Source organism: Pezoporus occidentalis, unplaced genomic scaffold, assembly GCF_034315485.1.
Source record: "Pezoporus occidentalis ecotype Australia unplaced genomic scaffold, CSIRO_AGI_Poc_V1 ctg1, whole genome shotgun sequence".
Classification (NCBI taxonomy): domain Eukaryota; kingdom Metazoa; phylum Chordata; class Aves; order Psittaciformes; family Psittacidae; genus Pezoporus; species Pezoporus occidentalis.
The window spans coordinates 10,987,465-11,131,643 of NW_026912778.1; the positions used below are offsets into that span (position 1 = coordinate 10,987,465).

Consider the following 144,179-nt stretch of genomic DNA (forward strand, 5'->3'; position numbering starts at 1 on the left):
AATAATACCTTGTAGTTATAACAACTCCATGGAAGGATTGGTTTGGTGCTCATGTGCTGTCACAAAGGTTGTGGGCCCTGCCAGGACAGAGTGCAATGGAGAGCATGGGAGGGCTGCAGAGTGCCTGCCTCCAGCAGATCTGGCCCAAGTGTGGCAGAAATGAAAAAGATCCAGACAAGAGCAACAAAGATAATTAAAAATATGGAGAGACCTTAATGTTAGTGTAGAGTGCTTCAAGGATTCAAGTGATCAGGATTATTTAGGATGGAGCAGGGATAACCAACAGAAAACAGTCAGATAGGAGGGAACATACAATCATGAAGTAGAGAAGGGTTGAATTATTTTTTTTCTTTTCTAATGTAAGAACTAGAAAGCATCAAGTGAAACTAGCAGATGGCAGAAATAAAGCAAACAGAAGGAGGTGGACTTTCATTTAGCAGATAGTTAAACAGTAGGACATCCTGCTTTGAGGTGCCAAAATTTCACAGGGGATCCATAAAAGCACCCATATGCATTCACAGAATAAAAAAAAAAAACACATGGGGGTTAAAGGCAAGGACACCAACTCTGCCTCAAGCAGCCCCCTAAGCCACAAATTTCTAGGGGATAGAAGCTGTTCAGATGATGCCCTTGTCCTAAGCATGGAAAAAGGCCTGACTGGGAATGCCTGCAAATGGCTCAGGACCAGGGGAAGTGCTTGGTGCTGCTCCAAAACCTCCTTCCGAGCAATGGGAAGAGCAGCTGGGGCTGGCTTTTACAATGCTGTTGCCATTTCTAGTATGTGCTTTTAATTTATTTACAGAATAAGCCAGCTGTGAAAAAGACTGTAGTTTATGTATCAGCAAATATTGTGGGGGGAAAAATGCTTAAAGCCGTATTAATAATTTAATATCATGCTCAGAGGACTGTTTAGTCACAAAGTGGCAATGCCATGAATGACACTAATTGGTTTTAGTCAAATAAAACACAGTTGGCTTCCTTGAGAAAGACTAGCCAAACCATTGAGCAGAATCTGTACCTTGCTCTTGCCATTTCGTCTCATTGCCTTCAGCAAATCTCAACAGGCATGTTCAAAGATCTCTATGGGGCATATTCAAGGCATTAACAAAGGCAGTTCCTACTAGGCCTTCTAGCATTACAGGATATATATACCAGAAGTTAAATCTTCTGTTGTGATTATCTTTTTTTGATGCTGAAAGGTAAAGGGAGTGGGCAGCTTTACTTTTCTAAACTTAACTTTCAGCGGTGACTCATTCGCTCCAAAATGAGACTTTTACCTCGAGTGGCTTTGCTGTTTCAGTAAGACCTGGAAGCTTTAACATCAGAAAATTTAACCCATAAGCATCAAATATTCACAGCTTTTTCTCTGCAGAATTGCCAAAGTTTGCAACTTTCTAAATCACCTTCCTTCGGGGTCCAGCTACTGGAATCGGTTGTTTCCATTAGCATCCTGCCTTTCCTTCACAGAAGAGTCACTATTCTGGCCTGGCCTGAATTTTTGTGAGAAAAACTTGAAACTGGGAATCCTTTAACTTCCAGAAGGTAAATAATCCATGCAGCTTATTTTTTAAAGTTTAATTATGTTTTTGAAGAGTTTAACAATATTTATGAATTTTTCTCTTGTTGTGGGGCTTTATCCTGTCTTTTTGTGGAGCTGACTGTACCATCATTTTGGTTCTCAATTAATAACAGAAAGGTAGTTTTTGGATAACGAACCCCATCTGCTGACTACCTGACTGCATTCAGGCTGGCAGCACCAATCTGTAGGGAGCTTCTCCATAGCCTCTGCACACCCAACTTATCATCCTCCCAAAGCAGGAGCAGATGCAGCTTCTTCTGAATACACTGAAGTAAGTGAAGCTGAGCTGCTCTGTTGGCCCTTTGGTGCTAGTCCATTGAGTCCGGCAAGTTCATGTTCTGAAAGGCAGCAGCTGGCCCTGCTGAGCTGTTTCTGGAGCGCAGTTCACCCATGATTCATGTCTCCTGCAACCCGTCTCACTGCACTTCTCTCTTGACAAGTCATCTCTGTCACTCTGGCCGTTGCTCTGCTCTCAGGTTTGCTAAGCCCATGTAACCAAGGAGAGGCTCTTTCAGAGGGAGCATCAGGACTGAACAAGAAACCTGTCATGTCGTAGTAAAAGCCAACATCACTTTTAAGTCATCGATTCCCAGAATTTGCTATTGCTACTAAGGTCTTGATGGGGTTGCCAGGGTATCAATGGGGCATGTTTCCCAGGAAGCTGCCTTTGGGGAATGCCACTGCAAAGATGATGAGTTAGTATTTGAGTACAAGGGATCTCAAACCCCTGGACAGGGTGGCTTTAAAAGAAAGAGGTGTGGGAGGGGAGGGAGGAGGAAAGCTGTTGGCTATTAATAGAGAATATGAGTAGGAGCTTTATTTTGAATGGCTTCTTTAATTAGTGCCATGCAGTGCAGAGGCAGGGCTCACAATGCATTCTACTTGCTGACTTCCCAAGCACAGAGTAGAGAGAAGCAGACAGATAAAAAACCATTGCCATGCAGGGCAGAGCTAAACTGCCCAAATGAGAAAACAATCAGATTAGTCAACGTTGATCTTCAGAGGGATGGTCTCTGGATGTAGGCTGGTGGAGTCAGTGCAGCTCAGGCTTAGGAAATGCAAGTTACCTTCCCAGCCTCACCTGCCCTCCGCGAGGTTTCCCCACTACTCTTACTCTCTCAGACTGTGTGTTGTACGTCTGTGTGGACGACAAGCTCCCTGAGATAAGCTGTCTCATCTTACTCAGTCTTACACAGTGTCTGGCACAAACATGCCTCCATTTCTCAGGAGCTCTGCTTTTATTCAGTGCTAGAAGAAATAATAGCGCTCCTTACAGCAGCTCTCCAGTAGCTCAGTTTGTTTGTATTTGTGTTTTCTGCATCTCAAGGAAATAAACAACAACCAGAACCAGCTATTTAGGCGACTTAAAGCTGGGATAAGGCTTGCTTCCTCAGCTCTGTAAGACATGGCAAGACACCTAGACCCATGAACCCAGCTGGACTCAGTTGTACATTAAATTAGTGGGACTGTTTTGAAAAACACAACTCAGATACTTGTGGTTACTATTTGCCTGTTTGCACCTTGCTTTAAACAATTACATGTGGGATGAGATGAAATCATGAGATGAAATATCTCCTTCTAATGAAAGCAGAAAGGAGTACTCCACAGGTATGCATGTTATGGCGCTGATAAGCAGCAAGCAGCCCTGCAGGGAAGTTCGAGTATGCAGATACCAAAAGCAGAGGCAAGGGCAGACAGCTGCCAGGCCGAGGCAGAGCTCCTCCTTTCCCAGTAAAGCAGTTCTATGGGAATGCTGACTCACCTGCTCACTGTATAATAGAGGTGGAGACAAAGCAATTATATGTAATTTCACTGCATTTCTTTTCCTCCCGCACCACCATTTCACTTGTGGAGTGGATCTGGCTGAAAAGTCAAGAGTTCTCTGTGTGGGAAAGCCTTATAAATTACACCTTGGGCTAGATACATAAAAGCCTGATAAGCAGGTGTTAACAGTTCTCAGTCAGCTTCAAATAAAGCGTAATGTTTCAGTGTTTGGCAAGCCAATGCTTAATGCACATAAACCAGTTGTAAATAATTTGTGGAACATTTGCAGAGAACATACACACAAAAGCTGTTAGCAGCTCTGCTGGTGGTGTTTGCACAGGCTTCCCTCTTTCTTCTGGCTGTGTATTTAAAGTTTGCTTCACATTATCTCCCTTCTTTTCCCAATCGGGGGAATCTTGTTCCTTGAAAAGAACATTTCAGCCCGTCTGCCAATACTTGCTTGGCTGCAGGTGCTCGTCCATGGCCCGTTGTCCAGAGTAGTGAGATTTTTTTTGTCTCACTCATCAGCAACATTTCTCTCACTTCTCCAAGCAGGAAGTCAGAACCCGTCTCGCTGAATGGCTTCTCCCCTTTGGCCAAAGCTAAATGCTGCTGCATTATATGGTTTCATGTGCAAAAGGGAGCAAACACTGAAGGTAGCTCTGAGAAGATGAGACAGTTGTCCCATCTGATCACTCATGTCAAGCACTTCACTGTTCCTCTTCTGTCCCTTGACCTGACAGAATGTCTAAACCAGAATATCAATGAAAAAAAGATCAGGATGCACTATTGTTTTTCTCCTGAAGTCACAGGCTCTGCATTGTGGAATTCCTGATGAGCTGAGGGCACTGAGAAAGGCAAAAGAAGACAGGTTGCTCAAAATGCCCTTTTCTCCCACTTTATTAGCGGTGCTGGTGAAAGACATGGCCTCTCTAAAAACTCAGCCCTGCGAGGTTGCTCCTCATCTCATCTCCCACCACCCACCAGAACTCAGATGCTGTTGCTTGCAGACAAAGCTGATGGTTATTTTACTAACTTAAGGAAATGCCTGAAAGACAAAAGCCACGGGGTTTGGAGGGTTCGTGGAGTGTCCATCATCACAAGGCTCCTGTCCACAGGCTGTCTCTGTTGTTCCGTGTGTATGGTAAACTGGGAACAGCAGAGGTGCAGCCCTGACCCAACATGGCTGTCTTAATTTTGGCAGGCCGAAGCCAGCTAATCCTGCCTGGAAATTAAACCCTCAGAATGTTGCATGCCCCAGTGCACTGCCAGGAACTCCGGCTAAGGTGGGGCACGTGGGTGAGACCTCACTGCCCATCACAATGCTGGTGAGGTTAGCAGGGCTGCCTGTGCCTTAAAACAGCACTGAAAATCCAGGGATAAATTCTCCTTGATGGTTTTTTACCCCTTCATCTCACTTCAGTCTCATTAGATCCGAGTTTCGTTTTTCCCATTTCCCAATCAAATTCCCCGTGGGATCTCAGTGGGTTGAGTTTTGTTGTGGCCGTGCTACTGTCTGTTGGGTGGCTTCAAGACGTGGAGTAAACGTAGCCTGGAAATGGGTAGCATCTGCAATGCTTTTGAATTGCGCCTGCAATCAGGGATTGAAGTATTTTGCAAGATGGCAAAACAAACGATCCTCTGTTCTAGAAAGGAGGTGAATGGTGAACTCCACTGCAGACACCTTATCTCCTGCAGTTACGCGGAGATCAGGACACAGCCAGAACGCCTCAGAGAGGGGAGGCTTGCCTCTCTATTTTCACACTTTTTCAACTCATACCTTGGTATTCCAGAGGTTTGTGACATTTTACTTGGATCTTTTGCAGGGCCCTTGCACAGGACTGCCTTCTCACTCAGTGCCAGCATCTACATCTACAGCTACGCTGCAATCTTGTTTTCTCAGCTTAAGCTTGATACTAAAGTGGTTTTATTCCCCTATTATCATGATTCAGCTGCACATCTGATTATAAGCAATATGGCTTTTTTAACCCTGAGTAAGGCCACTGGGAAAATTGGCTCCCCATGAAGCTCCCCAATGCTTTGTGCTTGTAATGTAGATGCTGGATAGCAAAAGAAAGGTGGTGGTTTACTGGGCTTATTATCAACCCTGTGAAATATAGGGTGGGTTTTATTTTCAAATCACCTCCGGCAATAAAACGAATGACTCCTAGAAGGTCATGCTCTCTTTGCACTGCTTTCACTCTGTTTCACTGTGCGCAGGTTCCAACACCACATCAATCTCTGGGTGCTGGAGCCCCACTTGATAATCAATGCAAGAACAAATCACCCATGGCAGCTGTCACTGTCCCTCTTCCCCAGAGAAGTAGCATGTGCACAGGAGTCAGTTGTTCTCATGAGGGTTTTGATTTTGCTTTTGTTGCTTTCAGCCAGCTTTCCTAAAGAAAAGAGGCTGCGTTTTGTCAATGCCCCTTCTCCCTGGCCCTCACCTCTGTTGCCTGGAGGAGAAGTGCAGAGGAGCTGCAGTGCTGGAGGCCAGGACTGTACAAAGCACCCAGAAAGCCCTGGAGAGCTCACCCTTTGTACACGTGGCATGAAAGGAACATAAACAGGAAGCATAAAGCCACAGGAAATTCAATGACTGACGTTTCACTGTTCATAGAAGCATTATTTTTAGGAGCTCTATTGCCTTGCTTTATGTCAGTGAAGAGCGTTCATTTTCTCACTCTGCTCAGACCTTGGGAAGGAAAAATATGTCTCCTTCAGGTTATGGATTGCTTTTACAACCTGGTAATGCTGAGCCTTAAAAATTCTCAGCAAGGGATGCTGAAGTCCAGCCAGAGGGGCACAGCACCAGCCAGAGCTTGAGAAGACTGGATCAATGGGAATATTATGTTGATTTGAATCGGTTTATAGAGCTTGGCATCTGTGAAAGTTGCTGCTGTTATGTTGTGCATGAATTCAAGTATCAGCAATAAGATACTCAGTTGCTCTATATGTTTCAGTCACCAGGAAAAGGCTGATAATTACTACTTTGTTTAAAGTAAGCGAAAGAAAATAATGTGCTTTGTAGCATCTCCGAGAGCAGTCCTCTGAATCCTTCAGAGCATTGTTTTTGATGCTTCTGTCATCAAAATTCTGCCATCTATTAATTACACAGACGAGCATTTTCTCTCCCAAATCCTCCAGCTTTCAGCAGTGAATGGGGGATGCTTCACACTGGTCTCTTCCTCTCATTCTGACACACTTCTTGGGGATTACTTCATCCACAAACACTAACCTGACTCCACTTCCTGTGCTGCTGACTGATGGATCCACTCCCTGCTCTAACACTGTTCTTCTGTCAAACTAAAATCCGTGTGACCCTCAGAGGCAGGGCAGAAAGAAACCTGCAGCTTCCAGGTCCATCTGTTCTCAGTAATACCTGTCTGTAGATCTGCCTGCACCATGAGCTGGCAGGGACCAGCATGGGGGACCTCAGCACCTCGGCAACTGGGGATGCTGGCAGAGCTCACCTTACCTACACATTCGCCTGCAAAGTATCCCATGGCCTGGCCTTTCCAGGGCTGGATACACAGCTACAATTCACGCTCAAGAGCTCCACGTTTTGGCCACCACCAGTACGCTTCTGGGGCCTTACACAGGTGGTTTTCCCCATGGACAGCAGCTTCCTGGAGGTGACTGTACCAGTGGCTTTCCCAGCCCTCCACTGGTCATTGCCCTGTTCCTCTTGCATCTTCTGCTGCTTCACTGTTCTCTTCCAAATACGGATTTCTGACACAGCCTGCTTGTCTTTGCTTTCAAGGCCATTCCTGGTCCCCCACTGCCTACCAAAGCCATCCTTGCCCTGCTGTCCAACAAGCACTCCTCTGCTTCCTTCCCAGCTGCCCTCCCATTTGGATAACACTCTAAAGCAGCATCCTACTCAGCTCCTGACACCTCTCCATTTTATCCTTCAAACTCTTCACAGCAACTGCAGAAAGCCCCACAGCAGGTTGATAGTGCTGCCTTTTACACTGCCCAGCACCATCTCCTTGCCTCCTTTTCCTGCCCCACTTGACCTGCTTGAGCGTTCCTTCCTTGTCCATCACTTGTGAAGTCTTTGAGGTTTTGAAGTTCTGGGCTTTTCAAGAGGCAGTGGCTTTCCTCCACTCACTGAAGCACTACAGGTCTGGCAGCAGCTCCTGCCCAAACTTGTGGCTGATGCAACCACTGTACCACAGGATACAACCACAGGCGTTCCTGGGGACATTCTGTGCCCACCTCATGGTGCTGCCATAGCTCTCAGCTAGAGCAGGTGCCCTGACCTCCTGGGTCACCCATCTCTTGCGCTTCTTCCCCCACCTCCTTTTCCTTCTCTTTCTCCCAAGCTCCATCACACACTGCCATCTGAACATGAATTAGCACCGATGGTTCAGCTGGCGCTTTTTAGTTCTGCCATTCAGGGCATTCTGCTGAGTTTTAGGCTTTTGCTGGTTCCCTCACCATGACTGTCCTCCCTCCTTGTTAATTTTCTCTGCTCCCTGTCCTGTTTCCCCTTGTCCCTCACTCCAGTTTTGTAAGCCAGGCTGCTTCCTCTTCCCCCCCTGCCCCAGGACCATTTGTTGAGCCACTTCCCCTTTTTCAGGCCTGCTGTGCAGCCGTAGATGACGAGGGTGCAGCATCCCGGGCACACACTGGAGTAACCCTCTGCTTTGAACCGCCTGCCACAGCACATTTTAATCTCATCAACAACTGTGCAAACTATTTATAATCAGCTCTCTGATTACATTCCTAAGGTCAACTTCCAAGTTAAAAGAGAGTAGCTGACACACTGCTACAAAGCCTCTTCTGCTCCAGAGGTTTCCAGAGCTGCTGGGCGGTATTGAAAGGCTGTAGTCAAAGGTGCCACCTCCTTCTTGGGTCTCCCACCTCGCTGCTGCCCCTCTCGCATCCCCTGCCCTTCCTGCTCCCTCCCACAGAAGTACCCTTGGGAAAAAATGATCAAAAAATGCCTGCATTTGATCAAAAGAAGCCTCAGCAGGTCAAGCCTGCACACCATAGACCACAGCAGGGTCTCCCCAGTTCACCCAGCCTGCACCTGGCCCCAGGGCATACAGCCCTCGCAGTACCCAGCTTGGGACCATGGGCATAGGTGATGCTCAGAGGGCTCCTGTCACTCCCTGCTGCTGGGGGTTTCAGCAGTATGTGGCTGTTGTCCTGCTGTCATCACAGACCCTGACACTCTGGGCAGCTAAACCACTTGTCATTTTTTTAACTGGTTTCAGCACAACCAAACCCCACTCCTTCTTCCATCACTTACAAAGGGAAGACAGGGCCACCCCTTGGGCTTGCCTACAGGAACCTGGAGTCCTGCACACCACTAAGCCCTGTGCAGCAGCGGCCCTTAGAGATACAGAGCAACCAGGACGCCCGGCTACAGCAGCATGCTGGCCAGTGAGGCTTATACATCACATACAACCCCTAGGAAGATTGCAGGCATGAAATACGGGGAAGAGTCTGGTTTTCATTTCACTTCTAGATACTTTTGCTCAGTACAAGTGCCAGCTACTAAGCATAACACAAGAGAAGTGGCACCAGCTCCCAGTGTGCCACTGAAGGCTCAGTAAAGCTGTTTCCTGCTTCTGATGCTTTTCCTATCTTCCATAGATCTCAGGAGACATTTTTATCATAATAGATGTAATCTTGTAAACCTATATAGACCCTATCCTGGGCAAGAAAAGGTTAACCAAGAATTATGGACTCTTGGGTCACCTGTGTCTGCTTACAATGTCAAGCTTGAAAGGCAGAGAGACCACAGCTCACTTGGGGTTATTTATTGCCTTCCTGAGGTCTTAATAACAGGCAGGCTGAATGGAGAATGCCACACACATGGGGTCACTTGTCTACCAGCAGTCTGGACAATGGGACCAGACATCAGGTGAGGAAGCGAGTCCCTGAGTGCACATCTGGGCTCAGGACCTCCTGCAGCACCAGCAGCACCAGCAGCAGCATCCCTATCCCCTGAAGGTCAGCCCTCACCCAGAAATCCCACAGCCTCAGCAGAGGCGAAGTGGGAGAGCAGAGCAGAGAGAAACAGTTGAGGATGAGGAGGCAAAGAAGGGTGAAGGGGCTCTGCAAGAGGACCGCCCTATACACAGGGGTTAAATCTCCCTTTATCCAGCCTTTTGAATTGCATCATGCAGAGGTGAGGGCTCTGTGTTTGGGGAAGCTGCTTTTACCTGAATGGAATAAAAGGGAACCCAAAATGTTCCTTGTTTAGTACCAGAAGTAGACAGAGAGCGAAAGAGGAAATGTCTGTTTCTCTTAAGAAGGATGCTACAAATTTAAATCCCCCTGTAAGTCAGTGTTTAGCATTAATCATGGTTTTGTACAGAAGAGCGTAAATTGCACAGTGCTGGTTGTTTCCACTGCTCTCTTTAAATGTCTTGTGGTTAAATAAATGGAATCAGTATTTTCTTAATGGTCATGGAGCACTATCGTACCACTCTTTATCCATAGAAGTGCTTTTCATCCATAGATACATACTTGCATCAGATACTCTCAAACCCCTCAGTAACACTGTAGCTTTATGCATATGCAGGAAAACCTGTTATCTGGTCCTCCTTTAGAAGTAGTGAGACAGCTTTGTGAGGCCCCTTTCTGTATATAATTTGAAGCCAGGAGGACCTATCAAATCATCTAGGTCGGTCTTCTACTCACCCCATGCTGTTGAATTTCCGTAGGTAAGTCCCTGTGATGCTCACCATGTTCAGTTGGGCAGAAACATTCTAGTCTTGTGCACAGCAGGAAGAGGCAGAGCACCACCAGGGTCAGCAGCGGTGAACTATTGAATCTGAGGCCAAATCTTGCCTGCAAACACTAAACAAAAACACAGTGGAAGACAACAGCTGTGCACCTTATTTCCTTTCGAGGCACTTTAATTATGTGACCTTTCCATGACAGAACGTCTTGGTGTCCAGCAAGAATAAATCATATTTCACTTGAGTGGAAAAGTCAGGTCTTTTTTTTGTGATTATCTAGGAAAATGCCAACTTCAGAATTTGATCTTTAAGATATAAAAACAAAATTTAAGAGTCAAGTTCTTCTGCTTCCAGTAATCTCCTTTCACAATACAGCAAAGCAAGCTATTGCACCATCCTTCTGCTTAAGGACAGTCACCACAGGTATGGCAGAAGTTTTGTGGAGGTGCTGTGGGTTTTTGTTTTCACTACACATCACAGCACTATCAGTGGTATGGCAGGTAACTTCAGGGAAGAATGCTGCATGGTTGGAAGTGTTCTCTAGGTAGGTCTAGGACAGCAGAGACAATGCTCTTTGCCTCAAAACAAGCTGATCCTGGTTTACTCTGATACGCACTGAGACAGGGAGACAGCAACACGATGTTCTCACATACTTCAGGATGCAAGTCCCAGGATGTAATAAACACTCAAGCTGACAGGCAGCAACCAACCCCTGAGAGCTGTGACGGGGTTGCTTCATTCAGGAGGATTCTGGTTTTGCTTTTGAATGGTTCATTAATGTGAGCTTGCCCTCTATAGTGCTATCCGCAGTGACACCCTGTGGTGATGAAGCAGTAGTTGATCTCCAGCCCTGTTACCTCTAGGAAACAGTGAAATGCTGCTGTGACAGTCCTGCAGCGCGCAGCCAGTAGCAGGAAGAAATACACAGCTGAAAGGTACTTCTCCCGGGTAATGAGTAGCATTCCTTATAGGAATGTATTTTCCCAGAACTGATGAAGACTGGGAGGCCTCCTATAATCCTAAGGTGAAATTGGTGTGCTCAGCTTGCTCCCTGGAATGTCTGTGCACCAATGCGCGCAGCATGGGAAATAAGCAGGAGCAGTTGGAAACCTGTGTTAAGTCAGGAGACTATGATCTGGTGGCAATTACAGAGACGTGGTGGGACAGCTCACATGACTGGAATATAGTCATGGAGGGCTATGTCCTTTTCAGGAAAGACAGGCCAGCCAGGAGGGGTGGTGGGGTTGCTCTTTGTGTGCGGGAGCAACTACAGTGCACCGAGTTCTGTCTGGGGACAGATGATGAGCGAGTTGAGAGTCTGTGGGTGAGAATTAAGGGGCAGGCTGGCAGGGGGGATACTGTTGTGGGTGTCTGTTACAGACCACCGGATCAGGGTGAGGAAGTTGACGAGGCCTTCTACAGGCAGCTGAGAGCGGCCTCACAGTCACAGGCCGTGGTCGTCGTGGGGGATTTTAACTTCCCTGATGTTTGCTGGAAGGACCACTCGGCAACCCAGCCGCAGTCCAGGAGGTTCCTCCAGTGTGTGGATGATAACTTCCTCCTGCAAATGGTGGATGAGCCGACCAGGAGAGGAGCGCTGCTGGATCTCATCCTCACTAACAAGGAGGGTCTGGTTGAAGCAGTAAGGGTTGAGGGCTGCCCTGGTTGCAGCGACCATGAGATGGTGGAATTCAGGATCTTGTGTGGTAGGACCAGTAGAATAGCAAGTAGAATTGCAACCCTGGACTTTAGGAGGGCAAACTTTGGCCTTTTCAAGCAATTGCTAGGGGAAATCCCATGGGCAAGGCTGTTTGAAGGTAAAGGGGCCCAAGATAGTTGGTTGGCATTCAAGGATTGCTTTTTCCAAGCTCAAGATGGGAGCATCCCGACACGTAGGAAGTCAAGGAAGAGGGCCAGGAGACCTGCGTGGCTAAATAGAGAATTGCTGGGTATGCTCAAGTGGAAGAGGAGAGTTTACAGGTCATGGAAGGAGGGGCTGGCCACTTGGGAGGAATATAAGGCTGCTGCTAGAGGATGTAGGAAGGCAGCTAGGAGGACTAAGGCCTCCTTAGAATTAAACCTGGCGAGAAGGGTCAAGGACAGCAAAAAGAGCTTTTTCAAATACATGGCAGATAAAACTAACACCAGAGGCAATGTAGGCCCACTGATGAACGGGATGGGTGCCCTGGTGACAGAAGATACAGAGATGGCAGAGTTACTGAATGCCTTCTTTGTCTCTGTCTACTCTGCTGCAGGCAGTCCTGAAGAGCCCTGTACCCCTGAGACCTCAGATGAAGTCAGGTCAACGGAGCGGTTTGCCTTAGTCGATGAGGAATGGGTTAGAGATCAGTTGAGCAATCTGGACATCCATAAATCCATGGGTCCAGATGGGATGCACCCGCGGGTGCTGAGGGAACTGGTGGAAGTCATTGCTAGACCGCTCTCCATCATCTTTACCAAGTCTTGGGAAATGGGAGAGGTGCCTGAGGACTGGAGGAAAGCAAATGTCACTCCAGTCTTCAAAAAGGGCAAGAAGGAGGACCCGGGTAACTATAGACCGGTCAGCCTCACCTCCATCCCTGGGAAAGTGATGGAACACCTTATCCTTGGTGCCATCTTAAGGCATATCAAGGATAAGAGGGTTATGAGGGTCAGTCAACATGGCTTCACCAAGGGGAAATCATGTTTGACCAATCTCTTAGCCTTTTATGAGGAAATAACACGGTGGATGGATGATGGCAGAGCGGTGGATGTGGTCTACCTTGACTTCAGCAAAGCATTTGACACAGTCTCCCACAGCATCCTCACAGCTAAATTGAGGAAGTGTGGTCTGGATGATCAGGTAGTGAGGTGGACTGCGAACTGGCTGAAGGAGAGAAGCCAGAGAGTTGTAGTCTGTGGGGCGGAGTCTAGTTGGAGGCCTGTACCTAGTGGAGTGCCTCAAGGGTCAGTACTGGGACCAGTATTATTTAATATATTCATCAACGATTTAGATGAGGGAATTGAGTGTACTATCAGCAAGTTTGCTGATGACACTAAGCTGGGAGGAGTGGCTGACACGCCAGAAGGCTGTGCTGCCATCCAGAGAGACCTGGACAGGCTGGAGAGTTGGGCAGGGAATAACGGGATGAAATATAACAAGGGAAAGTGTAGAGTCCTGCATCTGGGCAGGAACAACCCCAGGTTCCAGTATAGGTTGGGAAACGACCTGTTAGAGAGCAGTGTAGGGGAGAGGGACCTGGGGGTCCTAGTGGATGACAGGATGACCATGAGCCAACACTGTGCCCTTGTGGCCAAGAAGGCCAATGACATCCTGGGGTGTATTAGAAGGGGGGTGGTTAGTAGGTCGAGAGAGGTCCTCCTTCCCCTCTACTCTGCCCTGGTGAGACCCCATCTGGAATACTGTGTCCAGTTCTGGGCCCCTCAGTTCAAGAAGGACAGGGACCTGCTGGAGAGAGTCCGGTGCAGGGCAACAAAGATGATTAAGGGAGTGGAGCATCTCCCTTATGAGGAAAGACTGAGGGAGCTGGGTCTCTATAGTTTGGAGAAGAGGAGACTGAGGGGTGACCTTATTAGTGTATATAAATATATAAAGGGGGAGTGTCATGAGGATGGAGCCAGGCTCTACTCAGTGGCAAACAATGATAGGACAAGGGGTAATGGGTACAAACTGGAACACAAGAGGTTCCACTTAAACTTGAGAAGAAACTTCTTCTCAGTGAGGGTGACGGAACACTGGAACAGGCTGCCCAGGGAGGTTGTGGAGTCTCCTTCCCTGGAGACATTCAAAACCCGCCTGGACACATTCCTGTGTAACATTATCTCGGTGTTCCTGCTCCGGCAGGGGGATTGGACTAGATGATCTTTCGAGGTCCCTTCCAATCTCTAGCATACTGTGATACTGTGTGATACTGTGATAATTTAGCCATTATTACTCATACTGCTAATATCTCTAAAAGTGATTTCATATGCATACTGCCAGGCTTCAGCAGAAAATAAATAAATGTGAAATTATAATTAAAAATACAAATTGCATATAAATACATCGTAATCTAGTTTAAAATGAAGGAGAAACCATATATACTTCCAAGAGGAATGCATTATATATATAAAAGGACCTAATAACTAGCTAATGCATCATAGAATGGTTTGGATTGGAAAAGACCTTTAAAGCTCCTCTAGTTTCAACCCCCTGAAATAAGCAGGGACATCTTCAACTAGATCAGGTTGCTCAGAGCCTCTCCCAACCTGACCTTGAACGTTTCCAGCAATGGGACATCTACCAAGTCGCTGGGCAACCTGTTCCACTGTTTCACCACCCTCATGGTAAAAAATTCCTTCCCTATATCTAGTCTGAATTTACCCTCTTTCAGTTTAAAACCATTATCCCTTATCCTACTGTAACAGGCCCTGGTAAACAGCCTCTCCCCATCTTTCTTTTAGGCCCCCCTTTAAGTACTGGGAGGCCACAATAAGGTCTCCCCAGAACCTTCTCCTCTCCAATCTGAGCAACACAAAAATTGCATTTTTGAGTAATCTGCATGGGTTTTATTCTGTTATGGAGTGTCCCGGTTTCAGCTGGGATAGCAGAGCACCAGAAGTGTGGGTTCTTATCTCAAGGGCAGGCCTTTTCCACAGGACGTACCAGGATCAGTGCTTGACATGCCCTTTTTTTTTCCTTTTAACAAAACTAGATTTAAAATATGCACTTGGATGCTACTGTGGGAAGGGGATGGCCTGACTGCATTCAGTATAAGGATGTGCATAGCCAGAAGGGAGCATTTGACCTGGTATAAACCAGGCAGCATGAACTGCCTCCCAGGTTTTAGCCTTGGTCTTTATTTTCTTCATCCTTCCATTTCTTAGCATCAAATGCATTTGAAATAAATAAAATTGATCTTTTAGAAAAGTTTTGCTAGAAGAGCAAACAGTAAAAATCATTAAGTGCATCATATGCCATCTTTGTTAATCCACCATTGATTTAGGAAAGGTTTGTGGGTCTCATGGCTTTTTGAATCAGCAAAATACTAAAGTCAGGCTTTTTAAAAGCCTTTCGATTTAACTGATGATCCAGTTAGCTGTGCAAGTTCACATGAAAACACAGGTGTGTGCTTCCCAGCTCAGCTCGGAAACTGCAGCCGCACTTTGCGTGAAAGCCTTCCCCAGGGAAGCGATGAACTGTTCCCATCAATTAGTATATTCAATTGTGTAACACTTTCATGCAAGTGTTTTTACTCAGCCTTTCATCCTTGGTCTCTGTGAAGGTCTCTGTATTTAATGTTTATTCACAAATCATAGACTGGTTTGGGTTGGAAGGGACCTTAAATGTCACCTAGCTCCAACCCCCCTACCCCTCTTGCCACCAGGTTGCTCCTGGTCTAGTGGAAGGTGTCCCACCAACCTGGCCTTGAACACTTCCAGCGATGGGGCATCCACAACTTCTCTGAGCAACCTGTGCCAGGGCCTCACCACTCTCATAGTGAATGATTTCTTTGTAATGTCTAAACCAAATCTTCCAGCTTAAAACTATTCCCCCTTGTCCTGTCACTACATGCTCTCATGAAAAGTCCCTCTTTCAGATTTCTTGCAGTCCCCCTTTAGGTACTGGAAACTGCTCTAAGGTCTCCCCAGAACCTTCTCTTCTCCAGGCTGAACAAGCCCAGCTCCTTCAGCCTCTCGCCATAGCAAAAGTGCTGCTGTCCCTTTCTGGAAAAACTAAAAAGTGGCCTTCCTCACATTTCAGAAGTGTGTTGGACAGTGTTGTCCCAAAGCTTTGCTTGGGGTCTTGTTTGGTTGGTTGGTTTTGGTTTGGTATTTTGCTTTGTTATTGTGTTTTTTTTTTTTCAGAAGATACATTAGGGAAAAAACAGATCAAGCTGTATCTACCAGCCTCAGGTAAGGTTCCTGCAACTCCATGTCCCCAGGTCAAACCAGTAGCAAGGCTGATGTGATGTAATCACACATACTTAAAACAGACACTCAAGAGTGCTCACACAAACAACACAGCATCAACAGCCTCAACCTGCTCCCCTCTGACACGTGTTTTCTGCTGGGTTTTTAGCATGAATCACCTGTTGCTTCTCTCAAAGGCAGATTCCTCTTTCTCATTACATTTTACAATCCCTCCTTTCACTTTGCTTCCACTCCTCCAGCTTAGTGTTCCAATTTTCTGTGATTTATTCAGCCAAAACCTACTGCAGTGATTAACTGGCAATTGCGCCTCTATACTGTGGCCTTCATCTATTTCTGCGTGGTGCTCACACACCACGCATCACCCTATAGGTAACCATTTAAATTGTCCTATTTTCCTCATGTCTTTCCTAAACGCTTACCCTATTACAATCTCCCACCCCACTGCCTCTTTCCTGAATTCAACTTTTCGACTAGATCTCATTTTCCAAACTACCATGAACTAGGCTTGCCAGCTCAAGTCAGACCTCCTTGCCAAAAGGAGCGAGCATACAAGGACACTGTTGCTTTCCCTTCTCCAGCGCACTCTGTCTCCACCCACAGGTCCCACTGACTGAACAGCAGCCCTCCTGTCACTGTGAAGGAATTTACTGTCAGGTCTTGCCCTGAGAGGAAGGGATCGTCAGGCGTACTACCTCTTTCCCTAAGCCCTACCTCTACGTCCTCCTAAATGACTGGTTATTTGTAGCTTAGCTTTGGTTTCCTGTATTTTAAATACTATTGGAGAAGCTGTAGAATCATTTATCCTTTAAAAGACCAAGAAGGATCAAGAAGGATTAAATCTGAGGAAAGAGCAGACTCTGTGACAGGACTTTTTCATTGCAAAATAACTAAGAATTCAAGGAACATGCCTATTCCCAATTACTTCGAAATAGATTAACTGAAGCACTGTCAGTCATTTACAACATATAACTGTGCAGCTGCTTGCTGTAATTCACAACCTACATGAAGAAACCTACATACAGGTTTTTGTAAATGTTATTTTTAGGTATGTTTAACAGGGCCCTATTTAATTTTTCAACAGCAGGGTGGGTAATAAAATCTGCCTGCAACTGAGGTTTCAGTCAGTTAAAATAGACTAACACTTTCTAATGAAAGACTTCTACAAGAGAGTAAAGATTCCTCCTATTCAGCAGGCAGTCAGCAGAGAACTCATCAATGTTGTTTAAAATTTCCTCCTTTGCATAACTTTTGAACCCGCATTTCCCATGTCTCAATCACAGCTCTTGTTACCTGCTATAGAGTACACAATGCTTTAAAGCAGCTTCTTTTCAACTTCAGGTGGTCAGGCAGACGGGGAAGAAAAGGGAAAGTTGTGTTTTGAGAAAAAGGGACATAATTAAAGTTAAAATTAATTTGCAAAAGCCATCAGATCCTAAACAAATAATAAACATAGAAAAACATGATACAATTTAGGAAACAGTATTTAATTTAAGTAAAAAAAACCCAAACCCCAAATGCCTCTGGATTTGAACACAAACTTGCTAACATTGTTTATGCTAGAGTTTTAAGTCTTTTTTGCAAGCACCATAGAATCATTTACCATTGTCTTCCTCTACTCTTAAAGACTGAGACAAGCTGAAACATCAATAAAAATGTTTTACAATTTTGTAAAAGCCAGTTCCACAAAATTCAGTCAAGATATATACATTTACTATTTGTCTTGTAATTTTCTCAATCTGATATTAGAGTTAAGAAGTGAAGTTTCTCCATTACCACAAATCTGGGTTTCCACACAGGTTAAATGTGGTAGGCACACAGCACAAAGCAAACTCACTCCTATTTATGACCAGAAAGAGGAAAGCAGCCTGTTCAGAATGCAGGCTTCCTTTTTCACCAACACTTACAGCTCAAAATATGCCCCAACAGCTCCCCCCTTAGGGAGCTGCAGGAAAGGAAATTTTGGAAGACTGGTCCCCTTAGTCACTCAGCTTCAAGGTCAGAATATAAAACTTATTTTGAAATAGCTACATGTTGATATAATTGCTTTACCTAATACTCTGTACAAAGAGATAGAAAATGATCAGCAAAAAAATTGACTGTATTCTGAACAGGGTTCCTAATTGTATGCAAAAAATGGAACTGCCACTTTCCATAGTTTATGCCTAAGTTATAAAACCAGTTTAGGTTAGTTTATAACCTAAACTTCAAGAATTGAGTTCAGAAGAAATGTAAAAAGACAATACTACCATATTACCATCATTAGTAAACATATCATATTCTGAATCTTCTTCCTTTTGGCAAAGATATGAAACTGAACTATTTTCAAGAACTATTTCTTTCCTCTGTGCCTTCAGGAAAGTGAAATATAGCACCAAATACATATGATAAGTGATCTTCCTTCAGGCTCCTCTTCCTAATTTTTTGAGATACTCAGAGCACCACTTCCAAATTTGCCTGTACTTCAGCTACTCTAGTTTGCATTCCTAACACAGCCATACCTTGCTTTCCTTCTAATAATGGACATACCTAACTTTGATACAGTTCATTATGCCACACAAAGTAGTCAACAGTAATTCAGACTTAAAAGTGGTATTCCATACTAATATTGCATATAAATTACAGCTAAAAACATGCCCTGAAAAATTACAAGGTGATTTTTTTTTTTTTTTTTACGAAGGGAAGTAAAATTCTTTGGTAAGCATAGAGACAATGCATGGAATCTGTTTCTTTGCATTAAAATCCTGCCGAGTTGAGAAGGACTCGTACTCTGCTACTTTGCGATTTACACGAGTTAAAATCTGCATGAGTTCAAGTTTCCTTGCATGTTCCCTCAGCATTTTACAAAGTGACTGAATGAACCAGGAGCCCTCAGCTGCATTCCTCCAGGAGTAATAGCCTGTGGAAAAGAGAGATGTCAAACTGATCAGATGTAGCAGCCTCTGATACAGGACAGGATTGTGATTAGGGAAACAAAGCATTGTTTCCAATAGCAATCCATGTTTTCAAATAAAAACTCAAAACCAGTAATCAAAATTTAGATTTTTATAAGCTCCCCAAATTGCAACTCAAAAGATTTTTCTAATCCTCTCATCTTTTTTCAATCTAAGAAAACTTAAGGTAGGTAGAAAATCAAAAGGCAGGAAAACTATCTTCCACTGCAACAGTCTCAGCTATGAATCACTTACTACTTCTTCACAGAATACATATGCATGAAGGAGAGGTGACAGGAGAGATGAAGCCAAGATGCAAAACAGATTTCAGGGTTACTTCCTTCAGGACTACATGCGTGAATTAAAGACTAAAACCTGTTTCTGCTAGCTGGTAATGTAAGGGCCATACTACTGGTTCTGTTGCTACTGATTTTGCTTACAGCTGCAGTGAAAATAAAAGAGTTGATAGGCAGTAGGTGTTTGTCACCTACTTTTGTATATGCATCTACAGATCCTATTGTTTTGTTCTCTCAGAATCAATGCACCTTTTACTTCCTGCTGTAAATTACATTCACAACTCAGGTTAACTAAACTTACAGAAGATGAACATTTGAGGGTTTGCTAGTGAGAAAGATGCACATTCAGGGTTAGTTTGTTTGTTTTGTAGGAATTGAGAATAGCAACTACCTCAAAAAGAAACCAGATCAGGGAGAAAAGAACGATTGAGGGAAGAAAAATACATGAAAGAGAACAAGTGGTTACCCAGTTGACTGGATACAACTGCAAGCTCTCATTTACAACATCAATACAGACTGTATACATAGATTTGAGGAACAAAAATTTCTTTGCAAGTTTCTCACCTGGAGCTGTGGAATATGCATAGAGGAAATCTGCTTCTACAGGTATTTTCTGACACATTGTTTCTTCTGATCCACTGTCTGTCTCAATACCAGAATCTAATTCTGTCCCTCTACAAGCCTATTTGGTGGAAAGAAGAATGGGAAATAAAAACCAAAGAAATAAAGGCATCCATTTTAAGGATGATAATATCCCAATTAAAACAAAAATAACAAGAATTTGTATGTCACATTTCTATCAGAGAAGAAACTAACTAGCATTTATTTAATCAACTGCACAGTTTGCTTAAGATACGTATTAATTCTATGGTGTATTCAGAAACTCACTACAAGATGGGCTAATGCTTACAAAGATTTTATATAATCCAAGGAATTAAGATAATGCAATCTCAGCTATGACAAGTACTGCGTACCTAATAGGGCAGACTATGCCACTTTTAAACCTGAAGAGAATCTTATTCTGAAAGTAATTCCATTTAAATCCATTTCAGAATTATCTTATCTGCACTAATAATTAATGGGAACAGTATTTTTCTTAAAGTATTCAGCTGTTTTGATGATGACTGTTCAGCTGTACATCACCTGAATGAAGAAGAGCTTGGGTTTTCCTGCTAAACTTCTGCACCTGTCACCTCTGAAAAGGCTTGTTAGTACTTTCAGTTCAAGAGGGCCATCTGTACCATAGATGACTCCTTCATCACCATGGCTTAGCAACACGCAAACAAAACTGCTTCGGTTGCTGTGGTCTTCTTCAGAAACTTGAAGGAAAAAAGGAAAGATAACTGTCGTAAGTTCTTGCATTCCCTAAAAGCTTTGAACACTTGATGCCTCCTGTGCAACAGAAGTCTTTAAGAACTAACTCCTGTATTTAGAAACCTCCAACCAGTTTTCACTACTTGAACAAAAGGAGCCAGCCTACTTTAATTCAGAAGACTGGAGAGAGAAAACCCCAAATTAAAGGCCAACTCTACACATTCTAAGACATAGCCTCAGAACTAGGCCAGGAACACCCTGAGGAGACAAAGAGGGTATTCCCACAGTGTATCAAAGTCTGATTGGCACATCTCACTCATGCAGTAATGGTCAGTCTCATGATCTGGGATTGGACTGATAGGAAGTTCTGAGTTTTGGGAAAGGATGAGGAAGTCTCATCTCTCCTTCCAGAGACACTCCAACTACTTATATTACATGGGCAATTAATGTGGCATGAAAGCTGTTGCTGCTGCAGGGACTTAGGTTCTAGTACTTCACTCTTTCACTTTGGCCCTGTAGCAAGGTCTAGAAAGATTTTTCAAGCTTCTGATTTTTGTACTTACAGACATTTAAATCTATCAGGGCTTTATATCAGTCTTTTTTTTTTCCCCATCTTGTGGTACACAATGAGCACAGAACAGATATTCTCTGATGTCTTTTGTTGCCTGACATTGTGGGGATTGTACTTAAGAATCAAGACAATTCTTTTAAATATATGAAAAAAAACACAAACATGGTTTAAAAGAAAGGATCCAAAAGGAATTCTGAGCGGGAAACTCAAGAAGATGCAAGAGTAGATGGAAAGCATAATAGTCCCAAAAGCTTCTGTTTAGAGCTTGCCAGAACACTGAATTTCTATTCTGGAAAAAAAATGAAGTATTTATCTTTTCCTCAAGCAATGCACACTGGGGCATTTCTACAAGTACTGCATCTAGAAGAGTCAGGAAAGGCTGCTTTTTGTGAATCTCTAGTTAGGCTGCAGTCTGTGGTTTACACTGTCTATTTGGAGGCCTTATACCAAGGTGAGACAGAGGCCTTGGAACCTTCAGCTACTGTCAACATACTGGTGACTGGCTACAACTATGCTAATAAATTAATCATGCTTGGGAGCATTCTCTGACATAAACATTAACTGGCACAAAAGAACTGACATCTATGTTAGCAAATACATTAACAACAACAAAAAAAGCCAAACCCAAACATGATTGTTGTAGGCTAACTGCATGTTGGGAATAATCCCTAGAACATTTTTACTGTTTAACTGCGACCTGGAACAGTCTGGGAGAGCACGGGTAGGCATCAGCCACAGTCATGCCAGAGAACCTTGCAACTAGAATACACTGGGTTCCAGGGCTACAGATTATCTCCAGGCATTGTTTAATTTACTAGTCTAGATGTAGCCAAGTCCAAACAAAGCAGGACTAAGACTAACACTAGTATAAAGCTCTCAGTTCACAAAAGGGTGTTTTGTTTCACAAATCAAACAAAACACAAATTGTTTCTCTAAGAGTAATTTAGTCCACACGCTTGCAGTTCTGGTCCCTCCATCTGAAGCCCCTGGATGAGAACACATCTTGGGCCACACCACTGAGCATATAGCACAGAATCCCTCTACCCAATTAAGCAGGATTCTTTCCAACTCACAGAACTTCAGTGATCCCAGGGTCAGAATATGAATCAGTCTGCATTTAAGTTTCAGCCTTTTTTCTGGCCTTCCTTAGAAGATGAGAAAGGATACGGAGACAACAGTCACGACACAAAAGATGAAGAGACAGCAAAGATGAACAAACATAGAAACTGTGATGCACATGCCATCCTTAGCAATAAATCATCAGTAGGTGTGAAGTATTATCTAAAAGAACCATGGAAGAGGAGATGTTAGGGCTACAGATGTAGTTGGAAACAGTGGTTGATTTAATACACACACTGAACATATTACTACTTACCACGTTTCAATAGTTCAAAAATGTCCACACATGAAAGATCATTGTTGATCTTTATTTTATACCCCAGCTTCATAAAAACTTCTCTGACACTTGCAGCATCCGCATCTGTACCCGAACGGGCTAACATCCCTATACGTAAGAGGAATGCATTATTTTTTATATGATATAGATGGCATGGTCATATTGAGCCAAATTCTTCTCACTTCTACCTGTATCAGTCTGGAACATTATTCCATTATTCCAGCTCCACTCTTAACAGAAAAAATACTGCACTGTTATACATGCACACAATCTCCCTCTCCCTGTATGTTTATTGTAGATTTACCTACTCCTTATTTTTATATCTACTAATAAAAGACATAAAAGGATTTTATTTGCAAAACAGAAATCATGACTAAATGGTAAGATAGACTTATACCAAATTCCTCCCATTACTGCTATACCCTAATGTGTTCCCTCTATGCACCTTTGGAAGAATGAATCACACCCATTCACACAACAATTTGAGGTTGCAATCCAAATTGGTCTGCGTATTTAATTTTGAAGAATACTACATTCCACTAATCGATCTAAATTAAGGAAAAAAAACTTTAACATTTGAAAGTAGTACCAGTCTTTCTGTGGAAGTTCTTATTGTTTATTATTACACATTCCCCCATCTCTGGATAATCCATTCTGTAACTGTGGTCCGGCACAATTCCAGAGTCCATGGACTTGCTAGCAGATAGGTTCTTTCTGTATAGAAATCAGACAAACTTTAAAGTGTTAATTTCTGATCTTCCCTCTCTAGTTTCAAAATAATAACCAAAACCAATGAAATTGGTAAGATTTGCTCCTTGTTCCCTAGAACTTCCCTCAGCAAGTTTGCCAATGACACCAAGCTGAGTGGTGTGTTTACTCTGGAGGCAAAGGAACCCAGAGGAACCTTGACAGGCTAGAGAGACGGGCCTGTGCAAACCTCACGAATTTCAACAAGGCAAAGTGTTAAGGTCCTGCATCTGCACTGGGGCAATCTCAGATACTGATGTTGGCTGGGTGATGAGTGGATTCAGAGCAGCCCTGAGAAGGACTTGGAAGTATTAGCAGATGAAAAACTGAACATGAGCTGGCAACATGCGCTAGAAAGCCCAGAAAACCCAGAAAGCCAACGGCATCCTGGGCTACATCAAAATAGGCATGACCAGCAGGTTGAAGGAGGTGATTCTCCCCCTCTACTCCACTCTTGTGAGACCCTACCTGGAGTACTGCATTCAGCTCCAGGACACTCAGCATAAGAAAGACAAGGATCTGCTCATGCAGGTCCAGAGAAAGGCCATGAAGATGCTCAGTGGGCTTGAGCACCTCTCATATGAGGACAGGCTGAGAGAGTTGGGCTTGTTCAGCCTAGAGAAAAGAAGGCTCTGGGGATACCTTAGATCAGCCTTCCAGTATCTACAGGGGGCTACAAGTAGACTTGAGAGGGACTTTTTAATAGGACATGTAGGGATAGGACAGGGGAAATGGGTTTAAGATAAAAGAGGATAGACTTTGATTAGATATTAGGAAGATATCCTTTACTGTGAGAGTGGTGAGACACTGGAACAGTTGCCCAAAAGAAGTGGTAAATGCTCCATCCCTGGCCGTGTTTGAGGCCAGATTGGACAGAGCCTTGGGTGACATGGTCTAGTGTGAGGTGTACCTGCCCATGACAGGGGGTTGGAACTAGGTGATCTTAAGGTCCTTTCCAACCTTAACCATACTGTCATTCTATGATTCTAGATGTAAGGAAAAAATTTTTCCTTACATCAGAGACACTGGAACAGGCTGCCCAGAGAAGCTGTGGGTGCCCCATCCCCTGAGGTTGGAAGGCCAAGTTGGACGGGGCTTTGAGCAACTTGGTCTAGCAGAAAGTGTTCCTACTTGTGGCAGAGATTGGAACTAGATGATCTTAAGGTCCTTTCTAACCCTAACAATTCTGTGATTCTAGATATAAAGAAGAAATTCTTTACTGTGAGGGTGGTGAGGCACTGCAACAGGTTGCCCAGAGAACTTGTGGATGCCCACTCCCCAGCAGTGTTCAAGGCCAGGCTTGACAGGGCTTTAAGCCACCTGATCTAGTGGAAGGTGTCCATGCTTGTGGCAGGGCGGTTGGAAATGGATGATCTTTAAGGTCTGTTCCAACTCAAACCATTCTGTGATTCTAAGTTATGTCTGTGAAATAAGTTGTTACATCCAATTTAAGACTAGTGAAGACTGCACTTGCCCAGAGGTTAAAATAAATAAAACTGCTTGTTATGTTCCCAAATAAACCTTTTGTTTTTGTTTCAAGTTCAGGAAAATGTGCACATACACAAATAATTGAGGGGGGGGGGGGGAGGGAAGGAGAGGAGAAGAGACATCTGTAGTTGTATTAATCTTCTGTTCAACTTGTTACAAGTTGAAATTTTAAAGAATCAAGGAAGAACTATGTCTAAAATGGTAATGCCTCTACATAGCAGAGCATAAAAAAAATCAGTTTAAGAAAACCAACTACTATATCAACAAGAAATCAGTTCGTTTTTTTTTTTTTACTACCATCTTTTGAAAGCTATGTACTAGGAGCAAGATCAGCTCTGAGATTGTAAATCTATTCTGAATTCTAGCCAAAAGTAATTTCCTCATTTAATTTTCACAAGTGTCCTGGATTTAGCAGTAGCAGTCATTTTTCCCCTTCTTGGTAGCTGGCGCAGTGCAGTGTTTTGACTTTCAGCTCGGGAACAGAGCTGATAACAAGGATGTTTTGGTTTGGCCAAGGACTTTGTGAGCCTCATGCTCTGCCAGAGAGGAGGGGGAGCCAGGAGGAAGCAGACAGGACACCTGACCCAAACTGACCAAAGAGGTATTCCATACCACAGCACGTCATGCCCAGGAGGTAACTGGGAGTTAGCTGGAAGGGCTGGGAGACTGCAGGGTTGGAGGAGGTATCGGTCGGTGCTTGGGCGGGCTGAGGGGGGGCGAGTTACATTCTCTTCCCTTGTTATTTCCTTTATCATTATTATCACTGGTGGTAGCAGTAGTGATTTGTGTTATACCTTAGTTACTAAACTGTTCTTATCTCAACCCGTGGGAGTTGCATTCTTTTCGATTCTCCTCTCCATCCCTCTGGGAGTAGGGGGAGGGAAAGAAGGGGGGGAGGTGAGTTAACGAGTTACCTGACTGGGTTTAAACCACGACAACAAGTAAACATTCGAAACCTAGAAAGACCAAGACTCTATATGCAGCTGTAATTCTACCTTAATGAACACACCAACTATACCACCACTCATGACTGCAACATCTGTTAATTCTACTCAGTCCATATATGCTGAGTTCAGTATGGATTTTCTCATTTAAGCATATGGGTATTCTACAGATAAGAAGTCTGTAATGCTCTTAAATCTAATTTTCATTGAAATATTAAGTTCCTAGAGAGTGCAATCTGATGATAGTGCTACACCAGCATAACAACCAGGAAGAACAGGCCTGCGTTTCCTTCCTTCCACCCCTTTAAGTTCCTCTTGTGCTTCTGCACATAAAACCCTCCAGCAGGTCAGTTCAAGCAGCTGAACTGTCTGCCACTGGTTCCGGTAAGCTCTAGAAGCAGTTCAAGGAAAGGGGTGAACATTTAGCACAGGGTGAGATAGAGAAGTCTGTTTTTCAGAACAGATAACAACTTGATAATACTGTGAAGCTAAGTCTAACTGCATCTCAGGTGTTGCTTTTTAGTTCCTTGCACGTATACATGGCCTGTTAGAGACTGTGTATTTTCATAAGTAGTAAAACTCTTCTAATAGTCATTTATGATTATTATAATTTACCGTAATTGAAATATTTCCTTTTAGCATTACTTCTATGGCTCTCGCCTTCTGTTACAGCACATGATTCCTCAAGAATTAAAGTGAAGACTTAAACCAAAAGTAGCTCACTTACCCTTTGGAACCTCTAGGAATAGATTTTGCGTCTGCCAGATCTTCCCCTGAATGTGGGCCATCTCCTGTGTCTGCCATTATGGCTCTCAATTGTCAGCTTGAAAACATAAGAAAATAGAAATATATGATAGCTTATACTCATATGAAATGCTACCTTCAGATTTTTGTTTGGTTTCCTTAAAGCCTTACACAATCAGAAAGCAACTCTTTAGAACTGGGGAGTACACTAATGTTAAAAGGGGATATTCACACAGAATAACTTTAGCCTAGGAGTATTAGTATTGGCAGCCAAAAAAACCCAGGATTTCTGAGTATCCCCACATATCTCATACTTGAAAGAAGAACATGAAATATTCTTTTAGATTACTGCATTCTACATTAAGTCTTGGAAAAATAGTCTGCAGATCCCTGTGGCCAAATCATTAAAAATGCCTAAGAAAATCAGGATAAGAGACAAATTGGAAAAAAATCTTTAAAATATTGTAATGTCCCTACATGCATCAGTATCATTTTGTTATTGTGACTGTTAATGTCATTTATGGATTGTTCCACATCAGTAAGACAGAAATTGAGATCCAAAGCCAATCAATGCAATTTATTGGAAGCATACAAAGACTAACATAGAAGACTGGATTTCAGGTCATAGTATCTGGGGAAATAAATAATTTCTCTGCATTCAGTTTCAACTGAAACATCACTGGATCCAATCCTAATTGGTGTACGTGAAGGCAACTGCAACATAAATAACATAAACCCATGTGAAGGCAACTGCAACATAAATAACATAAACCACAACAACACAACTTTAAATAGTTGATGAAATAACTCTGTGCTGTGGGCTGCTATTTACTCTTAATCAGAACACAGGACAAGAAATGATCATTGATACCAAGGCAGAAATCAATTTAAATGCAATAAACCTCCCTTTCAATTACTCTGCGCCCATGGAACACATTACCACAAGTTAACTTTTAACTCAGGATTCATAAAAGGATTAAGCATCATAAAGCTAAATAGCCAGAGAGGATAAAGTAATATATGCTTGGAAGTGAAATACGTGGTCAGACCTCAAGAAAAAAGCAAGGTACTACAATGCAATAACTTAAAAGATATTCACTTAGCAGATATATTAATGGTATCTATACCCATCTTTCTTTCTTTGGTTCTTACAGTAAGACATTTACTTACATCTAGTTACTCTGAATACTACGTCCTTGTATCTTGGAGCACTGATGTAAATAAGATATTTTCTTGCTCACAAAATGATTCCAGACTTAAGAACTGTTATCACATAAATTAGCAGCACACAGGAAATTCCCTGAAAACTAAATGACAAAAGTATCAAATAAGCTTGATATTTAGAAATAAAATTTCTAGAATAGCTTATTGTGTTACATTTTTCATGGCTTTTAACTCCCACCAGCAATGAAGTACTATGCAGTCACTTGCCAACTGGGCTACCAATGACTACTTAGAGAAAGACTGAGGTGAGGTATAGGGAAAGCTAACAATTCCACCCAACAGGTAAGACCCTGGAATTCTTAGGGAGGATAAGTGGATCATTAGGCTGCCTTTGGTTCACATCAGTTGAAGATCCAACCAAACTGTTGCATTCCATTAGGGATTTGTTTTAGTAAACTGGTGGGAATAACACTGGTGAACAGCAGCAGGCTTAAGTAGGCAAACTAGAAACCTAATAAACTGGGACATGAATGCTTCTCTAACACAAATGTTTCATGCTGCAAACAGTAAGAAAGATCTTCAATATTAAGTGACCTAAATTGAGACTTATCTCCTCAAACCTTTTGCAACCTTAAAACTCGAACTGTTGTCCTTGATCCAATCCCAAAGAAACAATGAAATCTGAAGTAGCTAGCAAACCCCACAATTACAATGAACTACAGAACTTTATTTCTGAACAACGTAAAACACAGCTTGTCTAAGAGTCTTTACAGAAACTAGACAGATAGTGAAGAAAAAACGGGCATAATAAATCAGGTATTTTAAATACACACGCTTTATCTTCAGATTAGAATCTGTAACTCACCTTTAATATCCATCAATTTCTGAGCACCAATTCACCTGCACTTTTTTAAAGAACAAAAGACATCCACAAAGAGATATCCGTTTTGTTACTAGGCACTCAAATGTACGTTTTAACCAGCAGTTATGTTTTCTGCTCTAAAGCACTAGTCAGAGTAACAGCAATGCTCAGCTGGTGCTGATTCTAACAGACTACTAAGAATTGCCTCATCTTGGTTTAGGTAATGCAGTGATGTCATGTTCTGTCAAGTAGAATACACATTTCCCTATAGAGGATGATCTCATGCTGTTAGGGATGGGGCTGAAGACTGGGACAAAGCAATTAAAAATTTAACGTTAAATTGTTATTCTGCTCCTTGTTATTATTTTATCTTAAAGTTTAGAAAATGTTTTTATTCCATGCCAGGCTGGATCTACTTATTTACCTGGCCTAATGAAAATAAATTAACACTGTCATATCTCACCCGGCCATAAGAACCATCAGGTTTCTTTATGAAGACACAAGAAAAATAATGATGTAGTGATAAAAATAATACCAAAGCTTCTCAGACAGGGAAGGAAGCAAATAACTGAACTGGCTCTAGTTACCAACTGTATCTTGAAATACGCAAACCACAGGAGTCAAGACAACACATGTTCAGTATACGCCAGCTGCTACAAAGCAATGATTGCAGCAGTATTAAAATACATGTCCAAAACAGAAAGCAGTATTGTAATCATGTCCTTAAAGATTAGAAATGGGCAGTTTTCCACCTCACATGACTGCAAGAGAAAATGCCAAGCATTCAGAGAAGGTATTTTACGTACATAAATATATACATGGCACATTATGATACTAATGCAGACAGGCAGATTAAGAATTTTCCATTCTATGATGTATAATGGTAACAAATAATTATCTAACTAATAATGGAAGGAAAACATAGAAGCTGACATAAAAAACCCCAAGCAACTAAAAAAATTTGAAATACACCATTTCATTTTCTGTGTGGCATTATCCCCCTGTTAAATAAATACTGCTGTCACAGATGAAGCATTGACAATATGCCTTCACAGTACTTCTGGTCTGGATGTGGTTGTTGAGAGGCACTGACATCGGGCCAGTACTCTGATTTTCCAAAAGCAAACAGTCAGCACTTATCTGCAAAATCAGCAAGACCTAAAATCACTCTGAGAATAGATGGATGACTTGCTTACTAATTCACCCATACCTATTAAACACAGCACCACCACAACAGATACAGCCTTGCCAGGCTCCTTAGTCCTAAGGACACGGTGTGTTATTTTCAAACCTACCAAATGATGAGTAGATAATTAAAGGAGAGAATTATGGGTGGAAAGGTAAAAAATGAGAGCTATCCTTCACCCCAGCAGGGAACAGGACACAACAGACCTCGGACAGGGCCCTCTCCACCGTCCCTATAACCTTCACCTCGTGGTGGTGCCTCCCGACCGCCGCACGCTCACTCTTTGTCAGACAGAGCTGTTGTCTAGACGAGTTTTAACCGCTTGTCTCCAAAGCTTTACTTTGGTGGATCCAAATGCAGGTTCTGACCCCGTGTTTCCAGTTAGCTAACAGTGTAAGGCAAGGCCACCGGAAACCAGTTTAAAATTAAAGCTCCTCTCCCCATCCCCCGCCCCCTTTGTTTAGGCAGCTTCTCCACAAAAACAAGCTTAAATGAGCAAACTGTCCGCCTTAAGCTTCTGGGAAAGCAGCAGCTGCGTTCCCGGCCCCGGAGGGGGAGGCCGGGAGCCGGAGGGTGCTGGCGTGGCACCGCGGCCGGTGTTCCCCGCCGCAGCCGGTAGGCAGGGCGCTACCTCGGGCGGAGGGACAACATCCGCCCGCAACAGGCACCAGAACCGGCCGTGGCGGGAGCCCGCGGGCAGCCGAGGAGCGGGCAGGCGGCGCTCCCAGTCGGGCCCGCCCCGCCTCGGGCGAGCCGCGGCTCTCCTCCGGCCCGGCTGTAGGGAGGCTCCGGCTCCCCTCAGCCCGCTCCCTGCGGACAAGGCGCGGGTGGCTCCGCCAGACCGAGGCCCCTCGGAGCCGGAGAGCCACAGACACGGCCCTCACGGGCACCAGCCCTACCCCGACCCTACCACACTTCCGTTCGACCCAGCCACCGTCCCCGCCGCCGCCACTCACCTCAGCCGCCACCTTACCCGCTCCACCGGCGCTGCGCTCCCACCTGCCTTCCGCGGTACGCGGCGGGGCGGGAGGACGGCCGCTGACGGTGATTGCACCTCGGTCGCTGTGGCTCCTCCCCGCGCGGGGCCGCGCCGTGCCCCGGAGTCACGTCATGTCGGTCGGGCGCTGGTGGCGGGGGAGTGCGGGTCGTGATGGTGAGTCGGTGTTTGCGGGGACTGCCTTCGCTGCAGGTCCTCTTTGCCGCGTATCTCCCTTTCTCCCCTACATGGTTGCGCCCCGCCGTGCGGGGTGGCTCCGGTTCCGAGGAGGGCAAGTGGCCTGCGGCTGAGCAGAGCGCCATGGCCGAGGAGGCGCGCGGCCTTGCTCCTCCTCTCCCCGCCTCGGCTTGCCGGGCTGGGACTCCCGCCGTCCCAGCGCCTGGCCCAGCCCATCGGTGTGCCCAGTCGTACCGGGGAAACTTGGCGGGAAAGGGCATGTGAGGTTAGGAGAAGGGGAATGGCTTTAGGCTGAAAGAGGGTAGATTTGGATTAACAGCCTGGAGAAGAGAAGGCTGCGTGAAGACCTCATAGCAGCCTTCCAGTATCTGAAGGGGGCCTATAGGGATGCTGGAGAGGGACTCTTCGTCAGGGACTGCAGTGCTAGGGTAAGGGTTAACGGGTTTAAACCTAAACAGGGAAAGTTCCGGTTAGATATAAGGAAGAAGTTCTTTACTGTGAGGGTTCTGAGGCACTGGAAGAGTTGCCCAGGTAAGTGGCAAATGCTCCATCCCTGCCAGTGCTCAAGGCCAGGCTGGATGGAGCTTTGGGCAACTTGGTCTAGTGGAAGGTGTCCCTTCCCATGGCAGGGGGTTGGAACTGGATGATCTGTAAGGACCATTCTGTGATGATTTATGATAAACAGCCATGCCCTTCAGCTGCCATCACGCCCAGACTCCCCCTACACCAAGCACACAGGGGTGCCCATGCGAAGCTCCCATGGGTACAAATGCTGAGTCTGTTTGTTACAGCTGCACTTAATGCTGTAACATTTGACTGTGTAACCCAAACTCTTGCTTTTGATCTGTTGTTGTAGTTCCTCTATGTGCTGAAAAACATCTACTTTTCTGACAGAATGTGCATTTATAATCACCATCTTGAGTAGTTCATGGGGATGATTAACGAATGAGAAGCTATAAGATTTCAGTGAGCTGGGAAAGCATGGATGTACTGGACTGTATCAGAGCAGCACTTTCCACTTACTATGGGGTTTTTCTCCCACCACCTCATGGTGGAAGCTTGGAAATTATAGAATCAATTGACAGATGTAGTCTGAGTATACCTGCCTGCTAGCATCCCACTGCCCTGCCATTCAGCCTTACACAACAGCTCTCTGAAGCTGAGGTTTCAGCTTCCTTATCAGCTTTCAGGTCAATTAGTTTCATATTTGTACGTTGACCTTTGATTGCAGGATCATAGTACATTTAACATGAGAAACTTAAGTATTCCAGCTTCTCCCAGCAGGCACTAGCCTACTTCTAGAGGTTGCATCACCAGGTGTAATATTCTGAATTTTGCACAAAATTCCTCAAATCTGAATTGTAGAAGCTACTTCTATTAGAAGCTTAAGGTGAAAATTTGATGCTCCTTGTTATTGTTGAGGGAAGGTGAGTAGTACATTTCAGTATGCCACAGTTTAGTATAACTAAGCTAACTCTCACTAACATTAAGGAATTAAGTACTGGGGAGAGTTATTTAATATATTATTCTAAGGCTGAAATCTATAGCTGATGTTGCATCATCCACACTGGCCAAGACACCAATGTAATCCTGTTATTTTGAGTAGCAGATGACTAGCGTATTTAAGCTTCATTTCTCAGCAGCTGTGTATAGTGTGTTTTGTCATAATCATTGCAGATTTTTTAGCATAGGTTGTTTGGGTTTTTTGGTGTGTGTGTTTTCTGTGGTGGTGTTTTTCTTACTACAATGCAGGGACACATACCATGAAATGATGCATTTGTCTTTCCCCCATAGCATGAGAGAGCAGATAATCATTTCTGGAACGGAAAGTCCATCTGTCTAAAAAACCCCAAACAACCCAAAAAGCCTCCCAAGGTACTGATACCCTAAAGTATCAAAACACAAGATGTCTGCTGACACCATCACTTCTTCCCTCAAAAAAGGAAAATGAAATAACAAGTTCTTTAAGTCATCTCCCAGGAGACACATTTTCCCAGCATTTTATGCGAACATCCTGCTGAGTCAGAAACACTGAAGTCCAAATGTGTCAGTGATGGCATTTTTTTTCTGGCAAGTAAAATGAAAATAAGGACTCCCTTTACTTCTGGTAGGACAGAAGAGAGGAGGATGAAGTAGGAATTTCGCAGTAAACTCAGAAGGCTGCTTACTCTATGTTCCACTTAGTCTGTAAGGGTAAATCGCGCATGCTCTAAATACATGTATTAGGTATAGATGAAATTACCTTAGAAAGATATATTGGGCTGCTGAGAATCTGAGAGTGTTTGGACTGCAAGAACAGTGATAGATCTCAGTTTAAGGTAAGGGTTACTAGCCTTCTCCCAGGTTCAGATATCCACTCAGCCATGTATCTGCAAAAATATATCCTGATTTAACTAGGAAGTTTAAAATGAATACCGAATTATGGAAATTCTCTTTTGTTTCCCTTGTTTTTAATGGCCACCATGTGGGAAAGTGTTTTGCACCCAATTCATTTACAGCAGAGCCAACAGCATAAAAATGAAACTGAGGGTTCTGCTAGCACTTATGAGTATTGCTGATTAATGTCTATAATTTCATTTTTCATTCCCAAAGAAGAAACTGATTGCATGAAAAGGAAGTGGAGGAAATTCATGTGTCGGGAGACTGGCAAGGTCTGCAGAGATAATATGTTTGAGCCCAGTTAGAAAAAAAACATTCTGTTACTTAGACTTGACATAGGCACTAAAATGTCAAAAGACAGACAAGCCTAGATGTACAGTGGTCAGAAATGTAGGAACCTTTACTGTGGAAAACTCAAAGGGGCATTCAGAGGATGTAAAATTTGAGCTTCAGGGCCCACAAGAATATTTAAATACTCAAACTCACCTTGTGTATTCAGCTTGTTAAACATTTGAATACTTTTGAGCAGGGTCAGTGTCATGTTTGTCTCATTTTTATCTTTCATTGCAGCTGTGAAGTTACAAGAACCAAGTAGTTACTGCAGGGCAAAACTAAAAGATACCCCTTCATCTTTGTTACTTCTTGGCCCTCTTTCTCTGTTTCACAGTTTCTTAGCAATGCTCTTTACCGATTTGCAAGTGTTCAGAGGGGCAATAAATTTTCCAGAAAAAAAAAAGTTAATTAAACTTGCAAATAATTATATGTATGCTAATCTTGTGTTTATGCTTTCCTACATTACTTCGTAACATTTGGATTACTTGTGGAACTAAGTTGAAAGGCTGCAAGATAGCAAGCACTACTGCATCAGGTGCTATTTCTTGAAAAGAGATAAGATTGCTACCTTAAATTTGCATGAAAGTACATGAGATTTTAAGCAGTATTACTGAGTAGCAATGGTTGGCAGTGGAGAATGGAGCCCTCATTTTGGATTTCACATCCTTGAGATACAACGCTCAGAGCTGGAGTCAGATATCTTAATTTTTCTCAGAATCTCAAGTGCTGTGCTACTTATGCAAATTAATTATTTCATTTGTCTTTCCAACCATTAATCAGAAATAGTAGTATTTTTTCACTCCTTACGGATGCTGTGTGGCTGGTTAACGCGGTTTGTGTATTTTTTTGAGAAGGAATATAATACTATTCTGTAAACAAAAATGAAGCTTCCTACACCTTCCTTACTGTGTCTACTCTTGTTTACCTTTGATAGTACTAATATGGAGATCTCATATCTAAAACTGTGTGGAAAGATTTAATGTTAAAATGAGTATCAAGCAAGATTAGGTGTTGATTTGGAATACTGGCTACTCTCAATAAATAAATTACGTTCAACAAAACTAGAATTCAAAGCTGTGATAAGTACAGGATATATTAAAATTGAGTCACAAACAGAAATTGATAGTTGTTTGACTATTTGTTGTTGCTTCAGGACAAATGAAGAGAAGCTGGGAAGAAAGACTGAAGGAAATAGAAGAACTAGCGTCTTACTATGAAAGTAACCCTCTTCCTCCAGTTTATAAACCAAGACTGTCCAAACCCTTTTTGCCATCCCCTGTTTGGAAAATATTTTGTCATCAGGCTGACGCTTTCAATTATGTAAAAACCTGCAAAGAGGTATATTATTTGTTTGGTAAATGTCTCTATTCTTCAGGTACTTTCTAGGTTGAGCTTCACTTAAAAGCCTGTTTGGCAATAAGGTCTTTATCAGATTGCAAGATCTTTTTTTTTTTTCCCTTCTTCCCAATCCTGAAACAGCAAGTAGTTTTATTGTCTTTGTAAGAGATCATACTACACTGTCGGTACCTCTGAGAAGTACTAATCTAACATACAAATTGGTATGTGATGTTAACCTCTAGCAGTAAAAGTGCTTTTGGTAACAGTGTAGTGATTTGTTCCTTCTGAAGATGAACAAGCTATCAGGATTGGCAGGAGAATGTGAAAACTTTAACTGGTTCTTTGAATTAAAAAAAACTTCAATATTTTTACTTTAAAAGCGCGTTCATGTATTTGCCTTGGAAAAGAGGACACAAAGTGGACCGAGGTTTTACCTTGTGACGTCATATGAAGAGCTTTGGTTTTATTACACGTGAGTATTTGTAAAAGGTATCCTGGATGTTACTATACGATAGTAGTGTAGTGGTTACACTGTTATCCAGTAATACCTCTTACTGGGTAGCTATCCTGAGTAGCCATCTGCCGCTCTGACAGAGCTGTAATGGGTAGCAGAGGTTTCATATTGGCCATGGGGAAAAATTCATAAGGACAAACCAACCTATTTTCTGCTGGGTTTGAACTTTCTTTAGAGATGCAGACTGCAATTATTCCCTGTGAATTAAGGACTATGTCTAATGGACTTAAATCTAATAGCAGTAGATTTGCTTTTGCTGTCAGGTTTCCTCAGGGAATCATGCCAATGTGACACAAACATATTTCTATGATTAGTCATATTTTCATTTAAATGGGTATTAATATAAATGGTAGTTACTGGTTTGTGGGTTTGTGTTCAGTAGTTTCAAGTATTGGCAATTCAATTATATGCTAAACTTTTTTTTCCTTTTATTTGTTTTACAATAAAACATTTGGTTATGAAGTAAAAGAAATCTAAGAGTCAATTTTTATATGAAAAGTAAGCTTTTTTTTTTCTCTATTTAAAATTAGATTAATTTTTAATTTAGGTGGAAAAAAAGTCTGTGTAATCTCAGTGCTAACTTACTAAGTTTTACTTTTGAGTTTTAAGGTTTTTTTTTCTGTCATTCCTTAAGGTCTCAACAGCATTTCTTTTGACAGTATGTGTGGTAAGGCTTGGGGGTCGTGGGGAGGAGAATACAAATTAAATTCTAGGCCAGACAAATGTCTTTGTTGAAACTTGATGCTGAAGTTAGTTACAGTTTTTTTCAAAGGATTAGAGGGTTGCTACGTTGATTCTTTTTAAATATGGGTGATCGACTGAAAAATGAAAGAATGTTGTGGGATCCTTGTTTGCAACTGACAAGTATGTGTAATATTTATCTTGCGAGGCTGTGATTTGCTTTTGTTTTTCCTTAGCAAAGGTTATAAAACAAGTCTTATGCACTGCTATGAAGTAATTCCTGAAAATGATCCTTGCAAACTTTATTTTGATTTGGAGTTCTATAAACCAGCAAATCCTGATGCAGATGGCAAGAGTATGGTTGCAAAGTTAATTGAGGTAAATTGGAGCAAAGTCATGTTGTAGATTATTACGAATTCATTCCTAAATCAATATGAAAGCAAAGTATTCACCACTTCATTATTCTTTAGCAAAATGAAAAGGTATTGTAGGCCTAGCGGTTATCTTTAATTAAGTAAAATGTACTGTTTTAATGAAAGCAAAGGCTCTCTGTAAGTAAAAGTGAAAAATAGAGAACGGTATTTGTTGGAATGCTTGTATTCACTGTACAGTGCTATACAGCTTTACTGATATAAGCTTGCTTTTGCAGATTGATTTATGTGCTCTGCCACTTCAAAGCTGTAAAACTGAAGGAATATTTAAGTATTTTTCAGAGTAGCATTGATAAAAGTTTAATTCATATGTTCCTCTGCTCATTTATTTTGCCAGCTGATACAGTCATATATCATATTCAGTCATATATATAAGCCACTAAATTAGACTTTGACCTGAAAAACTGAAAATCTGCTCAGCTTATCACTGTTCGTATATTTAGTGACTTCTTTATTTCAGCAAATACAATCTGTGTCAAATTTGGTTAAAATTTGCTATGAGTTATGAGCTAGTTTGAATTAATTGTATGCTCAAAATGAGAAAAATAAAGTGGGGAAAAAAGATGTAGAGTCTGCATTTGTGTTAGGTTTTATAGATGCTACTTTTAAAAATGCTAGAGAAAATAGCATAATTAATGTTTGTAATTTCAGCTTGTCAACAAAAAGTTAAAAGAACTTTATGGTGTAAATTGTTCAGCCAATGAAGTCTTGAATTTAGATTCCAGTACTGATGAAAAATTTAGTCGACATTTAATATTTCTACCCCAAAAAGCTGTATTTAAGGATAATATTCATGTTGGTAAGTGTGTTCTTTTCTCTTACACCTAGAAATAACAAGTGATGTTTTGACTTTGTACAATGCCTTCTCACATTTGAATATTTAATGGAATTATATGTGGAAACGAATACCTATTCCCAGCAGAAATTACTAACCATTTCTATTTCATTAAGCCTCATTATTTCTCAACTCATCTTCTACTTTTTCTATAATTAGCATTTGTGGTTGCTTATAATATTGGCTGCCAGCCCCGAGTGGACACAGAGCAGTTATTTCCTATGTGACACTGTGGTAACAGCTACAAGCCCCAAAGATTAAATGGGATTACTGCAATTTTTAGTTCAAAAGTATGGTCTTTAACTTCTCTGCCACTATAAAACTCTTAAATGGTTATATGGTTAATAAATAATTTGATATGACAGCAATTTTAACCTGTGATCTTGTTAAGTGAACTGTAAGTCTGTTCTTTCAGTAAATGCTTGAACTGTTCATTCTGGCCCATTAGTAAAGTGTTATGTGTCTCCACTGTGATGTGACTTTTTCATGTTTACTGTCAGGCTTAAAATACAGAGATTGTGTATTCATGTTCTGCCTTTGCCTTTGCTGTAGTAAAAACCTAAAAAGGCAGATAACTTCATAAAGTAATTTCCCAGAATCTATAGGAAAATATACAAAATCTGAAAGATTTTGTCTAATATTAAACTTAAAAGGGGTAATACAATTTTTAGACACATTGAAGTGTTGTCCTTCTTTTAAATTAATCATTGTGTTCTATCTAATAAATATTTAAGATCAGTTAGTGGTATTTATGTGGGATAAACTAGGATATGGACTACCACATCTTGGATTATATTGTTTCATAAGCATTTAATGTCAGGAGACATGCACAAAGTGCATGGGCTTAAAATTAAATATGATTAAAACCATTTAGTATATAATTGGAATTAGTTACTAGTTAGAGTTAAAATACAGGGACTGAGTTCATAGCTCATGTGAGAAAGTATAAAGATACTGTAGAGATCAATGAATTTACATATAAAAATACAAAATACTGTCAGTGGTCAAAAGTGGCAAGCCACCTCGCTTCTTAGGTCTCTCCATTCTCAGTAGTTGACCTGGGTTCAGCAGTAGCAGTCATTTTTCTCCTTCTTAGTAGCTGGTGCAGCGCTGTGTTTTTGACTTTCAGCCTGGGAACAGCGCTGATAACACCGATGTTTTTAGATGCTGCTCAGTAATGTTTACTCTGACCAAGGACTTTGTGAGCCTCATGCTCTGCCAGGGAGGAGGGGAAGCCGGGAGGAAGCAGAGACAGGACACCTGACCCAAACTGACCAAAGAGGTATTCCATACCACAGCACGTCATGCCCAATATATAAACTGGGGCAGTTACCCGAAAGGGCTAGATGACTGCTGGGTCAGGCTGGGTATCGGTCAGCAGGTGGTGAGCAGTTGTATTCTCTTCCCTTGTTGTTTCTCTTATCATTATTATTATTATTGGTGGCAGCAGTAGTGATTTGTGTTATACCTTAGTTACTGGACTGTTCTTATCTCAACCCGTGGGAGTTACATTCTTTCGATTCTCCCCATCCCTCCGGGAGCAAGGAGGAGGAAGGGGGGGAGTGAGCGAGTGACTGCGTGGTTCTGAGTTACTGACTGGACTTAAACCACAACAGTAGTAAAATTGCAAAGGGGAAGATTGTGGCTGTATGATACAATTGATATACGCACAATTGTTTATTTTCTTACGCTTAACAAAGTTTAGTAAACTTCTTGCCAAGCATGGTTTTCTCAGTCATGAACCAGAGCCATTTTATACTCTGGGCTGGTCAAAGACGTAATTTTTTCCTTTTAAATCCAGAAGGTGGAAAGAGACCCCAAATTCCAACCACTTCCAGCTTGGCTGTTTTGCAAAATGTGTGCACAGGAACTGTTGGTCTTTCGTGACTATTAAATGACGTTGTTTGTGTTGAGGTTTTCCTGTTTGTTTTTAAGGTAACTTTGTGAGGAGGATTCTGCAGCCTGCCGTAAGGTTAATAGAGAGCAACGCTGCTGCTGTGATTCCAGAAGAAGGAGCAGGACATATTTTCCAGTGCTCTGCAGAAGGAGTTGGATCAGATGGCTCTCTTACAAACCTCACAGCTGTTGGAGATGCCTCTAAAGACTGGCCAGCCATTGCTCACAAAACAAAGGATACAGAAACATCATACCAGGGAGAAAATTTGGAATTTTCCTTTCTAGTAGTAAATGATAAAGCTGGCAACAAGCAACTTCTTGTAGATCTAGGTAAGTATAAGAAGTGCTTTTAAACCTCTTTGGGATGATACAGAGGTTGCAAAAACAGATGTTCCTTAATCTTTGATTACAGACAGTAGGAACAGCAGTGTTTATATTGTTGTCCCTTCAGTCAGAATTTAAGCCAAATACAATATATGCTGAAACTGTGATCATAAATGCTGTACTTAAAGTACTCCTAAATTCTGGTCCATTGAACTTCTTCAATTATTATATTTAACTCTTTTGTTCTGAAGTTTGAAGAAACTCTTGCCACACAAGACTCTAGTTTTGTTCCTAAGGACTTGGTGCTCTTAGTTGGATTAGAAGAGGATAGCATCTATATTGCATTTTTGTCATTTCAGTTGAATTAGAAGCTGCTTCATTATGGAAGGTGTGGCCTTCTGTATTGTTCTTCGTGTATGCATTGAGCCTTCCTCCCCTCTTTGGAATGGCAGTTGTTAGATTTTAAAGACAGAAGAATAGAAATGCGGGGTTGGGCACTTCATGGCCCCGCTGGGTTTCACCTGTTCATGGTATTAAAATGTTAAAAATCTCCAGGAGCACAATGCCCACAGTCAAACTAAAGTTTGAAAGTTGCACCCTTCTCCATCCCTGTGTCTGGTGTCTCTGCTGTTTGCCTTGGCTTAATGAAATGGAAAGAGGTTAGCATGTGTTTACACAGCAGTGTGTTATGTACTTGAGGACTTCATCTTGCTTTTTTTCCTCAGATTTCTCTGAAAAACCCCCTTTCCTTCAAATTCTTCTCATGGAATTCAGGATCACTTTTATTGCTGGCCTCTTCATTATGTCTGATTTGCTGAAACGTAATTACAAAGTTAGCCATATAGTAGGCTTCTCCGTTACTGAGTCAGAAGGATTACTTTGTACCTACTGTTCAGGATTCCTCCAAGCATATTAGTGAATGGAAATTACAGAAAACCAAATAGTTCAGTGCATCACCTTTTAAGAATTTGGTGTTAGTCTCCCCCAATTAACCATGCTCAGCATTTCTTACACACATTACCTCAAAACCGGAAAGCGAAAATTGGATTAGCTGCAGTGATAGAAAGCTATGTGACATTCTTGTTGAACGAGTTCTTTAAGCTCTTTTATCATCATGAAAATTAAATGCAACCCACAAAGAAAGCTCTCACCTCCTCAATAAATAGACATATCAGGCAGTGTTTAAGATAGGTGTTCATTTTTTTGTGGTTTGAGGTTGGAATCAAATTTTCCTGATAAATGCTTCAGATAAGCGGTGTCTGGTCCACAGAAAACAAAGTTTTATGAAGTCCTTTCTGATTAAAATAATTGTGCAGGTTTTTATTCTCAAGTGGAATTTCACAAAGTTAGCATGAAAGCATTAATTTCTTGTACTGAAGGGAAGCTTTTAGGAATGAGAATGTCAGAATGATTAAAATGTCTATGAGAGGTCTTGAGTGTTGTAATTCTTCTGTAACATAAAAGATGTACCTGTGTGCGTGATCTCACTGTGTTGCATTTCTTCTATGGGATGTGAGCCAAAGTTAGTAATAGTTTTTGTCCATTCCTTAGACCCTTAGCAGTGTCTCAGGGAAAGGATTTCATTTACAAGTGCTCAGTATCTTAAACCCTCGCCAGCATTATGTTAAGAAATATCTGGTTTCCTGTAGGAGTTTACACAAAGAATAGAAATTTCCGGATGTATAAATCATCAAAAGCAGGAAAAAACGTGATTCTGAAGATAGCAGAGGATAATAAATTTGTCCCTAAGTGTGAACAGAATGTCTCCATGGAAGAAGAGTATTTTCTTTCCTCCTTGGTCTGCAACGTTAGGTAATCGTTTCATTCTGGTGGCATTTAAGTATTTTTAAACATGTATTTTAGTGATTTTTCTCCTGTGGCAGTTGTGAATAATTACTATCAATAGGCAGTTCTTCCATGGACATTGTTACAGGGTAATTTAGAAGTTTCCAGTAGAATTCCTTTTTCTCGAGTCTCTTTAAAAAGTTTGAAGAACACTACAGAATGCGTGGTTTGGCTTCTGAGTTGTGCCTTATCTCTCTATACGCACATGCTGAAATGATAACTGTTGTTAATTTTGGTTGGATTCTGTATAGTTTTGAGAGGAAAAAGTTGATTTCTACTCAAATATAAACAGTAAATATTGTCTTAAGTCTGATTAAAAAAAAATAAAGGATTTTTGTACATGTTTATTTCCATACCAGATTGCCTTTTTGGTACAGATACCTCCTTAGGCTGGATACTGGTATATACAATAATCAAGTTTTCTGTATCTAAACCTCTGATATATCTTACCCTGTATTGACGGTACATTAAGATGATCCTAGTCATTACTGCAGCAGAAAGCAGAAAGTCAAAGTACTACATACAGCTGTATGGTATTGTGTATAATATTTTTATTAAAAACAGGTATTTGTTGTGACTGAAGTTTTCATATTCTGAAATGTTTGCTAGCCCATAGCCCGGTAGCATAAATGGTGTCATGTGTTCAGATCACAGGCATCAGCTGAATCTGTCATAAATATGTATGAGAACTTCTGCTGTGTTGAATTTAGTCTTGTCTGATCATCTGCCTTCCAGCTAGTAATATGACAAGGAAAAGTAGTTCATTTTAAGGAGAAAAAAACATCTGAGACCTTTCAAAGTGTGTATATATATATATATATATATTATATCTAGAGCAAGTACTGCTGCATGAGGGTGGACCAGCAGTCTTTAAATGAAAGAAGTGCCACAGGGATAGGGAAAGGTTACAGACAGCCTCACAGGCTGGCTGAGGCTGCCAGGGACCTCTGGATGTCAGTTGGTCCAGCCACCTGCTCCTGCAGGGATGCCTGGAGCCTGTAGCCTTGGACTGTGTTATGTCATGGCATACTGTGGTACGTTGCAGTATGTTACACCATACCATGTTGTGCTGTAAGAATCAGAGATTTTCCTTTGTATTCTCTTCAGAGTGAGGGATGACACAAAAGTTCTGTCATCTGGCCTTTCAGAGGAGGAGGGGAACATGTCTGCGGTTTTGAACAGTCAGAATACCAAAAGCAGTAGAGGTACTCCAAGCCTTTTCTACTCTTTCACTGGATATACTGTGACTGACACACCTGATAACCTCGAGGAGGGCTTTTCTTCGGCAAGCTTTCTGCAGGAGGCAGCATGCAGCTGCACTGACGGATGCTGTGCAGCATGTGACTGGCAGCCACTGAACCTCCTCTCAATGAGCTTCCATGGCAGCCATGCTTTGTCCCCTTTCCCCTGGCTCCTTGGGGGTGGCAATCGCAATTTAAAGATCTACAGGAAAATAACAGTGGGTTTAGCCTGTTTTTATTTAAGGATTTGGTGTGATTCATGTACATTTTCTGTCTATGGGCTATACAATGTGTTGCAGTGTTACAGTTGCATATGGCAATGGCAAAACGAGTAACTAGGCATATATGTGGCCTTTGTTTTAACAGATTCCATGGATGGTTATCAGGATTCACCATATCCAGAAATTGATTGTTTTGTTCGTTCTTTGGTTAATAAAGATGGGGTACAAGGAGGTAAAGACCATTTTGCTATTTACAAATGAGTATTCTGCAGCAGTATTTTTCAGTAATTAATTCCCTTTTTAATTTCCCCCAGGAATACGGCGATGGAATTATTTCTCTCCAGATGAAATACTTGTGTATGATATTTCTGGTTACCGGTGGTGTGCAAATATTGGAAGAGCTCACAAAAGTAACAACATAATGTACGTTCTGTAACTATTCGCTGCAAAACAGCTTTATTGTCCTGCTCAACTGTTATTCTATAATAATGCTGAAAAATTATGGATAGAATTGGCAGCTGTTACCAATTTCTGTGCTGTTTCTTTGTGAGGATACTATGCTTTTAAAAATCAACCAACCAAAACCCTCAATATACTTTGTGATAACCGAACTTGTATTTCTAATATTTCTATGAAGTAATCTTCATCCTATTTAAAATATGTGCCTGAAGATGGTCACATACAAAGCAGAGTATATTAAAGCTATTAAGTGGTACTGTGCTTTGATGCTGCTTAGCAAGGAAGCTGAGCAGTCACAAGTAAGATAAAGAAAACAGAACACTTTAAAATTCATTACATTGCATCTTAACGTTATTAAAAGGGCAAGGGCAACTCCTGCCCCCATGGCAGTCAGGGTGAGTTTTGCTGGTCCCTCTACAAGGACTCAGACTTACAGATTAGCAAAAGAAATCTTGCAAAGTCAGGTTTTTCAGATGACATTAGAATTGCAATATATCATCAGTGGAAATATTTTAACTTAAAATAATTTTATATAACCTTTAAAATAACTGCAACAAATGTGTTTTGGAGAAACAAAGGTATAAAAAAAAACCTGTCCACAGCCACTATGCTAGATGAACTTGGTGTTTCTAAAGCACAGCTGAAAAAGCAGGGTTGTCTAATCAGTTGACAGGAAATAGTGCTTTTATCTGTCTTTTATAATGAAATTAACTCTAACAGCAACAAAACCTTACCTTGCACTTATCTGTGTATATGCCATATACTAATCTTACTGTAATGACTTTTTCTTCCAAGCTTTGTGTAATGAAGTTGAATAAATTTCACTGCTACTCTTAAAATAAATACATTTTTAACTTAAGAAACCTGAAGTTTATTCTAAAAAATTAGGGCCTGTACAAAACAAGTATGCAGTAAGCATGTCAGAGAATGAAAAGCAATATCCACAGATGGGGACAAATGAAACCTGTTTATTTAGTGTTAGTTTCCTTCTCTCTGCATTCACTTAATTTGTGTTACTAAAAAATAAATTGCTTCATTTTTAGGATTGTGGTAGATCTAAAGAAGGAAGTCTGGTATCAGAAGTGTCATGATCCAGTCTGCAGAGAAAAAAACTTCAAATCACAAAGTATGTATTCTGGGATTTCAAAGCAATTATACTTAATACTTTTTGGAATGCTAACCTTAATTCATGCCATGTATTTGATTTAGGTTTTCCATTACCACCTAGGATCTGTCTCCCATTTCTTTTCAAACAGGTATGTTTTTGTCCTGTCAATATGCTACAGTTCTTGTGAATAAAGCTGTCTCTGGAGCTCACTGGAAATCCCTGCTGAGCCTGTTGAGCTCCTTACAGTAGTTACACTGGTACAGAATAGCTCCCCAGGGCAGCTGTGCTGGTGGGGTAGCTCCATATATTCATTTTTAAGTTCTCCAACAGGAGATCCAGTACAAAACCTGTCAGCACAGATAAAGCTACATTAGCTTTATATACTGAGTTACTGCGATAGCCTACCTTCCCCTGGGACTAAAGACTTTTTTGTTTTGGTCTGGGCAGTAGTTCCCATTGCATAAACCACAAGAGCACTCCAGGTGCAGAATAGAGAAACTGCCTGCATTAAGCTCTGCTGTGCACTTTTGACTTCATGCTGGACCAGCTAAAATAGAAGTGCTCACGGACCACTTGAGTCAAATTTAAGTCAGTGACGCTCAAATTTGAAGTCCACTAAACTCCATTTTAGTGTATTAAAGCAGTTATGTTTACCCACACAGGTAGAATATTTAAACCAACTGAATACTGCACCTGGATTCTAAACCCTGAACATAGTAATTTTTCCACTGAGGAGGCAGTAAGAGTTGGCATCTCTGCAACTTTTAAATTTCACATGCTTAAATTTCATACTCCAGAATGCCACATCAAGCTCTACTGAAGCAGATAATCAATAGCTGTTGTGTTAGCTATTGATGTGTTATAATTAACTTTATATTAAATAGTGTTATTTCACAGAAAGTGTAATTTCAATGCATTTTTAGGTCCCAACAGAATCTTTAAACAGACACTAAAATTGGTTTTAACCTTGTATTATTTTAAGAAGTTGTATTCATCAGACTACTTGTAGTTTTCTAGAAAAACAGCGTATTTCTATTCCTATTAAAATAGGCTTCCACTGGTTAATGTGATTATAAATCAATGCACTGGAACATCTTTCTTGTTGGCCAGCTTTCTGTAGTATCCATTAGATGTGACAGTATGAGTTTCAAACTTTCAGGTCAGAGCAGTTAAAGATATGAAGACCATTTTCATATGTAGTAAGTAGGATTCTTGTTTCTAAAAGGAAGAAGAGTGTGAAAGCAGGAACATAGAAATAAAGCCCCATTCTGATGCGTCAAACTTGTCAAATGCCTCAGTATCTGCAGAAAAAAGCTTGTCTCAAGGCTTCCTGTTGTCAGACAGCAAGTGGGACAGTGCAAGCGATGATGCCTGTTTCCTAGAAGCTACCGAAGATGTGGAACTAGCTGAAGCTGCAAATGACAGTCTGAATTATGCCATGGAAGAAATCCCTGATGAAATTCTTTTGGAAGCTTTAAGGAAACAGGACACCTGCAATAAAGAAAGCGACTAACCACTGACTTGGCTAGCAGGGACGTTTGCCTCTTGCATGCCTTCTGTGACAGATACTGTGATATAGTTCAAAAGCGCTCTTGCAGAGCTGTAAGACAAAGAACTGAGTAATTGCCAACAACCAAGTGTCCTCTCAACTGGATGGTCTTCAACAGGCATGAGGAGATCATGGAAGACTATATGAAGGCTGAAGAGTACTGGACTGAAAACTTGTGATGAACGCTGCTCCAAGTTTAGCACTTTTAACACTCTCTGCTGTGTGGTTTCTATTTTATTAGTTGTATGTCCAAGTTCTACTGACAAACCAAGGTAGATGTCTTTACTTTCAGAAATGGAAATTACTTATTTCAAATAAACAAACCTTTTTATTAAATTTGTATGTCTTCTCATTTAAAAATACATATTGCTTTCAAGATCACATTACTTTAAAAGCCCAAGATTAATACCCAACATTGTTCACAGAGCACAGAAGAATTTTACTACTTTAACTGGAATACCTGTTTCATTAATTTCACTGCCATCCTGAGTACGTTCTCACACAGACTATTTAACTATAAAAAGATAAAACCTCTGGTTAAGTCACTGATTTCTTTTAAACACTGAAGCAACATAGAGCAGCAATGATTAAACAAGCTTTAAGCACTGACCATTGTAGTAACTGTTACGTGCAAATGTCAAAAAGTCTATTAAAAAACACTTAATGTTTCTCTGATAACTTCTCTCTTTGTACAGCCAGAGCCTCTTCCAGTTTCACATTAATATTCTGAAAGTGTTTTTCTGCTCCTAGAATTCTCCGTGACTCCACCAGAAGAGCAGGGAGGCTGGAAGTTCCATACTGTTGATAAGGAAATAAAATTAAAAGGCAATCTTTTTGACTCTTGGAAAAATCACTTACAGATCTGTATTTATTTTTCCTCTATCTGAAATGGTGCAAGGTGATTTCTGAAAGTGTAAAACAGCCAACATTAGAGAGGCTTCTGAAACGGGAGGATCTCCCTTACACAGGCAGGCATTGAGCGCTGTCAACAGAAAACACCACACCAAGTCATAAGCCATGGTGACAGGAGTGCCAAGACTACAAGAGAAGTTACTGTCTTTATTAATTAAACACCTTACAGAACACACATGTAAATACCAGAGCATTCCCCACCTTTGATCAGTAACAATAAAAGGAATTGATTACTTGTTTCTCACTGTTAATTGTTCTTTGATTTCTATAAAAAATGTTAAAACCTGAGGACAGCTGCTATGCTTCTGTGTCCTTTGAATTCCTGGACACAGACAACAAGCTAGCAGAATCCTCTGAAATACTTTAGTTTCTAACATGGGGCCAAAAAAAATGAATGAGATACCACAGTACAGTTGCAGCAGTGATCCTCAAGTTGCTCCCACAAAGACAATTGACAAAATACTGCTATTTAATGTAAGTTAAACATTAACAGAAATGCCCATCAGTCTAGGAAAGAAAAAAGGGCAGGAGGGCTGATCCAGAACGGTTCAGGAACACACACAAAATATGTACTTACAACCACTTTTTCTGTTGGATTTTCTTCTCTATAATCCAAACAGTCTTGCTGTAGCTCCTTTAAATGAGTAAGTAATTCAGTTGCTTGCCTCAAGGCAGATTGCCTTTCCTGTACCTCAGCATATTCTGTTTGTAGGCGTATCAGTTGTGGCTCCACTCTGAAAAAGATCAAGGCTTTGATTATTACATCTGCGTATTTATTTCATGAGTAACTTATGAACATATTTCCTCTGAAGATTCCAGGGAAAGGTGGGTCAAAATACAAAACATAGGTTAGTGTAACATAGTGTTTAACTAGAACAACCAGCTTAGTCTTTAAATGACAGCATGAGTCCAAATCCACACAAGACACAAACCTTTTTCCCAAATCTCATTTTTGAGTCTGACAATATAGCCACTCTCTCTAAAGCACTTGAGTTTTTTTTCAAGTGAAGTACCTGATGTTCCACACACACCTGCTTGCAGGCTGAGGTGTTTTGTTGGGTGCTTATGCTGAAGCATACTCAGGAGCCCCAAGTACATGCACCTTTGCCTAAGTAAAGGGGAAGGCGCAATCCATTAAAACTTCACTCCACAAGCAACAGCAGCAGTCATTTAACAGTGTTGCAGCAAAAAACCTTTTTTCAGGTGATCAAAGGATTAAAAGGCAACAAATAAAAAGATGTGAAGACAGTGTCAGCCTGTGAGGGGGTTTAAACCCTGAGGGATGCCTTTAATGTGTTCCTTGAGTGAAGTTTATCCATAGTACTCCAAAGAAAACAAAGACAGGCTCTCATGGCCATAGAGAAAGGGGCTTTAATCTGCCTTTGTGGATCCAAGGCAGTGGTTCCCCACAGAGTTGACTTACAGTGCGTGTGTTACAGACAGCTTTGGTATAAACCTTGCCACAACTAACAAATGGGTTATGTGGCAGTCCAGTGGTTCTTCCAAAGAACTTAACTTTTGTGTTGCACATCTGGATGATACTTAAGATTAATGCCGAGTTAGAGAAGGAATTGTGCGGCCACATGAGATGGAAGTAAACCATGTACCCAGAGACATCCCTGCCAAATTGCAGAGGTGAAACACATTCTCCCAGCTCAAAACCAAAAAAGAGCCCTCGGTATTACCTTTGTAAATTTATGATTCAAATTGTAATGTTTGTGTTTTTCTTATGATTATAGGGTCTGAAATACCATCCCAGTAACCAGTTACCAAAGGGAACTTGTAGGAATGACTGTCCTGAGTTGTATCAGGTTATCCTGAGCTTTTGCAAAAACAAAGCAATCCAAGAGTAGAGTTTCATCAAAATAATATGAAAGAACAAAAAACCCATTACTTTCGCTTCTGGGTTACAAAATAGCAGACTTCTTAAGTTCTTCAGGCTATTCCTGGGCCTCAGAAACATACCCAAATTGCTCTTGTCCAAGTTGAAACAGTTGCTGCCTTTTCTTTCTCATGTCTGTTAACACCTGAAGCAAACAGTGAGAAAAATCTTTGAAATGGTGTTGTAACTTCAAAGGCAAATAACTCCAATTTCGTTGACTTTTTTTCCTTTGAAGTTTTATGCTTCTGATTCTTGGTGCTGAAGATTCCCAGATACCAAACCTTATAAACTGCCATACTTTACATTTCTATTTTAAACACTTCCAAGCTCTTTAAAACGTCAAACTCTCGTCTGCATCCAAAATTTCTCTTAAGGAACACTGGATCTACAAGCATACAAAAGGAGTTTCTGACATTTTGAACCCAAAGATGACCAATTCTACCAAGGTTTTGTTTGTTTCTGTCTTAAAAATGCAGACTAATAAGAATGTATGGCTGCCATAACTAAGGAACTAAGTATAGTTAAGCTTTCATTAATACAACATCCAACTTAAACCAAAACAAATCATAAATGTAAATTTAGCAACTAAAAATCTGATTTTAAAGAGATGTACAAGAAGCAAAATAAGATTAACTCTGAGTGGCTGTGAATGCCAGATGTATATTAAGGTTTTCATTTTATATGCCCAGTAGTTTACCATATCACCTCCAACTAGCTAGACTTTAGCACATTAATTGCTACCGCCCAGAATAAGGTTTTTGTTGACTTTACTTGTTAAAAACTATTTTGTCATTGAAAAGTTGGCACAAAATGTTAATCTGGGCAGAAAACCTCCAACAGACAGTGCTCAACCTGCTATGGTAAGGCAGTCACCTCTCTCCTGATGAAACCACTGCAACCTTTCTCTGCTCTGACACTAGTTCCTCCTCATGTTGTTGTTCCCCCGTCACATGTTCAGTCAGTTCCTACTCGCTCTGAATGAACAGAGGAACTGCCTTCCTCTGAACATCTATATTTCTTGGAGGTTAGCTCTCAATATTTAATTGGCTCTCCAGAGGCTTCACCATCATTAATTTCATTAATTATTCATGAAAAGGAACAACTCACAATCATAGACACCTCTTTTTACACCACTATAGCAGTATACGTATGGAGTTTCCAATCCACTGTATTTACTCAGATCTTTTCCAGAAAGCCTCTGGTGGTTCTGTCATGGTTTAAGCCCAGCGGGAACTAAGTACCACACCTGAGCCAATTGCTCACTCCACCCTCTGCCCCAGTGGGATGGGGAGGAAAACTGGAAAAAAGGTAAAACCCATGGGTTGAGCAAGGACAGTTTAATAATTTGTTATTAATAATAAATATAACAGAAAATAGAGAGAAGAAGGAATACCCCCCCCCCAAAAAAAAAAAAACAAAAACAAACCAAACAACACAACAAACAAGTTGTACAACACAACTGCTCACTACCCACCAACTGATACCCGGCCCAACCCAAGCAGTGATCTGGGCCTCCCGGGTAACTGCCCCCAGTTTATACACTGGGGATGACGTGGTACGGGATGCCCCTTTGGCTAGTTTGGGACAGGTGTCCTGTCTCTGCTTCCTCCTGGCTTTCCCTCCTCCCCGGCAGAGCATGAGACTGAGAAGTCCTTGATCAGAGCAAGTGCTACTGAGCAACAACTAAAACACTGGTGCATTATCAGCGCTGTTCTCAGACTAAAGCCAAAACACAGCACTGCACCAGCTACTAGGAAGAAAATCAACTCTGTCCCAGGTGAAACCAGGATAGGTTCCATATCCTCTATTTGTGCAATTGATTCTGCAGTACAGTACACTGCTTTGGCAAATTATTTTATTCCTTCTGGTCAACTTCTCAAAATTTCAGTGCTCATCTCTGTATGCTGTACAATCTAGTGATGGATATGTATTTACCTTGGCATTTTTTTTCTTCATATTCTTGAATTTCTGGACTTCCACTATCTACAGAGGAAAAGAAGAATTACAGACTGACTACGGATCTTTATTTCATCTTTATCCTCCTAAAAACACAGTTGCAAGAACTACTTTGAAATGACATAAATAGGTGATTAAAAATCCCCAGCACTGTTTCAAATGAAGATTACAAATGTCAGTTGTGTATCAGTTCTTTCCCCTCCTCATGCCAGAGGAAGACTCATGCACAAAATAAATCATCTTGCACCAGTCAGTACAAGTAATACTCCTTGTACCAATTAGTGGAGTACTACCTAGCTTAATTTTTATATAACTTTATATATAAATGTGTAAATCTAGCAGTTTTAGAACCTGCTCATTTTAATGAATCACTTGGTAGTCTTAGTACTTATCCATTATACTTCTCATAACTCCTACAAAGTTCTGAGTTTATTTATTCATGTTTATTAGTGAGAAGAAATGTTAGTCCTCCAAGCTAATCATCTTTTTTACAGTTAGGTTCAAAGTGTTAATTAAAAAAGGGCAATTTTTCCTGTCAGAGACCTTAGCCAGGCCTCTAGACAAGAGTCACTGAGACACAATATAACCATTAAATCACCAACCTTTAAAAATTAATCTGTAAGCCCAGTGTTTGGCAGAACTGATCAGTCAAATTATGCAGCTCTCCAGTTTTACTAGATAATGCTTTATACATGTCAAACAGGATTATTAGATGCTTCCCTATTCTCAAAAACTGACAACTTTGCAATGTACTTACAGGCCATGCTGGATGGGGCTTTGAGCAACCTGCTGTAGTGGAAGGTGTCGCTGCCCATAGCAAGGGGGTTGGAACTGGATGATCTTTAAGGTCCCTTCCAACCCAAACCATTCTACTGAATCAGTGAGAGCAATGCTGTGCCTAAAGGCAATTCTCATAAAAGCCAGCACAGAGGCAGCAAATCACAACCTGCACACCAACAAACTGTATTCAAAGTATTCATCCTGACAAGAGATTAGAACATTTAAAGTATCATAAAATAAATATGTAAAGGACAATATAAAACCATAAGCATTTTGACTCCAGTGTAATATACATCTCTATAATCGCTACCACACAATTGATGCACTTACAAGGTCAGTGATTTCGTCCTTGAAGGCAGCACAGAAGCTATTGATAGCTTTTCTGCAAATGTCTGATTCTGTGCTTTGTCTGGAGAAGTCAGAGAGACAAAACACAAACCATTTGGTTTAGTAAAGGAGAAATCTCATCCTTGGAGTAATGAATAAAACCCAGAGTTAAGCAGCTAGTAGCACAGGTTACTGGAGATCTTCCATGTACTAGCAATAGCTTAATTTTCTACATTGAAAAACATCAGCTGAAATGTGTTGTTCTTATGTTTGGAAAAATACCGAATCCCTAGACACCACCTCAAGATCACATACAAAAAATATTTGTATCACAGAAACCTAATAATCATTAAAATACCATCAGCATGTAACCGTTCAAGAGTGCATCCCCTGAAGGACAGCCTATTAGCAAAACACAGATAATTTGTTTTTAACACTTTGAGTATTCAGCCATAGGAAAGCAGAATATTTACCTGTAATTTGCTGTTATCTTCTCAAATTCAGTCAGAACGACATCCAATTCTGTAATATCTCTAGGAGATCTCTTCACCTCTTTGGCACACCAAACCTGTACAGAACATGGACTATCCACTGAAACCACAGAATAAAGACAAGTATTGCACAATTTAGGAACACATTATAATATAATGGAAAAGCGATTGTGCTCACTATTAAAATAACCATCTAAAAGTTAGGAATATTTTAATAAAAGAGGAACATATCTGTCTTTGGCTGAACAATTATGATACAGTTATTTGTGAATACTTCAGATTTGGATGATCAATCATAAAGAACTTTCTATTCATCATTCCAAGCAAGTCCAGGAGCACGTTATTAAACCAACTGATAAACTACACAGGGTAGATAGATACAACTGTTTGTGCTGTAAAAACTATTAGCTTGAGTTTGATAAACCTGCATTACTCAAAAGAATCATGAGTTGTTATATTTGTATACATTTTGTATTAATACCATGTATGCTTCAAAAAACCCCTATATATAATTGTTTTTTTTTAACCTTTGCAGTAGTGTTATTAACTAATTCCGCAAAAAGTTAAACTGTGTTTCTTCACACACTCCCAAATATAAATCTAGTACTTGAACGTGACGGGATACTGTTCAAAGGAAGCAAGATGACACCTGAGAAAGTCTCTCTCTGCTGAAAAATGCCACTCTTGATGTTCCCTACCTCAAAGGTCTTTATACCAACAGCTGTGCCGACACACAAAGTCAGGGGCACTCCAGGTTCTGCCCCACAGCTGGTGCTCCAGGCTTACAGACTAAGGGATGTACTGATGTGTCTTACAGTTCCACATCCATGGGCCAGACTTCACCCCAAAGGGAGCCAAGCTGAGTATGACTGATGATGCACACCTATGATTTACCCCTAAGAGAGTAAGTCCAGGCAATTGCAGAGATGCAAACCATGGGAATCTGTGTGGCACACCAGACCCTCAATTTAACCATTGCTAATGAGTGTCTGTTCCAAACCTGAAACTAAACTCTCCCATTTCTAGAAGCAGTATGCTGCCACATGCCAGAAACTAAAACCATTGTGTTATGGAAAAGCATTCATCTTGAATAAGAAAAAGCTATACAGGTGTTTTGAAGTCTACTTTACCAGAAGGATCTGATGTGTTCTCCTCTGAAGGCTGCTTCTCTTTTGCCTGGAATTGAGTAGTATTCTGAGATTTCTGTGATAGAAAAAGTAGATTAATTTCCAGAAAACCCATTGGTTTATTCACTTAAAATTCTGAGAGACGGCAGTTAGGCAGAACACAGGAAAACATTTCCTGACTGAAAGGTCAGTAACATTTACCTAGGCCTATTTCACCACAATCTCAGCACAGCGACCACCGTGCTGAAGGACAGCAGCTGCCTGATCACACTGGCCAGCTGATATGTCAGCCACTGCCTGTGCTGTAGGACTAGAAACATCTTAAGGAGCATTGGGACCCTCGGTTCAGCACAGCCATCACCCAGGATTAACAGTTCTCTGATCAATAGCACCTGCTCATTTTCCTTTTCACCCACATTCTGTCCAAATCCTTTCTCTACTCTATTTTGTGACACCAACAGCATTTCTACAGAGTCCTGCATAGGTGTACTTTACTGATGAAAGACTAACACCTTGTACTGAACTTTAGAACACACTTTTCAACAATTCCAAGAAATTTCAATACATAAGCAAACTACTGCATAACTTTTTTTTGTCATAGGCCCACTTTCTCAAGCCTGAAGACAGTTAATTTCCTCTGTGTGCCTGAAAACTAAGTGGGCTAAAAACATTTTACACAAACTGTGGTCTGAGTGTGGAAAAACAAAAAAAAAGGAGTGGATTTTGTTTTATTCTACTATATATTAAAAATCAATTTTGTCACTATTCAATTCTCTCATAGATATGTTTTACTTCAATACTGAACAAATACAAAGGATTTATATTCCATTTGTACACCATTCCTTAAGAACATCTATTCCAGATAGAAAAAAGTTATTTAAAATAACATATTCCTAAATGAGCAACAGAACAGGCTACTGGATCCAGGAACAACAGGTTGTTATATTCCCTGTTGACATGATCACTGTAGCTTTAAGCATTTCACCTGGTCGTCTCACAGAAATACCTTGAGGAATAAATTATTTCAGATATCATTAAGTACTAAGGCAGTACTAAGAAATGAATGAAAGGTCTTCCTCTTCCTCCAGCCCTCCAATGCAAGCATGGCATGAAGCAAGCTAAAATTAAATTGACTGATAATACTCATGCAACTTTTTCTGTACCACATTGTCTGTAAGGGATTTATCCTCAGAATCAGCTGCGCTGCATTTCCGAACATCACCATCAGATGTTTTTGAGCAAGGTGTTTCTTTACTAGGAAAAGAAAAGCATCCACATGTAAACCCACTATACACTGAGAAAGAACAATCTTCAACCACTTACACAACAAAGCCTTGTGTTCTGGGGAATATTTTGTAGCACTATGTCATTTAGTTTGTGTTCCCCAGACTAGAGTTGCAACAAGAAGTTGCAAATGGCATATACAGGGAGCAGAATCTTAATCCCTCAACAGCAACCCTCGCGACAACTTAGAAACCCATTGCTAACTGAGCACTAACTAAGCCATGCTGTATTAAACAGGAACTTCAAAACAGAGGCAAAATTACTAGCGAAGATACTTTAGCAGGAATGGAGAAGGGTTCCTTGGAGGGGAACAGAGTTGGTAATAAAGAAAAATACACATCCCCCCGCCATACAAACACTGTTACTGTCTTGCTATTTTACTCAAATCAGAACTATTTCAGATTTAAACCAAATTTGATTTAACAAGTGAGAAATGCACTAAAATTTGCATTAAAATATTTAAAAATAATTTTCTTTGTTGCATAGAATTTAACTGGTTTCTATTTATTTTTATTTTTTTCTATCTTTTAACTTAGACACCAACATTTAGAGAACTGATCAATGCCTCACACAGGTATTTGAAAATCTTTTCATACTAAAAAAAACAAATACAGAAAGTACTTAAATCAATGTACTGCTTACAGAAGGCAGACTAGTTTATTCTCACTTTTCTACATTTCCCAACATTACTTACTGTGTTGTTTCTCATCTAGGAAATTTTAAGTTAAAGTACCTGACAAACATAACATTTTTCCCATTTAATCTCAAAATTGAAAGATTAAATTAAATGCTGGTAATGATTTTTTTCACCGGACCTTCTTTCTGTATTTTTCCTTTGTGGTTCTGAAACCTGGCCAAGTGACTCGCTTTGTGAATGTTCCTCTCCATAAGCATCCAGAGCAGTACTGTGCAAAGGGTGATCTATAAAGAACAGAAAATGAGCTGTGTGAAAACCGTTCCCATCTGTCCAGGCAAAGAGTACGGACGTGCTAGTGCTGCCTGCCATTAAACATTTAGTTAGAGTATTTATGGTTTGATTGTAATACAAAGCAGCTCTCGTTAAAAGCATTCTTTGAGGATTAGAAAAATATATATATTGTGAAAAGCTTCACAATTTCTATACTCACCCACCTGCTATTTCTTTACAACCCGAAACCAAAGGTGCAGGAAAGCTCAGTAGGTATGCATGGCACATAGCAAGCAAAGTATTTTGCACAGTTTACTTAAAGTCTCTCTTTGTTATGGCACATATCAGTCTTCTACACACTTAAACAACTACTTGCTAAATTTTACCTTTTGTTTTTAATACGGATCTTTTTAGCTGCGTTACTGATGTTGTAAGGCAGCAGTTACAGCTGCTACAGAACATTGGTAAGTGTAGAAATCTTGAAGGTAGATGCCAAAATACATCAGAATTTCTTTACGTTCTAATGTTGTTTAAGTTCAAACACTTTAAGTTTTTATTATGTCTTCCACAGTACAATTTCTTTTTTCGAGCACATTGCCACAGAAATGTAGTGTTACCTTACACTGAGCAACCTGTTCTACTGGAAAAGTGTCCCTGCCCATGGCAGGGGGGTTGGAACTAGATGACCTTTAAGGTCTCTTCCAAACCAAACCATTCTACGGTTCTATTATTAGCATTAGTGGGCATTCTATTCATAGTTCTAATACACGACATAGTAGTGAGAAAAAGAAGAGCATTTAATTTTCCAGCCCTTTTCTCATGACAACACTTTTGCCATACTGGTTTTTGTAGCTAATTTTCAGTGCTGTTTCTAATAGCTGCATGTATATTATCCAGAATTTCCTTGAAGAAACAATCGTTACAGCTGCGAAAGCTCTCAGCATTTTCTCTGCAGCTTCTAATTACACAGTTTTTTCAAATATTTTTATTATTGGCCTTGTAACATAAAAGCTATCTATATTTAATAACTGAGGACTTCACACAGGGATAAATAATTTAAGATACTGATCTTTCATTTTTAAATGTAAATTCTTACACAGTTGCAATGTTACATTGCGGAAATTCTAACGTTCAGATTATTAAACTTGAAGAGAATATTTTTCCATAGACTTTACTTGCACATATTACAACATTATTCTTGTTACTTCCTAAATGATAGAAAAGAACACCACTCTCAAAAAACCCCTCTGTCTCTCCTGCCCATAATTTGCTCCGCCAAAGAAATAATACCTTTACCTAGGTAAGCATTAAAATATTTTGCCCATCTGGTTGGTTCATGAAAACTGTACATTAAATGACATTCAAGTTAATACTGACCAAATGAATCATCAAGCTCCTCAAGCTGATTTCCTTGCGATACCTTCTGTATCATCGAGACATCTGGTTCCTCAAGTGAAGGTAATTTCCGAGGATGGGAGTTGGGTTTGCGCTCCTGGATGGGTAGGAAATTAATAGCTAGTTCATCCAGCTTTTTGAGTGTAAAACAGATTAAATATGACAATAAATTTCAAGAATGCTTGACTAGAAATACATTTAACCAGGACCATATTGACTACTGAGCCATGATACAAAGTATTTGAAGTATGTATTTCTTCCTCAGACTATAGGGTTTCTTTTCCTCTAGGAAAAGTGATGGTATAAAATTGATGTATTCTACTATTTGATACTATACTGTAGTGTGCCCTTTATTTTATAAAGCTAAGTGTATAAGCTTAGAACTCTTATAACAGTCTAACATCTAGTTTCTATGATCTGCAGCCTTTTTTCTTTTCAGGCATTAAAATATTTTTTCATCTCTGTATTACATAAATTCCCAATTTAATTATTTTCACTTTAAAAACCTGAAAAGCAGTGGCGTAACTTCCTATAGAAAGTGGCATTTATAAATCGGGGATTGCACAGGCAGTTCTGTAAAGCAGAGGGTAGAGACGGGCACTAGTTTATGAAATAGTTGTAGAAGTGTCATTAGCACCCAAAGTGTGTGAGTGAATTTCATCACTAACGGGTGTGTGCAAGGATGGGAAGTTATAAACAGAAAATACTGACTTTCTGAGCTTTTAGTTTTACCAGCACTTAGCAGTGCCTCACAAGTTTAGTTATGGTACCAAATACCGACCTATCAACTACTTCCTGTATAAGCTGTTCTCCTTAATTTTACAAGACCGTTTTCAAACTTTCAGCCGTTTAAAAGTCAGTGGCCTATTCTGCCTGATGATGTATTAGTCCTAAAGGAAAAAAATGAAAAAAAGGCAAAAAAGGAAATCCCTCTCACCCAAACCTGCATGAGCAAGGACTGCACTGCAGAGCTCCCAGCATCCACGCAGAGCCCTGTATCAATAGCCGTGCACCCACCTCAAGAGACGATGGCTGTAAGAGCACAGTAAAACAAAACACTTACTGTCTCAATTCCGCTCAAGCTAGGAAAACTCACCTTTAACATTTTGCTGGAATGACTGCTCTTCATTTTCTTTCTTGAGGACATTTCACTATTGGGTATATGCTGCTAAATATACAGCTGAGGATAGAGCTACTGAAAAACTGTCCCCGATACGAATCTGCTGTCTCAATACCTGAGAGAGAACGGGATATCGCTGTTAACTCAGTGCATTACGCATAACTCACTTCACAAGTAGAGCTCCCTTCCTTAGGCCAGCCCGACACCCGGCATAGCACGTCTAAATGAGCAACAAGACGTGTTTAACGAACACATCAGCGTATAACGCTGCTCATACTTTCGCTTCTGCTTCCCTAGGGCCGATCCGCTCACGCAGAGCACGCCAGGCCCCGTCCCCGACTGCCAGCAGCCCAGAGCCCGCCCGGCCGGGCCCGCCGCCCCAGGAGCAGGAAACAGCAGTCGGTGGCCACAGCGGGAGCCCGGCTCCGCGCAACAGCCACCGCCTGGCGCGAGGCTCCTGCCGACATGGGCGCCCCTCCGCCCGACCCCCTCAGGGCACCCACCCGCCTCCGGCACCGCCGCCTTCCCGCCGCGGTTCGAACCGGGCACGCCTCTGGCGGGAAGGGGCGGCGCCATGAGGGGGCAGCACCGGAAGGTGAATGGGGAAGCGGCGGCGCCACCGTGGCGGAGGTGGCAGGGACGTTGTGCCCCGAGGCGAGGGGAAAGCTGCAGTGGGGCCTCGCTGCGGGTTGGCGGCAGGTGAAAGCGTCGGGGTGAGGCGGAGCCGGGGCAGAGGTGCCAGGAGGGAGCAGAAGCAGCGTGTTCCTGCGTGTAACACGTTTGCCTGCACTGTGGTCACGGCTCAGTCCAAACCGTGCCCTGACAGGTGCTGTGGCTTCGTGTTTCCCCATTCCAGATACCAAGGTTTTATTTTTAACTCATCTAGCAGCACAGGTGGAGTCAGTGTTCACATGAATTCACCTAACCCACCCAAACCCTGTTTTCTTCTGTGCATAGGTGGCATTACAGAGCCAGGCCAATGCACTAGCCCTCTCCAACTTCATACCTGCCTACAGAAAACAACATCAAAACCTTGCAGCAGTTAAGAAACTGATCCAACCCCAAAAATAGTACCTGTTACAATAATGTGCCAAACTCCCTATCTCAGGCATTTAGTTACTCAGCAATTAAATTCTGTTTACCAATTTGACAAGTCTCAGTAGTTTCAAGGGCCCTTTTCATGCCCCAACTCTTCATCCACTAATAAGGGTGTTCTATGATCACCACAGCACCAAATAAGCTGAAACACAGTGAAACAGCAGTTGAGGATGGACAGGTTGCAAGTTCTCTTTAAGCTTTTAATTTGATGACTACAGCACCCAGCAGCATTTAGTGGCTTGTGTAGTTAAGGTAACAAGCCCTACCTCCAGCCGAGCCTTGGTTGTGTGGTGGTAAATGGCTCCTCCAGAAAACAGTCTGTGGTAGGATGTGTCAGGAATAAAACTTGATCCAGCTCCCACCCCTCACTTAGCCATGTCCCTGAGGAGAGGTGGGGGGACACATCACTATCTTGCCAAGTGACAAAAATTGGGTTTATATTTCCTTCAGTAGGGAAGAAATATATAAAGGAACATATGAAATTACTCAAAAGGAGAAAGTCTACTATGGCTAGGAACAGAAGCGTGCATATTATTTCACAGTAACATCTGTGTTCACATTGTGCTCTACACCTTGCTTCGGCAGTGATGCTTCACATACCTTGGTCTGATAAATCTGCCCATGAAGTCTTTCATAGCATACCCTTGGTTAAAGCCAGACACACAATAGAAGGGGGAAGGGGAAGAATGATGACAACACAGGAAGGACAACCACTACCTCCCAGCCTTAGAGTTCCAGAAAACTCCACATTTCACTCAGAAGTTTTGATAATAAGAGCACTACTTAACCATCAGAAACCATACTGAAGACAAAGGGCTTTTAGTGCTTAGGAATCCTGATGGAGCAAGTTACGTACAACAGAGTCCCTTGCTTACAGACACTGGACAAAAGCCTACACAAATATCAGACCAAAGCAGAAAGTTACTTTCCAGAAGTAAAGTGTCAACAATCAGTATTTGTCCTCCATTTAGTATGTTTGTAGCAGTGAAGTTCTACAGCTTGTCCGTTACGCAGTGAACCCGGGCTTGTTAGTCAGCAGCATTGTGCCTTGATAAACAAACACTTGACCAAGTTGAAATGCAGAAATATTTATTTTGGTTTCCTTCATTGGTTTTGAAAATTGTTTTGGTTTTATAAAACATAGAAATAGCCAACACTAAGCAAACATTTGAATTCCAATGTAACAAACTACTGCTCTAACAGTTGACTTTGATTTGTGTACCTTAATTGCACACATGTATGAAATTATGCTACAGAGTAGTGCATTACAATCACACACAAATCTTAGTGCAAACCTTGTTGTGCTTGTATTTTACATAGATCCATGTTTTTTTTTTGAAAACAGCAATGAATGCTAATGCAAAACCAACTGTTAAGGATAGTAAAAGACTTCTGCTTTAATAAGGCTTATTTCTGCTGATTTCTCAAACAAAAACTAGTTATTTTGTAGTTTATCTGGAATTAGGTTTTTATCCCTGAACAAATACCTATCCTGTGCCAACACACAGTTCTGTTGGCATACATAAATACTTCCAATTGCTGCAAAGCATCAGGCAAAAACATTCTACCTGATCTATTTTGCTATTCAGTGAAGAATACTCAGTGGCTCATACATAAAGCACAGAAAACAGAGGTTATGTCAGAAGCTCTTCTGCTTACAGACCTGGCACATTTTTAAAATGCATTTTAAATACACGCTCATTACAGGGAAATGAGTGGCTAGTACAGGTGCAGTTTACCTGACTGTTAGCATAGCCAGCCTCCTGAATGGTTTTGTTTATAAGTCTCTAGTGTTCTTGCCAGAGTTAGGATCTTTCATTTACCAGGCTGGCATTATTCTGGAATTTCATGGTGTTCATGCAGCAAAGACCACACTTGCTGAATTAACTGCATCCACACTTTCAGTGCAGAGCCATCATATGCAGATTTACTCTGAGGAACCTGCATTCATCAATTTCCTTTGTGTGAAGTTCTGACTTTTACCTTATAAAAATAGATCTCAGAACTGGCTGCAGATATAGAAGGGAAGGAAAAACCCATTCAGATGTTTTGCCCCAGTTAACATTAGGACTAATGCAAGATGTGATACCAGCTATACAACTGTAAAGGTTTGGGTTTTTGGTGGTTGGGGGTTTTGTCTTTTTGAACAGATTAAGTAATCCTTTTGAGGATGCAAGATACTTAGAGGCATTTTCAAACCTGCCAAATCCTTTGTGGAATTACTAACTGCAAAATACACTGCAGACAGCAAACATGCTGGCAATAAGAAAACCTTAGCTCCTTGGCGAAGGAGAGTCCCATTTTTGGCCAAGGAAGTCTTAAATAACTTAGATATAGTTACCATTAATAGTTAAGGCTCTTTTAGGAAATTGCAGGTCACCATAAAAACAGTATGCAACACAACTTGACAGTAAGGCAGTGTTCCATTTCTTCAGTGTTCCTATGGCAAGTACCCATTTTTGTACAAGTTAATGATTGCACAGTTTCCTTCCCTATGTTTGCTGTAGTCAGATTACAGATACAAAGGCCAACAGTAGACATCAGACATGTGCCACTTCCCTCATTCCATTGTCAGTTACATTTTGGCATTGGCATAGAGTTCATTTATCTGCGACTGGAAATATTTTCGCAGTTCTGGTCTCTTCGCCTTCAGTGTTGGTGTCAGCAGGCCGTTTTCAATAGAAAACATTTCACTGTGCATGGCAATGTCTTTGACCTGGAAAGTAAACAGTTACTGGCCAAGCTGCATTCCTTGGAGTACACAAAGCTATTAAAGAATTACCCAGACATCATAAAGCCCAGATGTAAATTAAAAGCAGTTTCTGGAGAGCCAGATTATATTGGTGTTGACAAGTTTAAAGAATCGGGTGTTTGAGTCACAGAATCATACTCACAAGCATCTTACCTGTTCAAATGACTTCAAACCAGATTCTTTCCCAATCCTCACCATGTCTTCCAAAATACAGTTTTTAAGCTCCTGTGGATACAGGAATACATTGTACAGCTTGAAAAAGTTGGTGCAGAACAGTTAACTGTAGTTAGATATGACTCACCTTGTTTCTGCATAGCTCTTCATATGAGCCTTCAAATCCCTTTTTCTTGGCCCAGTTGCGCAAAGTCTCAGGATCAGGTATTACAATGGCTACTAAGAAGGCCTAAAAAAAAAATAATTTTTGTCAAGGTTTTCTTCTTTCAAAGTCAACACTTTAGTTCCTAGTCCTTTCATACTACTCAGCATCAGGTTTTAGACAGCATTTCTCATCCTGCTATAAAGTCAGCAGCTTACGGCTACTTGAACATGGGAGTGCAGTTCAGAATTTGTATTTAAGAGAATTATTCTCCTTAAGAAACAGTTCAGTTTACACTTGTAAAAACATGGACATCTTGGATTTAGATAGGCTTTTTTGGTGGTGGTGGGGGGGGCTCCCCCCACCCTCATGTTTGTGTTGTGGGGTTTTGTTGGTTTTTTTCCTCCTTCCCCTGCATGCTGTTAGCAACTTACAAACAGCCTTTAATACCCAAATTAATCCAGCTTCACTACTGTCTGAAATGAAATCCAGATACATGCTATATAACTGCTGGAGCCAAAAGTACAAAAATGTGTCAAAAGAACTAAATGTGTAATGTCAAAAATTTATGGTTTCAGTCCTGAAGTCTGGGGTGGAGGAATGAGGAAAAGACTACTCTTCTGTAGTCTCTTCTTGCATTTATTTTTAATTACCTAAATAATACTTACCTGCAAGCTCTCTCCATGGACAAACACCTGAGCAAGTGCTTCACATCTCAGATACACACTTTCTATCTTCTCTGGTGCTATGTACTCTCCCTGGGCTAATTTAAATATGTGTTTTTTCCGGTCAATGATCTTCAATGTACCATTCTGTTGACAGACATAACTTCCACTCAGAAGAGGCACTTCAAGTGAAAACAATCTACACAGCTTAAGCATGCCACACTAGTACAGTAAAAGAGTGCTAGAGCCAGAGCACTGTCAGACTGATATCAGAAGTAAACAGGCTTTGCATCAGCTAACCTAAACTACAGAAAGCCTCAGGATTGGCACTGCTAACACTTTAACCCCCAGGCACACAAATTTATCTAGAACAGTAATTGTCCTCCTCCTAACATTATCTTTCACCTAATTCATTTTGTTCCATACCAGATATTTTCAGTCAAATTACTGCTCATAACTGCAGAAGTACATTTTAGCTATACAAGTTAACTTACTGGTAGCCATTTCCCGATATCTCCTGTATGAAGCCAGCCATCTTTGTCCAGAGCTTCTGCTGTTTTTTCTGGATCTTTCAAATAGCCACGAAATACATTTGGCCCTTTTACACACACCTGAAAACAGCCATTTATTAGTGTACATACTATGATGGGAGATTAGCAAACACTACTTGCAATGAATGCTTTCTCCAGTTGTTCTAAATAACCCCTGCTAAAAACACAAAGTGAAGTTTATGCATTAGTACAGAAATTTCTCCTCATGGTTTTTGGAGACCTAACATTTTCCATTGGCATAAAGTATAATAAGCAATTGGAAGCATCTGTTCTCTTCTAGGCTAGCAGCAGTGTTCATAGCTGCTATCTGAATAATCTGAATTTATCAAACGAAATTTTTATTTATCTGAAGAAATTCTGCTGAAGCCAGAAATATTAACGCTCAGCCTGGTAGCATGCGTGTTTCAGCTTTGGTAAGCAGCAGTGTTACTGTGCTAAAACTAGTGATAAAAAATTGCATATCAAACAAATTACATGCTTGCTGTCCCAAAGTAAAGCAGTTAATACTTTAGGGCTTAGAGCACTCAAGACCTGTCTATAATGGGAACCTGCAATTTCTGTGGCCTGAAGGTTGCCTGGGTTTCCATACCAAACAGAAAACCAAGAACAACTTCTCTGGAGGCATGGGCATTATTAGGATCAGAAAGTATGCTTACAAAGTATGAAAAAAAGACCAACAAGATTAAAGGTTTGTAAGTTAAGAGGTTGTCAAGGAATCAAGTTAGACCTTACAAGCTAAATTAAAGCAATTAGCAGAGCATTTGTAAGTACGAGAACATAGAAGTAAAGCAACTAATCAGGAGCATTGAGTAGAGCCTGAAGTATCCAGAGATGATGCCAGATTTAAGTATTTTCTGACTGTAACAGCCAAGGTTGTGTAAGCTTTTTTCGGTGGAGAGTAGGACACAGGACAGAATCCTTGTTATTTAAGGATCTGCAGGACTATAAGAATACCTCCTTATAAATGAAGACAGAGATATACGCGAGATTAAGTTTTGCTTCAGTCTTGTTTAAGATGCCCACTGCACACAACTTTTTTGTGAATCAAGAGTCTAAAATCCCCAAAACATTTACAGAGCAGTCCTCAGAAGCAACAAAGGATTCAAGCCATCATACCAGCTTGGTATGTGTGGATGCTGGAAGACAGTGAGAAGGGTCTGGTCTGAGACATAATATCAGGGCTCTAGAACAAATCTAGAAGAATGGGACAGAAAATCCAGTTTTAAAGTTAACTGGATAATAAATATCAATGGGGTGGATAAAATATAGGCCAACTATTAGTCTGGGGGATTAGTAAAATTATAAAACAGGCAAGGAAGTGGCTAAAGAATCTTCAGACACTATTATAAATTCTCAGACCAGAAGAAGAAACTACACAGTTCATAGAAGAAATAGACCAATCCTTAATAAAACTCATCTCAACTACTTTCAGTGCTTACCTCAACATAAAACATAGGCACACTTGTGAGCTACAATACAACAAACAGAGGTGTTGTCAGTAAGAGGGCAATCTTGAGTGTTAGTGAGGGTTTTGATGACCTTGTCAAAACAGCACCAAACTTGTGACCAAACCAAGGTCATGGTTTATGAACCAAGTCATTTCTGCTATAAGATAGAGCTTAACTGGAATGATATGAGTAGAGGAGATCTTTGTGTCTCAGTCAAGCCAAAGGCTGACTGATCTAATGTTTCCATTTCCATGGCTCCTACAATCACAGGATGGCAGTAGATGACAGCTTTTCCCAGTAGAGACAGCAAACCATTTGTATGTCTGCTGCTAACTGGCACTAAGATCTCATCTGCATGTGAGTATATACAATTCTATTCACAAATTTATCCTTCTTGAACATGGATAACTGGTAAAAGTGAAAAGCAAGGCTGACAGTGGAGAACACTGAAAGCTTACTCTCAGCAAGGAGGACTAGGAGTGCTTAATCCAGCTGAAGAACAGACAGTGAGGAGGAAGATGTACTTTGGCCAAAGATAGTGGGAGCCAATTCTATAGCTATGAGCTTCAGTTCTGTGAAACAAGTTACACTTAATTTGTTAAATACAGAATAGTTCACACTGAGGAAGTTAGGACTGAAAGACTAAGATGGTACCTGATATATTAAGGTACTACCATATTTATTCAAGTCCAGAGTAACTCCTAACACAGCAAATTTGCAAGAAGGTTTTGGGTCTTTTTTTAAAAAACACATAACTGTTTCTCATTATAAGAATTTATACTCAGTTCCTCTAGCAGACCAAGCTTTAGAAGCATATTTAAAGTGAAGCAGAAAATGACTAAACATAGGATCATTGAATAGTAAACATGGGGTCATATACAATACAGGAAAGAATCCTGACATAGCTCTCCACTTGCCAGAATTTTCCCACCACCAAGCCCAACTAAATCTTTAAGTATTTCTGGGAATTAAAGCCTAATGACTTGCTTCTAGTCTCCTACAAGCCACAACCAGAACAATTAAGATTATAAATTGTTTGCAGTCACAAATTAGTGACTTGCTTAAGCTACTTTTTATTTATTCCTTTCTCACTCCTCAGCTGCCCCCAAGACCTCTCAAAAGCATATAAAAGACACCACAGTTAATTTGCTTTCAATGCTTGGGGAAAATAAATTACTTCATGAATATCTATTTGAAGTATACACACAAAGTTCAAGCTGTATATATTTTACTTGGGAAAAAAATACTGAAAGAGACAGCATATAGCATTACACACAGAAGCTGAGTCAGAGTGCAATTTGAAGACATACATGTTCAATTTGTGCAAGCTGCAGGAAAATAGTTAAGAATGTACAAGCAGTTGTCACAAGTCATTAGCAGCCTTCGTGACATTTTAGCTCCGTTTCTGCTAATAGCGTTCCAGCCACTTTAGAGTTCCTCATCTCGCATCTCAAGCTAGGTAACAAGCTACATACATCAGCATGTTCTCTAGCACTTGGCTGGGGTGGGGGGATGTCGTGGTTTAAACCCTAGCCAGACAGCTTTTCACTCACTCCCAGTGAGTGGTGCCGGGCTGAGAGCAATTGAGGCCCTCCCCCCAGGGGCTCTCCCCTTCCCCGCTCCCACAGGAACAGGGAGGAGGATCAAAAGCGTGCAACTCCCACGGGTTGAGACAAGAACAGTCCAGCAACCAATGTACAACACAAATCACCACCGCTACCACCACCGACAACAATGATAAGAGAAAATAACAAGGGAAGAGAATACGATACCACCAGCTAAGAAACAAGTCCCACCCGGAAGCCCCCGTGTCCTTCCGGGTAACTCCCAGTTACCCCCCCACCCCGGGCATGACATGCTGTGGTATGGAATACCTCCTTGGCTAGCCTGGGTCAGGCGCCCCGTCTCTGCTTCCTCATGGCTTCCCCTCCTCCCTGGCAGAGCATGAGCCTCACAAAGTCCTTGGTCAGGGTAAACATCACTTAGCAACAACCGAAAACATCGGTATCGCCAGCACTGTTCCCAGGCTGGAAGTCAAAACACAGCACTGCACCAGCTACCAAGAAGGAGAAAAATGACTGCTACTGCTGACGCAGGACAGGGGAAGAGGAGGAGGATCCCTAGCATTTTACTGGAGGATAAACGCAGTATGAGATAGGTAGCTTCGCAGCTCTCCCACAGCTGGAAGATGGCATGTTAGCCATACAGTCATAAATACATAGTAATCTGTTACCCCACAGTAAGCAGCTTCTCCTTGCAATACACGATTCCTACTTTGCTTCTGTGAATTGTTAGCTGACATTGCATGCAGGCATTTTTGATTTTAGGTAGCAAGCCTTGTTTAGCACTTGTACTAAGCTCAGACAGTGAGCTGTTATTTCATGAAGAAAAAAAAACATTTTCCAAGGTTTCGTAAGAGGCTTATAGTGACCTTCCGAAATTGCTTACCTCACCCTCTCCTTTGGCAGCCAAGTAGTTCATTTCTTGTACATCAACAAGCTTGATGATGCTGCATGGCATGGGCGCTCCAACATGACCTATTAGGCAAAGTAACATTAGAACTGCTTTTCAAGTCAGGTTCTTAAAACAAGAAGCTGGTTACATGCTAAAGTAAAAAAGATTGAAAACTGATTTCTGATAATATACTACACCAATACCAGTACAGTAATAGCTTAATTTTGCTGGAACTGAAAAATTAGATTCTCAGATATCCCTAGAATGTTACAAGTTGCACCATGTACTCAGGATTTCTTTTTCTTATAATGGGGATCCTCACTCTATGAACACAAGTAGTGTAAGGCCCACTATAGTTTCAGTTATCAGTCTTATTTCAGGTAGGGCGCTAGAAATGTAGCGGCTGACAAATGCAGACTATTTGTTCCAACACCAAAAATGCCATTTAAATTTCCAGCAATGTGTTTATACACAGCAGATTCCTGTTCTGTAAAAATGACAAGGGTTGATACTGACCTCCCATCTCCTAAATCCACTTCAACTTAAAAGGACAAAGCCTACTAAAAGTTTGGATTACTGAACCTTCCTAGCTCTTTAGGGGTAGAAACTTGAAGGGATCCCATCAAAATTATTTTACTTCACTTGAAGAAAAATAGACTCTTATGTTTTATGAGAGCTTTAAGCTGAAGACTAATGCCATCAGGGACCTTTAACAGCATCCTGAAATTTAATAGACAGGCAGACTGTTGAACACCATACCTGCTGTCCAGTCACCAGGCAGTGACAGTGAGCATCCAGCTGTGCATTCAGTCTGCCCATAACCTTCATAGAACTAGGATGTGAAACCAAAACATTAAGATTTACTTTTCAACATGCAGTTTATTAAAGTGAAATTAGTATTTTGCTTTTTCCTGAATTTAAATTCGAGTTCAGTAAAACCCCCAGCATTTTCTAGAAAGAAATAGCTATTAGAGTTTTATCACAATACACAATCTTTAAGTGCTAATATTCCACATTCAGTTCTAATAGTTACTCAAAAGTTTCACACGCTATATGACACTTGTAGAGATGAAAACAGAAAACAGAGGGAGCAAGAGGAAGAAACAAAGACTAACAGTACTAACAATGACTTCATTCACATCATTTAACAACTGGTTTGTCCAAGACAGCCAGGAACAGAATCCCTATGGCCATCACAGCTCTGCAATTAAACAGAAGACAGACTTCCCTTTTCTGTGTAGAATGCATTGCTACACCTGCACACTACTGATTAACTTCAAGCCACAGAAGCCTCATATTTTAGAGCGCTTTTAATTCTTTACATTTGTTTCAACATATTTGTTCCATCCTGTGCCACTGTTAAGCAGATTTTAGCTCAAAAAGCATATATTTTGAAGAGGTTCTAAAGACAAATGCAATGTGTACAGTCTGATTCTCCCCAGTTCATCTTCAAAGCAGGAAGACTACAGTATCATCACATTGATTCAATTCTCTACAGTAGTTACAAATGCTTCTGTGAGGCAAACCTCAGGAATTTAATCTAAGAAAATGAATTATTGCTTATAGCAGCCCTCCCCGCCCCCCCCCCAGTCTTCCCCTTAATACAGTTTAGTTGGTTATGTCAGCTAAACTGTAATAAAGACTTTGGGATGAACGCATAAATCTCAGGGGACAGAGAAACCCTGGAAAGGAGTACATATTTGCATAGTCTCCAACAAGAATGCCAGAGTTATCCATATGATCAGACTACTTGAAATGTTCTATCATCATAGCTGGAATTGGGTATTAAAATACTTATGGTTTAAGATTATGGCCAGGAAACTCACCTGACAGCCAAGAGCTGTTCTCAGGAAGGTCAATACGCTTGCAGATACAGGTGCTGCTCCTGTAATCATCAGCTTTACTCTTCCTCCCAAACTTGCCTACAACAGATACAAGAGACTGTGGACACCAAAAGCATTTTAGAGATTTCCAGAGTCTTTTTCCTTCCCACCCTCACCCAGTATTCACCTACAGTGCTACCCACAAGTGTTAACAGATTAAAGTTTAGTCCCCTATTGCAAGCTGTCTTTCTTGCAGTGTTTTTGACTGCATAAATGGCATCTCAAACATACAGTACCTACAAAGACTATGCTTATGGTATCACTGCAGTGCAGGCTGCCAAAAGCCTGAACAGCTTAAGCTGCGGCCTTACATCAACAGCTTTATTTTTAACTGCCTTGTATCAGCTTCTATACATACTGAATGCTATAAAAAGCAGCCACAGGGCATGTTGTACAACCAGAGTTAAGGCCATAGCAAGTGAGTGCCAGATATAATAGCAGGTGTAACTTACTAGTGACCAACAGTGAGGAGGCAGTAGGGGCTACAGGTGGCCCTGTCACATTTAGCATTCCTCCTTCAGAAGGACAGCAATTGCTCCCAAAGTGGTAAGAGAGAGAAGCACCAGACTGTTTTAGAGTATCTCACAGTTAGCTGATACTATTAGAACTAAGGGGGTTGAAAAAGCAAAGTTGGAAATAAAACAAACCAGCTTTGGAGTAGCCAGTTAATGATGAAAGTCACACCACATTGTAACTATTCATATGCAACTCAACATCTACAAACTTAAATTCAGAGGCTTTCAAGTGTACCTGTATTTTGCGGAAGATGACTTTGTCCCAGAAACTGTTATTTCTAACTATACCACTTTTGAGTTCTGCTTCTTTCCTCTTGGAAGCAAAATCCAGCATCCACCTCTTTATTGTTGTATCTGCCTGTCCAAAAATCTATAAAGAAAGAAGATCCGTGGTTAGAAGCCTCACAAACTAGCATTCCCGTTTTCTTACGGAAGCATGCTTAGAGACTCTTAACAATGAAAACCAATTAAACCACCTTTATTGGGAGGTAATCTTAATTCCAGTAAGAAATACTTGCGGATCTTTATCTTTGCCTCTACCTCAGTTCAGAGATGCTCACCAGTTAGTACTTAACCAATTCTTGTGTCCCATCAAACTGTGATGCTGTTTCAGTATATAGTTTCTTCATTTAAATGAATGAAACAGATGTTTGCCTTTTCTATTCCACGATGATTAAAATTCAAATTGATTATAATCCTCAGCATATTCTAAAAAGCACACCACCATAATGCTTAAAGTAAGAAGGGTTTCTGAAGAAATACAGGTCCCTTCAGAGATACCAGAGAGGTCTGTCTCGCATATACAAACTCACCTTCTAGATCACTTTTCAAAGGCTCCTTCTAGTTGTTCTCAGGAAGTCAAAAAGCAGATTCAACAGGCCACAGATTGTATATTTACTTGGAAAGAGAAAGACCCAGCAGCTCTTCAGCATTATGGCACCCCCTACCACACCAGTTTCCCACTTGTTGACTTCACCTGCTATGTTACTGCAAGGCTGGGTGAAGTTGAAACGGTGCCATACAAGTGTGAAAGCCTCAGGGCACCAGAGTTAACAAGCAAGAGGACATCATGAAAGAAGAGTGTCCCAAGCTTTGGCTCTACTTCTAAAATTCCAGTACAAGAATGCATGAGCAGAATGAGTGGCTATATTTTAAGTACTACAGGCTGGTCTCAGGATTTCCTCCCCTCCAAATGGATCAGAGTTGCACTATTTGTTCCTGTGGCCAAACATAACCTTGTATTACTTGCTGTTCCTCCAGTCTCAGGATTAGAACACCTTCCTGGCTAAGACAACATAGACAAGCTCTGCAATTTCTTTAGCAGTCACTAGGCTTCTTGTTATATCCTTCAACTGCTCTGACTGTATCCTAAGAATAGTCAGTCACCCATATACAAAAGGATGACTTTAAAATATGAAGTCCAGGAAAAAACTTGCTTCTGAATTCCCACCTCAGGTGACCCTGAGCAGCCAAACAGCAACCACCAGAGAGAGCAGAGCTGCTGACACACCCTGTCCCCAGCACTGCTGACTGGCTGGTTTATAGATCTCCCTGCTGGAACACAGTGGCTGCTGTGTAGGAAACCTGTATGCGTCTATGCAAAGAGGCAAACACCTGACCTTGGTGTGCAAATTCCACTCCATGAGTCAGATGCTAAAAGCATGGCATGCAGATGCTAAGCCTCACGGTCATGTACTAGAGTAGACTTAAATAACTTGCTCTGAGCAAAACAGTACATCATTAATCAAGCTAGAGGTAACCAAGTCCCCTAGTCAGACTCTTTAACACTAGTATTTACTGCACTGAAATATTTTAATACAACCGGTATTACGGTACTCCCAGTACTTTCAGCCCTCTTTTAGAAGCTGATACACAAATTGGTTAGTATACCAATTTAACATTCCAGAGCACAGTTACTCCTACCCTGGCAGCACACACTTCATGAAGTCTCTTAAAGCCCTGCACAGGTTTAGACTCATGCCTATAGACTTACCTTATCAAACATTCTGTTCAACAGCCTTGGTACTACAGGAAATACAGTTGGCTGCAGTGTTTTCAGGTCATCCATAAGTAGTCTGATATCCCCCTGAAAGAATCCTATCCGAGCTCCATGGCACAGAATCACACACTGTTAGAAAAAAGTAAACATTGAAGACACAAGATATATGCAGCTGGAACACATGATACACCACCTATGCAGGGCAGACTTCATGGGATCCACCTTAAGTCCTCTCAAGCTTCTGGGCTAGTTCTGCAGCATTCTGACATTATGGGATGGGACTAGAAAGACCACGGCATGCCTGGTGTACACAGGCTAAAGACTTTGACAGAATAATATACAGCATAAAAGCCCCTATCTAAAAGGGGCAGTTGGCCAAATTAAGACAATGCCAGTGACTCAGAGGTAGCAAAAGATCAAAAAGCAGAACTCCTCTTTAACAAGCTTATTTAAAAATACTAGACCTGTTTGTTCCCTGCTACATACTAGGAAACTGCATTTCTGCATTTGAAGTCAGCACATGCTATTTACTGATCCAGCAGGGATTTTTGCCTTATGCTACTTGATTTCCACTCTCTTGCATTCTGGTTTTCCTTCCCATTTCATAGAACAGATGCAAGCAGAGGATTTGTTGTTAGGAGATCAAGATGCTATTTAGAAGAGTCTAGCAGACCATGGCTTATTTCTGCATCCCTTCAGACCTACACCAAGAAAGGCAGACTTAATCCTGTTGTGTTCTATAGTCTGTTACAAGTCTAGAAGCTCCACCCCCTCACCTATACACCCCCATCTCTATTTTGTTTGGGTTTCATTTATTCTGTTATACATAAGAGGAACAGAGGTTTTGTTTATCTATACCTGTTTTTATTTCGTACACATCCTTCATTCCCTACCATCCATCCTCATCTTTTCTGCACAAGACAGAGTATCAGTTTTGGCCTTCACCCACACTTTGCCACCATCTGCTAAAAAACAGCAACTGCATCAGTCCAAATGGACTGAGAAGCAAGTGCATTTGTCCTATCAAGGCTTCCTAGCTTTCTAAGGAAGCCAAAAATCTGCTAACATCAGGTTTATGACTGGGGTAGAACTCTAAAGATTGCTTCTCACAGAGCCTGTGTTCATACCTACCCCAAGAGTAACAAATCTTTTCTCCTTTCTACCAAAAGTGTTCTTGCTTGCAATCACCTACTTTGTAAAGACCTCAAACAGCAGAGGAATACTGAGATCTAAACACTTTCTTCTCATTTTATCCTTTAGAACACAGGTTCACATCCTATTTCTACCGCATGATCAAGAGCGGAGCTGTTACCTACAGCTTGTAGCTTCTGGTGCAAGGCAGGCACTAGTAAAATGGACACTGAAGCATAACTGGTATCCAGGTTACCAACAGAAAAAAGCCAAAAGCCTAAGGGCACCTGTACTCCTCAGTTACACTCTATTCCCAATCCTCATAACTTAAACACTTTCACATGTGCGTATGTACACACTCTGTAGAAAGCTCAGGTTTCCTAACTGAAATCACAGGACAATTTCTGGGTCCAGGTACCTTTTCACGCTTGCACAGAGGCTATTTATTTCACTACATAAACTGGGGCACAACTACCTTCAACATACATACTTGCAGTCTCACCTAAGGGAGAGATGTTAATTCAACTTCAGTAGGTACAGTAATTAAATACCTGTGCCTCTACTGTATATCAGAAGGAAATTGCATCCTTTCAGTAATGCATGCCACCTAACTATGGGCTCAGAGATCCTTAAGACTGCCCATATTAAGACAACCTGAGCTCCGTCATTCTCAGAAATTAAGCCCCAGGTTTTGCTATATGGTGAAACGAGCTATCCAAGTGAGTTTCAAAGTCTGTCATTAAATAGATGAAAATTACTTTTGATGCTCCTAGAAGAGAACTCCACTAAAACCAAATCCCTTCGTCTTTATTATTTCTTGAAGCAATGGTAAGTTTAACTAATATAAAATTAGTTCTGTGTAAGCAACCAGGATGCCACATTATAAATAAAAATTTGCGGTGTCTGTAGACTAAAATGCATGGATTTTTAATAGTGCACTGACTATATTAGAGGGATTTTTTTTTAAATTGTCTCATGTTTTAGTAAGCCAGTTCGTTAATCCTAGCTCTAGGGTTGATGATTATGTTTCAGCATGAAAGCTAATTGTCTGGTACTTACTGGATATTGTTTACAATACTGCTTTCCTGAACCTTACCTCAAGCTTTCATACACATGAGCAGGAGTCAAAAAGGAATAGTGTGTAACACTGATTCAAGATACATGCATTCTGTAAGTAAAGTAAGCTTTTCAATAGTTCAGAATGACAAACAAATGCTTACCTCAACAATTCTCTCAAACATATGAGCCAAGGGCAGGAATGATATCAGAATGTCATCAGGCGAAGGTAAAAATGTTTTCTGAAAGTGTTAGTAAAATTAAGTTTCATTCTCATTGATTCTCTATTTTGCTCAAGTTAAACACAACAATGAAACCTAGTGTCTAAAGGACAACCCCTGCTTCAAGTTTTGTTTGTAATAAAGCTGCATTGTTTTTCTTTCATCAAAATACTACAGCAATAACTTGTAGCATGAGTAAACACTGCAGAAACGGTAATCTTTTAGAGTTGAATAGAGAACCAAATTTACCATTCATATTATAACTAGAAACAAATTCTGATAGAAACTACAGGAAGTTATATACATTGTGGGGGGAGATGGGGACAGAAAGATTGAAGTAGTAAAAAAAATACACACTGCCATCTTAAATCACCTTGCTAATCCAATTTACCATAGGGTTGATATCAAAAGTGCCTTACATGATCTAATTGTGAGACCAGTTGCTTAATTTAAAGACAATTCTATATGTACTGTATTTAGAATAAGTGCAGTTGTACTTTTAATTACACCTGTATGCATTAGAACCATCTTGGCTACCCTGCAAATGAACTTTAGTAGTCTACTGTAAACTAAAAGTTAACTGTATTTTTACTTGATACAGTGTTATTTTGCTTGCTCATTTGTGCAAGGGCTTTAAGCATTTTTGGGGTTGGGGGTAAAATACATTATAGCTTCTCCCATTCTTAGTGGAAAAGTTTAGCCCCTACACAAACCCTCTGATACAGAGCTTTCACTATTTACAGACAGTATAAGCCCATGGCAGAACGTAGTGCAGATCCGATCTTTGTAAGATTTTGCTTGGATCAGAGCAAATTGTAAATTTGTCAAGTTCTTGATGCTGACAGAAGAAACCAGCGAACATTCAACTTCTGACCTAGCATGGGCAGAGTGCTGTCAAGATACATTTCCACTTGAATTTTACTAAAAAGACCAAAGTTAGCAAGGTTTCAATGTTGGTTTTACTCATGAAATTCTTCCCATCCACAATGTTAAAATTTGCAGTTTACCTCTGTAGTTTTCAGAAAAGCTGAAGCATTGCTGACTACGTTTTGATGAGTGATCATAGCTCCTTTGGGGTTTCCTAAGGAAGAAGCACATCAGGACACAACAGTCAAATTTTTAGATCCTTTAGGTTACCAAGCAGAGGTAAAATTAAGAGTGTGTGAATCAGTCCCTTCTTTGATATTAAAATCTCTCCTTCAATATTGATTTAACAAAGGCAGAGAACTTGCTAATACTTTCAAGAACAGCTAGTAACAGTTAAGGTTGCACTAAGCACCTCAAATTCCATAAGGAAATAAACTCCTTAAATTGTTGTGCTTCTCTTGTTCAAAATCCAACATTTCTGTGAAGATACAGCTATCAAACCCAGACCAATTTCTAGTCTCACATCTGCTGTAAAAATGTAGCTTTTCTTCCCTTTTGCTCCCTGCCAGTCTTTGGTATTAACGCATAAATGTCAAGTGTGTGACACTGCCCTGGTTTCAGCCAGGATAGACATCTAGATAGTCTGGTTTGGTCTTACGCGAAGTTGCTTAGAGCTAAGGAACAAATTCTGCTCGTACAGTACAAAAAGAAAAAGGACTATAGAAGAATTGAAGTATGAAGGAGAGCACTTACAATGGAAATACACATCCAGTTCTTATGCCAAAAAATTTAACATCTAATATAATATAACATTAGTATTATAAAACTCTGTATTGATCAATAGGAAAAAATCAAAGCGAGCCTTACCATAAAACTTCCCCAGCTACTACTTGCCAAAAAGACGCAGCAGTAGGGGAGTCTTGAAAAAAAGTAGGAGGGCTTCTGAATTAATTTTGCACATACAGGATAATAAATTCTGCATAATGTAATGAGGTGTACCTGTTGTTCCACTGGTGAAACAGATGACTGCTAGATCTTCTGGTTTTGGAGGCTATGAGAGTTAAGAAAATATTACTATGGTTAAGATGGCAAGGAAATATTTTCTTGGACAAAACACTGAAATATTAGTGTTACTTATAAGCGATCGGAGATCTGCTTGCTGTCTAGCTTTCAGATTGTCACTTACACTAATTTCATACTTACTATAGGTTTTTGCCTGTGTGTTCTTCCCAGCTCCTACAGAAAGGAGAGAAAGGGGAGAAAGGGGATACAGACAGCTTAGATATAAGCATGTAACTTTTACTTTAAATTTACCAGACTAATATTACCAAACACCATAATATTTTGTTACCTAGACTGTCTATTAAGACATTAACTTCCAAAGAGTAACAAAGGCTTTAAGGACATTTTAAAGATGTATAGAATAACTGTCATGTTCTACAAATACAAAAGTGATAACTAATCTCAAATTCATTGTTTTGTTTTTTTCCAGCTACTAAACCAAAAGTTTAACTCTCTACAGGAGCTCAAGGTTAAGCAGTGTTGTGACAAGCTACAACAGGCAATCAATCCTATACATCATGCAGAAGACATGTGCCACTAACAACTGCTAAGTCGATGAAGCAAGATTAATTTCAATAAGCATCTCACACCAGCATCACTGCTTGTGAAAAGGAAGACTGGTTTTCCCCATGATTACCCCAAGTGGTTTGTATTCCTTTTATACATAAGACAACACAAGATTCTCTCCTCCTTCCCTCTTCCCTCCCTATTCAGGTCTGACTTAGTAATGTCATAGTTCTTCAGGCAAAAAGGAATTGATACCATAAAGATCCTTTTATCTTTGATGATAAAAGGATTAAGAGGGAATATCTGAATGCCAATATTCCGGTATCTGTGACCTTCAAAGGTTTAAGTCAAGAATTATTACTGTCATGCTTATTTAAGAATAGAAACAATACAACCTTAAGGATTTAGGCAAATTAAAATGGAGTTTTTTAAAGTATAGCTTTGGAAACACCCTTTGAGGGCAGACATATCAACTTCACCATTGCTTTTACATTTTAAGTACACAATAGCACTATGCATTCCTTTACTAGCCCTAGATTTCTTTTACTATGATGTACCTACTTGGGTAACCTTAAGAAATAAGGTATGTCTGGGAAAAGTTAACATTCCCATACTTGTAAGTTTGTACTTTTGAAACAGTACCTTTATAGAAAAATTTGCCACTATGACAATGCTCAAAACAGCATCTGTATTTCCAGTACCACCAGAGCCTCAATACTTCCCTACAGCCCCTTTTGAGCAAGAACTGGTATTTACTGAATATACAGCTAAAATCTCCACACACTTCTTTTGATCTCCTAGATCAGAACTTTTCCTATTGAGAAGCCATTTATTCACAGCTACTCAGCTCTAAGTAACCACAGCATACATACAGATATTATGCATCAGAAATCAAGCTTATGGCATCTGGGAGATATCAGAGGAACAGGTCACATAACCTATAAAGCACAGCTGAGCAATAAGCTTAATCCAGAGATCCAGAAAACAAGTAAAGCTAGAAATAATCATTCTATTCTAATCTAAACTTCTAAACAGTTCATGGTTGTCTTTTGGGAGACATTAAAAGCCTCTACCCCTTAAAAAAAGGGAAAAAGAAAAAGCATGAGAAAAAACTTATTCCTGCTCACAGAGACACTATTAGAAATGTTTCAGTTTGCCTAACTTTAGACAAGATTTAGACAAGAGGCTCTTGGAGCATCTATTACTGCATTAATCCAAACATCAAGCATTTTTGTGAAGTGAGAGCTATAAAGTACTACTGGTAGTCACTACTTAAGCATCTAAATTTCTAACTTCAAGCTAACATTCATCCCCAGTTTTGTTTTTCTGTAATTGGAAGATCAAGTGAAAAGCACCTTCCTTTGCAAAAAACTGGAGTTAAATCAAGGAAAGAAGCCAATTTTCATGTACCAACTTGCAGTTGGGCCAATCTTTTTCTAAGCTTAACCCAACCCTTTTGCCAATGAGCTATAAAGTCACTTAATCCACATAATGTTTTTAGCCCCATTTGAACCTGATTTTGCTGGGGCTAGCTAGCTGCGAGTTCCCTCTTTCAAAGACATGCTAGCATTTTTTACCTTTACCAGAAGGTGGCCCTGTTAACACAGCAGTTAAGACTTGCTGTGGAAATTAGTTCAGTGAAATGAGGTATTTCACACAGTTCCTGACACCTGCACAAGACAAGCTCACTTACTTTGAGATATTCAAGTCCTAGTGAACCAAGCCTTCCTCAGAAGTCCTAGCTAGAACTAGGTTAAGCCCCATTTCACAGTCTCACAGTAAAGATGTACTTTATGCATGTTGATCATGGGACAGACTTCCCCAAATAACAAGTGAAGTTATGAAATAAACTTGCATAAGATGTTTATGCAGACAAACTAATTGCAAGCAAAACCAAGACTTAAACATTAGGTGGCTAAGCAAAATGGTTTCTACTTCCCAAACCTGGCAGTTTCATACCCCTACGTTACCATAAACTTCCCCTGGAACAGTTCACTGCCATTTTCCTCCTCCCCATAAAACTTTTTGGAGAATCACTATACAGGGGAAACTACCATTTTTCACAAGACCAAAACCTACACAGGCTCTTTTTTGAAATAGTATTTCTGAAGTATTAGTCACAGTATATAATTATCATGTATCATGGGCAAGCCTGAACACTCAGATCAAATGTTCAGTCTGGACTATGTTAACAAGCTGTCATTCTACGGTCTTGGCATATACACTTTTACATTTTGAGCATTATCAAATACTATTAGCAAACTGCTTTCTTTCTTATATTTTTGTCTAAACTTCAATCCAAGAGATAGTTGAGTATTTTGAAACTAATCCACAACATTCTGTTCACAGTCCTAAAAATCTGTTCAACAGTCATCTTCCTCCACAAGTAAATGGGATGAAAGCAGTAATGTAGGTTAGCCATGCTTACCTCTATTTCTCTCATGCTGAAGACTTCCACCCCACACTTTTTGCCACGTTCCACAAGATCCATGCCGAAAGACTCCATAATAACAATAGTGTTGAGTATTGGAGCTTCGCCCTTTTCCACACTGGTTAGCAGCAGTTTGGCCTTGTCAGGTTTGTCACAGAAAACCAATGACAAGTCAGCTGATGAAAGAGAATGACATTGTCAGTATGGCAATTTTAGGCTAGATCCATACATACTTCAGAACACGTAATGGAAGACTTCTCTGAAGAAGGCTACAGTTCTGCCCTCAGTTCTGCAATCAAACATTCACTTGCTGAAGTACTAAAAATGTCCTACCTTTGTTCACAATGTACGTTATAGCTTCAGTTCCCAGTGTATCATAGAGTGGCACCACCACCATGGAGTATGCATAGCATCCCTGCTCAATGATAACCCACTGCAGAAAAAAAAAGAGATGCAAGTCATTATGTGTTTGCTTATCATAACAGACCTCCAAGAGTCATTTGGATTCTATCAAGAAAGCCAGCAGGACAGAGCTCATTTGGACAAGTGGCAGTTTGCATAATTTGTTTACTTTGAAGACCTACTAAGTTTTTTTTTTATTTGTGGAGTTAAAAATAAATGAGCTATGGGAAAGAATCCAATTCAATAAAATTCAACTCTGCCCCAAGAGATCTGCCTGCTAACAAGTGCAGTGCTCAATAAACATAATGGATACTGTAGACTTACAGTGTGTTGCAAGCTGACAATGCTTTACAGCAAGCCTGATTTCACCCAAAATACTGTCAAAGCAAGATAGTCATGCAATTATTTTTTCTGATAGTAGCTCACTCCCCTATGATGACAACTTTAAACATCACTCAGCTGCTTCTTCCATGTAATATGTAATATCTAATACAGCATCTATGTTGACAAAATTGCTAAATGCCGGTTTTACAAACTGTTTATTAGGGGCAAGTTTCCTGACGTAAGTTCTCTACTTATTAAGACCACTTTAAATGCAGGGGATTTTTCTGAAAACATTTCTGTGATAGGCAAGTTGTACACCTTGTCCAAAAAGACTTCTTAATAAGACTACTTCAAGGCCAGCTAACAAGTAACTAGACTTCAATGTAGACATTAGGAATACTGGTAAGTCTAAGCAGGCACATCTATACTAGCCATAAAAGGGTCCACTGAATACCCTACCTGTTCATGTAACAAGGGGGCTGCTGTATTGCTGTTCAGCAGCCTGAAGTAGGTATCTTAATAGGGTGGGAGTCTACTTTGTTGGACTTAAGAAGCTGCGCAGTGATAAAACCTTCTTGTTGCAGCCTTCAACAACTTTTGCACACCATCATGCTCAATACAACAACCAGCATCTTCATTTTCTAGACTATCAATATATTTTTCTTTCATTTTTCCTTCTAAATTTAAGAATAGTTCAATACAAGTATCAAACCTTAATATTTGAGGTCTCTCTCAAAGTCCAAGCAAGCATCTAGTATTGAATACAGACAACAGCCTGGAAGTTTCAATTTGTTTTCTGACATGGCTCTGACCTTCTTTTAAGGGACCCTTGTATTATTTCCCTGTCCCGTTCTCTCAGTCCAAAACACAACTTTCTGTTGTGATCATCTGTTCTCCAGTTACTCAGAGAAAGTAATATTTTTATTTATAAATCCAAGTTTGTTTTTTTTTAGTGAACATTTAAGCAAGTAACATACTAGGATTTTCCCCATTAGGGGGCTTCCCCAGCAGCTGTTCCATGAACTGACAAATGTGAATCATTTCACACCAAAAAAAAAAATAATCTCAATCTCATGTCTGGATTAGCAATTATACTGGGGATGTTACAACACCCATTCAGTAGTTTTCAGCAGGGAAAACCCCAGATTTAAAATTGCTGCTTTAAACAAGTCTTTCCAGCTCATTCCTGACCCAACCCAAAGCCTGCTGGAGCAATGCAACTCAAGCACATTTTTTCTCTGTGATCCAAGAGCAGATCACGCTACTGTGCTCTCTTTCAGAAAATCCACTGGCCTTGCAGCCAAAGACTTTGCACACAGATGTCTACAGAGAAACAGTTCAAACTGGTAAAACACTCCCACAGCTCCCTTTTTCACTTCCAGTTCATAATGCTATAAACACAGGAGACTGAAAAAACAGTCACACCATGTCATTTAACAGCTTCCTAGTTGAAGATATCCCAGCCTTTATTACAGGAAAAAAGTGGCTGTTAGAACCAGAATTCCAGCAGGAAAATCCAAGCACCAAACAACTGCAAATTTAAGAGTCTTGAAACTGTGTTTACTTCATCCATACAAGGCTAGAGTTAGGGGAGTTTGTGTTGTAGGCTGGAAGAGGAGGAAGGGGGTCAAGGTCACTTATCACATAACTTGCATTTTAATGACAGGAGGGAAGGCTCAATGGCAAACTTGAAATCAGAAGACATCCAACAGCAAGCTGTTTTCCAGCACGACCAAGACACTGATACAATTCCTAAAGCTGTCAACACTGTAGATGGCTCTGTATAATGGCATCCAGCTGGGAGCATTTAATCAAGAGTGACAGCATAATTCTGACAAAACTTAAGAAACAGTCCCCTCTCAGTACAGGTTTGTACTAGCCAACACAGCAAGTACCAGCTTAGGCCACTAAGCACATAAATTATCTAATAGGACTGAGTTTCTCTAACCTATGTTTAATAAACAACTCCAGAGAACAAATATTTACAGAATATTCCATAATATTTTTAGAAACAGTAATCTAGAACCACTTCTGGGTTAAAATGGATAGACACCAGCTAATCAATCTAAATATCCCAAAGTTGTCTCAGGTTTGTAACATCATTTTGCTTTATCAGGTCTTCTTTGATTATGTCTCTCTTTAGTATTTATGCCCCTTTATTAAACTGCAATTAACTTCCAATTTTGCCTTCCTAAGCAGTTCTGCCTCCCAGAATCTTTGTGCCCAGGGTCTTTATTTGTCCAAATATTTAATATCTCCTATATTTGTCCAAATTTCCCCTATTATTTGTCCAAATATTTAATCACTAAGTGATTTGAAACGTTTTAACACAACCTTATTACTTCCAACCACTTTCAATTACCTTGCACTCCAGTGTCACTTTTTAAGAGACAGCAAATGGTGATTACATTCTCTAAGTACCATATTAGCTTCCCATTAAACAGGCTTCCTCTATAAACTGGAAAGAGGAGAATGAGTTCAGTTCTTCTGGATTCCCCAATTCTCTTCCTGCTATCCAACATTCTGCATTCAGCTTTGGGAGCAGAACACCAGGACTCTAATAATTGTGTCAGCTAGCTGGTTTTGTTAGCTAAAGACAAAGTTTATGGCTTGTGGTTCCACAGTGTCAGCCTTTATAACCTTGTCCAACACTACATGGACTCCCAACAGGGAAGTTCAGCACACTGCCAAAAAGCAACAGATAGAGGAGTGGCACACTTCAATAACAGCTATACTACCAATACACACACTGTCAAGTTACCTCAGGTCTGTTTTGTGAAAAGATTCCTATGTATTGAACGTGAGATGGTTTGAAGCCTCGGTGGAGTAACGCAGAGCCCACACACTCAGCTCTGTCTAAAGCCTGTAGAGGCAAAAAAGCAAACAAAAATATTGAGAGCAAGCTCAGTTTATACCCCTCAACATTATTCTATCTTGGGTCTAACAAAAAGAAGGCCAATAACTGGTATGAAGCAGACGAAGTTTTTTAGACTATTTTGGATGTCCTCTGCGACTTTGATAACTGAAACACTGCAGTGTCATTACACTGCACTGACTGTAGATACACCACTTGAACTCAATATGCAGCAGAAAAGGCACTTAATCCAGTTGGACTTGAAAGTATTAAGTATAGGTTCAAATGTTAGGCTCATACACAGAAAAGGCTGTTTTGTTGCATCTGTATGGAACTACACAAGTGATCATGGAATGATTCAGGATTATATTTTTGCTCAGCCTAAGGCACTACACATATGCCATCCTTCTGCTTCATTCAGTGCTTATGGGAATAGCATTTTCCCCTTCAAAAAGGAAGGGAACAAGGAGGCAAAACACAGCTAGGTCTATAAAGGAAACCTGGGAAAGCAATTTTCTAAATTCTTTCCACATAGCACATGACCTGAATCCATGTTAGTCACATGAGTCAAACAGCAAATACAGACAGGTTGCACCTAGCAAGTGTCCGGCAAAATCACCTTGGAAAAAGTGAGGTCTGCTACATACAAAAAGTGTTTAATGACCCTAACAGTATGTAACAGGCAAGGTTTATGCAAATTTGAACAACAGATTAAATCAGGAACAACCTAGAAGTACACAGCTGTGAACAAAGATTTGCATAAAGGTATTTTTAGCTATCATTAAGGAGCATGCCAGTAGTTAGAAGCATATCTTTTAGCACCCTATACAAACATCATTCAGCACTATGGAGACAAGTTGTCAAGAAGCACAAGGAACACCTGCAGATAAGACCTTTCCTAGTGTAAAATGAAGGTTTCAGAATTAAGCACCTAAAGTAGTAGCAGTCTGAGTCCCAGAATACTACTTCAAAGCTACAGCCTTTTAGAGGCAGTGCCCAAGTCCTAAACAATTCAGCAATGAAATGCTAAAACCTGCCAAGGTAACAAATTCTGAAAAATTTAAAAACCAAGTTAAGTGCAGGAGATACATGCAAGGGAGAAGAGTATCTGATGCTATTCAAGACACTGTAGTTGAAGCTAGAACCTTCCTGCAATATTCTACTACAGCTTTAAAACATCTATAAATAATTAAGATTTGTTATATCACATTACTGGATGTCGTATCAATGGTCTCAGCAAGCAAAAGCAGGTCTAGCACTGGATTAGAGACTTACCTCTTTGTAGGAAATCCACTCATATGGCTGGTTTGGTTTTCTAACACCTAGACATGGACCATTATCTAAAAAAAGATGATCAGAAATTACTCAAAACTTAACCCGACTCCTCTGTCCTGACATCACACTAACTACATGCATGGGGGTAAGCCTCTAGATTCTTTGCAGACACCTTCAGAGACAAACCCTGGTTCTTTTCTGGAGGGAGTGGAATGGTGGGGTGGGGGGTGTCAGGAAGGGAAGCTGGGGAGAGTCATAGAGACAAGGTTGGTTTAGGCTAAAGGAACACAGCACTGACTTTATTCACACAGCTCTGCTTCACAAGAGGTCAGTTATATTTGCCTGCAAGAAAAATTACATCCAATACATTTATCATATTGTTAGATAGACATCCCCCATCCCCAAGTGCATTTCAAATGAGCCCAGACCTTTAGTTCTTGACACATTGTTGAAAAAAGGTATCTTTAGCTTAAGACTTACTTGATACTTGCACACCCCTTTGGAAGATATCATAAACTGTTCTCACATCATCATAGTAGTAAATCAACAGTTCATCGCTGCTAAGAAGAGAGGACCTTCGAGCATGTTCACCACCCTAAGGAAACCAATTAGGAAGGTTAGACACTTGTTTATTATAAATGAACAGGAATTTCCTGAAGAAATAAAAACACCTCATCCATTAAATTGTTATGAGCCTTGGCAAATTCAACTTCGGAGAACTTCAGTTCTTTTTAGTTCAGTGAAGAGACTGGCAAGGCTTCCCAGGACTTTGTTTAAAGAGTCAGACCACTCCCTGCATTAGTAAAAACCTGCCAGGCAAAAATCTTATTCCTCCTCAGCTACCTATAACAGTACAGAACAAATAAGCGACAGAATGCCCCTTGACAGTCCTTATGGGGTTTTTCTTAAGAAATGCTTTACACTATTATTGCAGTATGTATCACAATTAATCCCATCAAGCTTTCTAAATCACTCCAGCTTCAACTCTCTAGATACAATATTAATGCTGAGATCCTAATCTACTTTTCTGATTAAGATTACAAAATATAATCACACTTCAAACTGCGGTTTCAAAGCCTAAATGATTTAAAGGGTGGACAACACCACCCTGAACAAGTGTTCTCATAAGTGAAATACTCTATACCAGATAAAAACTGAGCCCTTTAATCCAATTTAAAGTTCCATCTTACAAAAAAGGCTTCCTCCTGATCTTGTCAGAGGCAGTCAAGACAATACCACCTTGAGGATTAAAATCACCATCTTTCATCAGGTGAGCATTTAACACAGGCTACAATTGGAAGTCAATACAAAACCAGCCTTTTCTAGAGTGATTAAATCATCTCATTTTATACCAATCATGTTTCACAAATTGCTGTTATGTAAGTACTATTGGGCCATCTTTATTAGTCCTGCTATGGTAACAGACACCTGCAAAGGAGTTCTTAGCAGAAGAACCTAGCTGGTTAAACAGAGGGTTTAGATAGAGAATAAGATTCTCTATCAGTGGCTGCTGTCAACTCCTGGCTCTTTTACAAAAGTCAAATCATGAACTAGCTAAATCTATGCCAGAGTTGTTCTTCATCCACAACCTCAAAAACCTGTTCATATGCAATAGGCTTTTCCTGGCCATTAGTATATTTTCCTGTTTTCAAAGTACCCTAGAAAACCAGAGTGCATCTGTTCCTATAGAAACTAGATAAACACAGGTTCATCTGCAGAAGATGTCATATTGCCCGTGTCCACAGAAAGGAGCTAGTACATTAGAGGCAGAGAGAAGAGAAAAAACAACACTAAAACAAGTCTAGCTTGTTTTCACAAAACACTATGTGTAATGCAGTGCTTGCCACTCCTTTGTTCAAGCCAAGGGTTTGCTTCTTGTTGACACAGGCTGCTTAGGATTAGCAGTAATGTCAAAATATACTGTTGGCTCCACCATGCCTCCAGAGGCAAGAGAGCAAATTTTCATTTTCCTGAGAAAGTATACTAGCAAGTGGTGCTTAGGTCACCAACATGCATATTCTGAGCAGCAAGAAGTATAAACTAGAGTTTTCAAACCAGCCATTATAATTTAAAGCATACCAATCCCTAGATAAGCATGCAACAGCTAAGGCTGATCACTTCATATGGAGACAAGCACATGTCTAATCAAGTGATTCCTGAAAGACAAGGAAAGCTAGAGTTCTGGTAATGTATCAGGAAAATGTAATTAGGTTTAAAAGTTTTCATGAGTTGAATACTTCTCTCCATGTCTTCCATGCTAAAGGAAGAAAAAAAAGCAGGTGACAAATGCAGAAGACACTTACTACTAGAAAATACTGACATCCTAGTGTTTATTTATATTCCTTCCTTCATGTCTTAGCTGAAATTGAGCCAAACAGAAGTATTTGGGGCTTTAAAGCAATATTTAATATTTGACAGCCATACACAGGCACTCAAATTAACAGCCAAAGTTGTGCAGCTACCAGTCACCAGAGGAAAGAGCAATCCACAAGCAGACAGATCCAAATACGCCTACAACTACAGACATTAAGGGTGCACAAGCTTGCAAAACACAGGACAAATGCCCTATTTCTACCATCACTGTAGCACTGAAATTCTTAATATAGTGCATGACCGAGCACAGCATGAGTGTCAGCAATGCTGCCTTGCACTAGTCAGACTTTATTTAGAGTAACCCTTCATTAATCTTGTCTCCCTTCCTACACGGAAGGGATTCAAATGGATCCTGAAAGATTTTCACCTATACTTCTGAGAAGATCCACTGAAGAGAGATTAGATTGGGAACTCTGAACACAAGAGGGTTTCTTTCAGTGAAATGTAATCTTAGAATGCATACTTTAAAGACTGTACTCTATTAATTGTGCCATCTACTCTAGAAGAGTATATCTTTCAGTAACTTTTTGTATCAATATTCAACCAAGTGTGCGGTCTCCATGCTCATTCAGTGATTGTTAAAATGGGTAACTGGGTGTCAGCCTACTAAATCTAAACTTTCCAGAGATGGGAAGTTACCTGGAGCAGCAGTAAATAGGATCATTTTCCTCCCACAGAAAGTTAAGATCTATTAGCAGAACACTTAGAAACCCTAGTCCAGTCATTGACTGCATTTAAACTTTGCTGGGCCAAGGAAATATACCACAAGTAAGAATTAAGCATAAGCCTATTTATAGTTCAAAATTGTTACCGTTAATGAACAAGTAGATTAGATATTAAAACAGCAGAGAAAATTAACTGCCTCCTGCCATACCTTTTTTTTGGACCACACTGCTTACTCCTTAAGACATTTTAATATTGTATTACTTAGCCAGAAAAAACAATGTTAAGCCAGAACTTGAGAGCAGTATTTGGTATTTTTCTTCAATGGAAGAGAATCCATCTTAACACATGTTTAAGAGAATGGAGTAAGCTGAATGAAATTCTAAGCAAAATGTAATGAGAAACTGAATACCAAGCACTGTACTACACCCTTGTTACTGTTACAGCAGTACTAATTCTAACAGACACTTGAAACTTTCTTCAAAACATACATTCTCATTTGATTAATTTGGTACAGTTTACAACATTAAAGGCTGTAACTGAACTGTCAATAGACAAAACTGGATTGATCTTGCTCATTTCAACCTGTTCTCAAAGCATGAGCTCTTTATCACCAAGACATGCTAATGCACTCAACTGGTGCTCATTTAAGTTTTACTACTGTTCAGTCTTCCTATTAAAATGAACTTTCTAAACAGAAAATGAAAAATAATGCTGTTATATCTCTATTGCTCTGATCAGAGAGATGTTAATTAGTACAATATGGATCAATGATGTGTTAAGCTGTTCAGTGACGTCTCATACTACCAAATAATTATTTCAATTACAGAATCCAGCAGTGCTGAAGAAGTAAAGGCACTGAACTGAGAAGGCTGCCAAGATTCTCAAGCAAATAAGCATCTGTCATTGGGTTTATGGCCAGTTAAGAGCCACAGTTTTACCATCTTCCAATGCAACACGCCCCCCTCAAATCTGTTGAAGGCCATACTGACTAGTGAGGCCCCCCACTGCTGGAAAAAAACTTTCCCTGCTAGTTTATTCCAGCCACCAAAACATGCTGTTCTACAAGACTATTGCACCCACTAAGTGGCTGCTGCTAGGATTGGGAAAGCTCACCAAGAGAAGAACTAACTTCTGAACCCTTACTATACACATGTATATAAATACCTTTTGAAAATGGGCATTCTGGGCAATTATTACGTTACCAGAGTATGTTTTACTTTCCCCTTTGTATACTTCTAGTATCAGACCATTACTTGCTATAGTAACATGTTACAGTAAGCTTACTGCATGCCATACAGGGAAGAATAGGAAATAAATGGTACTAAGATTTTGAATGGAGAGGCCAACTAATGCTTCATTCTTCAACCTCAATATCACAAAACATTGCAAAGAAAATGCCTGATTTGAGACTATGACAGGCATTTGCTTTGCTGAAGTTCATTAAAGTTTACCTACTCCAAATTCCAAACTGCTTTGCCATATATGTTTATATGAGTTTGTAGTCACATCTACTTTTAAAGACAAAGTCATGTTAATTGCATTTGATACAGGACAACTAGGTACACTCTATCCACACAGAAGAATGTGCTATAAGGTGGGAGTTCAGTTGCAAGTGTTAAGAAAATCTGTGATGGTAGCATCTGACTATCAAGAGTAACGCAAGAAACTGTCAGCCTTACAATCCTATGTTTTGTAATTATCTCCCTTTAAGATCACAGCCTTTCAAAGCTCTCTCCTTCCTTAAAAGGAGAAAACACCTTGGTCTACCCTGAAGAAACACAGAGGCACTCTTGAAAGAATATCTGGTAAAATCTTGACTCTATAGTTGATAGGGGAATTGATAAAACTGCTGCTTGGGGAGCCCCATCCATGTAATCAGTTGCCTATATTTGCTTCTAAGCAGCAGTTCCTCCTAGTCAGACTGTTCCCACATTTTGCTTCACTATTAAAAAAAAAACAAACCCACCACCTAACAATAACTCTGCCTGCCTCTAAAAAGCATAAGACAAAAGCTAAGCTAGCACATCCAGAATTTAGCAGAATCTTCTTCTCCCATGCTAGTTACTACCACCATGTCCTCAATAACCCTCAAACCAGTTCTCAAATTCAGAAAGCCAAAAAACTGAGTTCAGGCCATATTTCAAATAACCCCCAGACCAAACACGCCCTGAAATATACTCCCCACACACTACAGGTTTAGAAACATTCATCTATAAATCAATGTTTGGTCTCTCTCAATGCCACCTTTAGGCTTCAAAATGAACAGCATTCAGTGAACAACAGTGAACAACAGCATCCACCAAGCGTCACTTACCTCTACTTCCACAGATTGCATTGCTAGATCACATGGTGGTTTTAGTGCTTTTGGTCTTGTTGCATACCAGTAAGTTGTGAGAGCTGCGAAAGCACCGAAGCCCATAAGCGTATTGGTCGGAAGGGTGCGCACATACTGCCTGACATCCCCAAGTTCTGGCATTCGTAGGTGTCTAAACAACTCATGTGCTTGCATTGCAATTCAGTGCAGTTGTCGCGATGCTGGAATCTGGTGATATGAAAGAAAGTTACACAGAAAGATTTGAAATCCCCTTTCAGTTAACTGTTGTTGTGGGAGAGTGATGTATGCATTGTCCTACTGGCTTCCCACTATCAAAATTATCTGCCACTCAGCAGGCAATACCTTTAGACTGCTGTACTGCAATTAAATAAGCAAGTGATTAGTAGTTCATACTCCAGAAAAATGGGGCTGACAGGAGGCAATTCCTTTAGGGTTTTAATACTGCTTTTAACAGACACTGCATTTCAAAATAGAAAGAGGCAATCATTTTGTTAACGGACAGCATTTCACAAATGCAAACTAGTTATTTGTAGAATAGCTGCACCAGAAGACTGTTTAAACAGTGTCAAACAGGGAAGTTTGGGAGAGAGAGGTCAGGGCTGTAAGATGTTAACTTGCTTGCCTTAACATAATAGAGAGCGTCCTAATCCTACAGTAGCATAGCAGGAGCAGGATTTTTCATCTCTTAAATCCAGGAAAATAAACTCTTTTTACTCTCCCTTCAGCCATGTACAGAAAGCTCACTACAGCAAGCTGCTTTCAAAGCCAACATCCTTCCATAACTCCTCTTGTGCTAGCAAGCTTCCTATTTCTCCCAGCACCATGCCAGCAAATTATCTGCTGTCATGAGGCATGCTAAAGCAGCATCTAAGGAGGCCCAAGGCAGCAGCACACAGCAATATAATCAAGCACAGGAAGCACGTTCGATTTGTCGTGTTCACACAGAAGGAAGAGTTGACAGAGGCTGCTCCCTGCCAGTGCTTTCTGACACGGATATTCCAGAGCAAGAACCAGCCATGGGGGGGGGACACGGAACGGACTGCCATCAGCTCAGCTGGTGTACCCCTCTACAGCCAAGGTCTCCCGGGACATTCGTCACATGTCAAACCCACCAGCTCCTGCCCAGTAGGTGAGAGGTAAGCAGCAGGCAGCCAGCCTGCTCCGGGCCAATGGCAACCCGCACCCAGGCACCCCACCGCCTGCTGAACGGCGCCCGCCTGCCCCCCCCGGCTGGCAGCACTGCTCACAGCCGCTGTCACCAGCCCAGCCTCCGGCCACATAGGGACAGCTGACAAAGGCTGCTGTCAGGGTGGGGTGGGGGGAAGCAACACTTTCCCGCTTGATTGAAGAGCAGGAGTTATTTGCTTAGATGATTTAGGTCCAGCCATGTCCTACAGACCATAAAATTAAACCAAGGTCCTACAGAACGTCAAAATAAGTGTTTAAATAGATAGAACATACCATGTAACCATACACTGCTGCAGGATGGCAGTGTAAGAGACACTGCAATCCAAACAGGCACACTTCTATGCTTATTAGTTTTAAAACCAACCGGACAAGGCTAAGATTTCAGATTGCTAAAGGAAAATCTCTAGTTTACAGCCCGCCCTTGAAATCTTTACCGCTGCAATCAGTTATCCAACCAGGCAGCAGAAGAGTTGTCTTGTTCACAAAACGTCTAATCAGTATTTGGACAAGGATTTGCTACCGATAGAAAAAAAAAAAAAGCCATAAAATTAGTTCAAAGGGCCCATGGTTTCACAATGTTAGCAGAAGGACAGGCTGAAGTAAGGTCATGAATGGGGGCAGCATCAGGATGGAATCAAGTTCCACCTCTGGAATGGCCCCAGGCCCATTGGAGGCTTCCCAGCCTTCAGGCACTGTCCTCTCTCTCCCTGCTCCCTTTTCTTTCACAGCATAACCTTAGGGTGCAGGGCTGTATCACCTAGATATGTAGTGCAGGGGCACTACAGAAATGCCCTTTGGTTATTTGCACTGTGATACATAGCAGCCGATACTCAAAATCCACAACACATCCGGCTGTAGTAATGGAAGGTAGAGAAGAACTGAAATATTAACTAGGAACACCTTTGTCTTCCCCCAGCATAAAAAATAAATCAGTTACTTTAGTATTTCCATGCTATTGCTTTTTAAGCATCAATGCAGGTATGATAACTACCTCTTAATATACACCGATGAACAATAAGAATAAAGAGTAATTCCAACAAGGAACTCTTGGTTCATAAGTTAATTCTGCATATATCATAGACACCATGTTATGAAACTAGGAATAAAAGGGGGCTATAAATGTACGTAAGGGTTAAGATCAGTCCTCCTCAATCCCCACAATAAGCACCTTTGACTTTTAAAACAACAGATACTTGCTTTCCTCTCAGCTTTAGTCATGACTTGTCCTGCACACAGACTACTGATTTAGGAATGCAATGTAATTAGAGAGTTACTCTTTCAAAAGGCTGTGATGCCATCACAGCTAACAAGAACTGAAATAAACATGACCATTTCATTCACAGAACAGTCCCATTGTAGTCAAGGAGCTGCTACAATTTCAGCTGCACACCACTGCTTTTCATTTCCTTGAAAACTTGTTTGTAGAGCAGCCTGTATCACAAACCTTTTTTGAGCAGGTACACCGCAAATTATCAGTTATATAATGATACATTTTACTGCTTAGGTTTATATTAAGGGATGACTTTATTACGCTTCCTGCCTCATCAGCACAAAAAAAAAACACCAACAAACAAGATTAGGACAGAGTTTTCTGCAAGACTAAGCAATTCCTAGCTTTAACACTACCTGTTAAGTCATATCAACTCTTGTTTTCTGTATTTAAGATAAAGCCAGATGCAACAGGGCGAATTTATCTGCATTTTTAACATATGGATCCAAATGTGCCCCATCAAAGAATGGGGCTTTGATGCTTCCGAGTGTTCTTTGATCCATCTTAATGGTTACTTAGCTCATACTCTGATTGCATGAGACATCCAGGATCTTGCCTGAGACCAAGAAGAGCAGTTTAGAGCTTTTAGACTGAAATACAAAGATCTTCCCAGTGGAGCGAGGATCTGGCTTACAGTCCTTTTCCCCAAGGAAAAGCCCAGCAAAGCCTCCTTGCTGATTACAAGCAGAAAAGCCATGGTCACTTCACAAACTCAGGTCCTGCACTTGCTTCTCATCCAGACAGGATCTCAACCACAAGGAAAAGACACTCAAACTGAGGCCCAGTGAGAGAAATGATACAGCAAGTGATTGGAAGTTAACAGCTGGAGAACCCAAGGAAGAAGATCCCCAGTAAGAGAAATACCAGCCTGCAATACTTAGGTTGATACATGTAGCAAAAAACTTCTAGCAGAAGAGACAATGTTTGAGGTCAAAAACACTTTTTCCTTGATGCAACCAGTAGACCTTGGTTTGTCTTCAAGTTCAGAAAAAATACAGAAAAGTATATGCAAAAGTAGGTTTAATAACAAGGGAAAACTGCTTCAGAGATAGCTGCCTGTCTTGGCCACCACCACAGAAACAGTTCCTGAAATCCAACCCATGAAAGCATCCATCTGAACTCCTCACATCAGTTTGGTTAAGGAGCTCTGTACATCTCATGCAAAGCCAGCTCTTCCCTGACACACATGCACACACCCCCCACAGCACCCAAGACTCATTCCTTACAGCAGAGCCAGTATCTCAAGGCAATGACCGAAGCTGGGAGGACTGCTGTTCTTTGCTGCTCCTACTCTCAGCACACAATGGGCTATTTACAGCAGGCAGCAGCCTGCCTATTGTCTATCCATAACCAGACATCATTTGAGCGCAACAGAAGACAACAGGAGAGCAGCCGTCACCCCTTGCATTGCAAAGAAAAAACAACCCCAAGAACCAATGGCTTTTCCTCCTCTCCATCACGATATTTAGATGAACAGCACACCAGTGCCGCAGTGGCCTGCTATAAAGGAAGGTCCACCACATGACATAAAAGATGTGGCTGTGTTATTTTCACAGCTTCTTGAAGGCAGAAGAAAGCTACAAGACGAGTTGACCCATATACCTTTGAGCTATCCTCACAGCTACTTGCCATTGCAGATTGTTGTTTTCTTACTGTTACAGGTTATGCTGCAGAGCTCCCATGGATCTGTTTTACTTAAGTCTTTCATCACTCATTTTTTGAAAGAGGAAGTAGAGAATTATATTCTAGCCTCTTTATTGAGCATAAAAGAGAGTGAAACAAATAGCTTTGGCTATTAACAAGAGAAATCCTTTTGTCCAAATAAAATACATAATCCTAATCTCAGAGTACATGTATAATCATCTTAAACTCTAATCAGTCCAACCTGTCCCAGATACATGCTCCCATAACCCTCATTATGCTGGCCAGGCACTCAACTGGTAGTGTGCTCACACTGGGGAAGTGATCTGGCAAACACCATTTTCCTGGGTTAGCTCTGATGCTAGTTCTCAGCTAGGTCAACTTTTGTCTAGATGAACAAGTAACCATTAACTCCCAGGAGAAAACAAGACAGCACAGCTCCTGAAAGAGATGGACTGTTGTAATACAAACCTTAAACATGCAACTCCAAACACCACACGCAAGTCCTCCCAGGATTTCCCCCGTCCTGCAGTCAAGGCAGTAAATTGACTGAGGTCTTGCAACCGCCTGTAACAGAACCAAACTGTAACCATAGGAGGAAAGGAGGGAAACCACAACTAACCTCAAGGTACAGCAAATGAGAATCCTCAGTTTAAGGCTTATATAACATTAATGCAACAGCAAGATGTCTCCTGTGGTGCAGCCTGGCTGTGACAGTCTCTCTTTAGCCACAAAGGCCTAAACTGCTCCTGAACAAACCTACTAACATTGAACTGTCTAATCCACTACTTTTCTGCTGCCATCACCCTCCTCCTCCACCCACCTTCCAACCTCCTTCTGCTCCTCCACTGCTCCCTATCCCCCCATTAAAATACCTAAATATCTTACCCAGAATCACTCAGATCACCCAGCCAGGCTTTGGAGATACAAACCCTCCTTTTAAAACAGTAGCTGACAAATACACTTTCCAGCAACAGTAAAGAGGGAGGAGCTAAAAAGCTGTTAGTGAGGAACGTATCCCATGCACAGATTGGAACAAGCAGGTCCTTAATATTCACCACCCTCCCCACCTCCAACCCCACTTAGGCTCCCCAGTCTGGCTTTGAGTAACCACAGGGCATCACATAATGGTTCAGATCGCCTCTGCTGGTTCAGTTTCTGTTCCTGCATTTGGGACAAGGCAGGACTAGAGGGAAGCAGCCTAGAAGCTGGATTCAGCCCCATCAAATGGGCCATGGTGATTTACTTCATAAGCTGCAGCTGAAGGTAAGACTCTTGCTGCAGCCTTTAAGAAGCAGTACACACACTACTGATGTGTCAAGGCTCTATGCCCAGCAACAAAAAAAGTCACAGCCCTGTCCTCAGACATTTGGCTGCAATCCTATGGAACAACACCTGGATCCTTGCCTCTTAATGATGTCCAACAAGTAATCTGAGTGCACAGCAGTGAGGTCACTGGAGTTTATTCAAGTTCAGGAGCTGAACCACATGACAAGAAGCTACTCAATGCCTTTTGTGCAACTATAGCTGTCAAACAGCACTTAGTAACCCTGTAAAATTAAGGAAAACCTATAGTTCCCACTAAAACCTTTAAGACAGTGATTGATTTAAGCTTCCTTTGATCCATGCCTATGCACACATTGACATGTCAGTCTTATTAGCTTCCAACCTTCCGAGACCACAGAATATACTTACAAACATCTATCTTGCAGCTAAAATTACTTTCCACTAGAATTCCATCCCTAGAACTTCGATTTGCAAGTATATCATGGCATTACTCTAATTTAACCTCAATCCAAATACAGTGTAGATGAAAATCACCCTACAGAAGCAAATTTCTACAAACCAGAAGCTTTCTTGTGGCATTAACAGCTGGAATAGATCCTTCAAACTTATTCATTCTAGCCCTCCGAGGAAAAGGCTAGTTTTCAGATAGCTCAGTATGCTACATCAGGTTAACACATGCTCCAAGTACTCACCCAAGACTCTGCAAGAATGAGTTTCTTGCTCACACTTCTGTCACCTCAAGTCTAGCAGAAGGCAACCTGGGTCAGGCACAGTAAGCCACACTGCATCACACCAGGTAGTGTTTACATTCAGAAGGATGTTTTAAAAAAGTATAACCCTTAACACTGAGGCTGGCCAGATCAGCAAGTACTTAAAAGAAGCAACTGGCTCACCAAGTGACCTCCTAACACCAGCATCATAAGAACGAGTATGACATACCCAGTAACCTCTTGACCTCGGGTATTAAGGTATCCCTGTATTTCCTCTGAGTAAGAGATAGTAAGCATTTTCATCTAGCTTTCCTAGGAAACTAATCCATCCTCACTAGCCTATTACTGCAGCCCAACTGCAGAGGCCAAGTTTTCAACACAAGGCACATGCAGTATCAAACTAAAAAGCTTAAGAGTTTTGGGTTTAAGACAGTAATTCATACAAAAAAAAAAAAGACAGAAGTCCTTTTCTGAAGGTGGGACATCACGCACTTCTGCTCTAAACCTTAAGGAGTCCAACTAAAAAAACAAAACCCAGTTTTCCTCTAACTCTATAAAGCCATGCAAGATCTTTTCAGTTGGTTTTGAGCAAACTTCCAGTACTACCAAGACTCAAATCCTAACCCCAAGGGAATACTTTACTCTGTAGATTAATAGCTCCCAACATGAAAGGCAGCAAGGAAGAGCAGAAGCCTTGTGTTATCAAGTGTCCTTGTTCTAGGAGTCAGGCGGGATCTACAGAAATGCAAACCCCCCATCTGCAGCCAGGGTTCAGCCTACTGCCTGTAAAGGTCAGTGCTGCACAGCACTGCTCCCCTCAGCCACATGTATTGCGAGCCTGCATGCAATGAACAATCTCCCCTCATTTTTATGAGGATTTCTGGAGAGTTACCACTGGTTACATTTAACATATTACAAGATTTAACATATCAGAACTTGTAATTTAGCACAGCAGGGAAGTAAGATATAGGAGGCAGTCTATTCATTGGACTACCAGAAGCCTAATTTATCAAGCAACATATTTCCTGGGGCCAGAATATCTCTTTCTGCTGCGCATTTGACAAACCTTGTCATTAGCCTTTCTGAGTCCACCCATTTAACTGTATTACCAAGATTTAGAAAAACAAAAGACAACTCCTATCTGCTATAGATTACAATAGTCACAGGGTTGTTTTCTTGGAGGGAAAGAGAGAAAGACAAGCCATTTGACTCTTCCCCACTGGGGATTGATACACTAAGGACAGAGAAGGTATAACCCACCTCTATCTCCTTCAGAAAATCCCCTGGGGTATTTATTTTTAGTGTAGCAAGGAGGTAGCAATCAGCTACAGAGACTTTATTCAACAAGAAAGTCGCCTGGATAACTATTTCAAAGTTGTCTTTCCTTTCATTTTGAACTACTGGCTTTGCTTTTCCACTGATACCAACCTTGTACTTGCCCTTGAAGCAAAAAGCTACTTGGGGATTCGCTTCAAAAGCGCTTACCTCAAACCTCATCTTGGCCAATTTGTACATGTAAAACAGCATCCACCAAATTTAGAAGGTGCCTTTTAAATTCATTATAATCATGTAGTCCTTGGAATAGGCTAAAACTATTGGCTCAAGACCTTGATTACGTTACACACAACAGCTACTTGCAACTGCAGGCTTTAGGTTTTCCTCATCAGCCATCCTCAGATGTATTCCAACACAAGCAAGCTAGATATCCTTGGACTTTATAAAGGATAAGGCAGTCACAGCATGGTTTCATGAGCAATTCTATATTTCAGTTTTTGCATTACTAAAACTGCTACTGTTACAAGAAGAGACAGGTATGTTTCAGTAAACTCAGTGCTTTCTTACACTCAGAATTTCTTAATCCAAGAAGTCAGATCCAAATCTCTTGAGCTGAGAAATCTCAGCTTCTGAGTTTGACAGCACATTCCAAAGCAGAGAGGCACATACAAATACTCCTGAACAGGCTCAGAAGACTGTATGGCTCCCTGTAAAGCAACATGGATGAAAGAAAAAGTCTGTTAACACCACATGAAATAGCTCTGTGGTCCAGGTACTGGCATATAACCACAGGATTTTTATAGCAGTTTCTTCAGATGTCACTCTTTCCTATCACAGGACATGTCCATCATATTGCAGCCACTAACCCAAGCAAGGATTATTTGGTCCAAGAGGGTGTCTATAATGCCCCAAACAACTCACAGACGTGCCCTTTAGAAATTCAGAAGGTTTCAAGTGTTGCAATTCCTGTTCAACAAGAATGAGAAATGTATGCACCCTAGAACAAAAGCACCATACAACCAAGCTAAATCCCTGCACTGTAGCACTGCAAGTCCTACCTAACAGCAGAGGAGGCCTGCAAAGTCAAACTCACCGAACCTTCCATTTTAGGCCAGTGTGCCTCACGCTGCATTTCCATACATGCTCTCAGCTGCACAGACAGAAAAAAAAAACAATCTAAAAAAACCCCAAACCGCCAAAAAAGCTGCTTCAAGTACATGCTGCTGCACTCATGCCAGTAACAGCGACCTAGTTGAAGGCAGGGTCCAGCAACCACACATAACGCGCTGAGGCTGGCGGGCAGCACGGTGCTCCCCAGCCCGCTCCCCACTGCGGGTCTGGGCTGCGGGCAGCGCGGGGGGCTGCTTTTCCGGGAGCGGGGCCTGGCCCGAGCCCGTGCCGTGGGGAGGGCAGCGCTGGCGCCGAACAATGCCCTGCCAGCCGGAGCTGCCGCAGCGCCGGGGGGAGGCCAGGGGCAGCCGGCTTCGCTCTCCTCGAGGCTTTTGTGCAAGGGGAAGCCAAGGCGGCTCCGCGGGACGCTGACCCCATCGCGGGGCGGAAGGGAAATCCCCACAGCGGCTGCCTGAGGGGATCGGCGCCAACACCGCCCTGCCGGCACCCACCGCCCCTCTCTCGGCCCCGCAGGTGACAGCACCAGCGCAGGCAGCCCTAGCCCCGCGGTGAACGGCCGGGTAGCGGCGGTGGCTGCGGCAGGCCCCGGCGGCGCCAGCCCACCTCAGCGGCGGCCGAGCAGGTTGCGGCGAGCACGTCCCTGACAGCCCCCGGCCCTGCGCCAACTCCTCAGCGCAGCCGGGCACACGGCCTCATCCTCGTCCTACACTCCCGTACACGGGTGGTGGCGGCGGCACCCCCAAGCCCCGCTCACCTCCAGCCGGCGGCGGCACCCCCAAGCCCCGCTCACCTCCAGCCGGCGGCGGCAACAACGGCGACGACCACGGCTGTACACGGCTCCCTCGGCGCCGCCCTATTTAAGCCGAGCACGGCGGGAGCGGCGTGTCCGTGTGCCGAGCCCGCCTCCTCCGCCAGCCCGACCCCCCGCCCGTTCGCGCCACCCCTCGGGCACTAGGGCCCGGGCCTGCCCCGCCCCCGAGCCTCCCGCCCCGCCCCGCCCCTTACCCTGCCTCTCCCCCGCCGGGGCACGGGGGAGCCGCCGGCCTGCGGAGGAGCTGGGGCCGGTTCTGTACCGCCCGCGGCCGCGCTCAGTAGCCCATACAGCTCTGCGGGGAGGGCGGTGGAAACAACGTACGTGCGGGCACAAACGGTGGGGGAAGCGCAGGGGAGTGAGAGCATGGGCTCTGCTGGGAGCGCCGCTTCACACCTTACGGATCCGAGCGGACAGCTGGCAGGGGAAGCTGTTCCTGCAGTTTCGCAAAAGACATCTGCATCCCGCATAGCTAGGCCACAAGGACCTGTGCTTCAGTATGAAAGAGTTGGAAGGGGACAGTGACCTTGTTGAAGCCTACGGAATCATCTGTTCACCTTGTTCGTGAGGGGGCTGCGGGTTTGAGGTGCTCCCTGGTAAAGCAGAGGCAGTCAGGGCTTCGTCAGCCGCCTCTGATGGGTAGCTGGTTTTAGTTTGGCCAGGTGCTTCTGTAGTCCGTTCGACCTGTAAATCATCAGCCACATCTCAAAGTCCCACTGTGTTGCACACTCTGCATTGCCATAGTTTTCTTGGTTTTCGTTGGTATTATTTGGATGTGTGTGGAGGATGCAGCAGTACACATTCATATATATATATCTATAATTTGTAAATTACTGGAGGTGCTTTTATTTTACATGAAGAGAACCACCATTCCCTGATGCTTCAGTTTATACTGGAGTATACCAAGCATACGACTTCCTGCAAATTAGAGTTTTTAACAAAAGAACAAGGTATTTCGCTTTATAGCACAAAGCACTTGTGAAGCTGCTGATGCTCCCCACTTAACTGAACTTGGGTTCACACTGTGGAGTGGCTCTAAAACGCAAAATAAAATCCTTTCCTGGGAAAGGAAGTGGAAGCGGAGAATCCAGGAGTGCATCTGACTGGCTGCATCTGCTAATGGGCATGGAGTCCATGGCACCACTAGAGCCTGTCCGGGTAAAGCCCTAGAGCACTGTCAGCATAGACTTTAGCTGCTCTGCCATGGTCGGGCTCTGCTGGTTTGTTCCTATTGCACCACACTTCATGCTCATGTAGACATAGCCAGTCTCTGCCAAGTGGTTTTTGCACTACGTCCAGGGTTTTGAAGGAATAGAGTGATGTAGAAATACACTGTCTCAGGCACTGGTGACTCCATATTTTGTGCCAAATGCATGTAGGTTCCATCTACCAAACAGAAAAATATATTATGATTTTATCTACTATACTAATTATTCCTTCATTATCACATCTTTCTCCACATCTGGGTTTCTGAAGACGTAGGCCACGTTTTAGCCTTCTCTCAGGGAAACTTTGGGGAACTGATTTTCTCTTCTCTCACTGGAAAGAGGGTTTCTAAAAAGTCTGTCACTTGTACTTACCTTTTCATGAATCCTGTCATCAACATGAGACTGTGAAAGTTCCAGTGACGCAATATTTAAATAGGCATCTCACTAATGCCAGGGATCACCTCTCTACTCCTACTTGACACAAGATTATACATCCATGGACTACATTACTCTCTGAAATTGGCTTTTTTTCACAGCTGTTCAGAAAAGAGAGGGACCTTGTCTCAACCAAACAATGTAGGAAAACATACACAGGCAACAGGGAAGTAGGATCAGTATGTAAACAACACCTACAATGACAATATCGGACTGTCTTACACAGGGAGCTAAGGAAGCTGGGGCTCCTGTGATCTGTGGTGGCTAAGCTCCAGTCTGTTTACCATGTTTGTGGCCCTTCACTGAACTCTCTACAGTATGGTCGTGTCTCTTTTGTACTGGGGAGCCCAGATTGGATGTAGCATTCCAGGTGTGGCCTTCCCACTGCTGAGGAGAGGGAAAGGATCATCTCTGCTTGACTGTCTGCACATGAGGATGGACCACTACGGAGCTTGGAGAAGGTGATCCTCAAAACGTCAATCAATCAGCTTTCTTGGACTTCTCTTCTCTCCAAGACCATTACCTCAACAGGCCAAGCATCCTCTAAACAGATTACCCAAACCAGAGGATTTCTGTTTCAGCAATGTATAGATATTATAGCCTCTTTAGCACTAGTATCTGTCAATAGTATAGCACTAGTATTTATCAATATTATTGATATCAAAGTACTATTCTTACATACCTATATTTGCTGTCATTGACAAAATAAATTAAGCATCTGCCAGAAAAAAATATCTCAGCTGTGTTCTTTTTATTTTGATTTACAGGGCATGCACATCACTGTACTGAATTGGGTTATCCCAAGTGTATAATTTTTATACAAAACAGATTGCCCAGCCTTCTACCATACTGTATCTGCATCTGCTAACACTTGTGTGGAATCCCAAGAGAAAAAAAAAACAAAGAAATGTTATGTAAATAAGCACTTCAAAATGTCTAGCGTACATTGCAATTAAAAAACATGAGCTACTAGGTCCATGGAGCAGGCATAGTTACTTATGTCTTGTCAACCCCCTTCCTAGTGGGAAATGAAATAATGCTCGTTTTACATTTGTAACTGTTTCACACACTTGAGAAAGAGAATGTAAGTCCTGATAGCAAATGCCAGGGAGCAGGAAGACTCCGTAGCAGGGAGTGAGCAGGGAGCTGAGGGCAACTCCAGCAAAGGCAATGCTCTCCCCCCAGTGTGCCGGGTGACACCAAGTGCTTTTTACCAACAGCCCTAGGCAGGCTGAGGTGACAGTTCAGGGCTAGGGCCCATGTGGAGACCCAGTGGGCAACAGCAGGAGCCAGCACCAGGACTGGAGACAAGGTTGGGACACATGTCTAGGGAGACAGGGCTGGATGTCCCTCCTGATTCCATCCAGGAAAAACAAAACAGGAATCTGGGAGAGGAGGGCAGGGCTGGGTAGGGTATAGCTTAAGTGGATCCCCTGGACCACTGGGCAGGAGCATGGGTGAGGGTCCCACACAAGGCTGCTCAGGACCATTAAGGTCTGCAGGTGTCCCCAGAGCCCTGGCAGCAACACCAACGTGCCCCAATCTCACATAAATATATGTGCACACATCTGGCTGCATGTCACCTGGGGTATTCATAAAATCATAAAGTCGTTTAGGTTGGAAGGTACCTTTAAAGATCATCTAGTCCACTCCCCCTGCCATGGGCAGGGACATCTTCATCTAGATCAAGTTGCTCAGAGCCCCATCCAGCCTGGCCTTGAATGTTTCCAGGGATGGGACATTTATCACCTCTCTGGGCAACCCATGCCAGTGTTTCACCAGCCTCATTGTAAACACTTGCTTCCTTGTATCTAGTGTAAAACTCCTCTCTTTTAGTTTAAAACCATTACCCCTTGTCACACTTCTTTTGACACAGCCCGGGATATGGTTGGCCTTCTGGCTGTAAGCACACATATTCCTGCCACACATTGAAAGACAGTGACTTGGGGACTTCAGTTTCTTTGAGCTTATATGACAGTTAGAGCTGGAACAAAATGGTAGTGTGTGAAGGAGAGACTAGAATAAGATATCTTAGGCTTGCAGCAGATGAACTCATTGTTGAGGACAACTGAATCTGGTTATTTTTATGCCATTTTTTTTCCAGGTCTATGTCATTATACACGTGCATTTTCATCTAAGAAACAACACACCATATAGGGCACAATATCCCAAAAAATAAGAGCTATGCAGAAATAGGAAACTCTATCCTAGGTCAGAGAGAAAAATGTATTTGGAAGGATTCTTGAAGACCACAGTCATCTGTCTTCCTTACACACAAATAACACAAACTCAAACACACTGATGTCATGAATAAGCTGTATTGACAGGGCTCTGAATAAAGGTCTGCTCAGGGCCAGCCTAAACCATGGCTTGGTCACACTTATTATGGTCACACTTATTATGGTCACACTTAAATAGTTCTTCAACTTAGAAAGACAGAAATAAGAAGTCATGAATGTATAAAAGTTCCATGAAATACACAAGATTCCTAACCAGCAAAATAAAATGTTTACAAAATCATCTGTTTGAAAACACAGGAAAGAAAAAATTGCAGAACTTCTGTTGCATACTGGAATAGAGACATGATAGATACCCATACACACATGGCTACACAAATATAGAGAGACATTTTTCAGAAAAAATCAAAAAAAACTACAAAGCCAACTTAAGGAACAACTACATGTTTTTAAACATAATGATTTTGTTGGGTTTTGAAGATTTTGTGGTGTTTTTTTTTTTAACACAGGAAGGATTTTTCAGCTGTTCCCGCTCTTCCTTCCACTTTCTGTTACTCTCTGTTTACCAAATAGTTCTCCTTCTCCTGCTCCCCAGCCCCTTGAGGATAAATATGCAGTTTATTGTTTGGGATTTTCTGATGCCAGCAGCTGCATGAACTGACAAAGTCCCCATTTAGTTTACACTCAGCACATAGCAACTGCCCTTCCCAGAGCACTGGGGTGTGAGTTTGAACCCCAGAAGATAGGAAGGAGACAGAGAAGTCCTATGGAAATAGCATTCTGTCCAGTAAAATGAAAACAATCTGGCTGTAACTGATTCAGATTGCTTATGTCAGGCTTACAAAAGTGTTATTTCCTCAAATGACAAGGTACCTATATAATGACACAGGACGGGAAAAGCCAGGATAAACCAACAACAGATTAGTGTTTAAGGCAGTTCATTTGCCACCAGTCAATTTTCTTCCTCTGAACTTTGGTTCACAGGCTTCATTTCCCCCGCTCTCTCCTCCAAGCTATACACGTTTACTAGCAAGTTTACTACTTGCTTCATCCAAACAATCAACTTGAGTAAGAAGGATATTCTACTGGTTGTTTCTGCCAGAGGAATACAAACACGGCAACTTCACTTTTCCTCTTGGAAAATATTTTCCCCAGTCACTGTTCCTCTGTGTGTTTATTTTTTTGAGGGTCAAAGGCATTACACAGAAAAGACAAAGTTTACATGCTCTGCTTCTGACATCTACTTGAGACAGAAGCTGCAATGTCTAAAGCTTACTACAGAAACACATAAACCGACAATAATGTTCCATCTGCTTAATTGAATACTAAGTAAAATATTACACAGAAAGCATTAAAGCAAGAAAGCTCAGAAGTTAAATATTTATTATGTTTAACCTCCAACTAAAAACCAAAGTACCTGTGTCAAAAAAAAATAAAATACCATCCCTTCTGCTGGAGCATTCTGCTGGAACATGGTATTTTCTGGCTGCTAAAAGGAGTAAGTGGTTGTATTTGGTAGAGTTTACAGCTTACTAGCACACCTTTAACACAAAACCAAACACAGGAGCATCAAGTAGTGCCAGACTGCATTATACAGAATGTCCCTCACCAGCAATGACCTCCAAATGCACAGCATGTTTTCACATCTTCACATACCCACACCGCTTTGCAACTGTTTCTAAGAAGTACTGGTGCATAAGCACAAATTCAGCCCCTGGAGCAAGCCAGATGCCATGGCAAGGAACATCTGTTTTTAAGGGCTCGCGTCCTCAAACTTGCACCTAAAAAGCATGCTCTGCCACTGCAAGGATTCATTCAGGCTCCTCCATCTCAGTGTTACTGCCTACAGGGGTTAGAAAGGGAACACAGAAAGAATTAATGAGAACCAAGGCCTTTCCAAAAGGCAAAGAGGTTATACATAGTGATCTTGATGCCCTGATTTTAAATTAGCGCCAAGTTTAAAAAAGCCTCAACAAACCTTATTTCTTATGAAACACGTCTGCATACTGGAACATGTACATCAAGTCTGTCATTTGCATTTCCATATAACACCCATGTCGCAACACTTAAACCATGTGTGTAAACAGAGCTCTGCTGTTGAAAGGGTGGCCCCACATCTCTACTGCTGTAGCCCACCACATACCAAAAAAGGTTGAGCCTGCAGATGCCAGTTCAAGATAATGTGTGAGCAGGCCTTGGAAGTTATCAGCTACCTAGCTTCAACAGAAGGAGAAGATCCACAGGAGCCACTCATGTAAGTCACCAAGCATCAAAAGATGCTGAAGCAGAGTCTGGTGGACAAACCTTATGATTCCCATGCATGGCAAGCCCTGCTCCAGTGCTTGCCTCCTGTGGGAAAGGGGGACTAAGTGCAGGGAGCTCAGGCTGGCAGCTGAGCTATGAGTAAGTAGCTCAGGCTTTAGCTAATGCTCCTTCTTGGCTACAAAACTGAGGTTGCACACTCCTTCATGCTTTGGTGTAAGGCTGTGTTGAGACAGGGTGAGAGCTAGAGCCAACACACAGGTTAACGTTATTGGGAAGACGAGCCCTGGGAATATTTTTAATAAAAGGCTTGTAGGACGTGGATAAGATCAGCATGGCCAGCATACACCCTATTAAAGTATTCCACAACAAGGTACGTCAGAAAACTACATCTTCATTTGGGATAAAAGCCAGTCCACGGATTAAAAGAACGACTTGTCAAGGCCCTTCATCATAAATCACCTGTATTGTCTCTGGAAATGGGTGGAAACATTTCCATGGATGGGGTGATTCACCAAGATGTTGCTGCACAGGAAAACAAATAGGTCTGGCTTGTGAATAACAAACCTTCCTATGCAAACTTGCATTTATAGGAAATAAATGTGAAAAACAGGCTGAATATGCCTCTCCTTGGTAAAACGGTGCCAATAAGTGGAAAATGAGCATCGTCTGGCCCTGTCCGTTTTATCAGGAACTACCTCCGATCACATTACATGCTGAGCACATATCCAGTTGTCTACACAAAATAGCTACAAGGTATTGGCACCATTTCCCTGCCTGAAAGCACTGGCCAGCATGCACCCTGCAATCGTGCACAGACCCAAGCAAGCTTAAGAGTTGGGACAGTGAGTATTTCTTGGAAATGAAGTTTCCCTATCCCATTCCTGAACAGTACAAGCTGGTCAAGCCATTGTTTCTGACCTGGTGCTTCCCCAGCCTGTCCAACTGCCATACTCATGACACATACCATCCCTACCACCCACCGTGGAGACCTCATTTATCACACCCCAAATCTTCCCTGCCTCAAGCCATGGCCTGTCATCAGTGCCACCCTGCATTGCCTCACACAGCACCGCAGCCCAGCTGGAGCAGAGGGATCCCTGGCACCGGATGCAGGACCCTTTGCCCCATACAGGAGCAAGTTTGTCCTTGCAAGCTGCTGTCCCCTAGCCAGCGTTCAAGCTGTTGCCCAGAGGCACATGTGGAGGTTGCTTGAGGTTTCTTTCTTTCTCCTACCCTGCACAAAACAGGAGGTGGCACATCAGTGGTCACTACTGGGAGGGGCTCATGAACATGCTTAGGGATAATGGTCCAAGTTTATTCTCTAGTTTCTTTTCTTATGTTTTAAGATGCAAACCTCCTAGAGTCAGCTACATCCAACACTTTTTAAAGTGATGGGTAGGCTTTTATCTTTGGAAGGATATCTTTTACTATGCAACCTTGTAATGAAATTCCAATTTCTAATATAGAGATGGGCCTGGAGGAATATTTGAGTACTACCTCATGTAACAAACTGCTTGATAATTTTAAACATTATTATTTGAAGTGCTTGGCTTTATTTTTACATAACATTCATAGACACCCACATATTGGTACTTTAGAAAACTGATTTCTCCAAATCTGTCTAGAAATATCCATCATCAGCAACAAACTTCTACTAAACCCAAACCCCTCTAATTTTCTGTATCTCAAAAATAACTACATTAAGTTCCTTCCATATATGTTCTTCTATGAAACAGTGGAACAGTGGCAGATCCTATTCCAAGGTTGTTTAACCTCTATGTGATGATAAAACTTTATATGACTACATCTCTTACGTATTTCTGAGGCTTCAATCTCTACCAGGTTAAGAGATCTGAGTCTCTTAATCACTACCATAAATGTGGAATCCATAAAGTACATGAAGTATGATGGCATTTACAGCACGTTACAGAACACAGAGACAGGTTTCAACTGGATGCAAGTACTGTGCACTCTGCCAGCAGACCAGGCAGACAAACACTGGCCAGTTCTGACCTGAGCAACACATGAGCACCTCAAAATCCTAACCAGGATCTCACCGTAGTATGTTTTTCATTGCCTTTATAAAATCCAATTTTGTTGTAAGCATCAATATGGATGATGGACCTTGCCTCTTTCAAACTCAAGATATTAACTCAGGAAATAGAACTAGAGCCTCCAGAATGGGCTACGGAGTTCCAGATGCCACCAAACAACCCAGCACAATCGTTGCTTCTCAGTGGCTAGGACCTGTTTTCAACAAAAGCATACAGCACCTTCAAAAACAAGTGAGCAGCCTGAATTTTGATATACAGGCAAAACACCCCAGTTGTTGGGTCACTATTTACATAATTACTTTTTTTTTCACAGGGCGAAAAGCATGGCAGCTGTCCTGGTTTCAGCTGAGATAGAGTTGATTTTCTTCCTAGTAGCTGGGGCAGTGCTGTGTTTCAGCTTCAGTCTAGGAACAGCGCTGATAACGCACTGATGTTCTAGTTGTTGCTGAGCAGCGCTTACTCTCATCAAAGACTTTTCAGTCTCTCGTGCTCTGCCAGTGAGGAGGGGCACAAGAAGCTGGGAAGAAACAGAGACAGGGCACCTGACCCAAACTAGCCAAAGGGGTATTCCATACCACAGCATGTCATGCCCAATACATAGACTGGGGGGAGTTACCTGGACGGGACCGATCGCTGCTCGGGTCAGGCTGGGTATCGGTCAGCGAGTGGTGAGCAATTGTATTGTGCATCACTTGTCTGTCTTGGGTTTTATACCTCTCTCTATCCTTGTTATCTCCCTCTCCATTTTCATTAGTGTTAGTATTATTTATTTAAATTATTGAACTGTTCTCATCTCAACCCATGGGTTTTACCTTTTTTTGTTTGATTCTTTTCCCCATCTCACTAGTGGGGAAGGAGTGAGCAGATGCATGGTACTTAGTTGCCAGCTGGGGTTAAACCATGACAGCAGCATATATATATTCTCCCTACCTGTAGAAAGAAGCAGAGTTAGGAGCTAAGAAATCAATAGATTGATACAACTGCTAAAAAGAGCAATGTTTTGTAAGTTTAGACTTGAAGTTGAATGTTAAATAAAAATTATTTAAATTGGTGTGCTGATTTTGGCCAGGATTAAGCCAAATTTCAGTTTAGACTAGGTAAACTAAAAGCAATTATTTTACTTCAAGAGATACAAACATTTTACAGTCTCTTTTCCTATTTGACCCCCTATTCATTATTTGCATTTTGAAGTCAATCGATATTACAAAGACATTTAAAGAGAAATCATACAACCACCCAATTTAAAAGGGCAACTTTAAGGTATGCTCCCTGCAATAGCAGACAGCACTGCCTGGGGTATCTGGTCGTGGCGGAGACTCTTGCAAGGCCAGCAGACGGGGGCTCTCAGCATCGGTGACAGTGTGTGAAGCTCTGGTGTCGGGCACAGGGATGTTGTGTACTCTAAACCAGACTGCTCTGCCAGGGTGCTTTCCTGTCCTCCTGGGCTGGGCTGGCTTCCCCTGGAGGGGCTGCTTCTGTATAAAAAGGGCAACGGGTGGCAATGCTCACCCCAAAGCCTTGAAAGAGCCCTTGGCCAGGGAGTGAAGACCGCACTCTCTTTCCCATCTCACCTGCGTGGCAGCAGGTACTGTGGTAGCTACACGTGCAGTTTCCATTACTCAAGGGCTTGCTGATAGAGCTTCAAGACCCCACGCATTTAGGGCAGGTTTTTTCTGAAGTGACCATGAAGGAGGAGGAGGCAGCGGGATTAGTGTGGAACACTGAGTCCATTTCTTTAAAAGAAAGCAAAATTCAAATAGACTTCTTGCTAAAATTGCTAAGGGTCGAAACATGTGATTTGGCACAAATCATTGGGGAATGCAACGTACCAGTTTGGCTTGGCTGAGTTAATGACAAGCTGAAAATTATCTCATAAACCCAGACAAATAAGGTTTTACTTACTTGTTTTTGTGTTTAGATTATTAACTGATGATTTACAGGGTTAAATGCAGGTGCTGTGCTTTTCACTAACCCCATGTTTTTTTAAGAGTGAAACAAAAAACTTCACAATTGCTTAGCAAATCTCAAATGTGGTTAAAAGTTCAGCATCCTATACAGCTGTGTGGTATTTGGCTGCCAGCTGGGTTTAAACCATGACATTCCCTGCACGGTTTGACATTAAAAAGTTATAAGTGTGCAGCTTGCGTAGGCTCTTTCACAAATGAGTGCAAATGAGATCATCCCTCGTCTCTCTTTAACTAACACACCCTAACAGGCAATATAAAGCACAGGTAATCTTTAGGTAACAGTTTAGAGATTAGCTGGGAACAAATTAGAAAATTTAGAAATTTAAAATTAGCTGTTCACAAAAGATAAAGGGGAAAAAAATAATCCAAAAGCCAGTAACCTTTCCAGGAAGTGTGGTAATATTTTTCCCCTCATTGGAAATTGCTTTATCCTCCTCTATAATGGCAGGGCTCTGCTATGCCTTCAGCTGGGCTATGATCTCCTCAGCTGGGGCTGCAGAGCACCCTGGGGATAAGCATGCATGACACCCATGTCCTGTACCCTCTTTGGATAGAAAGCAACGTTCCAGCAGGTGTGTCTCGTAGTACATCCCTCTTACTAAGCACAGACTCATCTTGAACCGCCGGTGGTAAGTGCTGAATCTTTGTAAAACTACGAGTTCATTCATTTTCCTTCAGTACACTCAATATTCTCTTTTTGCCTTCAAAGGCTTGTCAAATACAACTTCCTCTCAACCGTTATCTACCCCACTAAGCACAGGAAAAAAACGCCTTTTCAAAGCCCAGGCCACAAACCCTGAAGCAGCCAGTTACAAACTGTGCTGAGTTATCAGAGATCTTGCTTTCACAGGGATGAAAGGACCTTTATCACATTCCCAGGAAGCGGTGGAGGGCATGGCTTTGCCCTGTGCAGAAGGCGATTTCCCTGTCATGAGAAGGAGGTCTGAGCTCTCCTAGAATGCCACAGAAATGCGTCAGCATCCAGCAGCATCACGCAGCCATTCAGAACACAACGTAAAAGCTACATCATCCTAAACTGCACGAAAATCTACTCAACCAAAGCACAGCAACAGGTGTTCCCTGAAATGTGTTATCGCCTACTGTAACCTAGGGTGCGAACCACGAGGACATTTCTGACTGGTTAATTTGATAAGAACAGTGAGATGGAGATACAAAGCAGGGGGAGCAGGAATGCAGAGATCCTCTTCAACGTTTTCAACCAACCCAAACAGACCATATACAGCAATAATCTCCTCCTTACCACTATAGTAACTAATAAGCCAGCACTCCATTTTTAGCAGTCCTGTAGTGTGATTACATATGCACACAGGCCACATTGAACACTGAGGCCAGCTAACAGGCTCCTTCAGCTTCTGCTGGAGTTGATGAAAAACTTCCCTTTAGCTTCAACAGAACATAGATCAGGATATTAATAATTCACCTCAGGTACAGCGGACTGCCTGGAATATCTATTGCTGCCTAGTGAGTCTTTATCTACAGTAGGATGGCACTGCTTTTCCACACTTGTATCTAACCTTGGTACGATCGGATTTTAAATGCACATAGAACTTTAGAACGACCATGTCTTGTAAGGAAAGTTCTCCAGCAAGTAAAAACTTCCCTTCAGCATCCATAAGTGATTCCCACAGACTTTTACAGTACCAAAGCAAATGGGTTTGACCAAAGTGTCTCTGACAATTTTAAAACTTCAAGAATCCAAATTCATCATGACATCAAAAATATTTCCCAAGAAAGAACCATTACTGAGCTTTTACAGTGATAGAGTAATACAAAACACAATGCAAAAATACCAATACAAAAGGGCCTCCTCACCAAACTGGATTTGCAAAGCACCTCTGGTTAGAGAGACAGCAGTCTAAATCTTGGGAAGCAGAACTCTAAATATATATATTTTTTGGAGGGAGGGTCTTGGTTTTTACTTATTTGATACCACAGCTGTAAAAGTAATTTGTTAATTACCATTAAGAACTAAAAACATGAAAAAAATTTAAAGTGAAAGGTCAAAAACACTGTGTCAAACTCATAGGAAGCTACTCGTATCTTCCAGGTAACATTCCAATTTTAAGATTTATGTAATTATTTTTGAGCATCGTAACTCTTACAAATGACTCCCAGCCCAACAGAAAGAAGTTAACTTTTGGTGCTGAGGGACCCTCAGGTTAGTCTGACTCAGCCCTACTTCCGCTGAAATACAGGAGAAGATTCCCCTGGCTTTTCACATGGTGAGGTCTGTAAAAAGGTCATCTCCAATTTGCCTAATGTTTCCTCTTTAACCAGAAACTCCAAATCCAGACCTAATTCCTTAATAAATTAAAAAACCAAAACCCAAACAACAAAAACCAAAGAGAGTTCATTCCTCCTCAGGCACCCTTGCTCATAAAATGCTCACTTTCTCCTTTCAGTAACTCTCTGGCACAAAAGTGTTCCAGCTTCTCAGGGGAAAGTGTGGGTTTTTAATAAAACCTTGTGTTAGGATCCTTGTTTCCTTGCAAAGTGGGAAGAAGGCCAAGAGTGAGAAGATGTGCTCAGCAGGGAGAACCACGGGGGATTTGCAGCCCTGTTAAATTCCCCCTTTTTTTCCCCAGAAGCCACTTTTCTGTCCTGCTTCCTTCCATGCAGAAAAACTGATTCTTTTCCAAAGCAAGCAAACAAATGAATTTTATTTCAGTCCTTTGGGTTATAGAAAAGCACTTGCTTGGGATAGGTTAGTCAGGATTAGTAATTCTCTTTCCTGTTTCCAAGTATTATAAATAAGTCTAGACCTCATATACTGTATTTCAGGGTGGTTATGAAACACTCATTTTCAACATGATGCTATCTTATAGACTTCCAGCTTCCTTTATCCGATTTCATACCCAGTTTGTGTGCATACATTTTAAGTAGAATTATCCAGAAAACAACCTGTATTTAACAATATTAGACTTGCTACGAATTTCATAAGCAACAAGAATACTTAGGTTGAGTGGAAAGAAAAGAAAGTGTTCAACCAATATCCAGGTTCATCATGTGACTGACAAAATGGGGAATATTCTCAGTTACATGTACAGCACCTGAAAGTACACAGTGCAAATTAAATTCACGAAGATTATAGAGACATGTTTAATCAAAAGATCTCTGCACAACTGAGAAACATGCAACCAGGATCTTACCCTGACTGAATGGGCTTGCAAATAAATAGTACAGGCTGTAGTGACTACACACCTTATCAGTATTTTAACATCATAACTAAAGCACCGGGCATCTAATGGTATATCCATCCTAAATTTCAACAGGCTGCTTGCCCTGATAATATCCAGAGTGTTTTCCAGGTGAAGTCAATAGCAACAGCAAAATTTTTTAATTGTGGGTAGGAAGAAGATATTGTCAGGGTAAGCACAGGGTAACTTGATGAAAATTTGTTTTAATATCTTAATCACTACTTCCTAACTTGTGTTTTGTTCCAGTGCATTGACAGTGTGGATGCTGCTGTCACACCAAGGCAGCATTTTCTGGGAGGAGCCCTTTCCTCTGATACACTACTACCCCAGCACATTTATTCCATATCTCCCACACCAGGACATCAGGCCAGTCTTGGCATCAACCTTTATTCTATAGCATTAGAAATCATCAGTCTTACACAAGTTGCATATCACATTGGTAAACTGCGAACCAAGTTGAAAGATCCAGTGTTTAAAACAACATTTATCCCCTTTAGGGAACCTTGGTTACCCTGTAGGTCACAGGGTTGAGCTGACACATGCACTGCTGGGTAATCCAAATCCCAGATGGAATAAAAAGAGAAAGCCAGCGAAAACTTTCGAAACTAACATCACTGGGTCACTTAAAACTGTCCATAGACTTTGCTTCTCTCTCCAGGGCAGCAGGTACCCCTGAGAGGTAGTGTCTCATCTGGAATGGGAATCACTCCCACTTTGGCTCTCAGGAGCATGGCTTTGAGCTAGGAAAGAGAAAAATGAAAACCTTCAAGATCAGCTGCTGTGTTAAGCAAGGTTATAAGGAAAGAAGATCAAGCACCTTTCCACAGGTTGGGGATAAAATCACCATTCTTGTGATAAAGCATCCACCCTGCCCTTGGGTGCAAAACCCTGACCGGGTGAAGCCTTCCAAAGCCTTCCCATTCAGTTCAACCAGGCCCTGCAGGCAGCTCACATGCATCCTCACAGGGTGCAGCAAAATAAAACAAGCATAGGTATAAACAGAATAAAAAAACACCCAGATGCATAAGTGCTACAGAGACATCTGTGCTAGTGCTCTGGGTGGTACAAGACAGATAACTGGCAAGATTAGCCCCGAGCTGACACTCCACTTAAATGGACAAATGAGCCTAGATGGCTTTGAAAAGCTGATTATAGATCAAGCATGACCTGAGAAATACAACGAGCACAGCTCCCTCTCTGCAGTCACTAGGAGACTCAGCCTTTGGTGGCCATTTATCTCCTTGTCACAGCAGAACATGGCATAGTACAGCTCTGCAGACAGTCCCTGTAGACTGTGCTTCAGCTTTATTTCCCTGCAATACAGCAGATCCAAGACTCCTTATAGCAGGCTCTGCAGAACTCAGTGTGCATCGCCTGCAAGGGAACAGCTGCAAATAAGCAATGACCAAAGACTCGCCTTCACTTTGAGTTCCAAGCCAGTGCCACTGTGCAACTGTGGAGAGCTGTTCATTATCATTTGTGGCCATTAGAAGGTAGGAAGTAAGTTAGTGCTATCCCTACTGTCCTGCAGGAGAAAAGAAGCAGAGATGTCTCCAGCTCCAGGTGATACTCCCAACATTGTCGACGCTCTGCAGCATCCCACACCTTGAAATGCCTTCAGGCCTAGTCAAATGCCAAATACTGTAGGTCAGTGCACTTGACTCCTCCTCAGTTCCTTCAAGAAACCATGCAGTTTTCTTCTCAAAAAGCTTGCAAGCTTCATTTGTGTGAAGACAGACAAAACTTCTTTAACCTCTAATTTCTGGGAGAAATTAGGACCAATAATCAGTCTTTCCAGCAATCCTCTCTTCCACGTAATGATTTGAGACCGAAGTGAAGTTCAGTCATCCCCAGACCTCCAAAAACATATGAACTCGCACTGATCCTTTGCCATAACAGGCTACTCTTCCCTAACCCCCTACTCAGCTTTGCTTACACAGCCACTTAAATTTTGAAACCTCATACATGCACAAACATGCTGTGCTGCTTGCATGCATCACCTGTTGAAAGAAAAAGCATCTGAGTGTTGTTTTGATGGAAATGTTATAGTATTAGCTTATCTGAATATTGATATTTTGCTATCTCATGGTGTTCACATCTGTTTGTACAATGGGAAGCTTGACAACCCCAGGACTCACCGGGTTCGTTGGCAAGCTTCCTTACACTTTTTCTACTCCCCTACTAGTTATACCATTTTCCAGGAAATGCAATTCCATCTGGAAATAACTAGTACAAAGCACCTACATATAGGTGATGAATTCTGAGTACAATATTGAGATCCACATCTCGAATATCTACATCTTTTACCACGAAAGCACTTTACAAGCATCAGTAATAAACCTTCAGTGAGACAGGAATGAGTAACAGAGTGCTTAGGCTGAACCTGAATCAGATAGCCCAAGGTACCTTCTGACTGGTAGGAAGGGCTGTTCTGACAGTTTTAAGCAAACTCTCAATGATCTTAACAGCTATTTAGGACTCCCTTTCTATGGTAGGCCCTAACAGGTTAAAATGCAAGCCTGGATTTTATTATGAAGGCTTTATCACTTTAAACAAAGCAAAAATCTCAAGCACACAGGAAGAAGAGCACTTGGGGTTTGGGTGAGAGAGACAAGATAAAAAGCAAGGCCAATTTTCAGTGAATTTCAATACTGGCAGGGCATTTGATCAGTATCAGCACTGCAAAACCATAAAACCCAAGAGGGAATATCCACAAGGAGACAGGGAGCAATGCTGTAAGAGCTCTGACATGATCCATCCCACACAATTTGTCAAAGCACAAGAGAGGTGAGCACTACAGTGAAGACAGTTGTAACAACATCTCCAAGCAAGCCCTTAGTCTTCATAGGTAGCAAGCACAACTCTGACCTACCCTCTTACATGGCTCTGTACAGCTGCCTGTCTCTTACCTCCTGACTAGCCCAGCTAGGAGGAAAAACTCTGTGACCACACAAACAAAATGGTAGCTACAGTAACATGCTAAAAGAAGGTATTCCAGAAGCTCCTACTCCTCTGGATTACCCTTATCAGCTAATTCAGTTTCTAATATCAGTTTATTAGTGTGGATTGCTAATGCTTCATTTGCATGGTTACCCACTTACATCCACACCACACAGGCATTTGGAAACCTGCAAGGTTTACAAAGTAATTTAAAGGTTATGGGTTGGAAATTATTTTCCATCTTTCACTGTAACTGTCTGGTAATTACATACCTTTTGGTTCCTTTCTCCTTAACACGTTTGCACATAGTGGTAAGAACTACATCAGAGATTTAGCCCCCAACTCTAAACCCACCATATCCAAAGGCAGCTCTCTCTCATGTTTCTGCACTACTGATCACAGCCATCAAAACCAGACCATCTTCTGCATAAATTCAGCAATAGTGGTAAAAGTCCAGTGAAACCCTGGCACTTGCCCTCTCTTCTGGGTAAAAACTCTACTCTGGGGTCAGTTCAAGTATGTTGTATTTTAATGAACTGGGAAGGGGAGAAGTGTTTAGCATTAAATTGACTGCAGGTGGGCTATTTCCTCCCTTTCCTGACTGGAGAGAGAAACTTTAGCACTTAAAGGCTCGTTTATAGAGCTGACACCTCCTTAGAGCAGCTGAGTTTTGCATTCACCACCACTCACAGCTTTCCACTTTCCAGCCATGCTGCTGGGAAGCACCTCATGCCAGAGCAGTCTGATAGAGCAAGGGCTTGAGCCATATGTTCACCCATGCCCCCTGTGGAAGTCCAAGAAAACTAGTATTTGTTCAGGTTTACCCATGCACTGGCATGTTTGTTCAAGGACACGTCAAAGAAACAAGGAGTCCTGAGCTGCCCTCTCCAGTACAAAGGTATCTTAATACTGCAGCTGCCTTTAAAGAGGGGCTCCTTTTGACTTCAGGGAGCTCCTGTAGTGCAAGGCCAGGGTCTGAGGTCTGACTAGGTTAAGCTGTGCTTCAGCAACCCTGAGGCCAAACTGCCATGACTAGGCTTCAAGCACTCAGATAAACTCAGCTAATTCACATAAGTGCTGGAGGAAGGGAGAAAGCTTTCGATGCTACCAGGGAAGGACAAACAGGAAGACATGAATGACACCTATGCACTGCAGTTAGGTCAGAAAGTTTGGACACACCTAAAAACCAAGTGCACCGACTTTGTATCTTATTGATGACAGTTCTGAGACAGGAACAAAAATTACACCCTCTGCAGAAGGCAGGAATCTAGGAGACAAGGCAGTGCCTGACCCTTGCACAAACCTAGGCTATAAAACTTGGTCACTGACCTAAGTTGCTATTTGTTTTAAGTATGTAGTTTGGCCAATGGTCAGATAGCAGCAGATAGCCGCTTTTCCCTCAGCCTCACCATGCCTGTGAACACAAACCACCTGGCTGTTGAGCATGCAGGCATCTTTCCAAACAGGCTCTATGTCAGCACAGTTTTTTGTTCCCTTACTCCCAGGATCCACAACGGATCAGTGATGCCAAATTCTGATTCTACAGCAAGGGCTCCCTGCTCCAGTCTCCCTCTCTTGGCAAGTAATCCCTCTTCCTTCTCCTTTATTCCCATTCCTCTTCCCTGGCAGTAGTTTTCCTGCTTGGTCTCCCTCTGGAACACCAGTCATCTAACCCCAGCACACAGCCTAACCTCTCTTCCCATGCCCAGCTCTCTTCCCAAGCATAGTATCAGCACGGTTTACACACCCCAGATTCAAGAAGACAACCCACAAGCTTGCCATTGCCCTATTTTTCCCCCTGCCCTAAGCAGCAGGCTGTGCATACAGCAGGGAGAATAACCACCCAAGAAAAGATCCCGAATTCCACTCCCACTCTAGATCAGAATCTGAACAACAAGCTTCTGGGAGCAGGGGTGGTGACACACTTCTTTGTCAGCAGCTCTGGCCTCCGCTTTTCAGGGGCCAAGCACACCACAGAGCCCTGAGGACACCATGGGGGGAAGCCACAGCGGGAGCACTAGCGTGATGCTCAGCCCAGTTCTCCTTTGTGCTAGGGCTTACATTCCATGAGGCTGCATCTCCCCTCCCTGCTTTTGAGAGAGAGACAAGGACAGGCTCTAGCCCACACTGCCCTGCCTCAAGGCAAGTTCTCATGTGCAGAGAGGTGCAACCAGGTAGTAACTCCTGGTTGGAGTTACCTGTGGTGCAATGGATCATCAGCCTCTTACGCATGTCATGCAGTAAGAGAAGAGGAAGCCCTGACCCGTTTTGTGTCAGCACAAGGTTCTGGTATATTAAGAAACTTCCTGGGGGTTGTGCAGTGAGCCAACTGTGGTCAGTGGGAACCTGCAAATCCTAAAGGCTTAAAACTGAAAAGAGACAACTTTCAGCTATAATTTTACTCCTTGCATGCATCAGTTCTCTGATGCCCCCTTCCTACCCCAAGCACCATTCAGTAAGAAACTGAGAGTATACCAGCTACATTGGCCATCAGCTATGCAGCCAAAGCTCTGGCATGGGGTCCTTGCAGGGCTTACAAGCGGAATGGAGAGCTAGAAACAAGTACTTGTGAGGACACCAGCCTCCTATCACGCCAATAAATGTTCTCTGAGATTTTACTTTTCAGCTAACATGTCACGTTAGACCAAAGCCTTACAAGTATGTTAAATCTCTTCTGCACAGATTTTGTCTGATCTCTTTCTGCTGCCATTTTCTTGAAAAACAATGCCTATAAACCACATATAAACTCAAAGAGTCATTCAGATACACTCTGTTCCCTTCAAAGCAGAGAGGAATGAGAGCAATAACATGGGAGCTTAACAGCCCCTGCTCTGACAGAAAGACAATTCCCCGGGTGCTGCCTGCAGGTACAGCTATCTTTCCAGCACCTCCTCTGAAGTCTTAGTCAGGAGGTGGTGGGGCTATAAACAAACCACAGACAACTTTACAGGACTCCCCAGAGGGTAAGCTGGAGTGTGACTGAGGAGAGACTGGTATAACTGAGCCAGCCTTTCAAGAACTCCCTTTGAAGTTGAATATATCTTATTTCCAGTTACTAAATAAAGCAGTCAATTCCTGGTTGCCTATGGAAAAGAGAGTATTTGTCTCCTAGTGAGACAGTCAACATCTTTTTTTTTGTTTCACAACCACATTTCCTAATTTCCTTCCAGATCTACAGCTACCACAGAACCAGCCACAAGACACATCTCTGATTGCATCAAAAATACGTCTCCATTAACAACACGTATCTTTCCTCGTATTTCACAGCATTATAATCACTAGTAGAAAAGTCACTGTTTCAGACATACCCTCCTGAGGTCAATTTTTGTGCTGACACATACGCGGACCAAACCAGGACTGTTCCCAACTAAGCCACAGTGATGCTGACTCCTTCAGGTTTCTGAAACTGCCCTGGGATTTGGCCTGCAATGGCACTGCCCAGCCATCCCAAATCTCAGAGCTGCATTATCTCCATTTCACAGATTGAGAAAGAAGGGCAAAGAGGAGTGCACTGATTTGGCCACACAGCAAAATGAGTAACAAGAATAGAGCAAAACCCCAGAATGTTTCTGCCTGCATGCCTACTTCTAAGATTCCAATGAAAAGTGGCAAAAGTATATACTTGTTCTCTGTTACTCTAGTGCCTAAATATTAGAGAATAAGCTTGAAAAAGAAGAATTTTTATTTTAACTTAAACAGATCAGATCTGTGTTGCAAAACCTCCCTAATGTAATTCAGGGAAAGGTGGCAGAAGATACAATCCCATATCAACACAGTTTGGCAAGGGTCCCTGATGTCAACACAATGACACTCGAAAGAGCTGGCATGGTTTATTTCACCCAGAAACGTAAGGAGTCTTGCCATGTCCGTGGTGGTTAGTAAGTGCCCTGACAAAACCTTCTTTCCCCAGCTGTGCCTTGGCTGTGCCTCTTCACTCAGGATGGACTGCTGCAGCTGCTATTTTTGTAATTCCCTTTAGTGCTAAAGTCACTTCTTGAGTACTGCCTACAAAAAAAAACCAAACCCCAAACAAACAGAAATACAAAACCCCACAATCCTACCCATTCTCTGTACATTCCCTTCTATAAATTTCCCAATATCAAGTATTTGTCTTAGTAACCACTAAAAGCAACAAAACAGTCTTCAAAGCAGAATAATGCCAGTACTCTGTTTACTCTGTAACTGTCATCTTTGATTTTTTTTAATTGCATAAAATACATTTGATATCTAAGATTATTGCAGTAGAGGTCAATAAAAACAAGTCTTCCTTTTGCAACTGGAGCACTGACTTTTTTTTACTCTCTTGTTGCCCACAGCTTGACAAACTCCTCAATTCTTTTTCTTACAGACATTCTTAGAAATGATGTAGGCACACCCCAACTTGAATCACGTTGTCAACTCGGCATCAAAGCCAGCGAGTCTCACGTTCAAACACATGGCAAAGTCATGAACTTAACCCTTGGGCTTTCCCTACTAATATATCAGCACTGAGGCCTCTTGTTTCTAAAATGATACTCAGACCTTTGTGGCCTTCATAATCTTTCAGGATTCATGCAGTATAATTGCAGCCAGAGCACAAAACGTGTTCAATCATCTCTGTACAGTGATCATTACAAAAGGAAGCAAAAATTCTCTTTTCTAACTGTCAAGAAAAAGGTCTACAACATCCACGTTTAGGCAAAAGCTACTGGTGGAACAGGATTTTGTGCTTGGGGATTTTTGGTCACTTTAAGCAGAATCATGAGTTGAAGCTGACTTTTCATCTTTTATCTTTCTCCATCACCCCCCCCCCCACCCCCCAAAACCTCCATAACACTAAAATATCTGAAAGAATGAAGCTAAGGCTGGATGAAGAGTGGCTGACGTCATCTATGCTGAGCTAATACATGACTAAGCTTTGACATACGTCGGTATGTTACACAAAGCTCTTCTGTGTCCTCTTCCTCTTGAAACTCCCCGGCAGATTTTGACGGCACTTACCCTTCCCAGGATTAGCCTGAATTGGGTCAGAGTTTATCTGAGGAGGAGAGGGACTCCTTTTTCTGCTTTCTGTTTGCACACTGCAGAAGAAGAGATCAGGGGCTCCTTTGAGTTGTAAAAATAATAACTAGTGTTGGAATCTGTCAGACACACTGGCACAAATGCAGCACAACTCTCTGGAGCTAATGATAATCGAGGGATGAGTTGCAAATTTTGGAGTTCAGACTCAGATTTCCCCTTGTGACCACAAAACCCCAGGATAACGGCACTGAGCTCCAGCAATTATTCTCCCTTTAAACTGATGAGCAGAAGCCTGGAGTTCCAGTGGTAACATTTACTTTTTGTTCTCTCATAAATTATTTTTTCTGTTGAACTTGGGGTGGGGGTGTCACTGATGCTGGATTTTTTATTTTTATTCTTTAAAGTGAATTTAAGCTCATTTAAAGACCCTGAGATACGTTGAAAACTTGTTCAAATTAGCCTCTTTCCAAGGTAAAGCCTCCATCTTACACTCATCCACTATGGACAAACCTCTTTGTCAGCATGAAGGCCTTTCAGGAGGAGTAAACTGTAGAAGGAGGCAGTGTTAAATAAGCAGTATCACTTGCCTTTAATGACCCACTAAAAATGACAGTGCTGCAAAAAGGTGTAGTGAGACCATATAAAAGGTGAAAACAGTAGTAAAAGGAATCCTAGATGCAAGGTTTGGGTGAAAACTTGCACATCACTTGATGGGAGATGAGAGGTCCTCCAGACTTCTAGATGGCATTCCCTGGACAGTTGTCCCACTGCTGGGACAGGCTTGAGGAGTTACTAGGCTGCACACAGGAGGAACATCAGAGACTACCACAGGAACAAGAGCATCCTGGGAAAAAACATGTCAGATTTGAGATTTACCTGGTAAGTATGGGGGGAGGGTAGGCAGGAAAGTGAGAAGGAAGCCAAATGCAGCTCCACAGGATGTGAAGTAAAAGTAAGTAAATGTAAACGTAGTTTATACACACAGTGCTGCTTCCGGAGCTGGTTTTCTCACAAGCAGAATAGCAGTCATATTCAGTGTGAACAGAGATACTATTTTTCTAAAACCACACAAACTACTTAGTGAATATAGAGAAGATCATGAACTGAAAATCAGTATCCTTCTGGAGATGGTAAAAACCCTCCAAGTTATTACAATGCAACTGCTGGCAGTTCCTCACATACTTGACATGCACTGCTTACAAGAATCTGTGAAGTAGCGATGCTGGTTAAAAGTAAGCACAGAAATTTCACCCAGTTAAGTGTGCACAGTGGGAACCTTATTGTCATTGGAAAGCCAGCAGTCCTCTTTTGAATGTGACACAGTTATGGCCAGATGGAACAAGAAAACAAAGAGGAAAATAATAAGCTGTATCTCCTGAATGTCATTGATAAGACCATTTTAGTACAATCGATCAGGAGATATTAGTGCAAGCATACTAAAAATGATAGCCCAGAGGAATTTTGGACACGGGCACATTTCAACTTCACTGCTTTGCAGAAAATAATGCCACCCCATTGAAGGCAAAGCAGTCTCCCCACAGCCAGTCCTTGAAAAGGACAGACACTATATAGGAACTTACACAATAAAGTAGTTGTCAACACAAGCTAATGTAGATGCCTGCAACCCAGACCACTGCAATTGTTCAATTATTATTGCTTTCTGGAAACAACATGCATTGACAATCAAAGCCCAAGGTCTTGCAGAATAATCAGTAAGCAAAACAGACACAAAAAGCTAACTGTGATTCTGAGCAACGTAGTCTACCCCCTCAGAGGAAGGGGTAAAATCCACATCCAGAAACAGGCATGCATAAAGTGACTTAAAACCTTTTTATACTATTGTTCATTTTAGTGACATGAGCTCCCCTCCTGCCACCACCCATCCAAAAAAAAGAAGATGAAAAGACTGGAAATCTTGTGTTTTCAGTGCAGGCATGGAGCATCTGCCCAGCACCATGAGGGTGTTGCAGCAGAAGCAACTCTTCTAGTCTAAGCAGTGTATAGAGATCCAGCCCCCAGTACTCAGCCCTGCAAGGCTCTGCTCACCACAGCCACCTCCCCAGATTTTAGTGACGAAGAACAAGAAAGCTGAGCTCAATGAATCCAAAAAAGAAATTAAACAGAGCAGAATAAATACTTTCTAATGCATTACCATCCAATTTAACTGCTGTAATTTCAGGGTGTGTGCATCCTGCCCTTGCAGACAAAATGGTTTACAGGGAGCAACCCTGTTGCCTGCAGTCAGGTTACTTTTATCAATCAGGGTTTCTGGATCCTGCCCTTAAACAGAAAATGATTCAAGACACATGCAGACTAGACCAAAAAGTGAAGTAGCAACAGTACAGTTTACAACTTCATTTCACATAGCCTGCCATCACATGACTTTTCTTCCCACAAGCCCACATTATTATTGATTACAATAAAGGTGCACAATAATAGTTTCATAAGAAAGAGTTTTTAAAAGTTTAAAAGTACTCTTTACAATGAAGAATCTCCCTCTCTGCTGCCTACAGAAATTCATGTAAATATCTGTCACCTGCTATTTTTACACAAAACTTATCAGTTTGTTATACTCCTATTAACAGACAAGATATAGCTGATATACACATAAATCACACTGATTTATCAGTTAGCAGTCTACAGAAAGTCACTAAGACCAAACACTATTTTTCCTACAGCACTGTTTCCTAAGGAGAGGTAATTTCAGATGGTAAAGCTGAACTGGGGATTATCTTTATACAGCAAGATCTTGGCTGCATGACAGAAAAATTAAAGGAGCCTGCTGATCAGCTAAAATACTACAGCTCCAAGTATGTTTGGATGACAGCCAAAGTCTTGGAATTGTTTTGCCATGAAATCTGCTTTTAGACAGGAAGAACGGGAAAGTTTTCAGTCTGGAAGAGGCTTCATGATGAAAAGCTTGGAAATCAAGCCCATTATTCACATCCAATCAAGCCTGCCCCTCCCTGCTCCTTGCTCCCTTCTCTATCGCCAGCACAGTCATGACCATGTATACGAGCACACCCCACACACCATACATGCTCCATGCCTCTTGCATGCTTTTGGACTTTATTTTCCATAAAATTGCTTGATATTTAATTCAAAATAACACTGCTGATTTGCCATTTGAGTGAGCTATGCTTCATTCACATAATATAGACGTAGTTCAAATCTCCTGGCTGCTAAAGCCAAAGTAAGTTCAGGTATTACAAAGAGGCTCTACCTGTTTTTTGTCTGTCTGCCTGCACTGCAACCTCGATCTGCAGTTGCATTTCAGTCATCACATACTCTTATCTGACACCTCGGTTTCTCTGCAGTCAGTACAGTACAGATGCATATTTAAAATGCAGATGACATATAGGACTGTACTGCCCTTGTGACTGTAATACAGGTAGCTCTCCAGGTTGCTGCTGCTGGTAAATTATTGCAGTCATGCCCTCATGCTGAAGTCAGGTAGAACACAGTCCAGGGTTCCAGTCACAGGCAATTGAAAAGCAGAGCCTGCACAGATGAGAAATGCTCCCTGAAGCAGAGTGGCCAGCTTTGCTTCTCCTAAGGAGTGCCCTCCACCCCTACCCAGGCCTGCACGTACCTGGGCATCCACCCTTTGCACCCAGCAAAGACTAGATGCAGTGGAGAAGCTGCCCCAGCAGTTTCATGAACACTTGGCTCTGCACTGATTCCATCTTTGTTTCCATACAAAGTGTTCAAAAGGTTTTCATAACACCAGCTTGTCACCACCCTAGATATTAGACGATATGGATATTGTTGTGGTTTCCCAGCAATAAATCTAGTTTCACAACTCCTGCTATCGAATCAAAAATTACCTTGCATCAGATGGTAGCAGCCTAAGGTTTGCTAGGTCAAATTTCTATGTGAAGCTGTGACAAGCTAACACTGCAGTGGCAGGCTTTGGGCTAGCTCAGGTACTGTCCTCTCTTCTTGCACACTGGCATCAGAGTGCCTGGATGCCACGAACTCCGTGTCAGCTGCTCTAGTGCGTTGGATGGAACTGCAGCTGCGTGTCCTCAGCTGATCTGTGCACTGCTATTACTGGCACAGTGGCATTAGTGTGCCTGAGCCACACCGAACCGGTGCGCATGCCTTCCCAATATCACCACGGAAAGCCGCGGTCACTGACACAGGGCACTGCCACCAGCACTCCGAAACTATCTGATTTGTGATCCAAATGTAATCACGCCTGTCTCACACCTCGTCTTGCCCTTTCTGCCTTCCACAGAACCACCAATAACTTAAACTGGATCTTAACCCTGAATTTCAAGTAGGCCACTCTTTCCCCACCTGCCCACAAGCGCTGGAATAGTCACATGTTCTAGAAAATTCACTTCATTAAGAGATTTCTGGATGTAATTTATATCATTGAAATACAGCTCGTAGACCAACAGTTGTAGAGAAAATAATTTCAAATTATCACATAAAGATTATTTGTCACCAAGTTATTTTTGTTCCAAGCTTGGGAGAGCATGCAAATTGTCATATATACATATGACAAGGGATGTGGCAAGGGTTTTATTCACTCAACGTTAAGCATGACTGAGAGACATTCAGGCATTGTTTTGAAGCCTTTTTTCTGTGCTACAACTACACTTAGAAAATTTCATCATTACAGTTTTACCCACCTTGCAGCTACTGCAGGAATACTGAAGCAGTCACACAGCCCCTCATGGCTTTGAGAACTGAAAAGGGTTCATTACAACCCCACATGCAGTTAATCCACAGCCACTGAGCATCTCCCTAGCAAGCTAGGGGAGGCAAAGTCTACCTACCTTGGCTCACAGCCGTCAGGTGCTTGATCTCACATTGCCCCTTCAGCCATCAGGAGGAAGAGAGTCTGCAGAAAGGATAAGACAGCTCCTGTAGCTCTGAAAGAGGCTTATGTTGAACAAGGAACAAGCTACACCTCCATGGCAGTGTTCAAGACCAGGTTGGACGAGGCCTTGGGTGATATGGTTTAGCGTAAGGTGTCCCTGCCCATGGCAGGGGGGCTGGAACTAGATGATCTTAAGGTCCTTTCCAACCCTAACGATTCTATGATTCTATGACCTGAAAGCCCTCAGCACTCCCTCCCCTGCTGCCCAGGCAGGGCACTCTCGCCTACAGGCAGCTCTCATCTTGTGGAACACATCTTACAGGCTTTGAGGAGACTTCTTGATGGAACCCTTCCAGCACACTTCTTATTTGGCTATATATTTAATCTATAAGCCACTCTCTCTTGCTACAGAATCATCAGAATCTGTGGACTTCATACATATGCGTCCTATATTATACTTCATAGAGGTCACCAAATCCTTCTGCCATCAGCTCCAAGACAGTGAGTGAAAATGGTGGGGTGGCCACACCACTGTAGTTTAGTAGAGCTCAGCTAGCATGGCATACCTAGCTCCCCTGATCCACTCTGCATTAAGGTGGCACAGATTTATCAAAGGATGGCATTGATCAACTAACGGTAGATAAAATAAGGCACGGACCACTTCCAAGGCCACGAACTTTTGCATTTTGGGGATGTTGTTATAACATTCTCAGAGTAGTAGGGAAAATTGTCTCTATTCTTGACATACTGCAGTCGTGAAACCTGTTTACATTGTCCTGAAAATATTTGTGTTGAGAGGGACTCCTTCTTTTGCAAATTTCTGAGGATGACCAGTTATTGACAACTTTCGCATTATGTTACACAGGGTGATATGCTTTTATATTAATACTTTGTCTATTAAATTATTTTATTGCTTCATGACTTCTTTTTGATCCTGAATATCCTCAGAAAACAAATACTCCATTTAAATGCTTTGTCTGTCTTTTGAAAGGTACAGAATAAGCCATTACAAATGTTCCCAAAGGCAATGCTTCAGAGCATGATTTATGTCCTCTGAGCTCCACTAACCAAGGTTGCCTTGGTCATAGATTTTCTGCCGGCTTAAGTCTGTAGTCAAACTATTACCCCTAAGTACAGTGCTGAAGTCCACTGTTGCAAGTCCAATGGTTTCTCTTCTTACATATAGCCAGAGGTTTGACTTTGCTCTGGCAGCCCTGTTGCACCAATCGCACATGGCTTGATCCTGAGTGCTCAGTATTTCTCAGCAGTCTAGGCACAGCTGAACTGTGCTTGCTCTGAGGATGAAGCACAATTGCATGTTTTGCTCTCCCCTTTGGAGAGGTCAAAATTCAACAGAGCAGCAGGGGCAGAAGGGCTCTGACAGGCACTGCTGTCTCAGAGAACCTGACAGTGATAAAGCTAAGTGAGCTTCCTGATCCCAGGAACAGCTAGATGTTTAGTTCAGCTCCTTGTATGCATGAGTGCTCACAGTATTCGGCCTAGTCTTGTTCCCCTTCTCATCACCTGCAAAATACACATATATGGTGCTGCTGACCTGGGGAGAAAAGAGGAGAGAAAACAACTCTGTGTGCTGTGTCCCCCCAACTCCTCCTTCAGGAGTTTTTTCCATTCTTTTTGCCCATGCCTGTCTACCCTTGGGAAACTGTCAACTTTGCTTGCATCTAATGCCATATTTACACATTAGCAACTAGTTTAACATACTATAAAGAGACAGAAATTCGGGTATGACCATGAGATCTGAAGTTATCTCAGGACTCCTGAACAAGACACTCAGTATCAGTTTTCCCCTTCTCTAAAACTGGGTAACAACCAAGTTCTGCTTTGCAGACCACTGTGCTGGTACTACCTAACAGTGATGAGGTACTCCAATAAACTGTTATCAGAGGGCACAGAAATACCCTGTATTTACTCTGGTCTTCAAAAGGGATCACCTTTCCTGATTCATTTATTGGCTTTGTGGTTGATTGGGTGTGACATTAATTTTACGCTTACACGTGTTTGTACCTACCACTCTCCAAGCATTTTGACATAGTGTGGTGCAAGCAGACATGTTGCTGCATGAAAACTCAAAGTTTGTCTGCACAAAGAAATCAAAATGATTAGACTAAAATAGCTTTCAAATCGGTTTCATTTGATAAATCCGTATATCTCTCCTGTGTGGCTTTTACTAGAAGTGTTTAAGAATAGGCTGGCATCACATCATAAACCAATAGCAGAGATTCACCCAAAGGAATTCAGCTGTTGTGAGCTGTTATGTATTAGCAGATACCATTTTAGTAAATCAGATTTCAGCTCAAAACAGGTTGGGAAAGAGAAGGGGAAGGGAGTGCTAGGCTAGTATCATTCTCTGCATCTTTTTGTATTGTTAAATTTGTTTATGGAATGGTTATATGGGTATTCTTGCAAAACTAATTCTAATTCACTGCTTAATCCTACCTGTTTACTTTGGTTCCAAAGAAAGCTGAGTGTAACATGTCAGTGTATGTGCTCTCAATGCTAGGGCTCTCTTACATGTCACCACAGGTATATTTTATCTCACATCTGGCATCTACACATTTAGTTTACTCCACAAACAGTCATAAGAAAATGGTTTCAGAGAGACAAAGGGAAAATACCTGCTCTGTTTAGGAATCACAAGCGAGTAGGAAAAACTTCAGAGTGAGTAAAACTGTGTTATGAACCATGAGGTCAAAACGGAAACCAGACATTCTTTTGTTTGCAGTTAAATTAATCCCAAATGATGCCAAAACCCAACCCATTTGGCTGAAAGAAGATCACTGTGTTTGAAAATAAGTCAAGAAAGGGATGCTTAATCACACTCAAGGCTTCTGCCTTCAAGCACTGCAGCTAAACTTACAAAGACAAATATACCCTGACCTTAAAATCCAGTACAGTATCTAATTTTTCTCACACTTCTTAGCTTGGATCAGACCCAAGAAAGGGAGGAGAACAGACTGAAGGCAGGTAGTCTTTGCTCTGCTGCTGCTGCTTGTAATCCCCACTATCTCCATCATCCTCATATAGACCTGTACAATCTCTTCTCTGCCATGTGATTATCTAAACTTCACGTAGTTCTTTCCCACCAGCCTTCTGATTCAAAACTCTTCTTCCTCTGTCTTCTCAATTTGTCACATCCACAGCAGTTCCATTTTCTGCTCAAGCAACCACCCCATCCTTCTTATCATTATCACAACTCCAGTTTATTCACAGCCCTTTTTTCTTCCATTCTAAAGAAGGGTGTTGAACTAAAATGTTGTTTGCAAAGAGTTTGTCTCCAGTTCCTCATCTAATGTATGGGTGCTCTTTGGGCACCAACTCCCTACGCTTTTTCCTGAGACACTCCTTCATCTCATGAGATCTGATTTGCAAGCAATGAGTACACATTAGCTCTTCTTTTTTGGCTTCACCTTCTCTTATCCATTAGCATGGTGCTATTTCTCACCATTCTGTGTCCTCTTATACTTTTGATTCCTTTCCCCTTCCCTCCCATTTCAACTTCTTTCCACCTAACACCTGTTGCCTGGATTGATGCTACAGACCATCTCTGAGAGAAATCCTGTAGCAAGGATGGTCCTCCTCATCACAACAGTGTTCTTTCCTCTTCCAGAGACACCATCTCCTCTGTATTATGCCTCTCCACCAGTTCTCTTTGCACAAGATCTTGCTGATTTAATCCAAGAAAATTTAACCATATTAATTTGCCCACAACTCTCCTTTTATCCTCCAGATCAGAATTTTTTCATCTTCACAGGGCCTGATTTTGCTTCCGGCCTAGGATAACAAATGCCACCACTACTACAACAGAACAAAACAGAAAAATCACAACAATCTCAGCACCACCCCCAAAACAAAGCAAACAAACAAAATCTGTCAGCCAGAGCTTATTCTACAAAAAAAGAGAGGAAAAAGAGCATTTAAATCCCTCGACAAAATATCTCAGCATACTTTCAGAGCAAGCATCAGTGCTTCCCCCAAAATAATCCAGAGGGGAACCATTAGCAACAAGTGTAGCTATACTGCAGGGCTCTTCCTTGGGCAAGCAAGTAGTCCTGAAAGGAGCTTTAAACCCTACCTGCTCCTTTTCTGCTGGGACCCAGTACATCAGCTGGGTATCATGCTCCTGGACTCACTGCTTGGTAAAGGACCAGCTGCTCCCCTGCATGCTTAAAAGCCTTTGCTCCCTGATGCACTGCTCTTTCCCCTAACTCCTCACTTGCATTGGTGAGTCCTATGTAGATGATGGATGTAGCTCGCACCTTCTCCCATCACTTCCCCTTGCCCAGGTCCTAAACCAGCCATTTTCATCTCCCACTGCAATCTTAAAAGGCTTTCCCAGATACTGACAGCCACGCTTAGGCACAGCCTTCCTGAGGTGTTCCCATATTGTCCTACATCCTTCCATTTCAATACTTTCTTAATGCACTGCATTAAGAAGAAGCCCTTCAGAAAAACCTTTAATAAAGGTGTGCTGGGACTACCATCTATCAAACTGTACTAGAGCTTCTTAGTTTCCTTCTACCCTGCCAAAAGGCCTTTAGCCTTTGTCCCAGACTGAGCTCCTTGGGGTTGGAATATTTGCTCAGAACATACTAGCGCCTGGTCCAAGAGCAATGTTCTAGGCACTATGGTAATTAACAACAACATTTCAGTCACCTATGGCAGAACATTTCATAGCTTGGCTGCTTTACATAAGAACATAATTCCTTCCTATTTTGTTTTTAAGTATTTGGTTTGCTCAACTGTCTTACTGGCCCTCAAGCTAAGTGGAAGGAAAGGAGAAGATTGCTCTGGAATCTTAAGATGGGTAAGCAGAATGGCGGTGTTCCTTGAAGGCAACAGCCTTCATGCTGAAAACAATTGTGTCTGAACAATTACTGGTTTAATTCCTGGCTCGGTATGCAGAGATTTCAAACCTGTGATCTGTAGGTCATTGTGTTTTTTCCTACAGCTCAGTAAAACTAGTCATAAATTTGCATCAGTTTTAACAGTCTCAGTCCTCCACCTCACCATTTACTCACCATGACATTTTCTTTTTCCCTTTTGACATTTTCAGTATAAAAGTGCAGCCTGCCATGTCCCTGCAAACTCTGTGGCCACATCCCTATGTGCAGCAGCCAAGATAGTCCAGGTGCCCTTCTTACAAAGTTCCATCAGCCCCTATACAGTCCCTTTGAGCAGATGAGGTCAGGTCCATGAAGCTTGCTGTGGATGCAAGCTATACTTTAAACACGCTGATCAGCAAAAGACATCTAAGATGCATCCTGACCTTGCAGATCACATTAGATCTGCACAGCTAGGCTTAGCTGGGCTCCTTTCTCAGGGTCACCAGCAAGAGGGGCGCAGCACAGCTTGCCACACTTGAGGCTGACTTTCTGACCTTTACACATTCTGATTGAGTTTCCTGCGGCCTGGACTTGTCCTCTCTGCAGCCCCAGTGCTGTGCCTGCGGCTCACCTCTGCCTGCCTTGCAACACTGCTTTTTCCACAGCATTTCATCAGACTTTTGTAGCAATTCAGGCCCATACTCTCTTTCAGGCTGTCTTTGCCAACCTCGTTGTGACACGACATGTTGGAGCAACATGTACCCATCCATAAACTGCAAAACTGTTTAAAAGGGTCATCTTTGCATTTCTTAAGCAGCAACACCTCCAGAATAACGCGTCAGGGAGGAGAGCATTTTGCAGGGAGTGAGTGTATGTCCTTTGCATATAACAGATGTTACATATTTGCTGGGAATACTGACAAATCTTTTGCTTGGTGTTCAAGGGAGACAGAGCAGAGGGAACCATAGTTGTTATGGGAAAATTTATGTAGGTAAAAGGTTAAAATAATGTTGTTGGTTTGGGCTTCCTGCAAGAAAGCAACCAGTTATCTGAGACCAGAGTTAACCATTCACAAATGCTGAGGTGCCCTGAGGGGACAAAATAGGATTGCTCTGCTCCCATTGGTACAGATAATGAGAGGATCACTGGGGCAAGAGAGAACCTAATAAAGAAGGGAGGAGGTTACAAAAGCTGGCTCTCATTTTCACAATAATGGTACAACCTGCACAGGGTGCCCATTAAGTGATTTTGCATTCAAAGAAAGCCAAACAAACCAAAAACCTCAGGTCTCCCAGGAATACGACAAGCACAGATTTTGATGGAAGACATACAGAAACATTAACATTCTTGCATATTAATGTGCACATCTGCACATTTCAACATGCTAACTCACCCGTGCTTTTCACTGTTGGCCGAGGGCCCACATAAATATAATTATGAGTATTGTAATTTATAGGTGGGCCCATATATCTAAAGGCTAACCAGATCAGACTAGGTTTACACAACCCAGTCAAAGACTGGAGGAGTCCCTGCACAGCTGTCTGGCAGTTAAAGCGGCTTTGTGGTCCCACTGAAATCCTTCTAACAGCCTTTATCCCAAGCCACAAAATGTTCTCAATGTGTTGCTGAGGAAAACCAAGCACGTCACAGCAGTTTATACAGTTTTAACTCAATTATCCTTTTGAAACAGATCATACCTGTCTACTGCTTGTAAAGCTTATTTGTATCATGTTAGTTGTAAAAAATCTGTAAACAATGCTGCAATTCCATATAAAACAGACATTCACACAAATGCAGGCAGGGGTGCCTCAAATCTGGTTTAGCCCCATAGCATGATGGCATTTTTAAACGATGTTTTTCTTAAACACATTTAAGGTTTAAATATACCCATGTGTTCTTAAAATCCCTTATTGCATTTAGAGACCTTTTAGTGAAAATTTCAGGTTACAATGCTTCTATTTTATCTAAAATGCAAAGTGCAGCCTGACTCAATCAGGGTAATATGTATTCAGCTACAACTCCTGATTTCAATGACATTGTCTTGAGTAACAGCAAAAGGTTAAATCCCTAGCTTAAAGGCTACTTTCAAATGATGTAAACAAACCGGTCTAAATATCACCACACCTCTTACCAGGAGAGTCTCTAGTTGCAAGGCATAGATCAAAAGAAACGGCAATACTTCCAAGAATCCCACCTAGTATTACCTTAGGAAGTAATTCCTAAGACATTACATATTTACACTACATTTTGGGTTAGTATTCCTCTTCTTTTTTACACCTCAAGAGGGAAAACAAATACCTAAAGCACCAGAGAAACAGAATAAGGAGGTATGGTTGTAGGTGGATCAATATTATCTTTCAGTGTTGAAATGTCAGAATAAACCAGGTTTGCTGCTTGAGGTCCTCCTTAATAAAATGCACTGCCCCACTAAAAATGTCTACCTGTCCATCAGTGTCTCACAGGGACTGGCCATCTCACCTTGTTACCAAACAAAATACATCCATCCTGCCACATCTTCTCCGCAGCTCAATCACTTTTGAGCCATCACACCACCTTTTTTTTCTCCAGTCCTCACTGTACTGCCTGTCACCTCCATGTGCTGAGTGAGAGGGCAAAAGCAAGTCACTCTTGTAGGGAAACAGATCTTTACTAGGCTGCTGTAAAATAGGTCCTAGTGTTGCACAGGTAGAGCCCAGACACCAAAAGACACAGATCTCTGCCAGAGCCCTGACTCCTAGTGTTTACTGAACCAAGAAAAGAAACCAGGAGAATCGCCTTGGAGAAGACATCACCTCTGTTCTACCTACAAGCCCTGAGTCCCAGCAAAAATGATGGCAATCAGAAATTAGTCTGATTTCTGCTAACAGGCAGCTCAAAAGGGGTTTGAAGGAGCTTCCAGTTAACCAAGGCAGCTGAAGCCAACTGTGCAATGTTATACAAAAGAATTATGAGTAAGGTGCCTCATAAAATTGAGACCTGTAAGTGGTATGCTTTTAAGTGCAAGAAGAGCTACCTTTGAGAAGCTCGGGGAACATCTAAAAGGAGACATGACTCAGATCTCAGACAAGACAACATTTAGCAAGATGCCACAGGGAGATTCAGAATGAACTTGGGACAAAGCAAAGAAAATTTCGCAGCCAAAGAAGGGCACCCCCATCACACTGACACAGGACAGCTTTACACAGAGGAGAATCTGAAGCAGCAGATGAAAGCAGATGTCAGTCAGAGAGACCTGAAGGAAAGCAGTGCCAAAGTCCACAGGAAATCAGGGAATGCTCTGGAAAGATAGCCAGTGCCAAGGTCTTCTTCTGTATTTCACATGTCAGCATTGTTGTGGCCTTAGTACTGCAAGCTCTTGGTGCCACAACTCCAGGGCCTCCCTCTCCCCCTGCTCCCTTGGAAAATGTTGACTTATAAATCCTCAGATAGATTATTAGTGATTTAGACTACAAACCTGTACAACACACAGAATGAAAGGCCAGTGAAGAGCAAAGTCCAGACCTGGCTGACATTTCAATCCAAGTCAAATACATGCTGTTTGGACTCTTATGAACTGTGATTTGCAGCTGTCAGATGAGCTACTCTGGACCAAATCCTGGAGAAAAACATCAAATCTGCTAGCATGGCATAGTCTATCCAGCATTTCTGAGTGCCTTATTATGGATCTGAAGAATGCTCAGAATTAACTTGGCTTTCATCAGGAGGCACCAAAAGTCTAATTCCTAGCATGATGCATTAGAAAGGATGAACGGCAACTGTGCAGGACTTGAAAAGGTGAAATGGACATGTAGAAGTCAAAGTATCCAACCAAGAAACAAGGAAAAACCATGCAGGAAAAGCTACTCAAAGGAACGCAGGCACCAGTGCATTGGTGACAAGAAGGAAGGCAGCCACTGTCTCCTCTGTGTCTGGCAAGAGCAACCACCTGGCTGCAGCACAAAAGTGGCTCAACCTTGGATCCTGTTTTGAGGGATGTAAATTACCTCTAGCATTGCGCAAGGCATCCTTGTGATTAAGTGAAGGGTCAGGACTCTGCTTCTCCATTGTGACACTTGGGGTGAGGCTCAAAGCTCCTTTTCAAATACAGCCCACAAATACTGAAAAAGTCAGACAGAGAAAACATGATTTTCTACCAAAAGGACAGTAAAAAGTAGGTCAAATACTGGAAAAACTCAAATCCACTATTTATTGTAAACCTAGTATTGATGCAACAAGCCTGTATCTGTTGGAAGAGCTTTCCTGTTCTGTGGGAGATACCCTGGACTGTTTACCAATCCTGACAGCATTTAGAGGTCAGATTGTGTCACCTTCCATGCATGCTGTTTTCTGAGAACCACAGGAAAACAAAAATCCTTCAGGAATAGCTTATTTAGCTGTTTGGCTATTCGCTTATCAAGTTAAGCACCTCACTGAGAAACCTTTCACACTGATTTAAGAGTACAAATTCCACTGGAAAAGAAACAGTTTTTGATGCAGCCTTATTTAGCAAAATACTTAAACAAGTACCTGAGCTCATCTGGTTTAAACTTCTAAAAACCCTGAACTTTCTGACCATACACCTTAATGGATACTGAATACTGACAACTTGCCTTCAGCAAGCATGTTACAAAATACACTTCTGTGTGTCTGGAAACTGAAATATACACTGCTAAATAAAGGCATCTGAACCCCAAAATAGTACTGGAAAATTTAGTTCTTAGAAGAAGAGGAAGAGCTGTCTGACCTGAAAAATGCAGGAGTTCTGCTATGACATCCAATCAGTGCTCAGTGATCAGAGTGAAATTTAACAAGGATTACAAATGGAGAATTGCTCAATAAGCAATGTACTTCTCCCTTTTACCAGGGTTGGACAATTTCCTACAGTGCTCCCTTGAGCTTTCTGCCCAGGGTGTTTAAAGGTGACTGTTAATGCAGCTTCTTTGAACAATTATGCCTTAGTATAATAGATCAAATCAAGAAAATCAGTCTGGTTTTCTTCCTAAATTTTCTTTTAATGTCTTCCTCTTTCTCCCTTTACCTCTTCTGCCTGAGGCTGTACTTTTTCTCCCTCTCCAACAGGCTGCACATAACACAACAGCAGCACATAAAAAAAGTGCTTTGAATGAAAGAGAAGGTATCTTCATGGTGCAGTAAGCAAACTTCTTCCAGTGAAGAATGTCTGTATAAAAGTAATTAATGAAAGCTGCTCCTTTCTCTTTTCTGGACTCCCATAGCTTTGCAAAAAACAAAAACCCCTCAAAAAAGAAGTTGAGTATTATGTAATAAATATTGTAAGACGATCATGAGCTGGTCTTTTGCTGTCTCCTGAGCAGTAGCACATTAATGTTCCCAGGTATGTCCCAGATATGCCATAGAGCACGATACCAAGATGCCCAACTTGGCTAACAGGCTTTGCTACTTCCCAGACAGCAGCTGGCACCTCCATACAGCACTGCCAAGAGTACATCTCAGCTGGTGCTAGCTGTGAGCTCCCTGCCCCATGCCCTACTGCATGGTACACATTCCCTGGCTTTTGGATCAATTACGGATCCTTCTGACACCTGTCTGGCTATAGCTTGTGCTTGAACATCAGCATTAGAAGATGTTTGTGCAGCTCATGTAGTCTTTTGTGTACTCAGTAGCTGTGATCAAAGAAGAAATCTCCCTCAGTTACCAAACTGAACCCCAAGACCTAATTTAGAGCTTTTGTAACACTGAGGTTAAAGACCAGAGCAGATTGACAACTGTCCAGAAACATTTGCTCCAATCTATCCCTAATGTAAGTTCACTAAGTTCAGAAGAAATACAGTAGAGCTGAATTTAACCTTTTGATTCCACACACATCTGAAAAACCACAGTCTTTTCACTAAGTTCAGAAGAAATACAGTAGAGCTGAATTTAACGTTTTGATTCCACACACATCTGAAAAACCACAGTCTTCTGCAGACACTAGCTGCCTTAAAACATAAAGTTGCCTTTTCCCTGGAAATCAATATTAATTCAATGCAAAAATCATTACAGCCATTAAGAAGGTTTGTACTGACACTTCAGTTGTTTTAATTCTGTGCTTAGAGAATCAAGCAGATGAACATGCAGGTCTAAATAAAAGCATCGAATAGGCTGAAACTGCCACCATGTGAAAACAGAGGCTTTCAGCGCCATCAGAGACATAATTTAATGCCCTCTGGTGCTAATGAAATTACTCCGATAGATTCAGATGGACTGTTTTGGAGTTAAAAGGCACAGTGATTGTGTAATAGAATTAGTTTTGCTCTGGAAGAGAATACCCGGGACCAATACCGTCTTTAGACAGCCTGGTTTCCTAATTGCCAAGCTAATACGTGTTTGCTATGGGTTTTTGATCACAGGTCCAACACAAACAGGGGAAGTTGTGACTTCCACCTCCATGAAAACACTAATCAGAAGGAACAGCAATCTGCAGAAAACTGCTTGTGTACATCCTGGCCCCATGTGAGAGAATGAAGAAGTGGAGGGAGGGATTCCAAAAGAAAGGACAGAAAGTGAATGGAAAATGACAAAAAGATGCTAGGAAAATAGTTTTCTTGGAGGAACTTGATGATATTCCCTTCCCAGTCTACTATTTACAACTGCCACTGGGTACCCTATGTACTTGTGAATGTTGCTAACTCCGTCAGCATAAAACAGTTGTCAAAATTTCCCTGGATGCCTTGTTACTAAAATGCAGTGTTCCTCTCTGCTGATGTGCAGTGCTTTGGTAGTCTCCTCAGGCTGGGGCTCTGTGCTAAGAGAACTGAGCAAGCAGCAGGTGCCTACCAAGGTGCTAGACCTACAAGTTCACCACTTACACACAAGCAGCTGTTACACAGCCCTGTGCAGAGCAGGCACAAGAGAAAAACTTTCACTGTTGAAGCACCAGCTTCAATTTTTATCTCTCATCACCCTTCTTCCTTGTTATTCAATTAGTTAATCAAAGGAGCCTGCTCATGGAGCAGTGGGTTAAGCTGCTGGTGGCCCCATTGGCCTCCCCAGTGGAGCAGGAGCTTGTGCAACCCAGCCCAGCCCTGTAAATCAGATCTGCCAAACAGGACTCTTTCCTCAACTGGTTTCTTCACCTGGGATTGCCAGTTGCCAAACAAGGCAGAAAGGATAACGCGGCCATTCAGGTGAAGGATTAAAGTCAGGTAAGTTTTACTTTTACATATTTTAAAAATTTAATTTCTTTTTTTTCAGTTAATTGTTAATTAGTAGAAGGTTCTCTCTTCCCAGGCAGTGCACACTGGCAGCCAGGAGCAGGGCACAAGGAAGACTGTCTGAAGATAGCATGAAGAAACGTGGAGCTCTGCAGGCCATGATAACACTAGAGAAAGCTGCTAAAACACTGCTCCCCGGGATGAACTCTTTCTCTCTTCCGCTGTGTGTTTTTAGGTGACAGCACACACTTTGCTGAAGTGCAATATGTTGGCTTTGTATGTTTGATTTCTATGCCAAACATCTGCAAGTGCTTCCACATAAACAACAGTGTGGGATGTGCTCAGGCATCAGCAAAGTCTACTGCTTCATTAAGCTGCCATTTATTAGGTTTCCAAGGGTTTGGAACAATGGACTTTCTGGTTGTTCTCAGAGCTGTTACACATATGCAGGCTGACTGATGCAGCTGGAGCACCTGTTTGTCCAAGGTGACCAGGATTTTCGCATTTCAGATGCTTCACTCATGAAGATACCTAAGAGATTCCTCTTTAGCTACTACAGATTGCATTCCTGTGGGCTGGTTTTGCTGAAATAGGGTTTCTCCAGATTCCTGGCTTTTGCTAGAATCAGTGTGACTCTTACTAGAGTGGGAAAAACTCTTATCAGGCTCCTTCTGCACAGATCTATGGGCAGCAGGGGAAAGATGCTGTCAGGAGACCTTTCTGAGATTTAGCCAGCTTATAGGGATCCTCAAGTTGCTGCTTTACCCCATTACCTGGAAAAATCTGTTCTGTTGGCACAGCACTTGGCGAGATCCCTGTTCATCTTTTTGAATGGCTCACCTATTAGGTTAGAGAACAGGAGACCTTCCTACCTCTGCAGTTGTCAGTCATAAGTAGGGGTTATCTTCAAAGATAGCTAGGACACACTGGAAATTGTAGAAATTGAGAGGATGCCGTTTCCTAAAGCACTGTATTGCAGCAGACAGAACATCATCTTCCCATGGAGATGAGGGTAGAGGATTGCTTCGCATAACCAGTAATCTTCATGACATCTTAGTGAAATTACTGGAAAGACTGGCATCTCCAGTACCAGGCTATTTTTAGGACCATTCAAGTTCATTTCAAGACAAGTGATGATGAATTTGGAACAATCCTCAAAAAACAGAGTAGCTGTCAGCATGGCTTATACAGAAGTGATTCAGGATCTGAAACACACTCCCCTTAGCTCACCATTTTTTCCACCCATATATTTTTTACCCTTTCTCTTCCTTCAGCTGAACAGTGAATCATTATCCTCTGACAATCTCATGCTCATGAAAAATCATTTGCTTTCTATTTGCTCCAGAGCATTTCCTTATAAGTCATACAAATCTGGGCTTTGCAAACTATCCTCATGCCTTTGTAAGGTTTGATTTTATTAAGTTGCCTCAAAGACTTCTTTATTTTTTATTTTTCTTTTTTAACAGGCAATTTTCACTCTCTAGGAAGCAGCCTGAGCAGCAGATAAAGTGAACATTTCATTACCCAAACATATGTCCAAAAATATCAGTTGCATGAGCGACTCTGCTGCTGCTTACTTCCTCCTACATCATATAGCAGAGGCCAAGGACTTCAGTAACCTTTGTCCCACATAATTCCAGAGGAAAAGTGATGAAATACGATGATGTTGTACCTGAAGGTGATGGAAAGCAGTGTTCATTGGCCTAGAAGCAAGAGCACAAAAGGTGTGACAGAACAAATAAACTCTGTTCGTCACACTGTTCATCACACTGTTCATACGTGTGACGGTCTTGCATCCCTGAATCAAAACCTGGAGAGGTCTGTGTAACTGAAGGGAATTTAAGCACATTCACTTCATTAGGTTGTGTTGCTGAAAACAAGTCAAAGCTGTTAACCACTCAATTAGTCTTCCAGGATAAAAGTAAAGGTGGCTCTTTCTCCTCGTGGGCTTACTATATAGGCCAATTAGATTGACACACTGGTTGCGTTAAGGATCTCGTAATTGCAGTCACTCTACCTGCAGAATTACTCACTGTTCCTAAGCTGTGGTTTGTTGATGTTCACCATGATAAGCATGTTTGATGAGCAACACAGGTAGGCCCTGGGCTTAATGAGACAATTTTTCGTTATTGTCGGTACTGTATTTAGCCTGCGTAGTAGAGCAAAATAGCCACATGCCAGCCTGCTTTAAATCAGTTGCTAGCCAGACTATAGGTAAAAATCAAACCCTCAAGACTGCCCTCTAATGCCAACAGCAGAACTCTGCTCAGACAGCACTTGCATTGGGTATAAAACCTGATGAGGACTTAAGACAGGGAACCTAGCATATTGAATCCATAACTTGAGCAAAAAAGTACATATCCAACTTCTTAACCATCAGGTAATTGCACATTCTAGCACAGAATTCTCAATTAAATCATTATTTTGAACCGAATACTGTGGTTTTCAGTGATTTTTGTGCTATAGCATTTCCCAATAATTGCTATTATAATAATTATAATTTTGAAAGGAGGGTGACTTGCTTATTATTAAAAAATGACATTTAAAACGCAGCAATATTTTTATTAAAGGAAAAAAGTCTATTCAAAGCAAGGTATATCAATTTGCAAAGAACCAGTAAAGAACTAACTTAGGCAATAATATAAATGTCTAACACAGCATGCCTGGATTGAATTCACTATATTTTTAGCACTGTATCAGCTGCTGCCTGCTCTAGGGACATTCCATAGTATCACCTGGTCTAAGTCCTGAGGTCTTCTGAGTCAGGCACTGTATCATAATACAGGATTTCATGCATCTGATCACACACACAAAGCTGGTTTTTAGCAACTTGAGGAGAGAAAACGCGCGTTAGAGCCCTTAGGTCATGGTGAAGATCACTAGAGGGCAGTAGCCAACCCCTAATCTCCCCACAGTTCCACACAAAATCTGAAGGTTTACACAGGAGGAAAGGGCGAGCGCCCGCCCCAGTGAAGATGCTTACGTGTGCAAGATGAAGAAGAAACCTTCCTGTTTGCTACAAGTGTTAATACTCCTCGACACCCTTTCCAGTGTTCCTAAAACCACCCTGTTCTCATAGCAGTTCTAATGGTGTTTGGTGGGTTACAACTCTGCTTCAGGATCCATGGATTTCATAAGAAATTACATTTCTACTCTAACAGTTATGAGAAATGCTTGAAAACGTCAGCCATAAAGGCTAGAGAATAAAAAAAAAAAACAAACCAAAACTAGAAAAACACAGAAATAACCCACCTTCTAATGGCTTATTATTATTACTGACAATTTTAAGCTCCTGACTTTTCACTTATTTTAACAGTCTGGGGGCTTGAATTATGAATGCTGGGATTTCAATATACTCTTAACTTTACCCATAAAGGAGCACTTATCAGAGAAATATTTGGTCACCAACTGATACCCCTATGTCAGATCGACCCGCTTCTAGCAGAACAGCCCTATGAGATCAGACCAGGTCTCTGTTATCCTCTCTCTGACATTAGAGAGTAGTGCACTAGGGAATAAGCAAACAAAAGGGTGAGCAGAGAGTGATGCTTACCCAAAATACTTCGTCAGCTTTTAAAGGAGGTTTTTGCATTTAACAGTCATGTTTTTGCATGTGTTGCAGAAGAGGTCTCACTTTGCTGTCAACAAAGTTGTACATATGTGCAAGAAGCGATTGCTTTAACACCAGGACATGCAATCTCATTTCACACTTGATTTTGAGAAATCTGGCATCTTCACATGTAATCACAGCCTCTGGCATTGCCCCTAGGCCATGAGCTCACAAAGAGGAGAGGTTTCTTTGCAGCATTCTTTACTTGAAGAAGGACAACCTAAACTTTCCCAAAGCAGGATGCTCGCCAGTGCTCAGCCAGAAAAGACAAGACTTTCACAGAACGAAAACCCAGGTAGCAATGGAAAGCCTTTAACTCCTGCAACACATCTTTTCCCAGCATCAAACAGAACAGTGCCTCCCAGTTGCACATCCCAGACTTCCCCTTCTGATTGTATCAATCCCCTCTCTTAGAGAAAATGAGATGTGCAAGACACTAGATTACTCAAAGCTACTATAGGATTCAGCAAAACAAGTGATAATTCATCCCTCAGCGACAAGAACTACTCAGCATCCAAGAAAAAGAGCCAGCAAGAAAGCCATCCACCCAACCAGCAATAACAAATATGTAAAAGACAACTGGATAGGGCTGTAGCCTTAGCCAGGGAGACACACCGGACTCTGCAGGAATCCTGAGGCATCAGTCCCTTTCTGTTTTTTCTTTCACAGCATCAACTTTACACTGGCTGCCTTCAAAAACCTAGTGATCTTACATTTATTCTGCTTGCCATAAACTGAAACCTCACAAAAGGCAACCATCGACACAATGTGCAAGACCACCAATATCACCTCACTGTTTCTGTAGAGGAAGGGAAATGGGAGGATGGTTCCTATCACCGAGGCTCTTTTTCTGCATTTATGCCATGACTGTTGCAATCCCAGTTCTTAAACTTGCAAAGCTGGGCACAGCCTGCCCATGATGCAGTCCCAGCATCTTAAATCACTCAGAATTAGCAACGAGGGCACATTGCAGAAATAATTCTCTGGAAGCCAATGTAACAGGGAGCAATGTTTGGTCCATTTCACCTCTGGGAAGCCGGAGCAAAGCCGGACTGACCCAAAGGATATTGCTTTCCTGAAAAGAAGTCCTTTACGTTCCTAGTCCACGCAATAAGCTCGGTAGTGAGGGTTCGTAATAATAGGATGCTTGAACTATGGCATTACTAAATTAGTCGGCTTTGCAGAGCCCATAAATCTCTCACAGGGGTACTCTTCCACTTCAGCTAGAGAGAAAGTTGCAGCTAGGAGTTACAAAGGGCTCTAGAGGGAATTAGGCTCTGAAGTCTTATTGAATTAGCATTGTTTACAAAGCAGTCATAAGTATAATGGATGTTAATGAGTCTTTAACGAGTCGAGTTACACTGCAACACGTGGTGAAGTACAATAAACAAAAAGGCTGTGCCTCCCTCCTCTTTACTCTGCTTTACACAGGTGTAGAAGCCCTGAATCTAAATTAATCTTCCTATTGAGAATAGAGTAAAAGAGCAGAATCTGCTCTGTAACTTAAACAAAAATAGAAAATCAAAACGCATTTATTTCATACCAAGCCAGACTGGGACTGAATCACATCAGAAGTACATGTTCACACAGACAGCTCAAGGTATTACAGAATCACAGAAGGGCTGAGGTTGGCAGGCACCTCTGGAGGTCATCTGGACCAACACCCCTGCTCAAGCAGGGTCACCATGAGCCAGTTGCCCGGAACAATATCCAGAGAGCTTTTGAATACCTCCAAGGATGGAGACTCCACAACCTCTGGGCAACTTGCTCCAGTGACTGGCCACCCTGACAGCAGAAAAGGCTTTTTCCTTTTTTAGGCAGAAACCCTTGTGTTTCAGTTCATGCCCATTGTCTCTGGTCCTGGCACTGGGCACCACTGAAAAGAGCCTGTCTGCGTCCTCTTTACACACTTCCTTCAGGTATTTGCGCACACTGATAAGCTTCCCCCTGAGCCTTCTCTTCTCAAGGCTGAACAGTCCCAGCTCTCAGCCTCATCTGATACATGAGGCACCCCCGCCTCTTAAACATTCTCATGGCCCTCTGCTGGACGCTCTTCAGTATGTCCATCTCTGTCTTACACTCGGGAGCCCGGAACTGGACCCGTCACTCCCCAGTGCTGAGCAGAGGGGAAGGATCACCTCCCTCCGCTTGCTGGCAAGACTCCTAATGCAGCCCAGAATCCCATTAGCCTTCTTTGCTGCAAGGCTCACCTCCAACTTGGTGTCCACCAGGAACAACCAGGGTTATTCCTCCCCAGGTGTGGAACTTGGCACTTCCCTTTGCTGAACTTCATGATGCTCCTGACAGCCCACCTCTCCAGCCTGCTGAGATCACTCTGGATGGCAGCATGGCCTTCTGGTGCATCTGCTGCTCCTCACGGTTTTGCATCACCTGTGAAGTTGCTGAGGGTACACTGTGCCCCATATCCATGTCATTAAAGATGTTGAACAGGACTCATTAAAGAAGATGTTGAACAGGACTAGAGCAAGTATTGACCCCCAGGGTATACGGCCAGTCATGTCATGCATCATGACCATCCCTCTCTGGGCTCAGCAATTGAGCAGTTTTCAATCCACCTCACTGCTTGCTCATCCAGCCCACACACCATCAGCTTCTCTACAAGAATGTTACAGGAAGCAATGTCAAAACCCAGGTAGACAACAGTCACTCCTCTTCCTGTATCCACCAAGCCAGTCACCTCCCTGCAGGTGGTTATCAGGCAGACCAAGCACGACTTCCCCTCTGTGAAGCCATGCTGAGAGAAAGATTTTACTTGTTCAGTTTTTGCTAAGGCTGGAGAGGAGAGGAAGGACATATTGTCATCATTACATGTCATTGCAGAAAGAGCCCTGGTGCCTTCTGAACAAAATATTTCAGCCTTTATTCACACCAGGCGGCCACTATGTTTAGCTACTTAGCTCTTGAGACCACCTCAGTCACAAGCAATCTGAGGTACACCTCACCAAAGCTTCCAGACAAGCTAAATCCCACTGAGATCAATTCCAGCACTCAGTTCTGATTTTGACAGGCTGTCAGTTAAAGAGCAATGCGACCTGTCTCAACAGTGGCATGCCTGAGAAGACAGCCGTCATCAGGAAATTGCCAACACCTCCCCACCACGCTGGGTGACTCACCTTGCACAAACACACAGCGCACAGCCTCAGGTTTTGCCTGATATATTCAAACATTTCATAGGATCATCATAGAACATAGCATGGTTTGAGTTGGAAGGAACTTTAAAGATCATCCGGTTCCAGCCCCCTGCCAAGGGCAGGGACACCTCACACTAGACCAGGTTGCTCAAAGCCCCGTCCAAGCTGGCCTTGAGCATTTCCAGGGATGGGGCATCCACAGCTTCTCTGGGCAACCTGTGCCAGTGCCTCACCAGCCTCATAGTGAAAAATTTATTCCTTGTGTCTAATCTAAATCTCCCCTCTGTCAGTTTAAAGCCATTCCCCCTTGTCCTGTCACTACCTGACAAGCAAGACTACTCCAAAAAGATGGTCAACAAAAGGTCATAGCCAGTTCATCAGCAAAAGAATGAGCCTGGAGGCAAGGCAGTAGGATCTGTGTGATCCTGGGGATGGATCATTTTGGGGGTGACAAAGCCAGGCTGCTGAGAGGGTGGGTTTATGCATTTTAGAGGTATTCTGTGCATCCCCTGAAACTTCTATCAAGTCCTTAAATAAAGTGGGATCTTTTACAATCATCCACAGCGTAATAATGTTGAGGCTGACACATGCACTGCAGATTGGAGCATGCATCAAATCAGTGAGGCCAAAAAGGTGTAAAATTAGGGAAAGTGAGCCTTT

At 41.8% G+C, this 144,179-nt stretch overlaps 4 protein-coding genes across 13 annotated transcripts; 1 reads left to right on the forward strand and 3 right to left on the reverse strand.

The window, feature by feature from the left end:
• Nucleotides 1-17,420: 17,420 nt before the first annotated feature.
• On the reverse strand, nt 17,421-30,537 carry CASP3 (caspase 3). 2 transcript variants are annotated; one of them, XM_062630298.1, is made up of 8 exons: nt 30,515-30,537; nt 27,558-27,694; nt 26,371-26,466; nt 23,054-23,178; nt 22,444-22,572; nt 20,327-20,502; nt 19,748-19,865; nt 17,421-18,853 (listed from the first exon to the last, which is right to left on the reverse strand). In XM_062630298.1, exons 3-8 carry the CDS (start codon nt 26,445-26,447, stop codon nt 18,627-18,629), a joined length of 852 nt encoding a protein of 283 aa, XP_062486282.1. In that variant the 5' UTR covers nt 26,448-26,466; nt 27,558-27,694; nt 30,515-30,537; the 3' UTR covers nt 17,421-18,626. The 2 variants fall into 2 exon arrangements, with proteins under 2 accessions (XP_062486282.1, XP_062486199.1); XM_062630215.1 differs by lacking the exon at nt 30,515-30,537 and adding an exon at nt 28,417-28,835.
• A 108-nt stretch (nt 30,538-30,645) lies between these two features.
• Nucleotides 30,646-46,263, forward strand: PRIMPOL (primase and DNA directed polymerase). Of its 5 annotated transcripts, none has more exons than XM_062629230.1 (13): nt 30,646-30,752; nt 34,639-34,823; nt 35,204-35,295; nt 36,255-36,396; nt 37,101-37,248; nt 39,220-39,510; nt 41,154-41,316; nt 42,457-42,554; nt 42,957-43,043; nt 43,126-43,234; nt 44,314-44,396; nt 44,480-44,526; nt 45,761-45,904. In XM_062629230.1, exons 1-13 carry the CDS (start codon nt 30,710-30,712, stop codon nt 45,782-45,784), a joined length of 1,512 nt encoding a protein of 503 aa, XP_062485214.1. In that variant the 5' UTR covers nt 30,646-30,709; the 3' UTR covers nt 45,785-45,904. The 5 variants fall into 5 exon arrangements, with proteins under 5 accessions (XP_062485214.1, XP_062485349.1, XP_062485130.1 ...); XM_062629065.1 differs by having other exon boundaries at nt 30,660-30,752; nt 45,604-46,263; XM_062629365.1 differs by lacking the exons at nt 44,480-44,526; nt 45,761-45,904 and adding an exon at nt 45,604-45,754.
• Nucleotides 46,209-58,722, reverse strand: CENPU (centromere protein U). 3 transcript variants are annotated; one of them, XM_062630004.1, is made up of 12 exons: nt 58,612-58,722; nt 58,085-58,223; nt 56,971-57,085; nt 55,502-55,607; nt 54,566-54,656; nt 53,406-53,478; nt 52,258-52,375; nt 51,788-51,866; nt 50,657-50,704; nt 48,805-48,866; nt 47,417-47,573; nt 46,209-46,725 (listed from the first exon to the last, which is right to left on the reverse strand). In XM_062630004.1, the coding sequence occupies exons 2-12, from the start codon at nt 58,133-58,135 to the stop codon at nt 46,588-46,590; spliced, it is 1,038 nt and encodes a 345-aa protein (XP_062485988.1). In that variant the 5' UTR covers nt 58,136-58,223; nt 58,612-58,722; the 3' UTR covers nt 46,209-46,587. The 3 variants fall into 3 exon arrangements, with proteins under 3 accessions (XP_062485988.1, XP_062485907.1, XP_062486068.1); XM_062629923.1 differs by lacking the exon at nt 58,612-58,722 and adding an exon at nt 58,386-58,531; XM_062630084.1 differs by lacking the exons at nt 46,209-46,725; nt 58,612-58,722 and adding exons at nt 46,758-46,909; nt 58,386-58,531.
• Nucleotides 58,723-60,278: 1,556 nt separating this feature from the next.
• ACSL1 (acyl-CoA synthetase long chain family member 1) lies at nt 60,279-98,715 on the reverse strand. 3 transcript variants are annotated; one of them, XM_062630848.1, is made up of 22 exons: nt 98,586-98,693; nt 93,864-93,959; nt 89,273-89,500; nt 84,400-84,514; nt 83,920-83,984; nt 82,552-82,653; nt 79,398-79,497; nt 79,062-79,240; nt 76,268-76,300; nt 76,064-76,115; nt 75,205-75,278; nt 74,141-74,218; nt 71,784-71,918; nt 70,026-70,160; nt 69,219-69,314; nt 68,152-68,224; nt 67,387-67,475; nt 63,434-63,550; nt 62,943-63,086; nt 62,260-62,361; nt 62,112-62,183; nt 60,279-61,922 (listed from the first exon to the last, which is right to left on the reverse strand). In XM_062630848.1, exons 3-22 carry the CDS (start codon nt 89,465-89,467, stop codon nt 61,782-61,784), a joined length of 2,097 nt encoding a protein of 698 aa, XP_062486832.1. In that variant the 5' UTR covers nt 89,468-89,500; nt 93,864-93,959; nt 98,586-98,693; the 3' UTR covers nt 60,279-61,781. The 3 variants fall into 3 exon arrangements, with proteins under 3 accessions (XP_062486832.1, XP_062486910.1, XP_062486994.1); XM_062630926.1 differs by lacking the exon at nt 93,864-93,959 and having other exon boundaries at nt 98,586-98,715; XM_062631010.1 differs by lacking the exons at nt 93,864-93,959; nt 98,586-98,693 and adding an exon at nt 97,758-97,781.
• Nucleotides 98,716-144,179: the final 45,464 nt, after the last annotated feature.

Excerpts from the sequence above, each read along its gene's own strand:
- PRIMPOL (XM_062629065.1), top strand. The coding sequence starts at position 30,710 with ATGTCGGTCGGGCGCTGGTGGCGGGGGAGTGCGGGTCGTGATG. Across the intron at positions 43,044-43,125 it reads TAAAGATGGGGTACAAGGAG|GAATACGGCGATGGAATTAT; the intron begins GTAAAGACCATT and ends AATTTCCCCCAG. Across the intron at positions 44,397-44,479 it reads AAAAAACTTCAAATCACAAA|GTTTTCCATTACCACCTAGG; the intron begins GTATGTATTCTG and ends TATTTGATTTAG.
- ACSL1 (XM_062630926.1), bottom strand. The coding sequence starts at position 89,467 with ATGCAAGCACATGAGTTGTTTAGACACCTACGAATGCCAGAACTTGGG. Across the intron at positions 84,515-89,272 it reads TGCAATCTGTGGAAGTAGAG|GGTGGTGAACATGCTCGAAG; the intron begins GTAAGTGACGCT and ends TGGTTTCCTTAG. Across the intron at positions 75,279-76,063 it reads TTTCACCAGTGGAACAACAG|GAAACCCCAAAGGAGCTATG; the intron begins GTACACCTCATT and ends CTTCTTCCTTAG.
- CENPU (XM_062630004.1), bottom strand. The coding sequence starts at position 58,135 with ATGTCCTCAAGAAAGAAAATGAAGAGCAGTCATTCCAGCAAAATGTTA. Across the intron at positions 55,608-56,970 it reads GGAGCTTGATGATTCATTTG|ATCACCCTTTGCACAGTACT; the intron begins GTCAGTATTAAC and ends TGTTCTTTATAG. Across the intron at positions 47,574-48,804 it reads CTTGGACAAGAGCAATTTGG|AGTGGAGCCACAACTGATAC; the intron begins GTATGTTTCTGA and ends GATCTTTTTCAG.
- CASP3 (XM_062630298.1), bottom strand. The coding sequence starts at position 26,447 with ATGGCAGACACAGGAGATGGCCCACATTCAGGGGAAGATCTGGCAGAC. Across the intron at positions 22,573-23,053 it reads GAACTTCCACAGAAAGACTG|GGATGTTAGCCCGTTCGGGT; the intron begins GTACTACTTTCA and ends TCTTACGTATAG. Across the intron at positions 20,503-22,443 it reads TTTTGAACTATTGAAACGTG|TTTCTGAAGAAGACCACAGC; the intron begins GTAAGTAGTAAT and ends TTTTCCTTCAAG.